The sequence below is a fragment of the Oncorhynchus tshawytscha genome, linkage group LG08 (genome assembly GCF_018296145.1).
Source record: "Oncorhynchus tshawytscha isolate Ot180627B linkage group LG08, Otsh_v2.0, whole genome shotgun sequence".
Taxonomy (NCBI): domain Eukaryota; kingdom Metazoa; phylum Chordata; class Actinopteri; order Salmoniformes; family Salmonidae; genus Oncorhynchus; species Oncorhynchus tshawytscha.
In genome coordinates, this window is record NC_056436.1 from 35,484,930 (window position 1) to 35,626,036 (window position 141,107).

General features: G+C 44.2%; 3 protein-coding genes across 4 annotated transcripts; 2 read left to right on the forward strand and 1 right to left on the reverse strand.

The window, feature by feature from the left end:
- Nucleotides 1-6,935: 6,935 nt before the first annotated feature.
- Nucleotides 6,936-10,847, forward strand: adi1 (acireductone dioxygenase 1). Its single transcript, XM_024429875.2, has 4 exons — nt 6,936-7,188; nt 7,732-7,851; nt 8,017-8,196; nt 10,375-10,847. The coding sequence occupies exons 1-4, from the start codon at nt 7,063-7,065 to the stop codon at nt 10,489-10,491; spliced, it is 543 nt and encodes a 180-aa protein (XP_024285643.1). The 5' UTR covers nt 6,936-7,062; the 3' UTR covers nt 10,492-10,847.
- Nucleotides 10,848-10,922: 75 nt separating this feature from the next.
- Nucleotides 10,923-28,831, reverse strand: trappc12 (trafficking protein particle complex subunit 12). Its single transcript, XM_042325469.1, has 13 exons — nt 28,737-28,831; nt 28,158-28,233; nt 26,452-27,803; nt 26,218-26,334; nt 18,944-19,057; nt 18,485-18,623; nt 17,252-17,364; nt 17,041-17,113; nt 16,139-16,212; nt 14,662-14,760; nt 14,473-14,573; nt 14,099-14,186; nt 10,923-11,834 (listed from the first exon to the last, which is right to left on the reverse strand). The coding sequence occupies exons 3-13, from the start codon at nt 27,790-27,792 to the stop codon at nt 11,592-11,594; spliced, it is 2,502 nt and encodes an 833-aa protein (XP_042181403.1). The 5' UTR covers nt 27,793-27,803; nt 28,158-28,233; nt 28,737-28,831; the 3' UTR covers nt 10,923-11,591.
- eipr1 (EARP complex and GARP complex interacting protein 1) lies at nt 28,229-109,552 on the forward strand. Of its 2 annotated transcripts, XM_024429874.2 has the most exons (10): nt 28,229-28,347; nt 28,477-28,537; nt 28,723-28,806; nt 46,320-46,452; nt 65,255-65,417; nt 69,772-69,871; nt 73,261-73,397; nt 98,135-98,302; nt 104,066-104,233; nt 109,009-109,552. In XM_024429874.2, exons 2-10 carry the CDS (start codon nt 28,496-28,498, stop codon nt 109,181-109,183), a joined length of 1,170 nt encoding a protein of 389 aa, XP_024285642.2. In that variant the 5' UTR covers nt 28,229-28,347; nt 28,477-28,495; the 3' UTR covers nt 109,184-109,552. The 2 variants fall into 2 exon arrangements, with proteins under 2 accessions (XP_024285642.2, XP_042181404.1); XM_042325470.1 differs by lacking the exon at nt 28,229-28,347 and having other exon boundaries at nt 28,367-28,537.
- Nucleotides 109,553-141,107: the final 31,555 nt, after the last annotated feature.

Consider the following 141,107-nt stretch of genomic DNA (forward strand, 5'->3'; position numbering starts at 1 on the left):
TAGCCCTTCTTACATCAGCTGATATCTCAAAGTGCTGTACAGAAACCCAGCCTAAAACCCCAAACAGCAAGCAATGCAGGTGTAGAAGCATGGTGGCTAGGAAAAACTCCCTGGAAAGGCCAAAACCTAGGAAGAAACCTAGAGAGGAACCAGGCTATGAGGGGTGGCCAGTCCTGTTCTGGCTGTGCCGGGTGGAGATTATAACAGAACATGGCCAAGATGTTCAAATGTTCATAAATGACCAGCATGGTCAAATAATAATAATCACAGTAGTTGTCGAGGGTGCAGCAAGTCAGCACCTCAGGAGTAAATGTCAGTTGACTTTTCATAGCCGATCATTAGGAGTATCTCTACCGCTCCTGCTGTCTCTAGAGAGTTGAAAACAGCAGGTCTGGGACAGGTAGCACGTCCGGTGAACAGGTCAGGGTTCCATAGCCGCAGGCAGAACAGTTGAAACTGGAGCAGCAGCACAGTGTACCTGGACACAGCCCTTAGCCGTGGTATATTGGCCATATATCACAAACCCTAGAGGTGCCTATTGCTATTATAAACTGGTTACCAACATAATTAGGGCAGTAAAAATATATTTTTTGTCATACCTGTGGTATATGGTCTGATATACCACAGTTGTGGTTTGTCTGATTTGTCTTAATGCAACTCTGTGCAGCCAATGGCAATGTCCACTTTAAGTATGAGGTGGCAGGGTAGCCTAGTGGTTAGAACGTTGGGTTAGTAACCAGAAGATTGCAAGTTCAAACCCCCGAGCTGACAAGGTACAAATCTGTTCCTAGGCCGTCATTGAAAATAAGATTTTTTTTTAACTGACTTGCCTAGTTAAATAAAGCTAAAAAAATGTGTTACAAAAAGTATAATGCAGAGAGCCGCTTGTGGATTTGACAGCTCTAACGCAAGTCCATCTCAGACTCCCGCAAAACAAGCGTGAATCGGCAAGCGTGAATCTGATGGAATCTAGTCCAAGGTTAAAATGGGAATAAAATGTGAGATATTTAGTATTTATACAACAACTTCATGTGTTGTCACAGTGCTTCATCTAATATCACAACCAAAATGACCTGGATTGCAGTTGAGATTACATTAGAAGTACATACTGTAGTGCAAGTGATCAATGCTGTTCGAGATTTGGGACATATTATTATAACAATGGTGAAGATCTCCACAGACCTGCAACCTTTGCATGCTATCTTGAACAGGCACGCTTTCTATCATTACATAAGAAGACATTTATAGTTACAGTCACCTCACAATGTGGCCATGGATGTGTTACTCATGTTAAGGTTGAGTACAGTGCCTTCAGAATGTATTCACACCCCTTGACTTTTTCATAATTTTGTTGTGTTACAGCCTGAATTTAAAAAGGATTCAATTGTGATTTGTTTTGTCACTGGCCTAAACACAATACCCCACAATGTCAAAGTGGAATTATGTTTTTCAGAATTTGTTTACAAATTGATATACAAATGGAAAGCTGAAATGTCAATAAGTATTCAACCCCTTTGTTATGACAAGCATACATTTCAGGCGGAATAACCTGTTTAGGGGATCTGCGTAGTTCTGGTACTGGTTCCGACTGACATTTTCACTTATAAATCTGTGGACACCGTAGATCAAAATGAATGATAGACCTGGTTCCCATGGACACAATATTCAAATTACTTTGAAACAACATTGATTCAACCAGTTTGTGCCCAGTGACATGCCACTTTTCTCTCTCCCATGCTGGGATAATCCAGCACGGCCAGCCACTCCAACCCACCCCAGAGGCAGTCCAAGACACTGCCAGTTGCTGAGCTAGCGAGGGCTGGGGCTGCCAGGTTCTTCAGGACTTTGGCAGTTAGCTTACAGCCCGGACCGCTTCCATAAAAATAAACTAAATTAGCTTGCTGAGCTAAATGTGTTGTACAGTATATTGTTTACAGTGTCAATGGGCATGGTTGGCATGGTTGTGAGGTCAACGTGGGTGTTCTACAGCTGTTGGACATGTGAAACGGACTTGTGGGATCTGGAGCACAGCCTACAATGGGTGAGAGGTAAAGAGTCCAATGAGGACATAACAACAGTGTGATGCACATTTCTCAATGTTGTCTAATCACTAAGCAGAAACAAAAACAAAAAGTGAACAGTTACTTCACAATAGCCATCCAATCCTCTACTTTTTCATGTGCCTTAGGCCACTGATTCTCCTCAAAAACACTTCTGTTCACACATACCCGTCACTTGTGTGGGTGTAGTGTGCAGATGTAGTGCTTTGCACAATCAAAGAACAAGCACACACACACACACAAAGAAAGAGAGCGCGAGAGAGAGAGAGAGAGAAACCCACTGCATGGTGCTTATACAGTGCATTCGGAAAGTATTCAGACCCCTTCCCTATTTCCACATTTTGTTACATTACAGCCTTATTCTAAAATTAATTCAATACATTTTTCCCTCATCAATCCACACATTGACCATGCTGGTCATTTATGAACATTTGAACATCTTGGCCATGTTCTGTTATAATCTCTGCCCGGCACAGCCAGAAGAGGACTGGCCACCCCTCATAGCCTGGTTCCTCTCTAGGTTTCTTCTTAGGTTTTGTCCTTTCTAGGGAGTTTTTCCTAGCCACCGTGCTTCTACACCTGCATTGCTTGCTGTTTGGGGTTTCAGGCTGGGTTTCTGTACAGCACTTTGAGATATCACCTGATGTAAGAAGGGCTATATAAATACATTTGATTTGATGATCACCCAAACAGAAATACCTTATTTACATAAGAATTCAGACCCTTTACTATGAGACTACTATGCGTCCTGTTTCCAATGATCATCCTTGAGATGTTTCTACAACTAGATTGGAGTCCACCTGTGTTAAATTCAATTGATTGTACATGATTTGGAAAGGCACACACCTGTCTATATAAGGTCCCGCAGTTCAGAGTGCATGTCAGAACAAAAACCAAGCCATGGGGTTGAAGGAATTGTCCATAGAGCTCCAAGAAAGGATTGTGTTGAGGCACAGATCTGGGGAAGGGTACCACAACATTTCTGCAGAATTGAAGGTCCCCAAGAACACAGTGGCCTCCATCATTCTTAAATGGAAGAAGTTTGGAACCACCAAGACTCTTCTTAGAGCTGGCTGCCCAGCCAAACTGAGCATTCAGGGGAGAAAGGCCTGACAGAGTTCCTCTGTAGAGATGGGAAAACCTTCCAGAAGGACAACCATCTCTGCAGCACTCCACCAATCAGGTCTTTATGGTAGAAGCCACTCCTCAGTAAAAGGCACATGACAACCAACGGTTGGAGTTTGCCAAAAGGCACCTAAAGACTCTCAGACCATTAGAAACAAGATTCTCTGATGAAACCAAGATTGAATTATTTGGCCTGAATGCCAAGCATCACGTTGAGTGAAAACCTGGCACCATCCCTACGGTGAAGCATTTTGGTGTTAGCATCATGATGTCTGGATTTTTCAGCGGAAGGGACTGGGAGACTAGTCAGGATCGAGGGAAAGAGCAAAGTTTTATTTATTTATTTTTATTTCACCTTTATTTAACCAGGTTGGCCAGTTGAGAACAAGTTCTCATTGACAACTGCAACCTGGCCAAGATAAAGCAAAGCAGTGCGACACAAACATCACAGAGTTACACATGGGATAAACAAACGTACAGTCAATAACACAATAGATAAATCTATATGCAGTGTGTGCAATTGTAGTAAGATTATGGAGGTAAGGCAATAAATAGGCCATAGTGGCGAAATAATTACAATTTAGCGATTAACACTGGAGTGATAGATGGAGTGATAAAGTACAGAGAGATCCTTGATGAAGACCTGCTCCAGAGTGCTCAGGAAGTCAGACTGGTGCAACAGTTCACCTTCCAACAGGACAACGACTCTAAGCACACAGCAAAGACAACGCAGGAGTGGCTTCGGGACAAGTCGCTGGGCCACTCTGGGCCACTCTGTCCTTGAGTGGCCCAGCCAAAGCCGGGACTTGAACCCGATTGAACATCTCCGGAGAGACCTGGAAATAGCTGTGCAGCGACGCTCCCCATCCAACCAGACAGAGCTTGAGAGGATCTGCAGAGAAGAATGGGAGAAACTCCCCAAATGCAGGTGTGAGAAGCTTGTAGCATCAAATCCAAGAAGACTCTAGGCTGTAATCGCTGCCAAAGGTGCTTCAACAAAGTACTGAGTAAAGGGTATGAATACTTAAATGTGATATTTATTTAAATTTTAATACATTTGCTACAATTTCTAAAAACCTGATTTTGCTTTCTCATTAAGGGGTAATGTGTGTAGATTAATGGGGGATGAACAATGTAATAATTTTCTAGAATAAGGCTGTAACATAACAAAATGTAAAAAAGAAAGGGGTCTGACTATTTTCCGAATGCACTATATTGTCGAGATGCTCTCAGGTGGCAACATAGTGCTCTTACTTGGTCTTGACCCGTTTTGTTTTTTTGACATCAAGTTCATTGCAGCTCTTGATACCTAAAAATACAGATAATCCAAGGGTTAATACACTCTGCGGTCTTGCCTCTGTTGTCCTGTGCCACTCCAAGTGAATCATTGTGAAACGCAAAACACAGTTGTTTGACAGCCTCTTTCCTTTCTTCGCATTATGTCATCCCATATGAACATGTGGTATCATGGAGTAGATCTATCCAAGCTGAGGGCATCATAAGTATATTTTGATTGAATGTCATATTTCCCACACCCAGATGAGGTCATGTGGTCAGTTCCAGTAGAAGGAAGGAGGTTTGTTATTTTTTCAGTCTGTATTTACCCTTGAGATGGTGGTCTTATTTCAGAGAATCGGCACGTTGGTTAATATGATTCACATTGATGTGGCTTACTAACGTAAAGTAGCCCTCATTACCTCACACTAACTTGTCTCAGATAATCAGTGTGAATAGAAATCACACCGAACAAATACAAGATGACCGACCAAATATCCCACCAACAGAGTTTACATAATGATGCAATTATTTTTTGTCTTATTGATATCAGATTAAAAAAGGATCAAAAAGCTGTCATTCTTATAGGCCGAGTTATTGTCCTTATGCACACAGTATATACTGCATTGCATTTGAACTCTTTGTGAGAAGTCAACAAAGTCACCTTCAAGCTACTGACATAAAAAGAGACTATAATGTATACTATGGAAGGAATACTATAGTATACATAAAGTAGTAAAAAAAGAGTAGTGTATATATACTATAGTAATTATTGTAGTGTTTTTAGGGACGGTATTATTACTGCAGTATTTACTATAGTGTTTTTGTGGACTGTAGCAAGGTCTACTATAGCATTTACTAGTGATGTTACGTGTGATACCAAAACTCTGAGGCATTGCTGACTTCGAAGCTGTGTGCCAATGCGTGTCACAGTATCAGAAGAACGTCATCAATGACGTCAGAAGCTTCGTTTGATCCAACATCGTGGTGTAATGCAATGAACCTGGAACACAGAGTGTATGTGACTGCTCCAGAACAACATTTTGGTGACACGGGTAGAAAACAATTCTGTTGCGTTGGGTTTGTCATATATATACAGTAGTCAATATTTCCTGTGTTGCATCTTCAAGCAGCATGCATACAAAGAGCGTGTCATTTTCAATTCATGTGATTCATGCTACAGCTAAATTCCTATTTAAATATCACTGATATGAGAAAACTCAGGATCACACAATCCCGACTGTTTTATCACCTCAACTACAGATATGAATGATTAAGACAGGAATGTGGTGTGTGTCAACTACATGGCCGCCACCTTGTGGGGAGCTGTGGATAGTACAGTGAAGCTACAACAGTGAGGCAACATTCCACAGGCCACAATCAACTGTATGCCAAGGAGATGTGTCGCGCTGCATGAGGCAAATGGTGATCACACCAGATACTGACTGTTTAAAAAAAAATATGTATGTATCTGTGACCAACATAAGCATATGTGTGTTCCCAGTCATGTGAAATCCATAGATTAGGGCCTAATTAATTTATATCAATCGACTGATTTCCTTATATAAACTGTAACTTAGTAAGATCTTTGAAATTGTTGCGTTTATGTTTTTGTTTAGTGGATCTCCACCCTATGAGGTTAGAATAACATTTACATTTGGGTCATATTTAGCAGGCACTCTTTTCCAGAACAATTAGGGTTAAGTGCCTTTTTTAAACGCACATCCACAGATTTTTCACCTAGTCGGCTCAGGAATTCAAACCAGCAACATTTTGGTTACTGGCAAAACACTATTAACAGCTTGCTTTCAGTTTTCCTCTTTCCACTCTGACCACTCCGAGACAGTCCTGACAAAGTTCTTGCTTGAGAAATTGCTCTTTGCTCTTTTTGTTTCTTTTTTACCATTTTAATTGAAAACAATCACAATAAGGCACTTAATTGTTACCCAGAAATGATTTGATGATTGAGATTTTAAGAAACGGCTGCATTGGACCTTTAAGTGAATTCCTCCTCTTATGGTAGAACACTAATGATTTATTTGTAATGGGATATTCAGCGGGATAGACAATACAAGTGCTCCCACCTTTGTTCCAATGTTCTGATGAGGTAGTTGAAAGTAGGGATCTTTGACAAAAACAATTAAAGGGTTGCTGGTTCAAGTCCCCCTCAGATTGTCCCTCCTCAATCACTGCTCTAACAGACTGCTGAAATCATATGTTGAATTAGTTGTTGACATTGCAATGAGTTGATATGCGAACTTTTATTTTGAACGTTTCCTCATTACCATTCCAAAGCGACGTTATCGTTTGTTTTTATCACGTGCATGTTCTTACTTAGCTATCTACACATTTCTCTTTAGGGATGAGGTGGGATCTATTAGAAGCTAGTAGGGGTATTTATTTATATTTTCTCAGAAGTACTGAGTTAGGTAGCAGGATTTAGAAATGTGGAGCTAATGTTGTAAACCGTCATTGACCACACACTCCAGCACAGTAGGTGGCAGAATGCAACTTTAACGTTTGCGGACCGCCATTACATCATAGAAGAACAAGAATAATAAGAAGATTTATCTTTGTTTTAACATTTATTCAGTGCCATACCATGGCGTCGATTGAGGCTTGGTTTATGGATGATTCTGACGAAGATCATAGGATGCCACATAAACTAAACCCAAACGAACCCGTGTCTTTGAAGGAGTTAGAAAATATTGGGGTTTTCTACTGGAAGGTAGTTAGCTAACTAGCGAGCAAGGCGGGATAACAACTTGGTAACTTCAGCTATCAAGAAAAAGTTGTCAACGTTTAGCTGGTTACGTTATCTACTTCGTTATTTACTGTCATACACTTCTGTGAATGCAATTGTACACAAATAAATGTGACTGGCTAAATTGGATTGCATAACAGTAGCGTCTGAGTCGCCAGCCTTGTCTCATAGACTAGACGTAACATAGTAAACGTTATTCCCGGGACGTCAAATTAGTATATTTTACGTTTGGTATAGTTACATAAAACGGGTTACTTAGGCCAAAATGAAAATAAGGTGTATGGGTATTCTTATAACGCGAACATCTAGCAATCCAAAGGTTGCGTGTTCGAATCTCATCACCGGCAGCTTTAGCATTTTAGCTAATTTGCAACTACTTAGCATGTAAGCTAACTTTAACCATTTAACCTAACTCGTAAACCTAGCTAATGTTAGCCACAAAAAATTTGCATTTTTTTATGAGACTAGAGACAGACTGGTTGATTCTGTACTGTCCATGTCTTCCAGTTAGATGCTGATATTTATGAAACAGACCCTGTGCTGGAAAAGATCCGTAAAGACAGAGGCTACTCCTACTCCGACATCATCACTATCGACAAGGACAAACTACCTAACTACGAGGACAAGGTAATGCCTGCGTACAGTGACAAGAACACATTTGAGGGTGCTCGGAGTCAAATTCCAATTGTTTCACTTGTTATTTTGTATGCCAATATTAGACTTGTTATAATGATACTTTATAAAAGCACATTAATTAAAAGTGTCCTGCCATTTGTGCACTCTTGTCCCAAGCTGAAGATGTTTTTTGAGGAGCACCTTCACCTGGATGATGAGATCCGCTACATCCTGGATGGCAGGGCCTACTTTGATGTGAGGGACAGAGAGGACCGCTGGATCCGCATCGCCATGACCAAGGGAGACCTGATCACTCTGCCTGCAGGCATCTACCACAGATTCACTCTGACTGAGACCGTATGGCTCCATTTGTCATTTGGCTGTTTACAACACCTACAGTAAAACTGTCCAACATGGAGGGCATTCGATTATCTGGCCCGGGTTGCCCTGGTAGAAGGCGAAAAGCAATTGCATTAGTTTTGGAACCAGGCTACCTCCCAGGCGTGAGCCAGGTGCCCCGCTCGTGGCCGATGGTTAAGTGACGTAGGTTAAGTACGTGGAGTAATGAGTAGGTATGTGTTTTCACATGCAGAAGTGATTACTTTTGATAAAAATGCTATATCTACCTTCCTAATGAAAACTTGAACCTATATTTCATCGGAAAAAAATATGTATGTTTCTGAATGAAGCACCATGCTGCCTTGTTGACAAGACTAAGCGGTGCAGATTACTGTTCCAATTGAGAAGGGCCCTGATCCCTCATCACTTATGCTTTTTCACGTCACGGGCCACAGACCGGTACTCAGCATAATCGAATCCACCCAGTGTTCCAAACAGGACATTATTTGTCTTTTTACCTAAACATGTAAACACTATCTGATTAGAATTTATAGCGTGCAGTGCACTGGAATGACATTCACTCTCATGGGATGGGTGGCTCCCTCACTGCTTTTTCCTGTTGATATCACTGGCCACAGTGCCTTCTGAAAGCATTCATACCCCTTTGACTGACTTATGTTTTTATTACTGCTTGAATTCCAAATTGATTAAATCTTTTTCCTCACCCATCTACACATAATACCCCATAATGACAAATTGAAAACATGTTTTAAGAAATATTTGCACATTTCTTAAATAAAGTACAAAAATATCTTATTTACATAAGTATTCAATAAATGTTAGAATCACCTTTGGCAACAATTACAGCTGTGAGTCTTTCTGGGTAAGTCTAAGAGCTTTACACACCTGGATTGGACAATATTTGTACATTATTCTTAAAAAATGATTCAAGCTCTGCCAAGTTAGCAGGAACATTCAATGTCGTCTTGGTAAGCAACTCCAGTGTTGATTTGGCCTTAGGTTATTGTCCTGCTGAAAGGTGAGTTTTGTCTCCCAGTGTCTTTTGGAAAGCAGACTCAACCAGGTTTGCCACTAGGATTTTGCCTGTACTTAGCTCTATTCCATTTCTTTGTATCCTAAAAAACTCCCTAGTCCTTGTCCATGACAAGCATACCCATAACATGATTGAAAATATGAAGTGGTACTTAGTAATGTTGGATTTGCCCTAAACATAACTTTGTCCTGAATACAAAGCATTCATTTCTTTGCCACATTTTTAGCTGTTTTTCTTTAGTGCCTTATTGCAAACAAATATTTTTATTCCTTACAGGCTTCCTTCCTCCTTTTCACTCTGTCATTTAGGTTAGTATTGTGGAGTAACTACAATGTTGTTGATACATCCTCAGTTCTCTTACCACAGCCATTAAGCTCTGTAACTGTTTAAGTCACCATTGGCTTTAAGTCATGATGAAATCATTGAGCGGTTTCCTTCCTCTCCGGCAACTGAGTTAGGAACAACGCCTGTATCTTTGTGGTGACTTGGTGTATTGATACACCATCCAAAGTATAATAACTTCACCATGCTCAAAGGGATATTTAATGTCTGCTTTTTTTACATGTATTTTTTTACCTATCTACCAACAGGTGCCCTTTGCGAGGCATTGGAACACCTCCCTGGTCTTGTGGTTGAATCTGTTTGAAATTCCCTGCTTGACTGAGGGACCTTACAATTATCTGTATGTGTGGGGTACAGAGATGAGGTAGTCATTGGAAAATCATGTAAAACACTATTGCACATTGAGTCCATGCAACTTCTGACTTATGCACATTTTTACTGCTGAACTTTATTTAGGCTTGCCATAAAAGGGGTTGAATACTTAGACTCAAGCTTTTTGTTTAATTAATTTGTAAATTATAGAAACAATGGAATTTACATTATGGGGTATTGTGTGTAGGCCTGTGACAATCTCTGTGGAAAAAGTTGAGGTGTGTATAATTTCTGAAGGCATTGTAGACCGGTGCACCGCGGCTCAGCTTAATCGAACTCCCTCAATGTTTTCAGTGTGGTTAGGATAGGATATGCACACACTGCCAGCAGTTGACCTATATGAATATGAGAATGTCTAGGTCTAGAGCCATACTGCATGTCCAAGTCAAAAGTAAAATGTTGATTGTTTTTCCTCATGCATTTGACAGAACTACACTCAAGCCATGAGACTGTTCGTGGGGGAGCCTGTATGGAAGGCCTACAATCGTCCAGCAGATGAGTTTGATATTCGCCAGAAGTATGTGAGCGCTCTCCAATGTGCTTAAGACGAGCAACAGGTGGTACTGAATGGATGCAGTGTCCATAGAATTACACGATTTCTATGACCAACCAATCTTCTAGGAACCAATTTAGTGGAGTTGGATAATCAAAGACTCATCTCATGACAAAGGCTTTTGTATTATCAGGTATTTCAAATCGTGCAGTGCCTACATTGTAAGCAATTATACTAATTAAAACACCACTTTCTATGATTTTGTCTGTTGTATTGCACCACTCAAGGTCACATTCTATTTTTGTAACACTAAGTCTGTGAGAATTAAGTCTAGTAAGCTGTTTGTTACCTACGGTGAGCTAAAATGCCAGTAAGCTATCACATTAAAAAAAAATCACTCTTCAATCATTTAGTTGTCTTAACTTTTCATTCTTCTAAAGTAATTGATTGTCACAAGTCTGGTCTCAATCAATAACCATTGTAAAAGGTCTACACCATGTTCAGTTTATTTGGATAAACAAGTTTCCTTTTCTCACATCCAGAGCAATACAGTACACTTCAACAAAATCAGGTAAACAAACAGTTATACTTAAAAGATCATTAGGATAATTCAATAAGTGTTAAGTAATTTAACACTTTCCATTAATATATTTTCCCTACGAATAATATGTACAGTTGAATTATTCCATATCTATTTTACATTCCTTTTGTGGAGAGGGGTGGATCCTGAGCCAAGTCAATCATTGACCCTCAAATTCAAAAAGTTACAGAAGACCCTTTAAGTGTGGTTGATTTTACAGGACAAAATAACATGATTTACTCAGGTCTTAATCACACAGGAATACAATTGTCTGCCTTGTCTAAAAACATTACTGTATGTATTCACATAGATATCCTATCAGCATTCACTTGTGAGTTCCACAATCATCATCATTTCCATCACTACTAGTATAATATGGGGAGTGGATTTGCCTGTGCTGTGAGGACAGTTGTGTGTGCCTGCTCTGGAGTTCAGGCAGGGTAATGCCCATGTTGTTTAGTGGAGTGTAATGACACTCAAGCCTAGGTCACACTCCTGATGGCCCCCTGTTCTTGCAAATGTTTTGCTCTAATCTTGTGACCTACAAGGGTCCCATACCTCCCTGGTTCCCTCTACACCAGTTTGAGGCACTGTGTGTTGAAGCTGTCTCCCTCTCGGCAGGCCACTGACTCCAGCAGGGCCTGTTTCTTCTGGGTGGAGCGGGACGACTCCAGCTCGTACATGGTGGTCAGGTTGAAAAGGACGCTCTCATGGAGGTACAGGGCCGGGTCCTGTTGCACCAGGCCCTCCAGCTGTCTCAGCGACTCCTTCAGACGGCCCAGGTACAACAGGCACACTGCTGCATTGTTATTCGCCTGTAGGGGAGAGGAGAGAGGTTATTGGCCCGCAGGAAGAAGAGAGGTCAGAAAGGTCTCAGAAGTGAAGGGAAAGCAGTGGTATTACTCTACTACTGTAGTATCCCTTGATCATGTGTAATATTGTAGAATACAGTATACTGCATACTGTAGTATCCCTCGATCATGTGTAGTACTTACTATATAATTTTGTAGAATACTATACACGGTGGTAACCCTCGACCGTGAAGTGCTTACTGTAGAATACTATACTTCACACTAGTATAGTTTGATAATGTAGTGCTTACTTTAGAATGTTGTAGTATACTGGATAATACTATGTAATACTACAGTATTATCTGCAAAAAAAACTGTAGTAAATAGATGGGTTAGTTGACGTTATGTTACCGATGCACACTCTTCAAATGGATCAGAAGTCCGTGAGTAGTTGTGATTCTGGATTGCCAGACAGCTACCAACAATGACAAGAAACTGCCATGTAGGGAGTCTTAAGTGACTCGTTTCATCTTGTTCTTGATACCATGTCTTGTTTTGACTGATTTCCAGTCAATGCTAATATGGAAAATTCGCTAGCCAACCAACAACTGTAACAATGTATTTGAGAGACAAGTGCTCATTGTGCAAATGTATTTGTTTTCAATAAACATTGGAGATGAAATATAGTTTCCATGTTGTCAACAATCTAAGCCAACCCCGTCTTTTTTGGCCCATAGTTGCACACGCATAATTTTTGTTGCTAAACAACCAACCCGTCTATACTACATTAATGTCTGCAAAAAAAACGTAACTATAGTAATACTACATAAAATAAAATAAAATGTTTTAGCGTATGCTTCACCCATTCCCCATATCCCAATTTGTGCCACCCATGAGTGAGAATCCTAATCCAAGTATAGATCGTATATTGTGTTCGCTACAGGTTTTTAGAAAAGAGCAGAAGCTCTGAACTATCAGTTCAGACTCGAGTCCTACCTACATTACCAGTCAAAAGTCGAGTCCTACCTACAGTACCATCTCAACAATCAACTGTTCAGAGGAGACTGCGTGAATCAGGCCTTTATGGTCGAATTGCTGCAAAGAAACCACTACTAAAAGGACACCAATAAGAAGAGACTTGCTTGGGCCAAGAAACACAAGCAATGGACATTAGACCGGTGGAAATCTGTCCTTTGGTCTGAGTCCAAATTTGAGATTTTTGACTGCCGTGTCTGCGAGACGTAGAGTAGGTGGACGGATGATCTCCGCATGTGGTTCCCACCGTGAAGCATGGAGGAGGTGGTGTGATGGTGCTTTGCTGGTGACACTGTCAGTGATTTATTTAGAATTCAAGGCACACTTAACCAGCGTGGCTACCACAGCATTCTGCAGCGATACACCATCCCATCACGTTTTTGGTTACAACATGATTCCATATGTGTTATTTCATAATTTTGTCTTCACTATTCTACAATGTAGAAAATAAAGAAAAACCCTTGCATGAGTTGTCCAAACTTTTGATCGGTACTATACATGTTATGCAACATTTGCTCTTAGTATTTGCCCAGTAGGTTTCCTCAAGGAGAAAGCCCCCACTTTTATGACAAAGATAAAACAAATAGTAAATACAGTATATGCTATATATTTTACTACAGTAAACTTTACTACAGACATGTACATAAACACTGCAATGAATACTAGCGTACTTCCGCAAAAACACTACAGTTAATAAATATAGTAATACTACAGTATATTTTCATATGGGTATGTCGACAGGGGAGAGAACGCAGAAAGGAGTTTTTTGCCTGCAGGGAGAGGAAAGAGGGCAATCTACGACAACTATACGTGATTAAGACAACACATTTTATAAGATACAGCGGAAGTTTTACTTTCCTAGAAGACTGTAAATAAATAAACGTGCACGTGTGTAAAGAGAGGAGAGGGGACAAAGGCTTGAGGAGAGTAGGAAAATAATAATTATTCATCTACAGAGAAGGAGAGGAGAAAGTCATTTGCCTGAGGAAGAAAGGAGAAGAGCTCTGCACAGAGGAGAGGGAAGAAAGGCGTTATTTGTCTAGGGAGAAGATAATGTTGCCTTAGGGGGAGAGAGGGAGGCTGTTTTCTTGCTTGAGGGGAAATATCATGAAGTCGAGGGGTGAGATCTGCCTCAAATTACAGTGCACTCATTTATTTACAGTCTTCTAGGAAAGTAAAACTTCCGATTGTATCCTATAAAATGTGTTAGGTCTTAATCACGTATAGTTGTCGTAGATTGCGTGATCACCTACCACAGGGTTTTTGGGGTCGATCTTTAGGACCTCTGCGAACGAGGAGTGTGCCTCTGAGTAGTTGTTCTGACTGAGGTAGATGAAGGCCCTGAACCACACAACACACATAGGTCAGCTGGGTTACTACAGAGACCTATCACATGACAATGTCACTTCAGTGATTCTGTGTGAAGATGTGTCAGTCGGCCAACTGACAGGAATTAACAGCTAATGTGAATCAACACAGTGTGAATGGCACCATTTTGTCTCCTAGCAAAGCATCACAAAGTGACCCCTGTGCCTGCTCACACCCTACAACTGTAAGGGAAGTCTGACAGAAGTACAGATAAATGAATCAGGAAATAGTTTCATTTATGACACACACCGATTCGTACCTGTTCATCAAAACGCATGTGTCTATAGTTCCACTTCCCTTCTCCAGAGAGGCTTTCTCCACATCTAGGAAATACTTCTCGGCTGTTTTAATGTCTCCAATCTGGTCAAAAATAACAATTCAAACCAAAACGCATTATGTTGTGGAAAAAGTAGTTGAAATTGAAAGAGAAAAAGGTGTGTGTGTTCACCTGCAGGAATATGCGTCCTATCCCACTCAGCAGCTGTACTTTCTGCTGAGGCTCATACTGGACGATGGAGTGATATGTCTCTACAGCCAGAACATAGTCCTAGATAAAGAGAGAGGGAGACAGACAGAGTGAGAATTAATCAAGTGTATTGACCATTAGTAGGGCGAGGTATCCCTGGTCACACCTTGCCCCAGCCATGGCTGTTCTCTACCTCACATCACATCGCTCACATGCTGACTGAACTGCTGAGCATGGCTGCTATGTATCTGGGGATGGGAGAGAGGTCAATGAGTTGGTGCAGTGTGTGTGTGTGTTTACATTCATGCTACCACCAGCAGATGGCGCTGTGTCTCTTTCTATGGTCCTATGTACAGAACGACTCCCCACTTTCTCTCTGTCCCTCTTTCTCCATCTCCCACTAACAAAGAATCCAATCGGGGTGATCCTATGGGATATTACTGGGAAGCCTGTGGTCTGCCATCATACATCTACAGACCAACACAAACAACATTTTACACACCACTGTCACTAGGAAAGAACAAGCAACATTGTTAGAAAGCATTCTCTAGTAAAGTATAGAGCCCTCAAACTCAACTTTGAACCTCAACGCCAGTTCTACTGCATTTTTTCATTGTTCCCCTCTAATCAGGGACTGATTTAGACCTGGGACACCAGGTGGGTGCAGTTAATTATCAGGTAGAACAGACAAACAGGAGGCTCCGGACCTCGTAGAGTAAGATTTGAATAACCCTGGTATAGAGGGCCATTAAACATAATGAATGCCGTCTTCATCGAAGGAACTTGTCAAATGTATTGTGGGTGTCAGGTGAACACTGTTACTCTGCATCTGCCAATTACATTACGACTCCAAGCCATGATAGTCAGATCATCCAGAATGGTGGTTCTGTTACATGATAGCTTTGTGTTTCACTGTTCCCTCATTTGGTCTAGACTCTGGGTGATGATATTGAAGTAGATGTTTTGAACGGGCAGGACAGACAGTGTCTTGGTGCAGGATATGCTCAGGCTAGCGTCCGCCTAGCTGTTCTACTGTCAGCATGGGTCTCTAGACAGAGTTCTGGACTGAGGGGAAGACAGAATGAAGAGGAACGAACCAGACAAACGGCATCTCTCCTTATATAATGAAACACACACACCCGACAAGACCTCTAACACGTTTATTCACTATGCACCAAAACAATGCTGTTAAACCCAATAAGCCTTTATTAGCCATTGTGTGTGTGTGTGTGTGTGTGTGTGTGTGTGTGTGTGCGTGGCTTGCTAGTTGTTTTCCATTCCACCGCTAGCTTCCTGACAGCCATGGACGGACATGTGTGTGAATATGTGACTGGGCAAGTACGTCAATGAATGTGTGTGTTACAGTTGGTGTGTGTGTGTGCGCATACACCCACAGGGGACTCTGGTAGCTCGGTGCTGCCGTTATAGTCCCTCCCCCACCCACACACGGAACACATACCTTCATCATGAGCAGACAGTTCGCCATGGCGTACATGACCCGACTCAGACGAGACTTCCACAGCTGAAGAGATGCTGCAACAAAGGAGGACACGTTGGTTTAATTTCAGACCTGTTGATTTATTTACCTGGACAATTTTAGCATTGTGGGACCAATTGAATCGACATTTCACTGTACAAAAACAGAGTTGAATATAACACACAACAGGAGCACGAGAGAGCAAATTCAGCACCTCCTTCCCTTTCTCTCCCATCTCTATCCAACTACCCCCTCCCCTCATCACACTAGTATTCCCATCACCATCATCGTTTGTCTGAGAAGGGAGGGAAGACGCTGCAACTCCCTCTCCCACACACTAACTCTTTCTATCCTCAGGCTGATTGTATAGGCTGTCAGTGGGCTTGTTTGCGCTCAGCTGCAGCAAGATGTGTTCTCATATGCGTGAATGTGTATGGACTGGATTGTGTGTACAGTCATATTGTGTGTGTGTAGTGAACCTGTGTGTGTGTTCTGCTGACTGAGGCCATCACTCAGTGGGGGTCTATTGAGATGTGCTAGTCTTTGTTATTGAGTGCGTAGGAAGAGAAGCAGAGAGAGAGACTGACAAAGGAGTGAGGTGCAACTACGAGATCCCTCTGCATCTGAACAGTACAATGAACCAATTATTGAAAAATTGGCCATGTCTTATGTATTGATTGCTTTCTCACGACTCAAAACCAACTGTCTCAATGGTCTATGCCCATTTAATAAGTTCCTTTAATATAAGACAAACAGCAAAATAGTGGCTTCACTGGGAAGAGGATGGCGGAGGTTGAATAACACCGGGTATAGAGTGTGGGGTTTACGCCACTCTCTCAGATAGTGTGGGACAGGTGGGGACAAGACACTGTTCTGTACCGCACCTTGTCTGTTCTCCTGGGTGAGGTTGATCATGCTGCCGTCCTCAGCCAAGCCCTGCTCAAGGTTATCCAGGATCTATCAGGAGAGACAGCGTTTCATAAAAGGGGACACGTTGTAAACAAGGTAGTCATTATTTTTCAACCCATTACTGACTTTATTGGAAGAAAACAAAAGCGAGGGAGGACACGAGAGAAAGTTGGTGTGTGAACTCACGGTCTGACAGACGGTCCTCATGCTGTGTAGTCTGTCCAGAGACTCCTGTGGTTTCCCCAGGTACTGAGGCAGCTCTGCATGCAGCACCCGCATCGAGAACGGAACCATGGAGCCTGAAAGAACGAGAGAGAGAATCTTCACACATATGTCATTCACAAACTCCCACAGACGAAACGTACAGATGGCGTTGAGAAACGTGTGTTGCAAAGCAGGAAGCCTCCTCTCTCTCTTTATCCAACACTCTCTTCCTCCAGCTCTCTTCCTCTCACCCCTCTCTCCTGAGGAACGAAGGCCCTACCTAGAGGTGAGCAGTGAGTCATGTGCCTGAGCTTTGAGCCTTTGATCTCTGGCTCTTTGATAGCTACAGAGGAAGCACCGTCTCGGTCTGTCTGTCGCTGTCTGTGTAGAGATTCTCTGGTAATCAGCAGCACCCATGAAAACACCCACGACTCCTATCTACAGCTTTACAGTGACGTCACAGAGAGAACAGCCATGTTCTGGAGTACTAAGGGTCAGAGGTTAAACTCGTTTCACCCTGTTGACCTAAAGAAACATCGGACTTGTCGGCTTCGTGTAGAAAGCGTGAACTAAATGAAAGTACATCCCATCATTTAGTGAAACTATGACTTGTTGATGCAGATAGAAAATAAAACTATTCAAGTTTCCTTTAAAAAAACAAACTTTTCCCTCTCACTTTGTAAACAAATGAATAACCGATTCTGTTTTTTTAAACAGTATATCCTGCTGGTTGTTTGAGAGGATATGCTTGGCGCTCGCTAATGTTCCTTCTAAGAGTTAGATCATGGATAATAGATATTGGATGGGGGCAGCAGACCTTCAGATGTCAATCTTTGATGCCAGGCAGGAAACTGTTGCCAGTATCTGTAGCCACCTAGGGCAGCACAAAGCATTTAATATTGAGGAATGGAAATTCAATCTGCTCTCCCCTTGGACTGCTGTGTGGTGTCGCTTCAAGCGTTCACCTCGGTTCTCTCGCTGTCTGTGTGTCCGCGGCCATGACTCTACTATAGTAAACCCTAGGGCTGTAAAGACTAAAGCAATGGCACTACATCAGAGAGCTGCTCATGCAGAGTTAAAAGGGAAAAACAACAGTGGCTGTGAAATAAAGTGTTGTCTTTGGTTGTTAGCAGGGCTGGGGATTTCTATGGTTTGATCAGGGGGGGGGGGGTGTCAGAGCGTTTGGTTAGTATTTTAAGTATAGATGGTGTGTACCTCTCCTCCCAGGGTATACGGTAGGATAGTATTCATAGTAGAGGTCAGGTTGGTCCAGGTTTCCAAACGGCTCCAGTTCCATCTCAGCGTTCTGGAACAGGCTCAGCTTGGTGAGCAGGGCCAGGCGAACAAACCACAGCTGCAACAACACACACTCCTGTCATCCTAGCCTGTCCCCACCCCCACCCACCCACTCTGTGGGTGTGTGTGTCAGCCCACTCTTGTCATCCTGAGTCTAATTCATGCAGGCAGCTCCTGGTTTTCACCCCCATCCTCTCCTCTACCACACACACACACACACACGTTAGTCTTACCTCTATTCCCCAGACACACTGTACCGACCCTTACCTACATACGTGATCAGATACGTGACTTACACACATAAACCACTCACACATACAGGCATGTGCACCAGTATTGCCAAAGACAAATAACATTTACAGACAGACACACAGGTACCTGTAGTGAGTCAGTGTTGTGGCTGGAAGGCTGGCCAGCCTTACCGTAGCCCTGACCATGAGCTGTCAGCAGTCTGCCTGTCAGGTCCACCGCAGCACGCCAGTTCTTCGTGCTCTACAGGGACAGAAGAGCCGTTACAACAAAACCAACAGACAAGGTGAGAGGATAGGGCACACACACACACACACACACACACACACACACACACACACACACACACACACACACACACAGGACACGGTGACCGCTAAATTGAACCAACCAGAGATGCCAACCATAGCATTGTCAAGTGAGTTTATGACTGGTGGTATTAGTGGTAAGGAGCCAGGGCAGCCAAAGACAGGGGACAGAGGGGCATAAGAGGGTGTGTGGAGTCGAGCCTCCCAATCAGTAAGGATGACAAGGTCAGCCCAGAGATTGGGTTTTCACTGCATGGCCATTCATCACAGCCAGCCAGCTAATTAGGCAGCAGAGGATTACACATGAAACAGAAGGGGAGGGGGGGTGAAAGGAGAATAGAAGAACAGAGAGGAGAGGAATGCAAGCTAGATCTGTTGAGTGAATAGAGGAGGGACAGCCCAGTCACAACCGACAGCTTTCTTTCTATACTGGAGCACAGGTGGGGTTCCATCATGGGAGATTTCACTGGGTTATCATTAGTTAAACACGAAGTCCTAATTATGACTAAACCCCACCCATTTCTACAACTTCGACTTAAAATTGTATTTTAAACCTAACTGCAGGAACACTGAACCTTATGCCTACATTTTTGTAGCAAATTTGGACTTTTTGGCTGTGTTAATTTGTGATGACAATTTCACTGGGACAATGAAAGACATCCTTTCTCCCCCCTCTCACTCTTCCACACACACACACTCCCTCCCTCTCCCCCATGCCAGTGTCCCTGGTGCCTCTAAATCTTCATTAGGGGGTGAAATGAAGCTGAAAACGAGAGACATGGAGATGGCCAAAAGCAGCTGCAGCCACTGAGACAGAACCCACGGCAGTCCCCGGGGAGTTTGGGGAAAGTTACCTGAGTTTACAACCCTATACTGTACACGCATACACTCGCACGACCCTATACTGTACACACATACACTCACACGACCCTATACTGTACACACATACACTCGCACGACCCTATACTGTACACACATACACTCGCACGACCCTATACTGTACACACATACACTCGCACGACCCTATACTGTACACACATACACATGACCCTATACTGTACACACATACACTCGCACGACCCTATACTGTACACACATACACTCGCACGACCCTATACTGTACACACATACACTCGCACGGCCCTTATGAAATCAACCATATCCCATAATGTAGTGGCACCAAGTCGCAAGTAGGCTTGAAAAAGAGCGCCACCTGTTGGCTCGGTGGGTGGTCTCCAAAAGGGGTGCCGGTTTAGTATAGGCACAACTTTTCCATAGTCCTGGTAAGAGACTGATAACAACCAGCAGAATACAGGGACAGCCTGCAATTCAAACGTTATTTCACACCCAATACAGGCACACACACACAACTTCACAGAGGAGGGAACTGTTTGTGATGCAACTGGAAAGCTCCAGAAGTGCTAACAGAGGAGCCTGTAAACAATGGGGTCCACACCTCTGTTCCCTGCACGTGGGGTAGGCAGAGTTGAGGGCAGGTAGGCTACTTGTTTCCGGAATTAGATGGCTGTGAGTTAGTGTTCAGGAGAGGGACAGTAAGGGTTTTCAACAAGGGGTCGTTCCATCTCAAAAAGCACAAAAAGGAGGATCGACACCCACCATCTAGATTGTTCCTAAATGTATTCTGTTGTTAGAAACAAAAGATTAGCATTCCTACAACTGATACTCGTTGTTGGGGTGGGTTTGGTGTGGGATCTATGGGTGGCTTTTTACAATCTCATTGCTAGAACAAAATGTTAGGTACAAATCATATGTGAGGTACTATATTCATGGGATATTATATGAATCCTATAAATTAAAATGGCTAATTTGGGTGCAATCAATTAGCTTAACTTCTAATGATCAAAATCAAATGATTTCCCAACAAAAATAATGTTGCAGGAATGCTAATCTTCTGTTTCTAACGACAGCAATGATTTCAGAGCCAGAGATGGTGGGTGTCATGGCTTGCTGAAATGCCATGGAATGACCCATCAAGACCGATGTTAGTTAGTGCCATCATGCATACCCAAACACCCAACAGCATCAATAATCCCAGGTGTGAGAAAGGTCTATTAGAAGAGGTGAGAGAAAGAACAGTAGATGAACATGACTAATACACTGAACAAAAAATATAAAAACGCAACACGCAACAATTTCAAAGATTTTTACCAAGTTACAGTTCATATAAGAACATCAGTTCATTGAAATAAATGCATTAGGCTCTAATCTATGGATTTCACATGACTGGGAATGCAGATATGCTCCCTAACAGGGATCTAAACAAGTTTCTTTTGTGCGTATGGAACATTTCTGGGATCTTTTATTTCAGCACATGACACATGGGACCAACACTTTACATTGCTGTGTTAATATATGTTCTCAGTATAAATTTACCTCCGCTCATATTACTCTGCAATAAGAGCCAATCGGATCCTCCTAAATCAAGTGAGGATGCATTAAGACAGAGAAGTTGCTGATTATATTGAGTGATATTTAATGAGGAAATGCGGATGAACGCAGAATGTGTACTGAGCAGGGCCACAGTGCAGGCCTAAATGAAAACTCCTGTCTCTCACACTGGGGAAGGAAGTGGATTAGCCACAGTTTGCATGCATAGTGTTCACGCACAGCCACCGGGGAGGCAGGGGTATGAGCCTCCTTTCAGCTCATCCCTTTTTATTCACCTGATTAAAAAATAATAAAATAAATAAGGTTCAACAGAAGCCCTTGTGAGTACTACAGACGTGTGGCGTGCACTCACGCACGCACACAGCTGGGGGAGAGAGAACCAATAGGATTACAAGCCATCTAGTGTCTGCTTGACTAGCCACAGTTCTGACGGGGCAACAGCGAGAGACTCCAGAGCCAGTAAAACCAATCAGGCCTTGGGCCCCCGCCAGGGAGCTCCATCCCCACCCCATAGGAGAAGAACAGAGAGACTTCACTACAGCCTACTACTTCAATAGAATACCACTGGATTCCCTAATCATACAAAACACACAGAAACAAACACAAGGCTGTGTTTGCAATTAGCAGCGTCACGGGTTTAAAAGGGGCGAGGATTCTTAAATTGTGTTGAAGATCACAAGTTTTAGAGATTTTCCTTTTGTGAAGTAGAAACTCCCTGAAGCGAAGCTCACTGCACACCCACTGCCAGGGTTCTCGTGAGACGCCAGCCTCCAGCCAAACACAGTAGAAAGGCTACTCGCCCTGCTCTGCCTAACAAACTTAAAGCTCCTGTGCCACTTCAATTTAGCCCCAGAATTTTGAATGAATAGAGGGGAGAGACAAAAGAAAGGTGGTATGCAAAACACACTAGCATCTCTAAGGCCTTGCTAGTGGCTAACTTGTCTTGGATGCTTTGGTGAAGGGCTGTAGGCTCTGTATCAGTGGCCCTGAGTGCCAGTCCAGGGCTTTGCCTCCAGGCCAAGAGGATGGACTGACTGGCAGACTGTTCTAAAGACCACCGTTGTTTCTGTTTGAAGGGATCCAGACATCTATAGCCCTGGGACAATGGTATAGATCACATGACTGATATGAAGGCATTTTGAAGTAACTAGTTTAGTAGGGATTGCTATAGAAACTCTGTATGACCCTGTAATGGCTGTCTCTGGGAGAGTTCTGAACAGCTTTCCTTTGGGTGACCGTGTTTGATGACGTTGTCCACAGATGGATTTAAAGGCCTCATTCTCCCTTTACAAAACTCAGTACCTAGCTGTAGCTACATTGCCACGCTCTGTGCTTATGCCCAGGACCAGTGCTGAAGAGCACTGACTGCCATAGCATAGGACAAACAGCTGACACAGCTAGTCCAGATCTCAATGTTGTAATGGGTTGAGGTAATGACAACTCTGCTGCACACCTCCAGGTAGCTACTGTATAATGCAGGTCATTGTGGTTACAGATGGGAGGGAGCGTCAAGGCCAAGGCTGACCCAGCCAAGGTGGGAGGAAGGTGGGGATGATGCTAATCATACCTCCCCTCCCCTTCCTCCACTGGACATATGGCCCCGGCACAGACGGGCCTGGCCCCAGGCCCAGACACCAGCACACTAGGGAGAGAGGGAGGTCATCAGCCCCAGAGGAAGAGAGGGATGGAGAGAAGGAAGGAGAGAGGTGGTTAATCAGAGTGACAGATTAACCAGCCCAGGGCCCTGCTGAGAGAGCGGGGACGCTGACCAGCCACAGGGAGAGCGAGGAGACAGGTCACCGGAGGGAGAGATATGAGAGAAATATAAGCCCTAGGCCAATATGACTATGGGGAGAGGGGGGGGGACAGGTCACCAGAGGGGGGGGAGGGGCCATGGGTAATGCTGAGCAAGAGGAGGCATTGGCCAGCTGACATTGGCCACAAGAGACAAGAGACGGGTCACAACACAAGCCTCAGAGGAAATGAGGAAGGGATGAGAGGGAGGGAAGAGAGAGAGAGAAAAAAATAAAGTCCCTGAGCAGGGCTGAGCAAGAGGGGAAATGCTGACAGGCCGACTCAGGGGAGAGGACAGACGGGTCACTAGCTCTCAAAGGAAGGATAGAGAGAGGGATGGGAGGGAGAGTGAGACATCCTGAGGGATAGAGGACAGTTAACCAAGCAGAGAGAAAGAGGATCTGGCTCTCCCTCTACAACACCAACATTCAACAGGGTTTGGGTCAGTCCTATTTCAAGTCAAAGTGTGGAGCTATGATATTTGGACTCAGTTACTGTATGTTCAGGTGGTGTTAATAATATTATCTGAGCTCGCCTATGAATAATGTTCTCTCAGTGGTGTATATCACCACTGTCTGTCTGTATCAGCGGGGGATGGGGAGAGAGAGAGAGAAAGAGAACGCAGCATCTGTTCTCAAAGCCTCGCTCTTCTCCACAGAGGCCATTTCCTCCTTTTCATCCCTCGCTTCCCCTCCCCGCATCTCTCTTCTTTCCCAGCCTAATAGCTCTCTTCCTCCCTTCCCCTCTCGTCCTTCCTCTCCCTCTCCTCTGTTCTTCCCTTCCATAATCTCTGTGCTCCTCCCTCAATCTGTGATAGCCAGCGTTTGTGTGTTCTCTCAGAGGGAGTGTGGTGGCAGTGGGTGCAGTCATACTCTGGCACTGCAGCATGAGTCACTGCCAGCTCCCAGCAGCCCCCAGAATCAGGAGGGAGTACACACACACACACACACACACACACACACACACAAGCCAGAGGGAAGACTCACACACATCTCTATACAGCCATAGGGCACATCTAATTAGTCACTACAACCCCAAGGTAAACATAGCTCTGTGTGAGCGCACACACACACACCAGGGTTTCTAATAGCCAATAAATAGAATTGGTGCAGGCCAATTGTCTGGGAGAAGAAGAAAAAAAATCCCATTGCAAGATGCTTTTTAGCCTTTTCATTGATGGAAATACCAGTCGAATACCAGTCGACGTAAATACATTTGACCGGTCATGCTTGTCATCTATAGATTCATTTGCATAATTTTGTGGAGTGACATTGGTGAGTGTGTATTTTTGTTTGTTGTTTATGATTCTTATTTATCACACGTTCAGAGCATATAGAGACGGAGTGGGAAATCTGTCAAGACAGCACAAGAGCTGCTGCTGGATTGAACATGTGCTTTAAAGCCAAATCATTGCACAATTCTAAATGCAATTGCATTGCGTGGCCATGATTAAAAAGAGCTGCTATTTTTATTTCTCAACTGGAATTCGAATCTCACTTCCCATTCACCATTCAAGTGCATAGGCAACAGTAGGCAAGCTAGTTATTGCATCTTTAGATCTCCAATTGTTCAACATTTCTAACGGATATTCTCATATCTGTCATTTTCCCGCTTATTGCATTATGGAACGATCAACGAGCTCCGAATGCATGAAAGTGAATATATGAAAATTGGCCCATAACAACATAGCCCTCGGACAATATATATTTGATTAAGCATGGCTCATAGACAAATTCAAGGACTTTTTCAAGCACTTAATTGTTATTTTCAAGAATCTCAATGTTATACAATTGTAAAATGTGTATAATTATACATAGGGCATAATATAGAACCCTTCCCTCCCAAGAAACATGCAAAAGTAGGCCATTAACACTAACACACACCATGCCAACATACACCAAGTGAATGAAGAAACAGACCACCCAACTGTCTCAAATTCGGTGCAATCAATCATAACTATTGATCAGTGTCAGGTTGATAGGCTGGGCCGGCTGGAGCTGTGAGGGCCACAGTGGAGGAGGAAAACCCATTGACGTTTCAACAGACCTGCCTCACTCACAATCTGTGTGTGTATTCCTGGAGGACCGCAGCCCAGTGCCAGGTGGGTGTGTGAGCAGAAGGCTTTGAAATATGCAAACAGCTCCCATGCATTAGACATCAGCACAGCAGGAGAGAGAACTCGAAGCCTGGAGGATATCTATCTCTCTCTCTCTCTCTCTCTCTCTCTCTCTCTCTCTCTCTCTCTCTCTCTCTCTCCCTCTCTCTCTCCCTCTCCCTCTCTCCCCTCCCTCTCTCCCTCTCCCTCTCCCCTCTCCCCTCTCCCTCTCCCTCTCCCTCTCTCCCTCTCTCCTCTCCCTCTCCCCTCTCCCTCTCCCTCCCTCCCTCCCTCCGCTACAGTGCATACGCTTTAAATACCAAGTGCAGGTCAGGGGCATTTCCTAAAACAGGGGAAGGGGAGGAAAGAGGAGAATGAGGTCATGGAGGAGGAGAGGTCACTATGCAGACTAATTGACATGCTTTATGGAGGGATAGGGGAGTCAGGTGAACCAGAGAAATTGTAGGCAATTTTATGGGGCTGTGCTATTAACAACCATTCAATGAGGGAGGTGAGGCATACTCTAGGTAGTCATCATAGAATGTCACAAGCGTATCTGCTACATACAAAGAGCAATTTACGCTGTCTTCACTCACTGAATAAGTAGAAGTGCAAGCGCTTTCTGTGCATCCTAGTTCTTTCAAATGGAGGGGAATGCAAAGGCGAATTATTATATATATTTTTAAGTATGGGCAAACCAAGATGCCATGAAAGTCGTTTCCAACAAGGCTGTTACATATAGATGTATAAAATACCTGTTCACACAAACACATTAACATGCACACACAGTGACTCACAATGAGTTGTTTGAGGCCCAGGAAGGACTGTTCTACAGAGTTCGCTGTAAGGACCTGTCTCTTCATAGCCGCCTGCTCCCCCATTAAACGCACCATCAGATCCTTCACAGCATCACCCTGAAACGCACACACAGAACTGGTCAGTGGTCACAATCAGTTAGGGCCAGGAGAAAATGACTAGATCTCAACATGTATGGAACCCCAGCTCTATGGGCAAATGGCAAGCTAACCCACCTGCAGGTTGTCAAACTTGAGTCCGGGCATGGCCAGTCTCTCCCTCTCCACAAACACCTGGCTGTAGTGCTGCGTTGCCATGGAGATCAGCACCTTCCTGGTCTCCTCAGAAGGCAGCCAGGCATCGTACCTCTTATCAGCCTCACTCATGTTCAGTGCCGTGGCAAACGGGTCATCTCCCCCCGAGAACACAGCCTGCAGCTGCGTGAATGGCTGAGGAGGGGCTGTGGCCGGGGCTGGCTCTACTGGAGCCTGTTGAAGAGGCCTGGGGGTGGCTTCAGTCTGGGTAGGCCCAATGAAGGAGCTAGGGGTGAGGATGCCGGACTCCGTAAGCCCAGAGGTGGACAGAGAGGACCCAGAGGAAGCAGAGAGCTGGCGTTCGGGTGGGGCGGCTGACTTTGGGGACTCTGCGTTGGGGTTGCTGATAGAGATGAAGGAGGAAGTAGTGAAGGAGTCAAAGAAGTCAGTAGCCGGGTTGACATGGCCACTGTCAGAGAAAAACTTGCTGAGGCTGGGGCTGGGCTGGCAGACCAGGGGAGCCAGTTGACTGGGGGTAATCTCTGTGCTCCCCCCGGTGCTACTACTGAAGCTGGGAGATTTAATGAGGGTAGGCTGGAAGCCATCCGGCACCAGGGCCTGGGCTTTTGGCTGGCTGCCCTGGCTGAATATGGTGCACACAGGGATGGATTCATCCTTGGATGTGGTCTCTTTGCTGCTGGCTTCCAGGGCTGCTGCCTCAGGCTTGGGGCTGCCTGAGCTGGGGGTGCTGTCCTCTGGGGTTACAGCAGAGACAGAGACAGTGATAACGTCCTGGTCATCAGTGGTTAGCTTCTGTTTCACATTCTCTGGTTCCTCAGGACTAGAGGCTACTGGACTTGTCTGCATCATCGCTGCCTCTATCTTGATCTCAGTAGTGTCTTGTCCAATCAGATCATCCATTTTCTCCTCCACCTCCTCCTCTTCCTCCACTAAGGTTTCTTTAAACACTGCTGCTGCTGGCTCCTCCTCCCTCTCCTCAAACTGCTCCAGCAGGTTGTCCATGGGAACCACATCATCCTCCTCACTGTTGTTGGGGGAGTCAGAGATCATGACACTCTCCATCATCTGGTCATTGAGCTTGTCCATCAGGCTCTCTGAGGGCGTGCTGTGGCTGTCCTCCTCGGGAGTGATGAAAGACTCGCCCCCCAGGTCGATGCTCTCCTCCTGGAAATGGACATCAGAGGAGGGAAGGAGGGATGGCAGAGGGGAGATAGGGGCTTCACTCAGGCTTGGTTTAACCTCCACTGCCCCTGTGATGTCAAGAGTGACTGGCCTCTGGGCAGGAGTCTCATTGTTGTCCATGATTCTTTGCCCTGAGGAATAGCATAGCACGGGGAAATAAAGTAGATCCACATAAAAAAAATGACATGGATTTGTAAGTATGTGCGTTAAAGTATAGGTAATGCATTTGGTATTTCTTAAACTGGGCTATAGTAGAATATTGTTGTGGTTGTTGCGTGATGACGATAGGCTAGCTAGCCAGCTATTTAAATAGCTTGTTAAGCTAAGTTAACAGTGCTTCAAATGGCGAAACGGGACATTAGCTAGTTTCATAACAGTATTAATACCAAACACTTGTTTACAGAAATCACATGTAGCGATGCATCAGAATCTCCTGTCAAGCTGTAAACGAAGACATGTTAACAAAAAAGGGAGCTTTACGTTACCTTTGCTTAGGAACGATGACAGTTACGGCAATAGTGCGCCTGCGTTAGTTTTCCAGGAAGGGAAATGTACGGTGTCCTAGAGGGTTGAAATTTCATACGCAACTGTCAAATGGGTATTCTTGAAGATTTTACGCATTTTAAACATAAATATCAGCTTTTTCCAAACATATTTACGGGCATTTACTATACGGTACGTAAGTATTCATTTTTACGTTTGCGGAACTATAATAACGTCCAGTGAGGTGATGGATAACCAGTACAAGCAGCTTATTTGTGAAACCTCAAATTAAACGTTACGCTTTCTATCAATAATTATAAGCTTGCATCAGACGTGGGAAATGGAGGACGATGCACCTGTCATATACGGCCTCGAATTTCAGGTACAGTCAGTTCCATGCATTTGCTTGATAACGTTAATGCTATGTCAGACAACCCCCTAGCTAAGAATTTAACCTCAGTGACAGCTGAGCTGTATTCAATGTATGTCAACATTGTTGCTTTGCAATTATATCATTCATTTTTACAATGTGTCAATTGTATCTATCTTGTTGTTTTGCTTCTCCAGGCTCGTGCACTTACTTCCCAGACAGCGGAATCAGATGCCATTCGATTCCTTGTGGGCACCCAGTCCCTCAAATTTGACAATCAGGTGGGTCAACTTACTACACAGCTGTATATGGGCAATTCCATGGTAATGTTTTTTCACCTTAAAATGTTTGCCAAACAAAAAACAAAGTTCAGCAAACCATACAACTCCATGCACCAGGACTACCTGTAAGAATGTATACAGAAAATTTTACAAAAACACATTTCCTGGAAGATCTGTGCAAACGCAAAATTTGGTCATGGATTTTCGGTCAAATTTACCTCCGATTGTTGTGACCAGTTTTTCCAAAAACTGTTAAACATCTGCTCCGAATTTATTAAGTTTCAAATATGTCTGCCGAAAAGAATTGGGTGTCAACTATGACATAACACCTTGAGTTTGAAATAATAGATTTTAGTTATTGAACTACAGAAAGTGACGTGTATTCACATCCGGTAACAGAACTGTGTACTACACAGAAATGCATAATTGTGGATATGAATGTCATTCTCTTCATGGTGATTTATCCTAAATAGGTACACAAAGGCTTAAATATGCAATATCCTCCTTTGCATATTTGGGTATTAATCTACACACTGGCAAACAAGACAAAATTTGGTTGGTCCAGACCTGACCAAATCTGAACCAGTCATAGATGTCTATGTTTCACAAGTTTGGACATCAAAGTACAGCTCAGTAGAGTACAGAAAAACACAGTACAGTAGAGTTCAGTACAGTACAACACATTAGTGTGCTCAACTGTGTACTGGCCGTTCTGGAATGTACCAAAAATGAAAAACAATGTCTGTGGACATTAAAATGAAAGACGAGGCAGACTGACCAAATTTCTACTACTTTTCAACTTCGGTTGGTACTCAGTGGGTAAGGATACTGGTTAAGGAAAGGAGTCTCTCAGAAATCAAAGCCTTTGCTTTCTCATACCTTTTAAGACCTTTTCTGGTAGATGTTTTCTAAGACCTATTTTTCCATCTGTTTGATCAGAAATCAAAGCCTTTACATAGTCCTAATATTCAGGATAGAAAATGTAGGAGCTAGGAGAGGTATAGTAACTGGAGAGAGCGAGAGCGAGAGGGAAGGGTTGTCCAGACTGTTTTCATTTTACATTTACGTAATTTAGCAGGCAATCTTATCCAGAGTCACTTACAGTAGTGAGTGCATACATTTATCCTTTTTTTGTACTGTTCCCCCGCGGGAATCGAAGCCACAACCCTGACATTGCAAACGCTATGCTTTACTAACTAAGATTTCTTTTTATCTCACTAAAGAGAAAGAAAACAGTATATTAATATTACAGTATGCCAGTGGAAGGGAGAAATGTAGCAGGGGACCCAACTGTAGTTTGTGACTACTATGCTTTACCATTGCAGCCAATTCAATTGCAGTAATTCTGTTACAGATTTTTCTGAAATTCTGCTACCAATTTGGTAACAGAATTTCAAGGTGCAATAACTTAATAAATCATAAACCAAATGGATATCAGTAAAAAATATATATATAATTTGTAGGGCTACCTTTTACTTCTTACTCCTGTGAACTTTCATTATCCTCCCTCATGGGGGAGAGAAATGAGAAAATATCTTATAGGTATGTGTGTTTTCCCTATCTATTTTTTATGGAAAAACCTAGAGCGTACTTGTTCCGTTCTCTGATCTAGTCCTGTGGCTGCCTGTCCCAGCACCTTAAGGCCTCTAGTATTCCCAATGGGGTATTCCACTTCCACTCTAATTATATACTGTACCTCAGTGATTCCACCCAGGATTGGCACACATGTTGTTGCAGGGTTTGGGACTCAGTGATATCTCACAACTAGTTCCTCCTGGGTTTCAGCAAGACTGGGTTGTAAATGCAATATCTCATTGCCTGTGCTATGACTGTCCATGCCATGTTCAGCTTATTTGAATTTATTCAGGATTGGGGAGTAACTGATTACATGTCATCTGATTATAAATACGTTACCTGCAACAAATATTGTAATTGGATACTTTTGAAAAACAAAATGATTACTTTTAAATTCAGAAAGGATGTTTGCGGGGGGAAATAACACCTTTTGGTTTTCTCAATTGTCACTCAATTCTGCATTGAAAAAGGTGCAAGTTTAAGTTGCCTGACCGAATCTGATCACAAGTCGGTGATGACTACGATGGAACACCAAATGGCTTTTTGTCCACTTCTAATGCCTCTTAAGGGGAAGGTAAACTGAAAATAATCAGATTACGTTACTGAGTTTTGGTAATCCACAAATCTTGTTACTGATTACCATTTTGGACAGGTAACTAGAAATTGTAACATATTACATTTATAAAGTAACCTACCCAACTGGGTTTAGTGGTACAGTACTTTCAGTAAAGTTGGTTACCTCAAGCCTTGTCCAGCAGCTGTGTGGCTTTGAGAGTTGTAGCCCTAGCAAACAAGCCTGGGATCATGCTAGCCGTATAGGCCTGTGTGGACCAGGTATTGCTGTGAGGACAGGCTTAGCCTTGGCGCCTGTCACTGGGTATTGGGCTGACTCCAATTTAGTGTGTGTGTATGTGGTCTTTTCTAGGTCATCATGCAGATAGACAACCGACAGAAACAGTTGCCCATAAACGAGGGCGAGATAATTAGTGATTTTAGAGAGGGAGAGAGGAGAGACTGATGTCTGTGTTGAAATGTTTTTGGCATCCTTTGGTGAGAAATTGCCAATGCTTTTTTTTGATTCTGGGATTGGCTGTTGTTTACAAGTCTATGGGTGTTAAGATGTAGCTGGAGCCCACTTTGAACATATCCCTGTGGTTGGACAGACAGACGGTACTTATGTTTGACTCACCCACACCATGTTTTTGAGAGGCAAATACTCATAATGATCGTACTGCTGTGATGCCTGCACCAAACACTGACAGGTGATGTTGAGGGGAAAAAAAGGGAGTGTTTTGTACCAGCATTTCAGAATGCACTACAGTTATAACAAAGACAGCAATAATTTCAGCCAATCATTATTGAAATGCTATTTCACGTACAATTATTGGATGTTCCAGAAAGGGTTCTTCCTTGAAGATGACTTCAGTCCCATCCTCAAGAATTGATCACATAAAGACCCCACCTGATTGGCTCTGGCTTCAGAGGCACTTATCCTGTACCTTTGGACATGTCAATAAGCCTCCTGGCTTTTTATCCTTTCATTGTCTCTATAATGTGTGGCCCAGATATCTAATTTACCCTCTCCTCTCACCTCAAGTGCCACTTCAGCCCTGAGAGGGCACGGCAATATGAATGGCACATTGTTGGGGATCCTCCAGTGTGTGTGGCATTAAAGGGTACTAAAAGATAAAGGATATTTGCCGTACCACCTCTGCCATCTCTTTACTCCCCTGCCCCACTTACTGTCATCTGCACCACTAAAGAGCTTTAACTAAGAGGCCCAAAAGTGGAGGCCACCGGCCAGCTCGTTTTTATCCCTCTGAGAGAGGGATGGAGGGATGAAGTTACTCAACAGGCTCCAGTTGGAGAATAACACAGAATAAATTACCCATGGGAATTCTCCTCCAGACCTGGGTTCATTCAGGGGCCCTGTTACCGGCCCTCCTTCCAATTACCCTGTCCCACCAGCACCAGAATTTATTTGTATGGTTCCCTTCCATAAAATTAGAACTTTGCGTAATAATTTTGGCTCAATGGGTTCCAGCCCAAGGTTAATGGCAGCCAATGTGGCTTTGAGGCGGCTAAAGGATGCTCTATGCTGCTGTTCCAATGCTCTGCTCTTCTCCTCCCTGCCTGTAAAAAATGAACAGGGGAGAGGAGTGCCAGGAGTTATTGTCCGGTGCCACCAGATGAATGGTTCCCACGGTGCAGTGAGACTCAGCCTTATTAGAATGATGTGTGTTATCAACCACATCAAACCAGATGATTGTCACTGCTTTACAACCTACAGATGTCAGATCTTAATTTGACCACTTTCGTCGCAGGAGGAAAATAATCCTGCAGCAGGAGAATTTGAATATCGAAAATAGAATTGCCACCAGGGGGCAGCTTGAAGCGGTGTTTGTAGACAATGCACGTAGTACCTACATTGTACCTTATGTAGGCTACGTGCAGGTTACAGTTCGTCTCGTGTGGATTATAATAAATGGACATAGAGTACCTTTAGAAAGGATTCACACCCGTTTACCTTTTCCACATTTTGTTGTGTGACAGGCTGAATTAAAAATATATTCAATTGAGATTTTGTGTCACTGATCTACACACAATACCCCATAATGTCAAAGTGGAATTTTGTTTATAGAACATTTTAGAAATTAATACAAAATGTAAAGCTGAAATGTCTTGAGGCAATAAGTATTCAACCCCTTTGTTATGGCAAGCCTAAGTAAGTGCTTAACAAATCGCATAATAAGTTGCGTGGACTCATTCTGTTTTCAATAATAGTGGTTAACATTATTTTTTGAATGACTACCTCATCTCTGTAACCCACACATACAGTTATCTGTAAGGTCCCTCAATTGAGCAGTGAATTTCAAGCACAGATTCAACCACAGAGAAGACCAGGGAGGTTTTTCAATGCCTTGAAAATAAGGGCACCGATTGGCAGATGTGTAAAAATAAAATAAAAAGCAGACACTGAATATCCCTTTGAGCATGGTGAAGTTATTAATTACACTTTGGAAGACGTATTAATACACCCAGTCATTACAAAATGTCAGGCGTCCTTCCTACCTCAGTTGTTCGAGAGGAAGGAAACTGCTCAGGGATTTTACCACGAGGCCAATGGTGACTTTAAAATAGGCCCGCTAACCAAAACCTGCGGACTCTCCTTCACTGCAGCCAATGTGAGTAAATCACTTAACAAACGTGTTAACCCTCGCAAGGCTGCAGGCCCAGATGGCATCCCCGGCCGCATCCTCAGAGCATGTGCAAACCAGTTGGCGGACATATTCAATCAATCCAGTCTGCTGTTCCCACATGCTTCAAGAGGGCCTCCATTGTCCCTGTTCCCAAGAAAGCGAAGGTAACTGAGCTATATGACTACCGCCCCGTAGCACTCACTTCCGTCATCATGAAGTGCTTGAGAGACTAGTCAAGGACCACATCACCTCCACCCTACCCGACATGACACCCTAGACCCACTCCAATTTGCTTACCGCCCCAATAGGTCCACAGACGACGCAATCGACACCACACTGCCCTAACACATCTGGACATGAGAAATACCTATGTGAGAATGCTGTTCATTGACCACAGCTCAGCATTTAACACCATAGTACCCTCCAAACTCGTCATCATGCTCGAATCCCTGGGTCTTGACCCCGCCCTGTGCAACTGGGTACTAGACTTCCTGACGGGCCGCCCCCAGGTGGTGAGGGTAGGTAACGACATCTCTATCCCGCTGATCCTCAACACTGGGGCCCCACAAGGGTGCACTCTGAGCCCTCTCCTGTACTCCCTGTTCACCCATGACTGCGTGGCCATGCACGCCTCCAACTCAATCATCAAGTTTGCAGACGACACTACAGTGTTAGGCTTGATTACCAACAACGACGAGATGGCCTACAGGGAGGAGGTGAGGGCCCTCGGAGTGTGGTGTCAGGAAAATAACCTCACACTCAACGTCAAGAAAACAAAGGAGATGATCGTGGACTTCAGGAAACAGCAGAGGGAGCACCCCCCTATCCACATCGACGGGACAGTAGTGGAGAGGGTAGTAAGTATTAAGTTCCTCGGTGTACACATCACGGACAAACTGAATTGGTCCACCCACACAGATAGCGTGGTGAAGAAGGCGCAGCAGCGCCTCTTCAACCTCAGGAGGCTGAAGAAATTCGGCTTGTCACCAAAAACACTCACAAACCTTTACAGATGCACAATCGAGAGCAACCTGTCGGGCTGTACCACCGCCTGGTACGGCAACTGCACCGCCCAGAACCGTAAGGCTCACCAGAGGGTAGTGAGGTCTGCACAACGCATCACCGGGCGCAAACTACCTGCCCTCCAGGACACCTACACCACCCGATGTCACAGGAAGGCCAAAAAGATCATCAAGGACAACAACCACCCGAGCCACTGCCTGTTCACCCCGCTATCATCCAGAAGGCGAGGTCAGTACAGGTGCATCAAAACAGGGACCGAGAGATTGAAAAACAGCTTCTATCTCAAGGCCATCAGACTGTTTAACAGTCACCACTAACATTGAGTGGCTGCTGCCAACATACGGACTCAACTCCAGCCACTTTAATAATGGAAAAATTGAAGCCACTTTAAACAATGCCACTTTATATAATGTTTACATACCCTACATTACTCATCTCATATGTACAGTGGGGCAAAAAAAGTATTTAGTCAGCCACCAATTGTGCAAGTTCTCCCACTTAAAAAGATGAGAGAGGCCTGTAATTTTCATCATAGGTACACTTCAACTATGACAGACAAAATGAGAAAAAAAAATCTCGAAAATCACATTGTAGGATTTTTAATGAATTTATTTGCAAATTATGGTGGAAAATAAGTATTTGGTCAATAACAAAAGTTTATCTCAATACTTTGTTCTATACCCTTTGTTGGCAATGACAGAGGTCAAACGTTTTCTGTAAGTCTTCACAAGGTTTTCACACACTGTTGCTGGTATTTTGGCCCATTCCTCCTTGCAGATCTCCTCTAGAGCAGTGATGTTTTGGGGCTGTTGCTGGGCAACACGGACTTTCAACTCCCTCCAAAGATTTTCTATGGGGTTGAGATCTGGAGACTGGCTAGGCCACTCCAGGACCTTGAAATGCTTCTTACGAAGCCACTCCTTCATTGCCCGGGCGGTGTGTTTGGGATCATTGTCATGCTGAAAGTCCCAGCCACGTTTTATCTTCAATGCCCTTGCTGATGGAAGGAGGTTTTCACTCAAAATCTCATGATACATGGCCCCATTCATTCTTTCCTTTACACGGATCAGTCGTCCTGGTCCCTTTGCAGGAAAACAGCCTCAAAGCATGATGTTTCCACCCCCATGCTTCACAGTAGGTATGGTGTTCTTTGGATGCAACTCAGCATTCTTTGTCCTCCAAACACGACGAGTTGAGTTTTTACCAAAAAGTTATATTTTGGTTTCATCTGACCATATGACATTCTCCCAATCTTGTTCTGGATCATCCAAATGCTCTCTAGCAAACTTCAGACGGGCCTGGACATGTACTGGCTTAAGCAGGGGGACACGTCTGGCACTGCAGGATTTGAGTCCCTGGCGGTGTAGTGTGTTACTGATGGTAGGCTTTGTTACTTTGGTCCCAGCTCTCTGCAGGTCATTCACTAGGTCCCCCCGTGTGGTTCTGGGATTTTTGCTCACCGTTCTTGTGATCATTTTGACCCCACGGGGTGAGATCTTGCGTGGAGCCCCAGATCGAGGGAGATTATCAGTGGTCTTGTATGTCTTCCATTTCCTAATAATTGCTCCCACAGTTGATTTCTTCAAACCAAGCTGCTTACCTATTGCAGATTCAGTCTTCCCAGCCTAGTGCAGGTCTACAATTTTGTTTCTGGTGTCCTTTGACAGCTCTTTGGTCTTGGCCATAGTGGAGTTTGGAGTGTGACTGTTTGAGGTTGTGGACAGGTGTCTTTTATACTGATAACAAGTTCAAACAGGTGCCATTAATACAGGTAACGAGTGGAGGACAGAGGAGTCTCTTAAAGAAGAAGTTACAGGTCTGTGAGAGCCAGAAATCTTGCTTGTTTGTAGGTGACCAAATACTTATTTTCCACCATAATTTGCTAATAAATTCATAAAAAATCCTACAATGTGATTTTCTGGATTTTTTTTTCTAATTTTGTCTGTCATAGTTGAAGTGTACCTATGATGAAAATTACAGGCCTCTCTCATCTTTTTAAGTGGGAGAACATGCACAATTGGTGGCTGACTAAATACTTGTTTGCCACACTGTATATACTGTACCCGATACCATCTACTGCATCTTGCCTAAGCCGTTCTGAACTATCACTCATTCATATATTTTATGTACATATTCTTCATTCCTTTACACTTGTGTGTGTATAAGGTAGTTGTTGTGAAATTGTTAGGTTAGATTACTCGTTGGTTATTACTGCATTGTCGGAACTAGAAGCACAAGCATTTCGCTACACTCGCATTAACATCTGCTAACCATGTGTATGTGACAAATACATTTGATTTGACTCAAAGGTTAACCGTTTAGGCAATACTTCAGAGTGGTTAAGGTTGGGACTATGGTTTGGGGAAGGCTTAAAACAAAATAATTTTAAAAACGACGTGCCTATGTATCATTAGTTTTGTTAGTGCTTTCTAGAGTGATGTGAACTGCCGTAGCGCAGTGGTCTAAGCAGCACGCTCCGGCTACAAGCCTCACGAGTTAGTGCCCAGTGCTGGGCTATATTATAACCAGCCTGAGCCTACTTAGGTCCAGAAGTTTAATTGCATTTATAGTCTGATAATTTACGCATCAAAGAAAAGTGTCTCAGCTCAATCTAAATAGTCTTTGGATCCACATCGAAGACCAGAACTATGCTGAACAAAAATATAAACTCAACATGCAACAATTTCAAAGATTTTACAGAGTTGCAGTTCATATAAGGATATCAGTCAATTGAAATAAATAAATTAGGTCCTAATCTGTGGATTTCATATGACTGGGAATACTGATATGCATCTGTTGGTTACAGATACCTTTTATTTAAAAAATGTGGGGCTTTGATCAGAAAACCAGTCCACATCTGGTGTGACCACCATTTGCCTCAAGCACCGTGACACATCTCCTTCACATAGAGTTGATCAGGCTGTTGATTGTGGAATGTTGTCGTGGATGTTGATCAAGAGCATCACAAACATGCTCAATGGGTGACAATGTCTGGTTAGTATGCAGGCCATGGAAGACCTGAAACATTTTCAGTTTACAGGAATTGTGTACAAATCCTTGTGACATGGGGCCGTGCATTATCATGATGAAACATGAGGTGATGGTAGCGGATGAATGGCAAGACAATGGGCCTCAGGATCTCATCACGGTATCTCTGTGCATCCAAATTGCCATTGATAAAATGCCATTGTCTTTGTTGTGCATGGCTTATGTCTGCCCATACCATAACCCCACTGCCACCATGGGACACTCTGTTCTGTTCACAACGTTGACAGCAAACCGCTCGCCCGCACAACGCCATACATGTACACATGGTCTGCAGTTATGAGGCCAGTTGGACGTACTGCCAAATTCTCTTAAATGAGGTTGGAAGCAGCTTGTGGTAGAGAAATTAACTTTAAATGATCTGATGAAATGATGATGATTTAAACAGCTCTGGTGAACATTCCTGGAGTCAGCATGCCAATTTCACTCTCCCTTAACTTGAGATGTGTGGCATTGTGTTATGTGACAAAATTGCACATTTTAGAGTGGACTTTTGTCACCAGCACAAGGTGCACCTATGCAATGATCATGCTGTTTAATCAGCTACTTGATATGCCACACCTGTCAGGTGGATGGATTATCTTGGCAAAGGAGAAATTATCACTAACGGGTATAAACAAATCAAATCAAATTTATTTATATAGCCCTTCGTACATCAGCTGATATCTCAAAGTGCTGTACAGAAACCCAGCCTAAAACCCTAAACAGCAAGCAATGCAGGTGTAGAAGCACGGTGGCTAGGAAAAACTCCCTAGAAAGGCCAAAACCTAGGAAGAAACCTAGAGAGGAACCAGGCTATGTGGGGTGGCCAGTCCTCTTCTGGCTGTGCCGGGTGGAGATTATAACAGAACATGGCCAAGATGTTCAAATGTTCATAAATGATCAGCATGTTCGAATAATAAGAAGGCAGAACAGTTGAAACTGGAGCAGCAGCACGGCCAGGTGGACTGGGGACAGCAAGGAGTCATCATGTCAGGTAGTCCTGGGGCATGGTCCTAGGGCTCAGGTCCTCCAAGAGAGAGAGAAAAAAAGAGAGAATTAGAGAGAGCATATGTGGGGTGGCCAGTCCTCTTCTGGCTGTGCCGGGTGGAGATTATAACAGAACATGGCCAAGATGTTCAAATGTTCATAAATGATCAGCATGTTCGAATAATAAGAAGGCAGAACAGTTGAAACTGGAGCAGCAGCACGGCCAGGTGGACTGGGGACAGCAAGGAGTCATCATGTCAGGTAATCCTGGGGCATGGTCCTAGGGCTCAGGTCCTCAGAGAGAGAGGAGAGAATTAGAGAACGCACACTTAGATTCACACAGGACACCGAATAGGACAGGAGAAGTACTCCAGATATAACAAACTGACCCTAGCCCCCCGACACATAAACTACTGCAGCATAAATACTGGAGGCTGAGACAGGAGGGGTCAGGAGACACTGTGGACCCATCTGAGGACACCCCCGGACAGGGCCAAACAGGAAGGATATAACCCCACCCACTTTGCCAAAGCACAGCCCCCACACCACTAGAGGGATATCTTCAACCACCAACTTACCATCCTGAGACAGGGCCGAGTATAGCCCACAAAGATCTCCGCCATGGCACAACCCAAGGTGGGGGCGCCAACCTAGACAGGATGACCACATCAGTGAATCAACCCACTCAGGTGACGCACCCCTTCCAGGGACGGCATGAGAGAGCCCCAGTAAGCTAGTGACTCAGCCCCTGTAATAGGGTTAGAGGCAGAGAATATCAGTGGAAAGAGGGGAACCGGCCAGGCAGAGACAACAAGGGCGGTTCGTTGCTCCAGAGCCTTTCCGTTCACCTACCCACTCCTGGGCCAGACTACACTCAATTAAATGACCCACTGAAGAGCTGAGTCTTCAGTAAAGACTTAAAGGTTGAGACCGAGTTTGTGTCTCTGACATGGGTAGGCAGACCGTTCCATAAAAATGGAGCTCTATAGGAGAAAGCCCTGCCTCCAGCTGTTTGCTTAGAAATTCTAGGGACAATTAGGAGGCCTGCGTCTTGTGACCGTAGCGTACGTGTAGGTATGTACGGCAGAACCAAATCAGAGAGATCGGTAGGAGCAAGCCCATGTAATGCTTTGTAGGTTAGCAGTAAAACCTTGAAATCAGCCCTTGCTTTGACAGGAAGCCAGTGTAGAGAGGCTAGCACTGGAGTAATATGATCAAATTTTTTGGTTCTAGTCAGGATTCTAGCAGCCGTAATTACCACCAACTGAAGTTTATTTAGTGGTTTATCCGGGTAGCCGGAAAGTAGAGCATTGCAGTAGTCTAACCTAGAAGTGACAAAAGCATGGATTCATTTTTCTACATCATTTTTGGACAGAAAGTTTCTGATTTTTGCAATGTTACGTAGATGGAAAAAAGCTGTCCTTGAAATCATCTTGATATGTTCTTCAAAAGAGAGATCAGGGTCCAGAGTAATGCCGAGGTCCTTCACAGTTTTATTTGAGACGACTGTACAACCATTAAGATTAATTGTCAGATTCAACAGAAGATCTTTGTTTCTTGGGACCTAGAACAAGCATCTCTGTTTTGTCTGAGTTTAAAAGTAGAAAGTTTGCAGCCATCCACTTCCTTATGTCTGAAACACATGCTTCTAGCAAGGGCAATTTTGGGGCTTCACCATGTTTCATTGAAATGTACAGCTGTGTGTCATCCGCATAGCAGTGAAAGTTAACATTAATGTTTTCGAATAACATCCCCAAGAGGTAAAATATATAGTGAAAACAATAGTGGTCCTAAAACGGAACCTTGAGGAACACTGAAATTTACAGTTGATTTGTCAGAGGACAAACCATTCACAGAGACAAACTGATATCTTTCCGACAGATAAGATCTAAACCAGGCCAGAACTTGTCCGTGTAGACCAATTTGGGTTTCCAATCTCTCCAAAAGAATGTGGTGATCGATGGTATCAAAAGCAGCACTAAGGTCTAGGAGCACGAGGACAGATGCAGAGCCTCGGTCCGATGCCATTAAAATGTCATTTACCACCTTCACAAGTGCCGTCTCAGTGCTATGATGGGGTCTAAAACCAGACTGAAGCATTTCGTATACATTGTTTGTCTTCAGGAAGGCAGTAAGTTGCTGCGCAACAGCCTTTTCTACAATTTTTGAGAGGAATGGAAGATTCGATATAGGCCGATAGTTTTTTATATTTTCTGGATCAAGGTTTGGCTTTTTCAAGAGAGGCTTTATTACTGCCACTTTTAGTGAGTTTGGCACACATCCGGTGGATAGAGAGCCATTTCTTATGTTCAACATAGGAGGGCCAAGCACAGGAAGCAGCTCTTTCAGTAGTTTAGTTGGAATAGGGTCCAGTATGCAGCTTGAAGGTTTAGAGGCCATGATTATTTTCATCATTGTGTCAAGAGATATATTACTAAAACACTTGAGCGTCTCTCTTGATCCTAGGTCCTGGGAGAGTTGTGCAGACTCAGGACAACTGAGCTTCGAAGGAATACGCAGATTTAAAGAGGAGTCCGTAATTTGCTTTCTAATAATCATAATCTTTTCCTCAAAGAAGTTCATGAATTTATCACTGCTAAAGTGAAAGTCATCCTCTCTTGGGGAATGCTGCTTTTTAGTTAGCTTTGCGACAGTATCAAAAAGGAATTTCGGATTGTTCTTATTTTCCTCAATTAAGTTAGAAAAATAGGATGATCGAGCAGCAGTAAGGGCTCTTCGGTACTGCACGGTACTGTCTTTCCAAGCTAGTCGGAAGACTTCCAGTTTGGTGTGGCGCCATTTCCGTTCCAATTTTCTGGAAGCTTGCTTCAGAGCTCGGGTATTTTCTGTGTACCAGGGAGCTAGTTTCTTATGAGAAATGTTTTTAGTTTTTAGGGGTGCAACTGCATCTAGGGTATTGCGCAAGGTTAAATTGAGTTCCTCAGTTAGGTGGTTAACTGATTTTTGTCCTCTGGCGTCCTTGGGTAGACAGAGGGTATCTGGAAGGACATCAAGGAATCTTTGTGTAGTCTGTGAATTTATAGCACGACTTTTGATGTTCCTTGGTTGGGGTCTGAGCAGATTATTTGTTGCAATTGCAAACGTAATAAAATGGTGGTCCGATAGTCCAGGATTATGAGGAAAAACATTAAGATCCACAACATGTATTCCATGGGACAAAACTAGGTCCAGCGTATGACTGTGACAGTGAGTGGGTCCAGAGACATGTTGGACAAAACCCACTGAGTCGATGATGGCTCCGAAAGCCTTTTGGAGTGGGTCTGTGGACTTTTCCATGTGAATATTAAAGTCACCAAGATTAGAATATTATCTGCTATGACTACAAGGTCCGATAGGAATTCAGGGAACTCAGTGAGGAACGCTGTATATGGCCCAGGAGGCCTGTAAACAGTAGCTATAAAAAGTGATTGAGTAGGCTGCATAGATTTCATGACTAGAAGCTCAAAAGACGAAAACGTCATTTTTTTTTTGTAAATTGAAATTTGCTATCGTAAATGTTAGCAACACCTCCGCCTTTGCGGGATGCACGGGGATATGGTCACTAGTGTAGCCAGGAGGTGAGGCCTCATTTAACACAGTAAATTCATCAGGCTTAAGCCATGTTTCAGTCAGGCCAATCACATCAAGATTATGATCAGTGATTAGTTCATTGACTATAATTGCCTTTGAAGTAAGGGATCTAACACTATTTTGAGATGTGAGGTATCATGATCTCTTTCAATACTGACAGGAATGGAGGTGGTCTTTATCCTAGTGAGATTGCTAAGGCGAACACCGCCATGTTTAGTTTTGCCCAACCCAGGTCGAGGCACAGACACGGTCTCAATGGTGATAGCTGAGCTGACTACACTGACTATGCTAGTGGCAGACTCCGCTATGCTGGCAGGCTGGCTAACAGCCTGCTGCCTAGCCTGCACCCAATTTCATTGTGGAGCTAGAGGAGTTAGAGCCCTGTCTATGTTGGTAGATAAGATGAGAGCACCCCTCCAGCTAGGATGGAGTCCGTCACTCCTCAGCAGGTCAGGCTTGGTCCTGTTTGTGGGTGAGTCCCAGAAAGAGGGCCAATTATCTACAAATTCTATCTTTTGGGAGGGGCAGAAAACAGTTTTCAACCAGCGATTGAGTTGAGAGACTCTGCTGTAGAGTTCATCACTCCCCCTAACTGGGAGGGGGCCAGAGACAATTACTCGATGCCGACACATCTTTCTAGCTGATTTACACGCAGAAGCTATGTTGCGCTTGGTGATCTCTGACTGTTTCATCTCTGACTGTTTCATCGTTGGTGCCGACGTGGATAACAATATCTCTATACTCTCTACACTCAGTTTTAGCCAGTTTTAGCTTTAGCCAGCACCATCTTCAGATTAGCCTTAACGTCGGTAGCCCTGCCCCCCGGTAAACAGTGTATGATCGCTGGATGATTCGTTTTAAGTCTAATACTGCGGGTAATGGAGTTGCCAATGACTAGAGTTTTCAATTTGTCAGAGCTAATGGTGGGAAGCTTCGGCGTCTCAGACCCCGTAACGAGAGGAGTAGAGACCAGAGAAGACTCGGCCTCTGACTCCGACTCGCTGCTTAATGGGGAAAACCGGTTGAAAGTTTCTGTCGGCTGAATGAGCGACACCGGTTGAGCGTTCCTACAGCATTTCCTTCCAGAAACCGTGAGAAAGTTGTCCGGCTGCGGGGACTGTGCCAGGGGATTTATACTACTATCTGTACTTACTGGTGGCACAGACGCTGTTTCATCCTTTCCTACACTGAAATTACCCTTGCCTAACGATTGCGTCTGAAGCTGGGCTCAACAAATGTGTGGAAAAAAATGTGCATATGGAAAATTTCGTTGATCTTTTATTTCAGCTCATGAAATAAAACACTTTACATATTGCATTTATATTTGTGAGTATATACTGACAAATTATGCATAGCCTATCTATAAAACGTGAACGACATCCACACTGAAGGAAATGTTATCGTTCTACAGTAGGCCTACATCTGCCAATCAACTGATGGCCCAAATCAGCTGATAAACTCAGCCAGGGATACCCAGTAGCCTATTATGGCTTTTCACACCTTTCATTAATTGACAATCGATAGGCTAACAGGTAGCCTACAGAATGTAGCGTATTGGAATATTATCAAATAACAAGGGGCCTATTGAAACCATCGATGGCACTATATTATCGCCAGATGTCTCGTTAAACCATCAACACGTGCTAAATTCACACGCACAGCTGATCTCAATTGCAACCATTGCTGGCACGGTAGGCTTGTACTGTATGTGCTCAGCTACAGTGAAGGCCGCAGCCCAAACCACTATACTACTGCATGCCATGCCATGATTTGAAGGTAATTTTGACCTTACCCATACACTTGACACGTCTATGTCATGGCCCAGTGGAGACCAATATCTGTCTTGTGTTATTAAGCTGAATAAAATGATGGATGTTGATGCGTATGGCTGCATTTCAGATCCATGTTTAATGTTTTAAGGTCTATAGTGTTTGAGCGAGCAAGAGAGAAAATGATTTTGATAGCAAACCCTGATCCCAATGACTCGACTGCCCCCGCATGGAGAGAAAGACAACTGCTCTTTTTTAGGGACTCTCAAGGCTCATTTGAAATTCTTGATGCAGCAGGATCATTCTCTGCGACAAAAGAGTGATCAAGTTAAGATCCGACATCCGTAAATCAAAGATTTCCAGAATGGTAAATTCAAATAAGCCTAAGTCAAATCAAGCCTAGGTCAAATCAAGGGGTCCCAACTTCCTGCACACTGCTTGCTTGCATAAATTGAGCCAACGTTTTCAATTGGGATGCTAACGTTGTGTTCTGCTGACCTTTAAGAGGTTGCCAAGATGCACTACATGACCAAAACTATGTGGACACCTGTTCATCGAACATCTCATTCCATAATCATGGGCATTAATATGGAGTTGGTCCCCCCTTTGCTGCTATAAGAGCCTCCACTCTTCTGGGAAGGCTTTCCACTAGATGTTGGAACATTGCTGCAGGGACTTGCATTAGTGAGGTCGGGCACTGATGTTGGACGATTAGGACTGGCACGCAGTCAGCGTTTCAATTCAGCCTAAAGGTGCTCGATGGGGTTGAGGTCAGGGCTCTGCAGGCCAGTCAGGTTCTTCCACACCGATCTCATCAAACCATTTCTGTATGGACCTCGCTTTGTTCACTGGGGCATTGTCATGTTGATACAGGAAAAGGCCTTCCCCAAATTGTTGCCACAAAGTTAGAAGTCATTGTCTAGAATGTCATTGTATGCTGTAGCGTTAAGATTTCCCTTCACTGGAAGGACCGAACCATGAAGAACAGCCCCAGACCATTATTCCTCCTCCACCAAACTTTATAGTTGGTACTATGCGTTGTGGCAGGTAGCGTTCTCCTGGCATCCGCCAATCCCAGATTAGTCCGTTGGACTGCCAGATGGTGAAGCGTGATTCATCAGTCCAGAGAACGCGTTTCCACTGCTCCAGGGTCCAATGGCAGCGAGCTTTACACCACTCCAGCCGACGCTTGGCATTGCTCATGGTGATCTTATACTTGTGTGCGGATGCTCGGCCATGGAGACCCATTTCATGAAGCTCCAGATGATTTGCTTCCAGAGGCAGTTTGGAACCTCGGTAGTGAGTGTTGCAACCGAGGACAGCCAATTTTTACGCACTTCAGCCATCGGTGGTCCCATTCTATAAGCTTGTGTGGCCTACCACTTTGCGGCTGAGCCGTTGTGAAGTGGAAACATCTAGAAGCAACAATAACAGCACTTACAGTTAATCAAGTCAGCTCTAGCAGGTCAGACATTTGATGAACTGACTTGTTGGAAAGGTGTCATCCTATGATGGTGCCACATTGGCCTTACTGAAGAGCTCAGTGACTTTCAATCTACTGCTAATGTTTGTTTATGGAGATTGCATGGCGGTGTTCTCAAATTTATATACCTGTCAGCAATAGGTATGACTGAAATAGCCAAATCCACTAATTTGAAGAGGTGTCCACATACTTTTGTATATATGGTGTAACTTCATGGCTGTTAGAAAATCTGTAATCAATTAAACAGGAAGCTTTGGCTTCACAACACCTGTCAACCATTGTCCAATATCCACCATATCTGAGTCAATGCTTTTAACTCTCCTTGTAGCCTGTCTCACTAAAAGGCCTACCTTGGAGCAAAAGGATGTCATATGACCATCACTACTGCAGTCATGTTTTACTGATTTCACAGAGAGTGACCCCTCCCTGCTTTCATGTTTCACATATTAGTTATCATATGCTGTGAAGTGTGGTGAGCTAGATTTGATCGATCTTCGTCTATCGGACCTTTATTAGACATGTGAATCTCTCTGTAACTCCTATGAATCTAACCCAAGTTCTGAAGGGGAGTTTAATCACTGCTTTGAAGGGGAAATCAATACAAAAAAAACACAGTGGGTGTGTGAAGTTAAGAATGCATTTACTGTCATATTAAACTTTTTTTGTGAGAAGTGAGGGGTGCTTTGAATTGTTGAGGGTTAGGGTGACTGGTGAGAGATGACGGAAGAGGAGCTCATTCCAACCTCTTCCTCACTGCTCTCGTTCTCTCTGTTTCCGTGCTGTCGACCTCTCTCTGTTTCTCGCTCTCCCTCCCGCTCCCCACCTCTCTTTCTCTCTCCTCCTCTCTCCTTCCCACAGATCCACATCATTGACTTTGATGATGAGAATAACATCATTAGTAAGAGCGTCCTGCTGCACCAGGCAGGGGAGATATGGCACATCAGCGCCAGTCCTGCAGATAAAGCCGTGCTGTCGACCTGCTACAACAAAAGTGAGGCTTCCACACTCCCGTTGCATCTCGTCCCTTTCTTCTCTCACTAACACACTCGCACACTCCCGTTGTATCTAGTTCCTTTCTTCTCTCACTAACACACTCACACTCTCCCGTTGCATCTTGTCCCTTTCTTCTCTTCTCCTTTTCTTTCTCTCTGCCTCTCTCTCTCTCCTTTTCTTTCTCTCCATCTGTCTGCCTCTCTCTCTATAGCTCTCCTTCTCCTTTTCTGTCTGTCTGCCTCTCTCTTATCTCTCCTTCTCCTAGTCTTTTTCTCCGTCTGTCTGCCTCTCTCTCCTTCTCCCTTTCTTTCTCTCTGTCTGCCTCTCTCTCCTTCTCCTTTTCTTTCTCTCTGTCTGCCTCTCTCTCCTCCTTTTCTTTCTCTCTGTCTGCCTCTCTCTCCTTCTCCTTGTCTTTCTCTCCGTCTGTCTGCCTCTCTTATCTCTCCTTCTCCTTTTCTTTCTCTCCGTCTGTCTGCCTGGCTCTCTCTTATCTCTCCTTTTCTTTCTCTCCATCTGTCTGCCTGGCTCTCCTCTCTTCTTCTCCTTTTCTTTCTCTCCGTCTGTCTGCCTGCCTCTCTCTTATCTCTCCTTCTCCTTTTCTTTCTCTCCATCTGTCTGCCTTTCTATCTCGCTCTCTCCCTTCTTTTTTCAGTCTTTTTTCCTATCTTTATGTCACTAGTCTATCTCACAAATAGGGGCCAGAGTTTTTGCTGGTGAAGTCATGTGTAAAGGAAAAACTAAGGGTCCCATAAGGTATAGCTACTGAATTCTGTCTTGACCTGAAAGGATGTTATTTAAGGTAGCCATCTAGGCAAGACAGTAAGAACCCTGTTAGCCAGCCATGTCCACCCCTGTCCATGGCCTAGATAGGACACACACACACACACACACGACATACAAGGCCAGACTCACACCATGCTCCCAACAATTTCACGCTAGCAATTATGCTAAAGTAACATGTCACATTTCCCTCACACTCCTTCTGCCAACAGTTGCCACGAGGCAATTAAAAATCTAAAGGAACACGACTATTTGGACGAGAGAGAGAGAAGAAAAAAAATGTAATTACATTTCTAAGTTCATTAGATGAATGCCTTTGGCCTTGGTGATAATCTGAATCACCTCTGGATGTACTGCCATTTTGAAGAGAGAGACAGGGAGAGAGGCATTGAAAACAAGGCTGTGATACACGATATGTCAGTGTGCAGTTCAAAAGAGAAATGTAATTGCCATTACATCCAATCTAATGGAGCAGCCCCAGTCAAAGAGAAGCGCAGTGGAGGAGTGAAGATCATATGCCCCAATTTTACCTACTAAGTCACTACTGCTGCTGAGGCAAATTCATTTCTATCCACTATCTGATCTGAGAAGATCGGCTGTTTCTTGTGGAGGTGGTGTGGTTGGGGTGTGAACGTGGCATAGGGTGCAGTGGTAGACAGCGACGAAAGAGTGAGAGACTGCGAGAACAGGGAGGTGTGTAGGCCAGGGTAGGCCTCTAGGGGCAGCAGACACCAGAGGGAGAGAGGGCCACAGTCTCTCATTCTGCCTTTCTTATTCTCTCTTTCTTTCTCCCTCCCTCTCACTCTCTCTCTTTCCATCTCTCTCTCTCTCTCTGTCTCTCTTGTCAGCTGGGCTCTACATGCTTCAGCTCAGACGATGACAGCTCCCGTTAGAGCACAGAGACCAGACCACCCCACTGTAGACCGACACATGCATGTCACACACAAAATGTATATTTATGAATATTATTTCTGTCACTTGACTAGCTCCTGCTCTAACTACTCAATATAATACAAGAGATAATCAACAAGGGGCTATGCGTTCTCTGGAAAATAATGTATGATGTAGAAGGTTCCACGACGCACTAGCCCCGAGTTAATTATCCCACTTATACCAGGGCTATAATTAAGCAATAAAGCATGAGGGAGTGTGGTATATGGCCAATGTACCACAGCTAAGGGCTGTTATTTTGCACGACGCAACACGGAGTGCCTGGATACAGCCATTAGCCGTGGTATATTGGCCATATAACACAAACCCCTGAGGTTCCCTATTGCTATTGCCAACGTAATTAGAACCCTGAAAATACATTTTTGCTCATACCTGTGGTACACGGTCTTATATACCACTGCTTTCAGCCAATCAGCATTCATATAATTTAACATATTTCATTGTCGAAATGTGTTCAACATCCATTTTAAAACAATTATACCTTCCGGTAACCTGCCTCACCCAATGTGATACAGGACCGCTATTATTTTTAGACCTTATAGCCAGAACCACCTAGCCATCAGAAGCTAGCCATCAGTAGCTAACCAGCTAATATAGCTACAAGCTATTTAGTCATTGTTAGCCACTGCTAGCGGCCTTTACCTTCTGCACAGATACCAGCCCTTTTTTTGCCTGGATAATACTTGCAAGCCTACCAGTATCGGACTGTTTCTCCACTACAACACCGGATTCCAGCCGTAAACCCTGGACCATTACTCCTGATCTTCACAGCTAGCTAGCTGCCACCGAGTGACCCAGTACCGAAGCTAGCCCTGAGCCAGACCAGGCCCACCTCCTGGCCTAATCAGTTGTTCACCCGGACTCCACCCAAACACGGCTAGAATCCACTACTCCACCGGATCCTTGCCATAAGCTCTGGACCTTGGCACTGGATCACCGGTGCTACCAAGTGGCTATAGAGGCTAACGCCCCTGCCCCGAAGCTAGCACCAGTTAGCCGTGAGCCAGGCGCATCTCCCGGCTAGCAAACTAAATTACTACAATACCTCTTTCGCCATCTGGCTTGAATCCTTTGTCGACACGGCGCCCCGCCGCACCACCACGACTGGTCTGTCGACGAATACGCCATCTGCTGTGCCTTCAACCGGCCTCTGTCGGACGTCGGAGCAGACGCTTCTACTAGCCCCGGCCTGCTAACGCCATGTCGTCCGCGTGCTAGCGTAGTAGCGACTACTCCGCGGCTTCCCTGTTCCATCTATTGCTGCCCCCTGGACCCTATGATCACTTGGCTACATAGCTGATGCCTGCTGGACTGTCCATTAATCACGGTACTCCATTCTGTTTATTTTTGTTTATCTGTCGGCCCCAGCCGCGAACTCAGGCTATGTGTGTAGTTAACTTACCCTCTCTGCCCATTCATTGCCATTTTACCTGTTGTTGTTGTCTTAGCTGATTAGCTGTTGTTGTTTTACCTGTTGTTGTCTTAGCTAGCTCTCCCAATCAACTCCTGTGATTGCTTTATGCCTCACGTTATGCCTCTCTCAAATGTCAATATGCCTTGTATACTGTTGTTCAGGTTAGTTATCATTGTTTTAGTTTACAATGGAGCCCCTAGTTCCACTCATCATACCTCTGATACCTCCTTTGTCCTACCTCCCAAACATGCGGTGACCTCACCCATTATAACAATTATATCCAGAGATGCAACCTCTCTTATCATCACTCAGTGCCTGGGCTTACCTCCGCTGTACCCGCACCCCACCATATTCCTGTCTGCACATTATGCCCTGAATCTATTCTACCATGCCCAGAAATCTGCTTGTTTTATTCTTTGTCCCCAATGCTCTAGACGACCAGTTTTGACAGCCTTTAGCCGTACCCTCATCCTACTCCTCGTCTTGCCGTGTCTGAATCCTGGCTTAGGAAGGCTACCAAAAATTCTGAGATTTCCATACCCAACTACAACATTTTCCATCAAGATGGAACTGCCAAAGGGGGAGGAGTTAGTCTGCAAAGTTCTGTCATACTTTCCAGGTCAATGCCCAAACAGTTCGAACTTCTAATTTAAAAAATGTATTTCTCCAGAAATAAGTCTCTCACTGTTGCCGCCTGTTATCGACCTCCCCTCCGCTCCCAGCTGTGCCCTGGACACCATATGTGAATTGATCGTCCCCCATGTAGCTTCAGAGTTCGTTCTGTTAGGTGACCTAAACTGGGATATGCTTAACACCCCGGCAGTCCTACAATCTAAGCTAGATGCCCTCAATCTCACACAAATCATCAAGGAACCCACCAGGTACAACCCTAAATCCATAAACATGGGCACCTTCATAGACATTATCCTGACCAACTTGCCCTCCAAATACACCTCTGCTGCTTTCAATCAGGATCTCAACGATCACTTCCTCATTGCCTGTATCCTCTATGGGTCTGTGGTCAAACGACCACCCCTCATCACTGTCAAACACTCCCTAAAACACTTCTGGCCACGACTCCAACACCATCATTAAGTTTGCTGACGACACAACAGTGGTAGGCCTGATCATCGACAATGACGAGACAGCCTATAGGGAGGAGGTCAGAGACCTGGCGGGGTGGTGCCAGAATAACAACCTATCCCTCAATGTAACCAAGACTAAGGAGATGATTGTGGACTACAGGAAAAGGAGCACCGAGCACATCCCCATTGTCATCGACAGGGCTATAGTGGAGCAGGTTGATAGCTTCAAATTCCTTGGTGTCCACATCAACAACAAACTAGATTGGTCCAAACACACCAAGACAGTGGTAAAGAGGGCACGACAAAGCCTATTCCCCCTCAAGAAACTAAAAAGATTTGGCATGGGTCCTGAGATCCTCAAAAGGTTCTACAGCTGCAACATCGAGAGCATCCTAATCGGTCGCATCACTGCCTGGTACGGCAATTGCTCGGCCTCCGACCGCAAGGCACTTCAGAAGGTAGTGCGTACGGCCCAGTACATCACTGGGGAAAAGCTTCCTGCCATCCAGGACCTCTACACGAGGCGGTGTCAGAGGAAGGCCCCAAAGACCCCCAGCCACCCCAGTCATAGACTGTTCTATCTACCGCGTGGCAAGCGGTACCGGAGTGCCAATTCTAGGACAAAAAGGCTTCTTCAAAAAAACAGTTTTTACTCCCAAGCCATAAGACTCCTGAACAGGTAACGAATGATTACCCGGACTATTTGCATTGTGCGCCCCCACCCCTCTTTTACGCTGCTGCTACTCTCTGTTCATCTTATATGCTTAGTCACTTTAACTATACATTCATGTACATACTACCGCAATTGGCCCGACCAACCAGTGCTCCCGCACATTGGCTAACCGGGCTATCTGCATTGTGTCCCACCACCTGCCAACCCCTCTTTTTATGCTTCTGCTACTCTCTGTTCATCATATATGCACAGTCACTTTAACGATACCTACATGTACATACTACCTCAATAAGCCTGACTACAGGTGTCTGTATATAGCATTGCTACTCTTTTTTTCAAATGTCTTTCTACTGTTGTTTTATTTCTTTACTTACCTACACACACACACACCTTTTTTTGGAACCATTGGTTAGAGCCTGTAAGTAAGTATTTCACTGTAATGTTTACAACTGTTGTATTCGGCGCACGTGACAAATAAACTTTGATTTGATTTCTGCAAGCAGGCCTTTCTAATCAACCTGGCCCGGTTATCCTGGAAGGATATTGGCCTCATCCCGTCAGTCGAGGATGCCTGGTCGTTCTTTAAAAGTAATTTCCTCACCATCTTAGATAAGCATGCCCCTTTCAAAAAATGCAGAACTAAGAACAGATATAGCCCTTGGTTCACTCCAGACCTGACTGCCCTTGACCAGCACAAAAACATCCTGTGGCGGACTGCAATAGAATCGAATAGTCCCCGCGATATGCAACTGTTCAGGGAAGTCAGGAACCAATACACACACGCAGTCAGTCAGGAAGCAAATACTAGCTTTCTTAAGCAGAAATTTGCATCCTGTAGCTCTAACTAAAGTTTTGGGACATTGTAAAGTCCATGGAGAACAAGAGCATCTCCTCCCAGCTGCCCACTGCACTGAGGCTAGGTAACATGGTCACCACCGATAAATCCATGATAATCAAATTTCAATAAGCATTTCTCTACGGCTGGCCATGCCTTCCTCCTGGCTACCCCGGCCAACAGCTCCACCCCCCGCAGCTACTCGCCCGAGCCTCCCCAGCTTCTCTTTCACTGAAATCCAGATAGCAGATATTCTGAAAGAGCTGCAAAACCTGGACCCATACAAATCAGCTGGGCTCGACAACCTGGACCCTCTCTTTCTAAAATTATTCCGCCGCCATTGTTGCAACCCCTATTACCAGCCTGTTCAACCTCTCTTTCGTATCGTCCGAGATCCCTAAAGATTGGAAAGCTGCTGCGGTCATCTCCCTCTTCAAAGGGGGTGACACTCTAGACCCAAACTGCCATAGTCCTATATCTATCCTGCCCTGCCTCTCTAAGGTCTTCGAAAGCCAAGTTAATAAACAGATCACTGACCATTTCGAATCCCACCGTACCTTCTCCGCTGTGCAATCCGGTTTCCAAGCCGGTCATGGGTGCACCTCAGCCACCCTCAAGGTACTAAACAATATCATAACCACCATCGATAAAAGACAGTACTGTGCAGCCGTCTTCATAGACCTGGCCAAGGCTTTCGACTCTGTCAATCACCGTATTCTTATCGGCAGGCTCAATAGCCTTGGTTTCTCTAATGACTGCCTCGCCTGGTTCACCAACTACTTTGCAGACAGAGTTCAGTGTGTCAAATCAGAGGGCGTGTTGTCCGGTCCTCTGGCAGTCTCTATGGGGGCGCCACAGGGTTCAATTCTCGGGCCGACTCTTTTCTCTGTATATATCAATGATGTCGCTCTTGCTGCAGGTGATTCCCTGATCCACCTCTACGCAGACGACACCATTCTGTATACTTCTGGCCCTTACTTGGACACTGTGCTAACTAACCTCCAAACAAGTTCAATGACATACAATACTCCTTCTGTGGGTTACAACTGCTCTTAAACGCTAGTAAAACCAAATCCATGCTTTTCAACCGTTCGCTGCCCGCCCCCGCCCGACTAGCATCACCACCCTGAACGGTTCTGACCTAGAATATGTGGACAACTATAAATAGCTAGGTGTCTGGCAAGACTGTAAACTCTCCTTCCAGACTCATATTAAATATCTCCAATCCAAAATCAAATCTAGAATCGGCTTTCTATTTCCAAACAAAGCCTCCTTCACTCACGCCACCAAAGCTCCGCCTTATTTCACCTCACTGGTCACGATAACAACACCCACCCGTAGCACACGTTCCAGCAGGTATATCTCACTGATCATCCCCAAAGCCAACATCTCATTTGGCCGCCTTTCCTTCCAGTTCTCTCCTGCCAGTGACTGGAACGAATTGCAAAAATCGCTGAAGCTGGAGACTTATATTTCGTCCACCAACTTTAAACATCAGCTATCTGAGCAGCTAACTGATTGCTGCAGCTGTACATAGTCCATCTGTAAATAGCCCAGCCAATCTACCTACCTCATCCCCGTACTGTTTTTATTTACTTTTCTGCTCTTTTGCACACCAGTATCTCTACTTGCACATCACCTGCTCATTTATCACTCCAGTGTTAATCTGCTAAAATTGCAATTCTACGCTACTATGGCCTATTTATTGCCTACCTCCTCATGCCTTTTGCAAACACTGTATATAGACTTTCTTTTCTCTACTGTGTCATTGACTTGTTTATTGTGTTATTGGCTTGTTTATTGTTTATTCTATGTTATTCCATGTGTAACTCTGTGTTGTTGTCTGTGTCACACTGCTTTGCTTTATCATGGCCAGGTCACAGTTGTAAATGAGAACGTGTTCTCAACTAGCCTACCTGGTTAAATAAAGGTAAAATTAAAACATGTAAAAGTAGCTAGCAATTTTATTATTCTATATTTTTGTTGCCCTTTTTCTCCCCAATTTCGTGGTATCCAATTGTCCCATCGCTGCAACTCCCGTACGGACTCGGGAGAGGCGAAGGTCGAGAGCCGTGCGTGTCCCCCGAAACACAACCCAGACTTGAACCAGGATCTCTGCTTAGACCACTGCGCCACTCGGGAGGCAGCTAGCAAGTTTACTTGATAACCAAACAAACAGTCTTGCTAGTTTAGCTCACAGCTTAGCTAACCAAACCATCAGCTTGCTAAATCAAATCAAATCAAATTTTATTTGTCACATACACATGGTTAGCAGATGTTAATGCGAGTGTAGCGAAATGCTTGTGCTTCTAGTTCCGACAATGCAGTAATAACGAACAAGTAATCTAACTAACAATTCCAAAAAAAAACTACTGTCTTATACACAGTGTAAGGGGATAAAGAATATGTACATAAGGATATATGAATGAGTGATGGTACAGAGCAGCATAGGCAAGATACAGTAGATGATATCGAGTACAGTATATACATATGAGATGAGTATGTAAACCAAGTGGCATAGTTAAAGTGGCTAGTGATACATGTATTACATAAGGATGCAGTCGATGATATAGAGTACAGTATCTACGTATGCATATGAGATGAATAATGTAGGGTAAGTAACATTATATAAGGTAGCATTGTTTAAAGTGGCTAGTGATATATTTACATCATTTCCCATCAATTCCCATTATTAAAGTGGCTGGAGTAGAGTCAGTGTCATTGACAGTGTGTTGGCAGTAGCCACTCAATGTTAGTGGTGGCTGTTTAACAGTCTGATGGCCTTGAGATAGAAGCTGTTTTTCAGTCTCTCGGTCCCAGCTTTGATGCACCTGTACTGACCTCGCCTTCTGGATGACAGCGGGGTGAACAGGCAGTGGCTCGGGTGGTTGATGTCCTTGATGATCTTTATGGCCTTCCTGTAGCATCGGGTGGTGTAGGTGTCCTGGAGGGCAGGTAGTTTGCCCCCGGTGATGCGTTGTGCAGACCTCACTACCCTCTGGAGAGCCTTACGGTTGAGGGCGGTGCAGTTGCCATACCAGGCGGTGATACAGCCCGCCAGGATGCTCTCAATTGTGCATCTGTAGAAGTTTGTGAGTGCTTTTGGTGACAAGCCGAATTTCTTCAGCCTCCTGAGGTTGAAGAGGCGCTGCTGCGCCTTCCTCACGATGCTGTCTGTGTGAGTGGACCAATTCAGTTTGTCTGTGATGTGTATGCCGAGGAACTTAAAACTTGCTACCCTCTCCACTACTGTTCCATCGATGTGGATGGGGGGTGTTCCCTCTGCTGTTTCCTGAAGTCCACAATCATCTCCTTAGTTTTGTTGACGTTGAGTGTGAGGTTATTTTCCTGACACCACACTCCGAGGGCCCTCACCTCCTCCCTGTAGGCTGTCTCGTCGTTGTTGGTAATCAAGCCTACCACTGTTGTGTCGTCCGCAAACTTGATGATTGAGTTGGAGGCGTGCGTGGCCACGCAGTCGTGGGTGAACAGGGAGTACAGGAGAGGGCTCAGAACGCACCCTTGTGGGGCCCCAGTGTTGAGGATCAGCGGGGAGGAGATGTTGTTGCCTACCCTCACCACCTGGGGGCGGCCCGTCAGGAAGTCCAGAACCCAGTTGCACAGGGCGGGGTCGAGACCCAGGGTCTCGAGCTTGATGACGAGCTTGGAGGGTACTATGGTGTTGAATGCCGAGCTGTAGTCGATGAACAGCATTCTCACATAGGTATTCCTCTTGTCCAGATGGGTTAGGGCAGTGTGCAGTGTGGTTGAGATTGCATCGTCTGTGGACCTATTTGGGCGGTAAGCAAATTGGAGTGGGTCTAGGGTGTCAGGTAGGGTGGAGGTGATATGGTCCTTGACTAGTCTCTCAAAGCACTTCATGATGACGGATGTGAGTGCTACGGGGCGGTAGTCGTTTAGCTCAGTTACCTTAGCTTTCTTGGGAACAGGAACAATGGTGGCCCTCTTGAAGCATGTGGGAACAGCAGACTGGTATAGGGATTGATTGAATATGTCTGTAAACACACCGGCCAGCTGGTCTGCGCATGCTCTGAGGGCGCGGCTGGGGATGCCGTCTGGGCCTGCAGCCTTGCGAGGGTTAACACGTTTAAATGTCTTACTCACTTCGGCTGCAGTGAAGGAGAGACCGCATGTTTCCGTTGCAGGCCGTGTCAGTGGCACTGTATTGTCCTCAAAGCGGGCAAAAAAGTTATTTAGTCTGCCTGGGAGCAAGACATCCTGGTCCGTGACTGGGCTGGGTTTCTTCCTGTAGTCCGTGATTGACTGTAGACCCTGCCACATGCCTCTTGTGTCTTCTACTTTGTCTCTGTACTGGCGCTTAGCTTGTTTGATAGCCTTGCGGAGGGAATAGCTGCACTGTTTGTATTCAGCCATGTTACCAGACACCTTGCCCTGATTAAAAGCAGTGGTTCGTGCCTTCAGTTTCACACGAATGCTGCCATCAATCCAAGGTTTCTGGTTAGGGAATGTTTTAATCGTTGCTATGGGAACGACATCTTCAACGCACGTTCTAATGAACTCGCACACCGAATCAGCGTATTCGTCAATGTTGTTGTCTGACGCAATACGAAACATCTCCCAGTCCACGTGATGGAAGCAGTCTTGGAGTGTGGAGTCAGCTTGGTCAGACCAGCGTTGGACAGACCTCAGCGTGGGAGCTTCTTGTTTTAGTTTCTGTCTGTAGGCAGGGATCAACAAAATGGAGTCGTGGTCAGCTTTTCCGAAAGGGGGGCGGGGCAGGGCCTTATATGCGTCGCGGAAGTTAGAGTAACAATGATCCAGGGTCTTTCCACCCCTGGTTGCGCAATCGATATGCTGATAAAATTTAGGGAGTCTTGTTTTCAGATTAGCCTTGTTAAAATCCCCAGCTACAATGAATGCAGCCTCCAGATAAATCGTTTCCAGTTTGCAGAGAGTTAAATAAAGTTCGTTCAGAGCCATCGATGTGTCTGCTTGGGGGGGGATATATACGGCTGTGATTATAATCGAAGAGAATTCTCTTGGTAGATAATGCGGTCTACATTTGATTGTGAGGAATTCTAAATCAGGTGAACAGAAGGATTTGAGTTCCTGTATGTTTCTGTCATCACACCATGTCACGTTAGTCATAAGGCATACGCCCCCACCCCTCTTCTTACCAGAAAGATGTTCGTTTCTGTCCGCGCGATGCGTGGAGAAACCCGCTGGCTGCACCGCTTCGGATTGCGTCTCTCCAGTTAGCCATGTTTCCGTGAAGCAGAGAACGTTGCAGTCTCTGATGTCCCTCTGGAATGCTACCCTTGCTCGGATTTCATCAACCTTGTTGTCAAGAGACTGGACATTGGCGAGAAGAATGCTAGGGAGTGGTGCACGATGTGCCCGTCTCCGGAGTCTGACCAGAAGACCGCTTCGTTTCCCTCTTTTTCTGAGTCGTTTTTCGGGTCGCTGCATGTAATCCACTCCGTTACACTGGTTGTAAGGCAGAACACAGGATCCGCATCGCGAAAAACATATTCTTGGTCGTACTGATGGTGAGTTGACGCTGATCTTATATTCAGTAGTTCTTCTCGGCTGTATGTAATGAAACCTAAGATGACCTGGGGTACTAGTGTAAGAAATAACACGTAAAAAAACAAAAAACTGCATAGTTTCCTAGGAACGCGAAGCGAGGCGGCCATCTCTGTCGGCGCCGGAAGTCGATAATTTTGCCGATAATGCTTTCAATTCAACTTTCGCTTTCAAAAGCAGCTCAAGCATAGAACATGTAAGTTTCGTTTTAGAGAATTTAGCAGTACATCCAACCGGAACTCACAACCGCAGACCACATGTAACCACGCCAGCCCAGGACCTCCACATCCGGCTTCTTCACCTGCGGGATTGTCTGAGATCAGCCACCCGGACAGCTGATAAAACTGAGGAGTATTTCTGTCTGTAATAAAGCCCTTTTGTGGGCAAAAACTCATTCTGATTGGCTGGCCCTGGCTCCCCAGTGGGTGGACCTATGCCCACCCAGGGCCGCACTCCTGCCCAGTCATGTGAAATCCATAGATTAGGGCCTAATGAATTTATTTCAATTAACTGATTTCCTTATTTGAACTGTAACTCAGTGAAATTGTTGCATGTTGCCTTTTATATTTTTGTTCAGTATAGAAATTAAGGTCCTATTTACCACTTTTTCTCCCCAATTTCGTGATATCCAATTCATAGTTAGTCTTATACCATCACTGCAACTCCCATGCGGTCTCAGGAGAGGCGAAGAGCATTGTAGTGGCTGCATCATGTTATGGGTATGCTTGTGAGTAGAGCTAAGCACAGGGGAATTCCTAAAGGAAAACCTGGTTATCTGCTTTCCAGCAGACACTGGGAGAGAAACTCAAATCCAATTTAATTTCACTTTACCGTGAAATGCTTACTTACGAGCCCATGGTTAGCAGATGTTAATGCGAGTGTAGCGAAATGCTTGTGCTTCTAGTTCCGACAGTACCGTAATATCTAACAAGTAATCTAACAAATTCACAACAACTACCTTATACACACATGTAAAGGGATGAATAAGAATATGTACATATAAATATATGGATGAGCGATGGCCGTGCGGCATAGGCAAGATGCAGTAGTAGATGGTATAGAATACAGTATATACATATGAGATGAGTAATGTAGGATATGTAGACATTATTAAAGTGGCGTTATTTCAAGTGACTAGTGATACTTTAATTAAATCCTCATATTAAATGTAATAAAGTGGTAAGAGATTTGAGTCTGCATGTTGGCAGCAGCCACTCTAAGTTAGTGATGGCTGTTTAACAGTCTGATGGCCTTGAGATAGAAGCTGTTTTTCAGTCTCTCGGTCCCAGTTTTGATGCACCTGTACTGACCTCACCTTCTGGATGATAGCGGGGTGAACAGGCAGTGGCTCGGGTAGTTTTTGTCCTTGATCTTTTTGGCCTTCCTGTGACATCGGGTGTTGAAAAATACCAGTCTCATCGTCAACAGTGAAGAGGCGACTCTGGGATGCTGGCATTCTAGGCAGAGTTGCAAAGAAAAAGCCATATCTCAGACTGGCCAATAAAAAGAAAAAATTAAGATGGGCAAAATAACACTGACACTGGACAGAGGAACTCTGCCTAGAAGGCCAGCATCCCGGAGTCGCCGCTTCGCTGTTGACGTTGAGACTGGTGCACCCAAAATTAGTACCGGATCCTATTTCAGTCCATGTCGAGCACTGATAAGAAGCCTACTTTATGAAGTTTCCACTGGATCAGAGCATAACATTTTTCCCTTACACGCTGTGGTTATCGAAAGGGAGAGTTGGAAAGTTTTTTCAAATACATTAAGGAACTAGTAGAAAGAGGAGGAAGGGAAGCGCTACTACGGTACACAATAGTACAATTTGGTAGACAGAAGGTGCTCTTTGGTAAAAGGGGTGAATTGGACATCAAAAAGAAAGGAGGACCAAGGCACTCTTCATATAATTAAGTAAAATGCCTTTATTTGTATGGAATGTTCAATAGAAACAACATTTTAAAAAATCCGAAGCGTTTCTGCACTATTGTAAACTATTGTAATTCTCAATGGACGTAAAAACAGACTGTTTGCTTGCTGTTTTGAGGTGAAGAAAACATTAATTTGAGAAGCTCCACACGTCATTCGTGGGGGTCCGTTAAGGCAATCACAAACACTATCAGATCCCCAAATAGGCACATTATACGCCTACATTTGCGCGCAGGCCTACTTCTATGCGTGCGCGTCCTTACTCAACATTGACAGGAGCGCTCCAAACAAAATACAATAACTAAATTGGCAGAACTCGTAAATGGAATTAAATAAACCACAAGTTTTTTTTCTCACAAGTGTAGAATAGGTTGTGCGCTCTGCAAACAATGTGTCCACTCCGACAATGAGAACAGGAAGACTGTAATAATAATATTGAATGCATTAAAATAAATTACCGTAACCAAAGTAAAAAACATTGTAGATAAAACAATTTATAGGAGTTAACGGTCATGTACTATTGGTGATATATGTATTAGGGAATTGATATACACTCACAATCAAACGCAAAAAAATTACACAATGAAGTTATGAAGCAATGAATGTGCACAAAATGGCGGGAGATAGCGCATTCTGGAGTGAGAAGTGCATCTGGGCACATGGTCAATCTGACCTGTGCATTGGCCGTGCAGCATTTACGGTGATATGGCCTCAGCAGAAGTCAGGGCATTCCTACTTATTGTGTTTCGCGGAGCAGTGCAGAGCTGTTGTCAAGAAAGTGATTTTGAGTTTGTGTTTATGTACCGCCCCCACCTACCGTCAACCAATTCGGGAGGGGCATGGATATGCTCGATTTGGCCTCTGCATGCCTCTGGAGGCTCCGCAATTGCTTCACACCCTCCATATGAGGCCTCCTACCACATTTTTGAATCAAGCATACATTGTATTTTAGTCTAGGCCTCCACAATGGATTAGTTCACTGAGATGGGCGCAAATATATACAGTACCAGTCAAAAGTTTGAACACACCTACTCATTCCAAGGTTTTTCTTTATTTTTACTATTTTTTTTGTAGTATAATAGTGAAGACATCGAACTATGAAATAACACGTGGAATCATGTAGCAACAAATCGAGAAATATTTGAGATTCTTTAAAGTAGCCACCCTTTATCTTGATGAAAGTTTTGCACACTTGGCATTCTCTCAACCAGCTTCATGAGGTAGTCACCTGGAATGCATTTTGACTAAAAGGTGTGCCTTGTTTGAAGTCAATTTGTGGAATTTCTTTCCTTCTTAATGCGTTTGAGCCAATCACTTGTGCAAGGTAGGTGTGGTATACAGAAGATAGCCCTATTTGGTAAAAGACCAAGTCCGTATTATGGCAAAAACAGCTCAAATAAACAAAGAGAAATGACAGTCCATCATTACTTTAAGATATGAAGGTCAGTCAATCCGGAAAATGTAAATAATCTTTCAAGTTTCTTCAAGTGCTGTTGCAAAAACCATGAAGTGCTATTATGAAACTGGCTCTCATGAGGACCGCCACAGGAAAGGAAGACCCACCTCTGCTGCAGAGGATAAGTTCATTAGAGTTACCAGCCTCAGAAATTGCAGCCCAAATACAGGTAAGACACATCTCAACATCAACTGTTCAGAGGAGATTGCGTGAATCAGGCCTTCATGGTGGATTTCCTGCCAAGAAACCACTACTAAAGGACACACATAATAAGAAGAGACTTTCTTGCGCCAAGAAACACGATCAATGGACATTAGACTAGTGGAAATCTGTCTTTGGTCTGATGAGTCCCAATGTTTTGCAAATAAATTCATTGAAAATCCTACAATGTGATTTTCTGGATTTTTTTTCTCATTTTGTCTGTCATAGTTGTAGTGTACCTATGATCAAAATTACAGGCCTTTCTCATCTTTTTAAGTGGGAGAACTTGCACAATTGGTGGCTGACTAAATTGCCTCACTGTATATACACTACCGTTCAAAAGTTTGGGGTCACTTAGAATGTTATTGTTTTTGAAAGAAAAGCTAACATTTTTGTCAATTAAAATAACATCAGAAATACAGTGTAGACATTTTTAGTGTTGGAAATTACTTTTGTAGCTGGAAACGGCTGATGTTTTTTTAATGGAATATCTACATAGGCTTACAGAGGCCCATTATCAGCAACTGTCACTCCTGTGTTCCAATGGCACATTGTTTTAGCTAATCCAAGTTTATAATTTTAGAAGGCTAATTGATCATTAGAAAACCCTTTTGCAATTATGTTAGCACAGCTGAAAACTGATTTATGAAGCCATAAAACTGGCCTTCTTTAGATTAGTTGAGTATCTGGGAAATCAGCATTTGTGGGTTCGATTACAGGCTCAAAATGGCCAGAAACAAAGGACTTTGTTATGAAACTAGACAGTCTATTCTTGTTCTGAGAAATGAAGGCTGTTCCATGTGAGAAGTTGCCAAGAAACTGAAGATCTCGTACAATGCTGTGTACTACTCCCTTCACAGAACATCACAAACTGGCTCTAACCAGAATTGAAAAAGGAGTGGGAGGCCCCAGTGCACAACTGAGCAAGAGGACAAGTACATTAGAGTGCCTAGTTTGAGAAACAGACGCCTCACAAGTCCTCAACTGGCAGCTTCATTAAATAGTACCCGCAAAACACCAGTCTCAACGTCAACAGTGAAGAGGCGGCTCCGGGATGCTGGCCTTCTAGGCCCCAAGAACTACCTAGAGCTGGCCGTCCTGCCAACCTGAGCAATCGGGGGAGAGGGCCTTGATCAGGGAGGTGACCCAGAACCTGACTGTCACTGACAGAGCTCCAGAGTTCCTTTGTGGAGATGGGAGAACCTTCCAGAAGGACAACCATCTCTGCAGCGCTCCACCAATTAGGGCCTTTATGGTAGAGTGGCCAGACGGAAGCCACTCCTCCGTAAAAGGCACATGACAGCCCGCAGAGTATTTTGTGTAGCTTACTTAGTTCTCGTGTTATTATTTCTTATTTTTATTTATTGTGTTTTTGTTCTACCTTATGTTATTTGTAGTACTACATTGATATTGATTACTGCATTGTTTGGTTTTGAGCTTGCTAGAAATGTATTTCACTCTACTTGTGCACGTGACATAAAAACTTGAAGCTTGAAAATAATAGTGAGTAGTTAGAGCAGGAGTGAGTCAAGTGAGATAGGCATTTATACCGTGGCATTGTTGAATACTCATTTCTAATTTGCCTGAAGGGCACACTAGAGCGTGCAATATTTAAGTGATATTGCCCGAGAAGCCAGTGTCTCGGTCCGGCAAACCGTGCTAATATATCCTCCGAACACCGGCTTCGAAGGCGTTATCACTTTTATACAACGGGTTACCAATATATTCTGGCCGTCATGCGTTCTCCCGGTTCGGTTGCCAAAGATGCGACGCAGTTGTTAAGTATTTTTGTTGCAAGTCTATGGACGCGTTCATTCTAAATGTTCCGTTTCCATGATGGCTTAGCCTCAGTTGGCTAGCTACCAAGCAAACACAGTCACGGCTAGCTACCAAGCAAACACAGTCACGGCTAGCTACCAAGCAAACACAGTCACGGCTAGCTACCAAGCAAACACAGTCACGGCAAACAGTGCAGCCAGAATAACAGCAAAGTAGCTTCATTTGCATTTTCTAGTGATTTTGGGTGGGATACATCCATAACGAGCTAATGATGTGCAATTTCGCCTGGCATAGAACATTTGCTCTCTTGCCAGGCCACTGTTCAGAAGAGATGGCCAACTACACAGCTAACATAATGACTTCAAGCTGGAATGACCGCAAATTATCTGTATTTCTGTGTTTTTATATTCACATTTCTTTGTATAGATCCATTAAAATGATGCTAATTCATGATTTCGACTGGCTGAGAAGAGCTGCCAGCCTGTCTGTCGTCCTGACTCCCGACACATTCATTACTATGGGACAGCTGGATATCGAATTTCAATATTGAAACAATGTTGAAAATGTCTGCGAGACAGACCGCAAGGTTATTACAAATCTCCGCTGTTGAAAACTCAATGTTAGTCTAAAACAAATGGGTGATCATGTCTAGATGCTTTTTACAGTGTAGATCTAGTATATACATTGCCTGGCTGAGCTGATGAGACAATGGATTTAGCCAGTGGTAACTTGTGAAATAGACACTGGCTGGAATGCGGTTTTAACCAATCAGCATTCAGGATATGACCCACTCGTTGTGTAATGCACGGTATTATTCAATGGCTAGGAAATTAATTCTTATATGTTCTTTGTTTGAGCAGCTTTTGGAAGCAAAAGTTGAATTGAAAACTTTACTGGTGTTGTTGAATTCGATTTTCATAATAGCATGCAAGGACTGATGGTTTGGGGGCTAAGATAGCAAGTCTGTTTGGTTGGTTACCAAGGTAACTATTGTAGCTATCTATGCTGAACAAAAATATAAATGCAACATGCAACAATTTCAATGGTTTTACTGAGCTACAGTTCATATAAGGAAAGCAGTCAATTGAAACATTTTATTAGGCCCTAATCTATGGATTTCACATGACTGGGCAAGCGGCGCAGCCATGGGTGGGCATGGGAGGGCATAGGCCCACCCACTTGGGAGTCAGGCCCAGGCATTCAGAATTTGTTTTTCACCACAAAAGGGCTTTATTACAGACCGAAATACTCCTCAGTTTCATCAGCTGTCCGGGTAGCTGATCTCAGACAATCTGCAGATGAAGAAGCCAGATGTGGAGGTCCTGGACTGGTGTGGTTACACGTGGTGTGAGGCCGGTTGGACGTACTACCAAATTCTCTAAAACGAAGTTGGAGGAGGCTTATGGTAGAAAAATTAACATTCCATTATCTTGCAACAGCTCTGGTGGACATTCCTGCAGTCCAGCATGCTAATTGCATATTCCCTCAAATCTTGAGACATCTGTGGCATTGTGTTGTGTGACAAAACTGCACATTTTAGAGTGGCCTTTCGTTGTCCCCAGCACAAGGTGCACCTGTGTAATGATCATGCTGTTTAAGCAGCTGTCAGGTGGATGGATTATCTTGGCAAAGGAGAATTGCAGACTAACAGGGATGGAAACAAATTAAGCGTTATGTGCCAATGGAACATTTCTGGGATCTTTTATTTCAGCTCATGAAACATGGGACCAACACTTTACATGTTGCGTTTTATATTTTTGTTCAATATAGTAAACTTACTAGCTACTTCAGTGGATATTGAACACATTTCTAGCGGCATATTTATAGTGGTATATCCGTTAAATTATACCCCATGGCTTGTGTGATAATTAACTCTGAGCTCTATGTGTTCTCTGGTAAATAAGGAAACTCCGTAGAAGGTTAGTGCCACTCCGCTGGCGCGTCGTGCAACACACCTTCCACGTCATGGATTATTTTCCATAGAACGCACAGGTTGATGATTCCTTACGTATATCACAGGACACTAAGGAAATGTATTTGAATGAAAGTACCTACAGGGATCTAGCTGCAGCAGTTTTTTTTTTAACCCACTTCAGGTGTCTAACACTGACTTTGTCTCCTGTCCACTGCAGCCAGTGAGAGTCGCGTAGTGACGTGTGGGGCTGTATGGAGGATGCCCCCAGAGTGGGAGTCAGGGAGCCACGAGTCCCCAGACGATCCCCACAACTCCCACAACCCCCAGAATCTGGAACTCCTTTGTCACCTTGACAACAGCGCCCATGGCAACACCTCCAGGTAGGCTGCTCTCAGACTGTAGCCTACAGCTACAATACTGTATACAACACAACACAGTCATATCAATTCAAACCTGAAACTATTGGGCTTCCACGACCTGCTGTTTCGATACTTTTCTCTGCTATTTTCTCCTGTGTTCTCTTTCCCCTTGTTCTCTGTTCCTCTATCTCATCTTCTCTCCTCCCCCTCTGTCTCTCTCCCCTCCTCCATTTGACTCCATCTCTGTGTATTTTGTCTTTCTAAATCTATGGTCCTGCCTCTCACCATTTATACCCCTATACCCGCTTATCTTCCTCTATCTTTAAATCGTTCTATCTCTCATTCGCCCTCTTCATCTCGTTGTTATCTCCCTCTGTCACTTGCCCCGTCTCTCTCTTTCTCATGTACTACTGAAGTGTATCCTGGTCTATACTTTACAATACTGTGTTGAGTGACCTACATATCCCAGGGTTCAGCCACTGCTCAGGCCTTTGTCTTATACTTAGCTGTATACACTACATTCATCATCCATTTATGGTGCAGGAAGATAACATCAATACTCGTCCCTTTTTAGACTTCAGTAGCTGCCTCATCCCTTTGGAAGGAAGATTGCATTTTGGCTTTCTAAATTAAATTCCCCATTTCCATTTTAAAAAACTTCCCTGAGCAGTATTTAAAAATATATATATATATTTTAGAGGCTGCAATTGACTTTGTGCATGTGTGTGTGTGTGCAATAGCCTTCAGTTGAGTGAGTGAGGTGGGGCTCTGTGGTGGAGATTGATGGTTCTGCTGTCTGCCATTCTGACACCTCCAGAGCTGCAACACTCTCAAGGGCATGATAGTGTGTCTGTGTGTGTGTTCTGTGAGTCTTGCAGCCTTCGCTTTGTTGTATTGGCTCTGAGAGATGGATGGCTTTGGTTTGGTGCCCACCTCGTCCATCTCTTTCAGGCTGCAACCCCCGCCGTCTCTGACTACGCTGGCAGGAGCACAGCAACCAGCAGAGGGTGTGTTTGTGTGTGTGACTATGTGCTTGTTTAAGTGTGTGAGAGAAGGAGTACATGAGTGTCTGTATGTACATACGGTATATTATCAACAGGGCTCTCAGCGGTGAGGATATACTGCCAAATGTAGTGTATTTCAAGGAGAAATAGACTCAGAAGGAGCACAGGAAGCTGTTTTTAATGTACTGTATGAGAGTCTGAGTGGGTTCAGATCACTTATTAACTTCCTTCCTGTATGTATGTATGTACGTCCTTTATGCCTTTTATGGCTGTACCTCAGTCCCTCCTCAGCCTTGCCGGACTAACATTTGGGATAGTGTCATGTTGTGAAGCGTGGCTGGAATGAAGAAGCAGACCCACAAACAGTAGTACTCTGGCATGGCTACATTTCTCTCCCCATGCTTTGGGGAGCCAAGCGCCTCTTTTCGATTTGGAGCAGCACCAGGCTCAGGAATCAATTCCCATTGAGCGATTAGGACTAATCATGGCTTGGCTGGGCACCATGAGGAATCATGAAGCTCAACAGGCACACTGTTTTATTTCTTCACGGGAGGGTGTGACGGGAGGGGGGTAAGCGTGTGTGTCTGTGAGCGTGTGTGTAGCCTTTGTGTACAGGGGTGTGTGTATGCCTGTATGTGTGTTGGGGGGGGTCCTGGTGATCACAGTGCACAGTGTATGATTTGCACTCAAAGGGACTGTTAGTCAATCAATGTTAGCCCAATGGGATCTCAGGCAGCCACACAGTCATATGCAAGCCAGTCAATACTGTCAGTAATGTTAGGGGCCGTGGAGATCAGTATTCTAACACACCTTCAATTGGACACAAACTCTGCTTGGCTGAATAATCCTTTCTCTACACACACACGTGCCCACACACACACACTTTTTAAATTGCCCATATTTTGTCCTTCTTAGTTCCTTTCTCTCTTCAATCTCTCTCCCTCTTCTACTATCTCTGTTCCCATCTCCGTCTCCCTCCCTTTTCTATCTCTCTCTCACACTAATCTTTTTTTTAGCTCTCTCTCATCCACTGTGTCTTTCCCAGGCCTTGCCTTGGACCTACAGTATTCAGACCCCTTGACTTTTTCCACTTTTTTAACATTACATCCGTATTCTATAATTGATTAAATAAAACATTTTCCTCAGCAATCTACACACAATACGCCATAATGACAAAAGGAAAACAGATTTTTTGAAATTTTAGCAAATGTATTGAAAACAAAAATCAGATACCTTATTTATACAAGTTTTCAGACCCTTTGCTATGAGACTCGAAATTGAGCTCAGGTGCATCCTGCTTCCATTGATCATCCTTGAGAGGTTTCTACAACTTGATTGGAGTCCACCTGTGGTAAATTCAATTGATTGGAAATTATTTGGAAAGGTGCACACCTGTCTATATAAGGTCCAACAGTTGACAGTGCATGTCAGAGCAAAAACCAAGCCATGAGGTCAAAGGAATTGTCTGTAGAGCTCTGAGACAAGATTGTGTCCAGGCATAGATCTGGGGAAGGGTACCCAAACATTTATGCAGCATTGAAGGTCCCCAAGAACTTAGTGGCCTCCATTCTTAAATGGCAGAAGTTTGTAACCACCAAGACTCTTCCTAGAGCTGGCCTGAATGCCAAGCGTCACGTCTGGAGGAATCCTGACACCATCCCTACGGTGAAGTATTGTGGTGGCAGCATCATGCCGTGGAGATATTTTTCAGGGGCAGGGACTGGGAGTATAGTCAGGACCGAGGCAAAGATGAATGGAACAAATTACAGAGAGATCTTTGATGAAAACCTGCTCTAGAGTGCTCAGGACATCAGACTGGGGCGAAGGTTCACCTTCCTACAGGACAACGACCCTAAGCACACAGCCAAGACAATGCAGGAGTGGCTTCGGGACAAGCCACTGAATGTCCTTGTTGCCCAGCCAGAGCCCGGACTTGAACCCGATCGAACATCTCTGGAGTGACCTGAAAATAGTTGTGCAGCTACACTCCCCATCTAACCTGACAGAGCTTGAGAGCATCTGCAGAGAAGAATGGGAGAACCCCCCCCAACTGTTTTTGCTTTGTCATTATGGGGTATTGTGTGTAGATTGATGAAGGGGAAAAACTATTTAATCAATTTTAGAATAAGGCTGTAACCTAACAAAATGTGGAAAAAGTCAAGGGGTCAAGGGGTCTGTATAGCTCTATTGAGCTGATCCCTCACTGTAACTCTGTAGCCAAGCCAACCGGATTTATCTGTTTTGTCTCTATTCCCCAAAGCAGCCCAATCGGATTTCCCCCCCAATACCATGAGCATGTGCATATGTTGCTATTGAATTAAACTCATGTGAATACAAAGCAGACGGAGAAACAGTTTGATGAGAAGGACAGAGGCGGGTCTGAGATATATGGGCCTGTAAAGCTCTCCTCCCTGACAGTCCTCCATGTATTTACATATTCAGTCCCTACCAGGATGCCAAGCCGCCGCAGAGCTCAAGGTCAAATGCACATAACTTATTTTCTTTAATAAGAGCGGCTGGCTGTTGCCATAAAGTGGAAGAGGATCTCTCTCTTTCTCTCTCTTTTATGAATTAATTAATACTATTGGGAGGGCTACTTTTATAAATCTGGGGGTGGTGAATATATTGACTTCAGATTGGAGCTGTTATGGAATAAATGAATGACAGACAACGAGAGAGAAAGAGAAAGAAAGAGCGAGAGAGACAGGTAAGAGAAGGACAGACAGTGCTGCCTCCTACACTGTGTGTGTGTGTGTGTGTGTGTGTGTGTGTGTGTGACTCCCAGCACCTTGGGAGGGCAGTAAAAACTGTCCCCCATCGTCCCTGGATTTACAACTTCCATAAACTCCTCTTCTCTGTTCCCTTTCTTCCTCTCTCTCCCCCTGTCCCGCTCTCCCCTCACAAGATATGCAAATTACTGAGTTGGATGAAATCCTGAGGAAGACTGTAACTTTGTCCGTCCCTCCTCCTCCTTCCATCCCTTTATCTCTCCCCCACACACAGCACAGTGGAGGCTTCATGTTGTGTTGCGCTCCACACTGATGAATGACTCAGAGGAGATGGGCCAGTCTCATTTATCACCACTAGAACTAATGACATCAGTCTATAGCAGACACAGGCAGCTCTTATCATGCACTGTGTATGTGTCACACGCAGTAAATACAACACAGTGCTCATTTGACTATATACCATGGTAATAAACTTTGGTCATAAACTGCCGCCATTGGATGTGTGTGCGCATTGCACTGTGGTTGTGTAGAAGAGAGTTTACCTTTTTTTTCTCTCTCACTGATGTGTGTGTCCTGTGAACTGAGTCTCTCTCCCCTCACTCTCTTTCTCTCCATCTCGCTGTCTCACTCTCTCTGCTGCAGTGTCCTGTGGGAGCCCATGGGAGATGGGACGCGTGTGATCTCTCTGGCTGATAACCACGCTCTGCTCTGGGACTTGACGGAGAGCTCTACCCAGGCCACGGTGAGACACACACACACACCACCATACGTCTCCCCATACCCCATGCTCATTATTTGATAACCACGGTATCAGACCGGTCTTATCTTGCGCTCCCTTTCCAACAACGGTGTTATAAGAACTGTCTAGGGGTGTACTCTGCTTGGCTCACCAAGATCACATGATTCCTTACTGAAACACACTGTATCTGGGCTAGCTTTAGTGTCCAGAGCAGTGGCTCCTGTGGGTGTTTTTGTGGACTTTCAGAGCTGGTTCACTGGTGCCCCAATTCTCTTCTGCTGTCATCCACCTAAAATAGTTAACTTGTGTCAAGTAAACCGTTCGCTGTTTTAACGAACCCCATTCAAGCAAGACATACATTGAGTACACCACACATTAGGAACACCTTCCTAATATTGAGCTACACAACCCCCCCCCCCCACCCCCACCTACTACCATACCCTTGCCCGTTCAGCGTCTGAATGGCACACATACACAATCCATGTCTCTGCGGTTCAAACTTATAAAACACACACCCTCGTCCACTCACCCTCGCCTTTTGCCCTTGGGGGAATCCCCGTCACCATCTCGGAGGGCGGTCCAAATGACTAGCCAAGCAAGGGAAGTTTGTAACGTAAGCCCCTCAGCCAACGTTTTTAGTCGAGTTTGCGAGTGTACAATTATGTTCACTTTGGGGCCTGAAACACCCCATTATTCAATTCGCGACGATAGTACATCCGCTAAGAAAGGTCTGTGAAAACTTAAGCAACATCAATGGAGAAGTCAACATACAAGTGTAGGTAAAAACGAATGCAAATAAGTTTGAAATTGTGCTACTAATGCACATGACGGCACAAACACGTCTCGTAAAAAGTAAATATGTTTTTGTTTGGTTATCTTCTGGAAATTGTAGAAATAAAACCAGCTAGGCAGGCTAATGTTATTTAGCTAATTAATTTGCTAGCTATCATACAGTAGGTGTATATTAGTAATTATCTATTTAATATAAGTAGACATGCAATCAAAATTGACTGTAGCGCATATAAAGCGCCCACAAGCTACCAGTAGCTGAAAACACAATCATCGCGGGATAAACGAGTGACAAATTTCCAGCCAAGGGCGGTCCATTTAAAAAATCATTCCTTCCTCCCTCGCCCTGCAAGTGTATACTCGTCAGACGTCATGATGCGTCATCAGAAGTGTCCACTTAATCTGAGACCTGAGGGGATAGGGTGTGTCTGTTTAAGTGTTTGGACCGCATGCCTCATTTGTCTCAATCCTTCTCTGACCCGTCTCCTACCCTTCATCTACACGGATTGAAGTGGATTTAACAAGTGAGGGATCATAGCTTTCACCTGGCTTCACCTGGTCAGTCTATGTCATGGAAAGAGCATGTTTTGTGTACTCCGTGTATGTTGAACTTTACCCATTTCACAGTTGAATGGCCGGAATACTAATTGTTGTCACACAGTTGGTGTAGTCAGGACTAGTTTGTGGCCATACTGTTTAGTGGAAACGCTCTCCTCTGACAGTGCTGTTCCATCCCCACTAATGCAGTGAGGTGAGGAGGAGGCGTCCCGGTCTCCTCCTTTGTTATTTACTGTTTTGTTCCTCTGATTCTCCACTCCACTGCCTCTGCAATTAAAACGTCCATAGTTCTATAGTGGAGATGAAGTGTGTGTGTGTGTGTACTCTGTAGTGATGAAGTGTGTGTGTGTGTGTGTGTACTCTGTAGTGTGTAGGCTGGTCAGTTAATGTTCCATTAGCTACTAGCTGCCTGGGCATACTTTAGCAGGGAGGTGCTTCATGAATAATGGGGCTAAGTCATTAGTAATTAATGTGCTCATACAGAGATCTTCACAGGTCCAGCCAGGCCACAGGCCCAACAGGACACAACCAAGGACTTGATATTGGTGTGTGTGCGCGTGTGGATGTGTGTGTCATAATGTAAACCTGTGAAGAATCGCCTTGTCCAGAGATTGCAATCAGACATGCACACTCACAGAGGGACACAGACGAACACACACACATTTTCTCCTGTTCTATGTGTGTGGCGGCGTCCCCAGAGGAAGGCACTCTGTGTGTCGTCGTCCCCTCGTGTAGTGACATTGATGTCAGGCTTGGCTGCAGAGCAGCAGAGCAGGGAGCTATTGAGTGACACAGCCTGCCCTGGGCATGGCAGCCATTAAAAATGGAGCGAGGGCACAGGGGTGAGAGAGGGAGAGAAGAGGAGAGCAGGGTCAGAGGAAAAAGAGAGGGTGAGAGAATGAGAGAGAAGTAGATGGCGAGAGATGAAGTGAGAGAACTAGGATAGAGAGAGGGAGCCTGCCAGCCTAGACAGATTCTTCCAGCGCTGTTGAGAATGCTAATCTTCTCCACTCTATCCCTTTACAGCCCCCCCCCTCCCTCCTTCCTTACCCACATCCCCTCCCTCTATCAGAGGCTCTCAGGCTGATGTGTTCATCACAGGCCTGTCTGTCTGTCCAGCTGCACCATGGATTTGTCTGAGTGTACGGTAGATTAAAGCTGTGTGTGTGCGTGTGTGTGTGTGCGTGTGTGTGATCAATTAGAAACACTGCTGAAACTGAGTCAGAACATCTTCTCCGGCTCACGGTACGTTCACACACCTTGTCCACCGTGGCCGTTCACTCACACACAATTCACGCTCTCCCTAAATGCGTGAAAGTTTGGCAGATAGCGTTGTTTTATTGGACAGCGATTGCTAAAGGTAGCTGTCCTTCTGTGTTTTATATGCTTTGTCATTAGGTCTGCTAATGTGTTTAGCGCTAACAAAGCTGGGAGCTAGGCAGGGCATGAGGCTGTGCCAATGTGCCACGCGCTAGACAGGAGAGATTATACCTGAAGACAGCCGCCCTCTCTTTCTCTCCTATCCCCTACACTACCTCGTCCCCCTCCTTCACTTCCCTTCTCCCACGCTCCCTTATCTTCTCCTCCCTCTCTCCTCGAAATAATGAAACTATACTGTGTGTGTGTGTGTGTGTGTGTGTGTGTGTGTGTGTGTGTGTGTGTGTGTGTGTGTGTGTGTGTGGAGAAAGACGAGATAGAGAGTAATGTTATCAGGTTGGATTTTAGAGATGCAGAAGTATGAAATGATTGTATCTCTGTTGATTATGTCAGTACAGACTCAGAGGGTCCTTACTGGTCAAACTGGTGATCCATGAGTAACAGTATATAGATATTCACAATGGCAACAAGGTCCTTCAGGAGTCATTGAACCTGTCATTGACTTTGCTGTCTGAGGGAGGGTGAGGTCAGCTTCACACTAGGGGAGGCCTGCCCATACAGGTCTGTCAATGCATTAACTCTTACCCTTATCTTAGCCTCCCTCGCCATACCCCATGATTGACAGGTGCATGATCAGGTGTATTGATCATTAACCTCTGCCCCTCCAGATCTCCAGCAGTGCCACCCTAGAGGGTAAAGGTCAACTGAAATTCACCTCTGGGAAGTGGAGTCCTCATCACAACTGTACCCAGCTGGCCACAGCCAACGACACAGCCATCAGAGGCTGGGACCTCCGCACCATGAGGTAAGACTGACATACTAACCATATAGTATTAACCATATACTAACCATATGTTAACCATATACTAACCATATGTTAACTATATAGTACTAACCATATATTAACCATATACTAACCATATATTAACCATATACTAACCATATGTGAACCATATACTAACCATATAGTATTAACCATATACTAACCATATGTTATGTTAACCCTATGCTAACATATTAACCATATACTAACCATATGTTAACCATATACTGGTTCCAAGATGGCGTAGCAGTCAGACATCTTTGTTCTTCGTCTTGTATATGTCCCATGTATATGTCTTTTTATATATTTTTTCTTTGCATATCTCTAATATTTTTCTAAACCTCAACTTCAAAATACTCTTCTGCAACCCGCCTCACCCAATGTGGTGTGGATCTGTCTCTTCTAAAGTATTCTTATCCACCTCCGAACCGGTATTCCCCAATAGAAGCTAGCCAGCTAACTAGCTATTAGTCAGCTAACCACTGCTAGCGGTCATCAGCTAACCTTTAGCCCGGAAAGCTCTCGCCAGTTTGCAGAACGCGATTCAAAACAGAGCATACCGGACCTATTTTCTCTCCATATCCCCAGATTCCTACCGCAAGCTCTGAACCTTTGCACCTGGATCACCACAGCTAGCTAGAAACAAGTCCAGAAACAAGTCTCTCACCGTTGCCGCTTGCTATAGACCACCTTCTGCCCCCAGCTGTGCCCTGGACACCATGAACTGATTACCCCCCATCTATCTTCAGAGCTCGTGCTGCTAGGTGACCTAAACTGGAACATGCTTAACACCCCGGCCATCCTACAATCTAAGCTTGATGCCCTCAATCTCACACAAATTATCAATGAACCCAACAGGTACAACCCCAAATCTGTACACACCGGCACCCTCATAGATATCATCCTAACCAACTTGCTCTCCAAATATACCTCTACTCTTCAACCAGCGATAACTGCCTCATTGCCTGCATCCGTAATGGGTCTGCGGTCAAACGACCACCCCTCATCACTGTCAAACGCTCACTAAAACACTTCAGCGAGCAGGCCTTCAGCGAGCAGGCCTTCAGTCAATGGAGAATAGCTGCCTACTGCACTGAGGCTAGGAAACACTGTCACCACCGATAAATCCACTATAATTGAGAATTTCAATAAGCATTTTTCTACGGCTTGCCATGCTTTCCACCTGGCTACCCCTACCCCGGTCAACAGCTCTGCACTCCCCACAGAAGCTCGCCTAAGCCTCCTCGATTTCTCCAAACTGTTACAGACCTATGTCTATCCTACCCTGCCTTTCTAAGGTCTTCGAAAGCCAAGCTAACAAACAGATTACCGACCGTTTCGAATCTCACCGTACCTTCTCCGCTATGCAATCTGGTTTCAGAGCTGGTCATGGGTGCACCTCAGCCACGCTCAAGGTCCTAAATGATATCATAACCGCCATCGATAAGAGACATTACTGTGCAGCCGTATTCATCGACCTGGCCAAGGCTTTCGACTCTGTCAATCACCACATTCTTATTGGCAGACTCAACAGCCTTGGTTTCTCAAATGATTGCCTCGCCTTGTTTACCAACTACTTCTCTGATAGAGTTCAGTGTGTCAAATCAGAGGGCCTGTTGTCCGGACCTCTGATAGTCTCTATGGGTGTGCCACAGGGTTCAATTCTCGGGCCGACTCTCTTCTCTGTATACATCAATGATGTCGCTCTTGCTGCTGGTGATTCTCTGATCCACCTCTACGCAGATGACACCATTCTGTATACTTCTGGCCCTTCGTTGGACACTGTGTTAACTAACCTCCAGAAGAGCTTCAATGCCATACAACTCTCCTTCCGTGGCCTCCAACTGCTCTTAAATGCAAGTAAAACTAAATGCATGTTCTTCAACCGATCACTGCCCACACCTGCCCGCCCGTCCAGCATCACTACTCTGGACTAGAGGTTGACCGATTAATCGGAATGGCCGATTAATTAGGGCCAATTTCAAGCTTTCATAACAATCTGAAATCGGTATTTTTTGGCGCCGATTTAAAAAAAAATATATAATAATAAAAAATGTATTTTTTATACTTTTATTTAATTAGGCAAGTCAGTTAAGAACACATTCTAATTTTCAATGACGGCCTAGGAACGGTGGGTTAACTGCCTTGTTCAGGGGCAGAACGACAGATTTTTACCTTGTTAGCTCTGGAATTCAATCTTGGAATTCAATCTTGCAACCTTACGTAACCGTAACTAGTCCAACGCTCTAGCCACCTGCCTCTCATTGCACTCCCACGAGGAGCCCGCCTGTTACGCGAATGCAGTAGAAGCCAAGGTAAGTTGCTTACTAGCATTAAACTTATCTTATAAAAAACAATCAATCAATCATAATCACTAGTTATAACTACACATGGTTGATGATATTACTAGTTTATCTAGCGTGTCCTGCATTGCATATAATCGATGCAACGCTGGGGGATGATTTAACAAAAGCGCATTTGCGAAAAAAGCACAATCGTTGCACGACTGTACCTAACCATAAACACCAATGCCTTTCTTAAAATCAATACACAGAAGTATATATTTTTAAACCTGCATATAGCTAAAAGAAATCCAGGTTAGCAGGCAATATTAACCAGGTGAAATTGTGTCACTTCTTGCGTTCATTGCACGCAGAGTCAGGGTGTATGCAACAGTTTGGGCAGTCTGGCTCATTGCGAACTAATTTGCCAGAATTTTACGTAATTGTGACATAACATTGAAGGTTGTACAATGTAACAAGAATATTTAGACTTATTTCACTGAAATAATAAACGTTTTGTTTTCGAAATGATAGTTTACGGATTCTGGCTCGTAAGCATTCATTCAAACAGCACTTTTGTGCGTTTTGCCAGCAGCTCTTCGCAAGCACAGGGTCCTTTTTTGGGTCCTCCAATAATCGGTATTGGCGTTGAAAAATCATAATCGGTCGACCTCTACTCTGAACGGTTCTGACTTAGAATATGTGTATAGCTACAAATATCTAGGTGTCTGGTTAGACCGTAAACTCTCCTTCCAGACTCACATTAAGCATCTCCAATCCAAAATTAAATCTAGAATCGGCTTCCTATTTCGCAACAAAGCATCCTTCACTCATGCTGCCAAACATACCCTCGTAAAACTGACTATCCTACCGATCCTCGACTTCGGTGAGTCATTTATAAAATAGCCTCCAACACTCTACACAACAAATTGGATGCAGTCTATCACAGTGCCATCCGTTTTGTCACCAAAGCCCCATAATACTACCCACCACTGCGACCTGTACGCTCTCGTTGGCTGGCCCTTGCTTCACTCTCGTCCCCAAACCCACTGGCTCCAGGTCATCTACAAGTCTCTGCTAGGTAAAGCCCCACCTTATCTCAGCTCACTGGTCACCATAGCAGCACCCACTCGTAGCACGCGCTCCAGCAGGTATATCTCACTGGTCATCCCCAAAGACAGTTCATCTTTTAGCCTCCTTTTCCTTCCAGTTCTCTGCTGATAATGACTGGAACGAACTGCAAAAATCACTGAAGCTGGAGACTCATATCTCCCTCACTAGCTTTAAGCACCAGCTGTTAGAGCAGATCACAGATTACTGCACCTGTACATAGCCAATCTGTAAACAGCCCATCCAACTACATCATCCCCATACTGTGTTTATTTATTTATCTTGCTCCTTTGCACCCCAGTATCTCTACTTGCACATTCATCTTCTGCACATCCTACCATTCCAATGTTTAATTGCTATATTGTAATTATGTCACCGCTTTCTTCTGTTGAAGGAGAGGCGGACCAAAACGCAGCGTGGTTATTTTGATACAGCTTTAATAAAGATGACAATAGAACAATATACAAAAACAAGAAACGTGAAAAAACGAAAACAGCCCTATCTGGTGTAACAAAGACAGGAACAATCACCCACAAAACCCAACACCAAACAGGCTACCTAAATATGGTTCCCAATCAGAGACAATCACTAACACCTGCTTCTGATTGAGAACCATATCAGGCCCAAACACAGAAACAGACAAACAAGACATCCAACATAGAATGCCCACTCAGATCACACCCTGACCAAACCAAACATAGAAACATACAAAGCAAACTATGGTCAGGGTGTGACAAATTACTTCACTACTATGGCCTATTTAGTGTCTTAACTCCCTTATCCTACCTCATTTGCACACACTGTATATAGACTTTTTGTTTTATTTTTTTCTACTGTATTATTGACTGTATGTTTGCTTATTCCATGTGTAACTCTGTGTTGTTGTATGTGTCGAACTGCTATGCTTTATCTTGGCCAGGTCGCAGTTGCAAATGAGAACTTGTTCTCAACTAGCCTACCTGGTTAAATAAAGGTTAAATAAAAAAATACACTAACCATATATTATTCAGCTATGTTCTACAAAAGTACTTCTTTATAGTCTAGTAGTACTGAACTATTTCATATAGTAACTCTAATTTGTCATCATTAATATTAGAAACTAAAGGGTTCTAGTATTAAATGTGGTCCTTACCAGGTAACTTCCCCAATAAAAGAAACACTTGAGTAAATGAGGGGTACAAAGTATATAGAAAGCAGGTGCTTCCACACAGGTGTGGTTCCTTAGTTAATTAAGCAATTCAGTTTACACCACCATCAAAACACCAAATTGTGGAATTTCTCGTGGAAGATTGGTGTTGCATCCTTCCAATAGAGTTCCAGACACTTGCAGAATTCATGCCAAGGTGCATCGAAGTTGTTCTGGCTCGTGGTGGCCCAAACGCCCTACTAAGACACTATGTTGGTGTTTACTTTATTTGAGCAATTACCTGTATAACAACTGATGAACAGCGTGTCTTTACAGTAGACAACCTGTACTGCCTGCCGGCTCAGCCCTGAGGTGTGAGGCTGTGGCAAGTGCGGTGGGGAAAGAGAAAGATAGAGAGAGAGATATAGAGGGAGGGAGAGAGAGATATTGAGTTGAGGTCAGGCTGTGTGTGGGCACTGCTAAAGGAATAATAATCACCTCTCTCTTGGCCGTTCCTATAAAGACAGAGTGCTGGAGAGCGAGAGAGAGGTGGAACAAGAATGAGGGAGAGAAGGAATAGAGGGATGCAGAGAAAATATTAGAAAAATACAGGAGCGACATGATAATAGCCAAGAAAAGAAACAATGTATTTCATGCAAATATAAAAACCGTTGCAGTACTGTAGGATTATCCTCATTATCCTGCATTTGATTCCATCTTTTTAGTCACATTCCAGCTAGTTCTTATTCCTAACCAGTAAAAGTAGTGTGATTCACCCTTCAGGGACTTTGAGGGTACACAGGGGCCTTTAGGAAGCCAAGGACACAGGCTGAGTCTGTGTCTGTGTGAGTAGCGCTTAGTGTGTGCTCGTGAGCGGAGTCTGTGAGCAGGCAGAGTGTGTTGGATTTGAGCTAGGTGCGTGGGTGTGTGTATTACAGGGTTTGTGAGACTGTGTGTGTTAGTGTCCAGTTGGTGCGGCAGCTGTGTGATGGCAGTCTGTGAACACGGTCCAGTGGCTCCTCAGTTGGTGTCTTCTCTGGCTTGTCACACTGTGTGCCAGCCCAAACCGGCCTGCCCCGCTAAGGGACTCTAGAGGAGAACACTCTCCCCAGAAAACCAAAATTGGTTCTGTGAAAGTTCCCAGATCATTCCTTAGGTTGCAGAAATTGTTCTCATGACACAAAAACTGTCAAGTCGTGGTGATGATTATAGAATGTTTGTATAAAACATTCAACTGATGTTACAAGAAGGTTCTCAGAACACATTTCATATATTCTTTAAAGGTTCCCAGAATGTTTCATTGGGATGTGGGAACAGTCTGGTGCAAACATTGTGGGGACATCACAAAATATACACTATATATACAAAAGTATGTGGAAACCCCTTCCATTTAGTGGATTTGGCGAGTTCAGCCACAGCCGTTGCTGACAGGTGTATAAAATCGAGCACACCGCCATGCAATCTCCATAGACAAACATTGGCAGTAGAATGGCCTTACTGAAGAGCTCAGGGACTTTCAACGTGGCACCGTCACAGGATGCCACCTTACCAACAAGTCAGTTTGTCAAACTTCTGTCCTGCTAGAGCTGCCCCGGTGAACTGTTAGTGCTGTTTTTGTGAAGTGGAAACATCTAGGAGCAACAACAGCTCCGCCGCGAAGTGGTAGGCCACACAAGCTCACAGAACGAGACCGCCGAGAGGAGAAGCGCGTAGCATGTAAAAATTGTCTGTCCTTGGTTGCAACACACCGAGTTCCAAACACAAAAAGTTCTCTGGATGATTCTACTATTGTACTTTTAGGGTGCAAAAAAACATTCACCTGAAGTTACAAGAATGTTCCCAGAACATATTTAATCAATTCTTTAAGTGTTCCCGGAATGTTTCATTAGGTTATGGAAACATTCTGGTGGGAACATTGTTAGGTTAAAGTTAGGTTAAACAGGACATTCTCTTAATGTTGTAAGAATGACGTCATTTTACCTTGTCTTTGAGGTCCTCAGAACATTTCAAGAACATGTTAAATTGAAGTTTTACCTAATGTTGCCACAACATTCTCAGTGTGCAAATTTGTAGTTCCTTAAAGCAGATTGGAATACATTTCTCTCCAGGTGTACAGTAATGGCAATTCGCATTTGAGGACTTTATTTTAGGTGATTATAGAGAGACATGGCATTTCACTTTCATTCACAGGACATTTGAACATACGAACACAACCATATTTTTTTATACTTTGTATGTTGACAGGCTGCACATGTGGGGTTTGAACTTGCAGTGTTTGGTTCCCTAGCCAGATCATTAACCCTCTGTGCCATTAGGGGATAGCTGTGGCCGTGTGTTATTTTTGTTGTTGTTGTCGTCAAATATGGTTAAACAGGTCACAGAACAGTTATTCAAATGTTCCCATCCTCTTCATATGCTGTGTACTTGTAACACTGTATTTTATGATTCTCTTTCTTCATCACGTGTTGAAAGTCTTATGAAATGTGATCTTGAAATTGAGAAATGGTAAAAATAAAAATAAACGTTTTTGAATACACTAGAACACAAGTTATTTAAAGGAAGCTATATCCAACTAAAATGACATGATGAAGAAAGAAAATCATAAAAGTGCACAGCGTTTGAAGAGAATGGGAACATTTTAATGACTCAGAAATTGAGTTCTGTGTCCTGATTGACCATATTTAACTGAGGAAAAAAATATACAAGGCCACGCAGAGGGTTAATTATCTGGCTGCAGTTCCAGACATTGCAGGTCCAATCCCACATATTCTGAAGCCATATTTCAAAACTGAAGTTGAAGCTCAGATATACTCTACTAAAAGCGAGGTTGTCTTTATTTCGTCCATTTCGTTCAGAATTGCGGAATTTAGAGCAACTGTAAAAAAATAAATAAAAGGCGCTTGATATGGTCTTATTTTTCATGATCTGAAAAGAAAAAGTGATCCTAGACCAGCACTCATAGTCCTCGGTACCTTATAAATATGGGCCCCAGAAGTATGCAGCATATACATGTATATTGCGTGAACATCAATGGAGTATTATGTTCAACCTAAAACAAATACGCTATGAACGTCATAGAAACTGACTTATTTCTATCTAACAGCATGAAGGGCATGTCCTTTGTAACCTAACTTAAACATTGTATGAATGTCATCACAGCTGAGCATATTTAGTGTGTTATGGGAACTTATCTCTTGCGATGTTCCCACAACCTAATCAAATGTTCTGGGAACCTTTTTTAAAGGGCTCACAGGCTATGTTGTCAACATTCTTGCAATATCAAATAAATGTTTTGTGCAACCTGATACAGACATCTGAATGTCAGCACAACTGGACAGTTTTTTTTGCATTTTGAGAACATATCTCTTGTCATGTCCCCACAATGTTACCACAACACAATGAAACGTCACGGGAACCTTTTCAAAGATCAGACAAAATGTGTTCTTGGAACGTCAGGTGAATGTTTTTGGCACCCTAAAATAAACATTGTAGAATCAAATCGTATTGGTCACATACACATATTTAGCAATGTTATTGCTGTTGTAGCAAAATGCTTGTGTTCCTAGGTCCAACAGTGCAGTAGTATCTAAAACGTTTCACAACAATGCACACAACTCTAAAAGTAAAGGAATGGAATTAAGAAATATATAAATATTAGATTGAGCAATGTCTGAGTGGCATTGACTAAAATACAGTAGAATAGAATACAGTATATACATATGAGATGAGTAAAGCAGTATGTAAACATTATTTAAACATTAGTGACTAGTGTTCATTATTAAAGTGGCCAGTGATTCCAAGTACAGTATATAGGAATATATATATAGGGTTGCGTAACCGGGTGGAAGCCGGCTAGTGATGGCTATTTATCAGTCTGATGGCCTTGAGATAGAAGCTGTTTTTCAGTCTCTTGGTACCAGCTTTGATGCACCTGTACTGACTTCGCCTTCTGGATGATAGCGGGGTGAACAGGCCGTGGCTCGGGTGGTTGGTGTCCTTGATAATCTTTTTGGCCTTCCTGTGACATCGGGTGCTGTAGGTGTCCTGGAGGGCAGGTAGTTTGCCCCCGGTGATGCGTTGGGCAGACCGCACCACCCTCTGGAGAGCCCTGCGGTTGTGAATGGTGCAGTTGCCGTACCAGACGGTAATACAGCCCGACAGGATGCTCTCAATTGTGCATCTGTAGAAGTTTGTAAGGGTTTTACATTTCTTCAGCCTCCTGATGTTGAAGAGGCACAGTTGAATCATCTGCACAACTGGACAGTTTTGGTGTTTTGGGAGCATATCTTTTGTGATGTTTTCACCAGACTGTTCCCATAATATAATGAAACCCTCTGGGAACCTTTTAAAGAACAGATGTGTTATAGGAACGTTCTTGCAACATCAGGCAAATGTTTTATACAACCATACACACTTTTGGGGAATGTTCTGTGGTGGTTGATGCACAACATTTTTGAATGTTAGGAGAACATTACAAGATATTTAATCTAAAACACTGTTGATAAATAGATTTAATTGGAAACGTAGCTTAATTGGAAACGTAGCTAATGTTTGTGGAATGTTCCCGGTTTGCTGGGTCTACTGCTCCCTCCAGCAGCCTTAAAGACACAGTATACACAGGAGACACAGGAGATGTAGTTACACAGGCGTGTGTGTGTGTGTGTGTGTGTGTGTGTGACGTGTATGTGTGTTTGTGTGTGTGTGTGTGTGTGTTGTGTGTGTGTGTGTGTGTGTGTGTGTGTGTGTGTGTGTGTGTGTGTGTGACGTGTATGTGTGTTTGTGTCACGTGTGTGTGTGTGTGATATGTGCGGGTGTTGTGCTCCTCTGTGTATTTTGTGTGTTCTACTCTGTGCGCTGCTCTTGCGAACGGGTACACTGGAGTGCGTGTGTGTGTGTTCTGCTCTGTTGCTGGCTGGGGCTGTCACTTGGGATGTTCTCTCAGTTCATCACTCCTAAACCCTATTCGGACGGTTTGCTATTCAAACGGTTATTACAGTGACCGCGGTCAATAACCGTCATCCATAACTCCATGACCGTCACATCCCTAATTTGGACCCACAATCCACGGTGAGAGGGCAGCGCACACACACCGTCAGATGTGCGATAGCTGCCAGGCCTGCCTACTCAGCATGCACCGCAGGATGCATACAGAAACGCAGTGCAGTGCTGCAGTCAAACTGGCCCCTCTAGCTCCCTGTACAGTACAGTAGCACACAGCACTGTGTGTCTCTGCATGCCTTAGTGAGTGTGTATAGTATGTTTTACATTCAGTTTAATATTGTTGTGTATAACTTGTTTACCAACCACAGTATCCTCTACTTGGTCTTTTAAAGCAGAAATGATTTGAATGAAGCGTTTTATCTCCAGTATCCAGGCGTGTGTTGGAGTGGAGGTAGAGTAGAGACTAGCAGTGGTGTGATTGCTATTTGCTCCATCACACTGTGGGTTGAGAGGAGACTCACAGCATGGACTGAAACGGTCACACTGGCGTCAGATAACAGTGGGAAACAGGACAGGACAGCCTTCTCACCCAGACAGATATATAGACACTACAGCGCACTGGTACTGCTCACATCTAAAACAAACTGATTTGCCCTTTTTCCTATGATTTAGCCTACTGTATTTCTTTCAGCCCTCGGCAGTTGGATATTAACAATTTATCAAAGGTGTTGTCGACTCTGAGTGACGCATTTGTTTAGCCTATTTGACATTAACCTCCTGAACTTTCTGTCAAATCAATCATCCATGACCTTTTCATCTGATGCTGCCCCCAGGAAGGCTTGGATGGTGCAACGTTCACAATATTACTGGAACTCCTCAGCCATGCTTGGATGCTATGGGAAGTAATATACCTCTCTACTAAATAGACTATGGGCTTATTTAGAATTGGCAAAGCTTCTCTTTCTCACTATTTGTCCTATATTAACACAGTAACATGAGTAAAAACTTTGTTGCTCTGAGACTTTTAAGCCTCAAGCATTACTTTATATTAATGTCCATAAAGATATATCTCAATCAACCCACACTATTGATGTGATGATCCCTTACTTTTATGCATGGACTGTCACTCCTTCCTGCCCAACCACTCACAAAGCTGGGCTTTAATTTTGATAAGCAATTCAATTATTTCTCTCTCTTCTTTTTTTTTTCTCCCCCACTGCAGTTGTCATAGAAACAGAGACCTGTAGTGATAGTGTGAGATATCCAGTCTATCCCCTTAGCATAGCGATTTATCACCCAGACTGAGGTTAGAGGGGGCGGTGTGTGTGTGTGTGTGTGTGTGTGTGTGTGTGTGTGTACTGTAATGGAAATCTGTAATTTTAGGTATTAGCATCAATAAAAAAAACTTTGATATGTTTTACTGCAGCGTACTATGTTATGGTGCGTTGTGAGAAAATTGCTGTATTTCGAACTGTAATTCTACCCAACAGAATACAGTATCGTATCTTTGGAGGGCCAAAAACCTTTTGACCCCTAGTGGGGGCATGGTATTGCTGTGTCTGGCTAATTAACATATTTTGAGGCGTGCCTTGTAAGAGGCTATATTCGTTGAACCCGTGAGTGAGATAGCTGTACTATTTTAACTCCTATGTGTTAATAGTGCCACATCAATTTAACATGTATAGGAGACAGATTGAATTAGCAGCTAGTCTTAAATGGTTGAGCATTTTTCCAAGTCCTTTTGATCTGTTTTGCCCTGTAGGCACTGCCGGTTTGAAGTCTTTGCAGATATGAAACATTCATAATATCAGTCTAAAATATACAACTCCCAGTTTATTTTTACTTATTTAATATATTTAACCTTTGTTTAACTAGGCAAGTCAGTTAAGAACAAATTCTTATTTTCAATGATGGCCTAACAATGGGTTAACTGCCTTGTTCAGGGGCAGAACGACAGATGTTTACCTTTTCAGCTCGGGGATTCGATCCAGCAACCTTTCGGTTATAGGCCAAACGCTCTAACCACTCGGCTACAAAACCAACTTTATGAGAGGTTTGAAAAATAGCTTCTATTTACCTCAACATTCCATGACATACACTAAGGCATTGTTGGCAGAATAGATGGATGCAGTTCAATGCATGATTACTACACTGCTCAAAAAAATAAAGGGAACACTAAAATAACACATCCTAGATCTGAATGAATGAAATATTCTTATTAAATACTTTTTTCTTTACATAGTTGAATGTGCTGACAACAACTAAATCACACAAAATGTATCAATGGAAATCAAATTTATCAACCCATGGAGGTCTGGATTTGGAGTCGCACTCAAAATTAAAGTGGAAAACCACACTACAGGCTGATCCAACTTTGATGTAATGTCCTTAAAACAAGTCAAAATGAGGCTCAGTAGTGTGTGTGGCCTCCACGTGCCTGTATGACCTCCCTACAACGCCTGGGCATGCTCCTGATGAGGTGGCGGATGATCTCCTGAGGGATCTCCTCCCAGACCTGGACTAAAGCATCATCCAACTCCTGGACAGTCTGTGGTGCAACGTGGCGTTGGTGGATGGAGCGAGACATGATGTCCCAGATGTGCTCAATTGGATTCAGGTCTGGGGAACGGGCGGGCCAGTCCATAGCATCAATGCCGTCCTCTTGCAGGAACTGCTGACACACTCCTGCCACAGGAGGTCTAGCATTGTCTTGTATTAGGAAGAACCCAGGGCCAACTGCACCAGCATATGGTCTCACAAGGGGTCTGAGGATCTCATCTCGGTACCTAATGGCAGTCAGGCTACCTCTGGCGAGCACATGGCCCCCCAAAGAAATGCCACCCCACCCCATGACTGACCCACCGCCAAACCGGTCATGCTGGAGGATGTTGCATGCAGCAGAAGGTTCTCCACGGCGTCTCCAGACTCTGTCACATGTGCTCAGTGTGAACCTGCTTTCATCTGTGAAGAGCACAGGGCGCCAGTGGCGAATTTGCCAATCTTGGTGTTCTCTGGCAAATGCCAAACGTCCTGCACGGTGTTGGGCTGTAAGCACAACCCCCACCTGTGGACGTCGGGCCCTCATACCACCCTCATGGAGTCTGTTTCTGACCGTTTGAGCAGGCACATGCACATTTGTGGCCTGCTGGAGGTCATTTTGCAGGGCTCTGGCAGTGCTCCTCCTTGCACAAAGGTGGAGGTAGCGGTCCTGCTGCTGGGTTGTTGCCCTCCTACGGCCTCCTCCACGTCTCCTGATGTACTGGCCTGTCTCCTGGTAGCGCCTCCATGCTCTGGACACTACGCTGACAGACACAGCAAACCTTCTTGCCACAGCTGGCATTGATGTGCCATCCTGGATGAGCTGCACTACCTGAGCCACTTGTGTGGGTTGTAGACTCGGTCTCATGCTACCACTAGAGTGAAAGCACCGCCTGCATTCAAAAGTGACCAAAACATCAGCCAGGAAGCATAGGAACTGAGAAGTGGTCTGTGGTCACCACCTGCAGAACCAGTCCTTTATTGGGGGTGTCTTGCTAATTGCCTATAATTTCCACCTGTTGTCTATTCCATTTGCACAACAGCATGTGAAATGTATTGTCAGTGTTGCTTCCTAAGGGGACAGTTTGATTTCACAGAAGTGTGATTGACTTGGAGTTACATTGTGTTGTTTAAGTGTTCCCTTTATTTTTTTGAGCAGTGTATAATTCACCAATTTATTAGTTGAGAGTCCAAAAAATATTGCAATCAGTTTGTAAATCACAGCTGTCCTGGTACATTGTTTGCTGCCTCCATTCGGGATGCACTGTTTCAGTTTCAATGGCTCAATATTTTGGACAGCAACTGACAAATGTAACTAAGGCTGGGAATGTCAATACAAACCAACTGGGCAATGATCACAAGTCAATCATAACATGGCTAATAGGCTAGCATATCTATTTACAGTACCAGTCAAACGTTTTTACTATTTTCTACATTGTAGAATAATAGTGAAGACATGAAAACTATGAAACAACACGTGGAATTATGTAGTAACCAAAAAAGTGTTCAAATCAAAATATATTTTATATTTGATATTCTTCAAAGTAGCCACTCATTGTCTTGATGACAGCTTTGCACACTCTTGGCATTCTCTCAACCAGCTACATGAGGTAGTCACCTGGTATGCATTTCATTTAAAAGGTGTGCCTTGTTAAGTTAATTTGTGGGATTTCATTCCTTCTTAATGAATTTGTGCCAATCAGTTGTGTTGTGAGAAGGTAGTGGTGGTATACAGAAGATAGCCCTAATTTGGTAAAAGACCAAGTCCATATTATGGCAAGAACAGCTCAAATAAGCAAATAGAAACAACAGTCCGTCATTACTTTAAGACATGGAGGTCAGTCAATGCGGAAAATGTCAAGAACTTTTATTTAAGTGCCTATGCAAAAACCCTCAAGTGCTATGATGAAACTGGCTCTCGTGAGGACCGCCACAGGAAAGGAAGACCCAGAGTTAAGTTCATTAGAGTTACCAGCCTCAGAAATTGCAGGCCAAATAAAAGCTTCACGGAGTTCAAGTACCATACACATCTCAACATCAACTGTTCAGAGGAGACTACGTGAATCAGGCCTTCATGGTGGAATTGCTGCAATGAAACCAATACTAAAGGACACCAGTTATAAGAAGAAATTTGCTTGGGCCAAGAAACACAATCAATGGACATTAGACCGATGGAAATCTGTTCTTTGGTCTGATGAGTCAAAATTTGAGATTTTTGGTTCCAACCGCTGTGTTTTTGTGAGACGCAGAGTAGGTGAACAGATGATCTCCGCATGTGTGGTTCCCACCATTAAGCATGGAGGAGGAGGTGTGATGGTGTGGGGGTGCTTTGCTGGTGACACTGATTTATTTAGAATTCAAGTCACACTTAACCAGCATAGCTACCACAGTGATACGCAATCCCATCTGGTTTGGGCTTAGTGGGACTATCATTTGTTTTTCAACAGGACAATGATCCAAAACACACCTCCAGGCCTCCATTTGACCAAGAAGGAGAGTGATGGAGTGCTGTATCAGATGACCTGGCCTCCACAGTCACCCGACCTCAACCCAATTGAGATGGTTTGGGATGAGTTGGACCGAAGAGTGAAGGAAAAGCAGAGCCTAACATTAGCAAGCTAGCTCTCTCTGGAGATGTTCGATCGGGTTCTGGATGGGCCACTCAAGGACATTGAGACTTGTCCCGAAGCTACTCCTGCATTGTCTTGGCTGTGTCCGCCCCCAGTCTGATGTCCTGAGCACTCTGGAGCAGGTTTTCATCAAGGATATCTCCGTACCTTGCTTCATTCATCTTTCCCTCTCCTGACTAGTCTCCCAATCAATTTTAGAATAAGGCTGTAATGTAACAAAATATGAAAAAAGTGAAGGGGTCTGAATACTTTCCGAATGCACTGTAGCATTTCTCTTGCGTTCGCCAATTCACTCTGGCTATTTATTCCAATTTCAGAGTACTCTCATCTGAGTGTGCCAGAGCGCAGAATAACTTATTAATTTACGAACGTGCAACACCTACTGAATATTACCCGTGTCAGTAGAGGTAGGCAAAGAAAGTAATAGTTAGTCTCGAACACTCTAGGTAACATACATCTCATTGTTTATCGGTGCAATTTTGACGGCCAACTAGCTGGAAAAGTTTGAGAGGGTTTATCTAATGTTCTTTCGTTAGTTTTGACCTCATCTTTCTCTGGCTAGCATTAGTTGTTTATCTTTTTGTTGTTGAGAGAGAGCCTACCTTTTCATGGTTGTTTGATAAATAGGACTGTAATGTTCCCAAATGTAAGAGGACTCCCAAGTGGTATTGACATATTTGCAGAAATCCATTCAGGTGTATTTTGTGGCTTTTGGAGAATGCTTTCTAATGATCTAAAGTTGCACTGTTGCAACTGCCTGTAAACACACAGGCTTGTTCAAAGTGAATGATGGCAGGCCTGTGATGCAAATAAAGGCCTAATGTAGTTCTGATTGGCAATGACGCACCCGGTCTGCATAGACTCTGGTCCTGGACGAGACAGATGTTTTTATTCGATTTTATTTCCTGCAGTGTCTATTAATTATCCAAACGCACGACCACTTTCCAACAATATATTGCTATAGAATCTTCCCAAATTCCTTAGTGTACGGAATATTCTTCCTGGGGATGTATATGAACAGATTTGAATAAGATTTCATGTTGCTAAAATGCTGTCAGCTCCACTGTAAGGCCTCTAAGTGCAAGTGAAATAAATGTTTAAACACTTTACCTAGCAATCAACCTGCTTGCACCGATCCCTTGTAATTGTGAAACACAAACCCCTGCCCTTAATTTATTTAATTTATTCATCCAGTCATTCATTCCGATTATGGTAGTGTTTACTTTTTTTACCGTATAATATAGTCAATCGTACAGTATTGTAATGTGTGTCATTACAAAGTACTTGCTTTGATACTGTATATATATTACAGTAGGTGTACTACCAGAAGTGATGGAACAAGACAGAATTGCTCTTCCTCCCAGGGAAGGCTTGCCAGCCCCAGTTTCGCCCTCCCAGAGTGCAAAGAACCATGGCGTGATCCTGGACAACGCCCTGTCATTCTCAGCAAACATCAAAGCAGTGAGCCTCTCCTGCAGGTTCATGCTCTACAACATCCGTAGAGTACGACCCTAGTACTTCACACAGGAAATGGCTCAGGTCCTAATCCAGGCACTTGTCCTCTCCCGTCTGGACTGCAATTAGCTGTTGGCTGGGCTCCCCACTTGTGCCTTCAAACCCCTGCAACTATCCAGAACGCATTAGCCCACCTGGTTTTCAACCTTCCCAAGTTCTCTCATGTCACCCTGCTCCTCCACACACTCCACTGGCTTCCAGTTGAAGCTTGCATCCACTACAACACCATGGTGCTTACCTATGGAATAGCAAGAGGAACTGCCCCTCCCCACCTTCAGGCTATGCTCAAACCCTACACCCCAACCCGAGCACTCTGTTCTGCCACCTCAGGTCTCTTGGCCCTCACACCCCTATGGGAGGACAGCTGCCGCTCAGCCCTTCTCTGACCTGGCACCCCAATGGTGGAATCAGCTTCCTCCTGAAGCTAGGACAGCAGAGTCCTTGCCCATCTTCCCAAAACATCTGAAACCTTACCTCTTCAAACAGTATCTTAAATTATCCTTCTCCTCACCTTGAACCCCCCAATAAAAAAAACTCTAAAATAACACTTAACCAGCACTTAAGTACAAAGACAAAAAATACAAAGACAACTTTTGATTGTCTTTTATTAAGATCCTATATATAACATTTCTAAATCAGCACACATAGCCATAGCCAACACACCATATCTATTTTCCTTCCTCCATTAACCCTGTTTCCTTTCTTTATCCTATTTCTTTATAAATACTTCCTTCGTCCATGTTTCTTTATGCATCCATCCTTTCTTCCTTCATCCTCTGTCATTTCTTCTGTACTTCTTTATGTTCTAATTCAGCTAGAGTTACCATTAACGTTGTGTTGCAACCAGAACTAATAGCCTAATAAATGAACAACTAAAAAAAGTACAAAGACTTAACTTGATTGTCTTTATCAAGACATTGTCTAGATCAACTTTCAAAATCATCACAAATAGCCATAGCCAACACACCATCTATCTATTTTCCTTCCTCCATTAACCCTGTTTCATTCATTTAACATATTTCTTCATTAATCCTCCATTCATCCTATCTGTTCTTACTTCTGTCTTTTCAACCTAATAAAAAGCTCCAAACATGTTTCCTGTGGTCATTTGCCAAGTCAAACAGCTGGCAGACTTTTTCCATGTCTATTTCATCCACTCTGTCCTGATGAATGTGACAGACTGCCTTCTTAGACCACTGAAACTCCTCTCGACTTCAGCAGAGGATGCAGGGACAAACATTAGTATGCAAACGAGGGCTTCTACCTGGTCAAAGGAGACCGGTGGACCTCAGGCAGCTGATTCCCGAGAACAGATGCAGCTTCTGTACTTGTTTTGTACTGGTATTGCATCTTGAACATGGCCAGCTGCACCTCAAGTGATCTCCTGTTCCTTTGGATACTGGTCCACCACTGCAGCATCCATCTCCCCAGAGAGAAGAACTTCCTCCAGCTTAGTCTGAGTTTCCAGGCCACCCTGTTTGAACCTCTCTGTTAGCTGCACATCAACTGTGTCAAGCACATTGAAGAGCTCAGCCCTGTAGACATCCTCTGGGGATGTGGGTGAGTATGAAGCAGCATTTCCAGTGAAGCGCTTTGGTGGTTTACAGATGTGGGGCATCTGAATGGGCTGGATTTTGATCTTGGCAATCAACTCTGTTCCTCGCCTATAGATCTGTTGAAATTGGACCTCTGATCTCTTTGCCTTCAGGGTGGTCTTAACACAGTCCACTGCAGCGAGCATCCCAGCAAATGTCTCTTCACATTTGTAAGGTGCGAATGAGGCACTCCAACTCTTCCATTACCTCAGCTGCTGCAAGGAGTCCTAGGACTGTGGTCCCCTTCTCAAATCTCTCAGCAATCCCCTTGCTGTTGTTGCTGTGTCTGATGAATCAGATGTGCTCATTTCTTCCAAGCTGAACAGCACAGACTCGTACTGACCTAGCAAAGAGCTCAGTGCTGGAGTCCTAACAGTCCACCTTGTTGGACACAAGGGCTTTAGGCTTGTGAATGACCCACACTCAGATGTCGCTATTTCCTTAAATGTTGTTTTGTATTTGCCTGACTGGTTGTGCAGGCAGCCCAGCTTGTGGAGCCACTTCAGGCCATCACATATCACAGTGGAAGATAAGCAGGCAGCCTGGGTGACTAGATTGACACTGTGAGGGCCACAATGCACATACAGAGCCAGTGGCTGCACTGCTCTCAGCCTAGCCTGTGTTCCTTTGATTTTCCCTGACATGTTCGCTGCACCATCATACGTTTGCACACTCAGACCTGAAAGAGGCAAATTCAGGTGGAGTAGCACATCTGTGGCAACTTCTGCCAGGTTCTCTTTAGTTGTAAGGGAGACTTCATAAAAACCTACAAAGTCCTCAACAGGCACTAGATCGTGAACCATGTAACGGAAACAGAATGACTCTAGTTCTACTCCCCCGACATCTTGTGTACCATCAATAAATATGGAGTAGATGGTGGATTCTCTTTGTGATGTCTCTCACAATGCTGTTGGCCAATATGCTCAGGATTTTGTTTTGGATTTGTGAGCTTGTATGATCCTGACTGAGTTTCAGCCATGTAGTGAGTACTGGACCATCTTCAGCTCTAACTTTCAGTAACTGGTACAGATTATATTCGGTAGCATCATGGCCCCTGAGAACTGACACCTGACGTGCTAGAGGATGGACCGAACCTGCTACTTTCCTAAGGCAAGACCTTGCTTTGTTTAGCTATACGGCTCTTACTGTGGAAAGTTGGGTATCCACTGGCTTTGGTTGGTGACAGCAAGTGGTAACGGCAACCTTGTGTGCATGGCTGCATGCACGTGAAGAAAACTGGATTAAGGCACCGGATACATTTAGGAATCCAGAGTGCACAAATGCAGGATCTGCATTTTTTTGCAAGAGGGGATTTCTGGCTTTTAATCACTTTTGTGCAATAAAAGCACAACACTCCTTCCACAGTGGGAACATAGAGGAGCCACTGGAATTATTTGTACCACCTATCCAGAAACCGAAGTGTCTTGTTTGACAGCTTCTGGTCTACCACTAGTTTTGGGTTTGGCTGATATGTTGAGATGTGGACATTGGGGTCTACTTCCTCAGCCTCTCCTGGGGAGTTTTTTTCTTCAAATTCCCATGGGGAGCCTACTGCCTCAACCTCTCCCGGAGAGCCTACTGCCTCAACCTCTCCTGGAGAGCCTACTGCCTCAACCTCTCCTGGAGAGCCTACTGCCTCAGCTCCTCCTGTGCTGACCTGCTGTTCAAATTCATGCTAATTTTGGCTACATTGTGCAACCATTTCGTATCTGATTGTATTGAGTCTATGGGTATCCCAGCACTGACTACTGCCTGCTGCTGGTCTCCCTAGAATCAACACAAATGCAATAAGCTGTCATTTCTTTAAGAATAATTTGCAAATATTGAACAACCAGGTGTGCAAAGCTCTTAGTGACTGAACCAGAAAGACTCACATCTCTAATCACAGCCAAAAGTGATTCTAACATGTATTGACTCAGGGGTGTGAATACTTATGTAAATTAGATCTTTTTGTAGTTCATTTTCAATACATTTGCTAACTTTTCTAAAAACATGTTTTCACTTTGTCATTATGGGGTATTGTGTGTAGATCAAAAAATGATTGAATACTTTCTGAAGAACTGTACATGGCATTTTTTTTACAGGTGTTACATAGAAAGAATGTAGTTATTTCATATAAATTACATCTGGATAGATAGTACAGATATGGTATACATTATATATCGGGTTTTTGTTGTCGTAATTATTATAGAACATGAACATAAACCCATCCGTCAGCTACTCTCATCCCAACAATTTCCGTAAACCCACCCATCAGCTACTCTCATCCCAACAATCTCCGTAAACCCACCCGTCAGCTACTCTCATCCCAACAATCTCAGTAAACCCACCGTCAGCTACTCTCATCCCAACAATCTCCGTAAACCCACCCGTCAGCTACTCTCATCCCAACAATCTCAGTAAACCCACCGTCAGCTACTCTCATCCCAACAATCTCCGTAAACCCACCCGTCAGCTATCGTCCCAACAATCTCAGTAAACCCACCGTCAGCTACTCTCATCCCAACAATCTCCGTAAACCCACCCGTCAGCTACTGTCATTCCAACAATCTCGTAAACCCACCCGTCAGCTACTCTCATCCCAACAATCTCCGTAAACCCACCCGTCAGCTACTCATCGCAACAATCCCGTAAACCCACCCGCCAGCTACTCTCATCGCAACAATCTCCGTAAACCCACCCGTCAGCTACTCTCATCCCAACAATCTCCGTAAACCCACCCGTCAGCTACTCTCATCCCAACAATCTCCGTAAACCCACCCGTCAGCTACTCTCATCCCAACAATCTCCGTAAACCCACCCGTCAGCTACTCTCATCCCAACAATCTCCGTCCCAGCTACTCTCATCGCAACAATCTCCGTAAACCCACCCCAGCTACTCTCGTCCCAACAATCTCCGTAAACCCACCCGTCAGCTACTCTCTCGCAACAATCTCCGTAAACCCACCCGCCAGCTAATCTCATCGCAACAATCTCCGTAAACCCACCCGTCAGCTACTCTCATCCCAACAATCTCCGTAAACCCACCCGTCAGCTACTCTCATCCCAACAATCTCCGTAAACCCACCCGTCAGCTACTCTCATCCCAACAATCTCCGTAAACCCACCCGTCAGCTACTCTCATCCCAACAATCTCCGTAAACCCACCCGTCAGCTACTCTCATCGCAACAATCTCCGTAAACCCACCGTCAGCTACTCTCGTCCCAACAATCTCCGTAAACCCACCCGTCAGCTACTCTCGTCCCAACAATCTCCGTAAACCCACCCGTCAGCTACTCTCGTCCCAACAATCTCCGTAAACCCACCCCAGCTACTCTCGTCCCAACAATCTCCGTAAACCCACCCGTCAGCTACTCTCGTCCCAACAATCTCCGTAAACCCACCCGTCAGCTACTCTCGTCCCAACAATCTCCGTAAACCCACCCGTCAGCTACTCTCGTCCCAACAATCTCCGTAAACCCACCCGTCAGCTACTCTCGTCCCAACAATCTCCGTAAACCCACCCGTCAGCTACTCTCGTCCCAACAATCTCCGTAAACCCACCCGTCAGCTACTCTCGTCCCAACAATCTCCGTAAACCCACCCGTCAGCTACTCTCGTCCCAACAATCTCCGTAAACCGCTCTTTTATGATTTCCATGTGACATATATTTGTTAACTGTGTTGTGATGTTTCACACACATTCTGAACCTTTCTAATAACTTTGTACATGCATCTAATAATTCAAATGGGTGGGTAAGGTTTCCACTACACCTTCACAAGTCTTCACAAGTTATATACCTTACAATCAAGTGGTACTGTATGTTTGATTATCAGAAACTACTGAAAACACTAAGGAGAGTAGTTTAATTCACGGATACTAATCATATTATTATATTCACCTCTGCTCCGTAAGAGACTTATCTTCCCTGATTACCTGACCCTGCTGGGAGCCCTGTCATCATCTGGTCACCATCCTCAGATGAGGCATGACAAATGATTACTGTCTGGTGTAGTGTCTGTGTGCCATAACAGTGAAGCCCACAACCCCCCAATATAAAGTACTTCAAATATAACCCATCTCAAAAGCATAGACTGCATTCTAGATGCAAGACTCACAGTCCATTTCACGCACATGATAGTTTTAAATATGGCCTAAACTGCATAATATTTGGGGTTATGATAGTGTAAGACAGTTGTGCTATGCTTGTGGGGCATTTATACATTGATTCTATTCTTTGATAATATAATGGTTCAGTAATTGTATTTAGGTGACATTTTGCAAGTACAAGTTATAGTGAATGGGTAGGGTAGCTACAATGGAAAAGGTAGTGCAATTCCATAATTGTTAATTGTATGTATTTTACTACTAGCCATTGAGGACCAACATGTCTACCATAACCACTCTCATTGCCACTTATGTACAGACCCCTGTCACCATCAGATCCTGCTAAGATGAGGCAGGCATGACAAAGAATTACCTTGGTGTACACATGAATATTATTCAAGCATAGAATCAATGGTTCAGTAGTTGAAATTGCAATTATTCCCAGATCCCAGACTGTGGCTTTAAACTTAAGCTTCTGTCGTGTAGCTACTGTAGACCTACCGATCAACTCAAGATGGAACTTTTTGTCCATTCACTGATATTGTTATAATATACTGTGAAATTCACCTGAGCTCCGTAGACTGGTCTTCCCTGGCTGTCTGACCCTGCAGGGACACCTGTCACCATCTGATCCTGCTAAGACATGATGAGCATAGTGTTGTGAACTGACTGAGCAGCTTGACAGTGAAGCCCGTAGAGCTGTTTATTACTATATCAGTGTGAAAAGTAGAGAATTAGCTAGGGAAACTGACAGATCAATAACGTTACATTGCTATACTGAATAATAAAATCTCACATTGCACTGAAAAAACATCAGAATATCGGTCTTCAATCGTTTGGCCGCTGGTTTCGTCTTGTTTGATGCAGGTCCAGTGTGATTGAGGCAAAAATAATAATTTTGGCAAACTCTCGCATGCCGGTACATCAACTGGCGAAAGCTAGCCAAATTAATTTACTGTTGAAACGGGACAAAACAAAGGTTACAAAACAACATTTCCATACACACAACAGCTGTTAGATAGTGCTATAATAATAGCCATCTGACAGATGGCTAGAGCTGAACTGGCTAAATTCATTTGACTCATTTGAGAGGGGATGAAACATTAGCTAATATCAGTTAACTAAAGGGTAGCCAGTATCTGCACTGCTTGCTTTTACAACTCTGAGAAAGAGTGCAACACACACACACCGTCAGCAGCTACATCTGTTCAACTGTCCCTTGCCAGTTCTAAGCCAGCCTTTCAGAAGCGTTGCCTTCCCACAGCTTGTCCAAACACTCTGTGGTGGTGTCCGGGCGGTCCTAAATCTAGCCGGCTGACACAGCCAGACAGCCTACCTGACCGCTCTGCTCTGAGGTGTCCGCATGGTCCTTACACACACCGATGACACTTCTTTTTGTATCTCAGGGCAATGATAAAACCGGGGGTGACAAAAATGCAATTTCAGAATGTGGGGGTCACATGACCCCTGCCCCGTCCCCAGTGAAAGTTTTGCCCTTGTGCACAAATATTAAATACAGAATTTTACTTGCCACAGAGCTGCCTGTAAATTACTGTCAAATTCATGGTAACCCCTTTAGTGTGTGTGTGTGTGTGTGTGTGTGTGTTGTAGATTGTTCTGGCCCTCACTGACGTAAAGGAGGATGAGTTTCGATTTGGTTTCACTGTGTCCGCAGGCTTAGGCTAGGAAGGCATATAATCCTTAATACTTTGTGAGGAGGGTTCCAGCCAGGCTTTGCTCAGGATCCCCATTTCATATTTGCCGACTGGAGTGGGGTGCTCAGAAGCATTCTGGAAGCACCGAAACTAACCCAATTTCCTGCTCCATTTCCCCCGTGCGTCCTATTCCATGGAGGACAGAGTTTACGACACAGCACAAACACACACACACACACACACTGTCAAACCCCTGGCCAGAGGTCATGCCGAGGCAGTCAATGGTGAGCAGATTGTGCACTTGACAGCAAAGTGACTCCACACACTCAAGTCATTTTAAAGTCACAAGATTAAAGAGTGTTGTAATTTTGTTTGGTTAGAGGAAGGAGCTGCTGCCAGTGTCTGGGCCCTCAGTGAAGTCCAAGTGTGGTGTCATCCAGTTTGCTGAGGTCCAGTGGCAGAATCTTACAAACCATATAGTCATAGAGCCATACAGACCGTCATCCTGATCTCATTGAATCCCTCAGGTTATTTTCTTTTCCCTCCCTTTTTAATGAGATTTTTAATTAGCATGTTATTTGTATAATGAGATCAGCAGGGTAGATGGTGTCTGGTGGAGGAGAGAGGGGAGCAGAGAACATTGGGTCTAACGCTGTTTCAATAGACCGCCCTGGTTCCTCTTCAGTCATCACAGCAGGAGAGGGAGGGAAGATGATCGGAGGGGTGGAGTGGGGGAAAAGAGCGGATGAGAGGTAGGAATGACTGGGGAAGGGGAGGAGAGGACAGAAGAGGAGATGAGAGGAAGGGTACAGAGTTCTGTGGAGGAGTAGAGAAGAGAGTAGGTTTACAACATGAACATAATCTGAAGCGGAAAAGTCTCTCCTCTCTTCTTTGCTCTCTCATTTCTTTCCTCGTGCCTTAACACTGACCTCTCCCCACCTGGGACGAGCAGGATCAGGAAGCCAAGGCCGTGTGTGGTTGTGACTCCTGGCTTTATTACACGTCAGGCTTTTATAGGACAGGAAATATGGTCTGGCCTTCACCTAGTGTAGAGAACCACTACAGGCTTCTCTCCATGATTTATGTCATCAGGGTTGCTGTGGTGTTCACTCTCTCTTTCTCTCTCTCACATCATTCCCCTTTTTTCTCACCCTTCTCCTCACCCTCTTCTGTCATCTATCTCTCTCTCTCTCTCTCATTCCCCTTCCTCCCCCCTCATCCCTTTCACTCTCTTTTCCAGTCAGATCTACTGTATAGAGAATGCTCATGGGCAACTGGTTCGAGACCTTGACTTCAATCCCAACAAACAGTACTACCTGGCCAGCTGTGGGGACGACTGCAAGGTCAAATTTTGGGACGTGAGAAACATCAACGAGCCAGTCAAGAACCTGGAGGAGCACTCTCACTGGTGGGCACCTGTCACACTTTAGACACACACACACACACACACACATAGCAGATATACAGTTGAAGTCGGAAGTTTACATACACCTTAGCCAAATACATTTAAACTCAATTTTTCACAATTCCTGACATTTAATCCTAGTAAAAATGTCCTGTCTTAGATCAATTAGGATCACCACTTTATTTTAAGAATGTGATATGTCAGAATAATAGTGGAGAGATTTCATTATTTCATCACATTCCCAGTGGGTCAGAAGTTTACATGCTACCAAATACTAATTGAGTGTATTGCCTTTAAATTGTTTAATTTGGGTCAAACGTTTCGGGTAGCGTTCCACAAGCTTCCCACAATAAGTTTTGTCCCATTCCTCCTGACAGAGCTGGTGTAACCGAGTCAGGTTTGTTGGCCTCCTTGCTCGCACATGCTTTTTTAGTTCTTGAGGTCAGGGCTTTGTGATGGCCACTCCAATACCTTGACTTTGTTGTCCTTAAGACATTTTGCCACATTTTGAAATTATGCTTGGGGTCGTTGTCCATTTGGAAGACCCATTTGCGACCAAGCTTTAGCTTCCTGACTGATGTTTTGAAATGTTGCTTCAATATATCCACATAATTTTCCTTCCTCATGTTGCCATCTATTTTGTGAAGTTCACCAGTCTCTCCTACAGCAAAGCACCCCACAACATTATGCTTCCACCCCGTGCTTCACGGTTGGGATGGTGTTCTTCGGCTTGCAAGCATTCCCCTTTTTCCTCCAAACATAACGATAGTCATTATGGCCAAACAGTTCTATTTTTGTTTCATCAGACCAGAGGACATTTCTCCACCAAGTATGATCTTTGTCCCCATGTGCAGTTGCAAACCGTAGTCAGACTTTTTTCTGGCAGTTTTGGAGCAGTGGCTTCTTCCTTGCTGAGCGTCCTTTCAGGTTGTCGATATAGGACTTGTTTTACTGCGGCTATAGATACTTTTGTACCTGTTTCCCCCAGCATCTTCACAAGGTCCTTTGCTGTTGTTCTGGGATTGATTTGCACTTTTCGCACCAGAATACGTTCATCTCTAGGAGACAAAACGCATCTCCTTCCTGAGCGGCATGACGGCTGCGTGGTCCCATGGTGTGTATACTTGCGTACTATTTTTTGTACAGATGAACATGGTACCTTCAGGCATTTGGATATTGCTCCCAAAGATGAACCAGACTTGTGGAGGGCTACATTTTTGTTTTTCTGAGGTCTTGACTGATTTCTTTTGATTTTCCCATGATGTCAAGCAAAGAGGCACTGAGTTTGAAGGTAGGCCTTGAAATACATCCACAGATACACCTCCAATTGACTCACATGATGTCAATTAGCCTATCAGAAGCTTCTAAAGCCATTACATAATTTTCTGGAATTTTCCAAGTTGTTTAAAGGCACAGTCAACTTAGTGTATGTAAACTTCTGACCCACTGGAATTGTGATACAGTGAATTACAAGTGAAATAATCTGTCTGTAAACAATTGTTGTAAAAATTACTTGTGTCATGCACAAAGTAGATGTCCCAACCGACTTGCCAAAACTAGTTTGTTGACAAGACATTTGTGGAGTAGTTGAAAAATTAGTTTTAATGACTCCAACCTAAGTGTACGTAAACTTCCGAGTTCAACTGTACCATTGTACTTATAGCCTCAAACCCCATCTTTGCACAACCAACAGAACAGCTATACTTCCGGCGCCGACAGAGATGGCCGCCTCACTTTGCGTTCCTAGGAAACTATGCAGTCTTTAGTTTTTTATGTGTTATTTCTTACATTGTTACCCCCAGGAAATCTGGGGGATGTGCCGTAGACGGGCACATCACGCACCGCTCCCGAGCATACTACTCGCCAATGTTCAGTCTCTTGACAACAAGGTAGACAAAATCCGAGCAAGGGATGCCTTCCAGAGAGACATCAGAGACTGTAACGTTCTTTGTTTCACGGAAACATGGCTCACTCGAGACGCGCTATCTGAGTCGGTACAGCCACCTGGTTTCTTCACGCATCGCGCCGACAGAAATAAGAAGAAGGGCAGGGGCGTATGCCTTATGATTAACGAAACGTGGTGTGATCATAACAACATACAGGAACTCAAGTCCTTTTGTTCACCTGACTTAGAATTCCTCACAATCAAATGCCGACCGCATTTTCTACCAAGAGAATTCTCTTTGATCATAATCACAGTCGTGTATATTCCCCCCCCAAGCAGACACATCGACGGCCCTGAACGAACTTCATTTGACTCTATGTAAACTGGAAACCACATATCCCGAGGCTGCATTTATTGAAGCTGGGGATTTCAACAAGGCTAATCTGAAAACAAGGCTTCCTAAATTCTATCAGCATATCGATTGCGCAACCCGGGCTGGCAAAACCCTGGATCATTGTTATTCTAACTTCCGCGACGCATATCAGGCCCTCCCCCGCCCTCCTTTCAGAAAAGCTGACCACGACTCCATTTTGTTGCTCCCAGCCCATAGACAGAAACTAAAACAGGAAGCACCCACGCTCAGGTCTGTTCAACGCTGGTCCGACCAATCGGATTCCACGCTTCAAGATTGCTTCAATCACGTGGACTGGGATGTTTCCCACATAGCGTCGAACAACAACACTGATGAATACACTGATTCGGTGAGTGAGTTTATTAGCAAGTGCATCGGTAATGTTGTACCCACAGCGTCTATTAAAACATTCCCCAACCAGAAACCATGGATTGATGGCAGCATTTGCACAGAACTGAAAGTGCGAACCACTGCTTTTAATCAGGGCAAGGTGACCGGAAACATGACCGAATACAAACAGTGTAGCTATTCCCTCCGCAAGGCAATCAAACAAGCTAAACGTCATTATAGAGACAAAGTAGAGTCGCAATTCAACGGCTCAGACACGAGGTATGTGGCAGGGTCTACAGTCAATCATGGATTTCAAAAAGAAAAACCAGCCCCGTCGCGGGCCAGGATGTCTTGCTCCCACAGAGCGTGTGCAGACCAGCTGGCTGGTGTGTTTACGGACATAGTCAATCAATCCTTATCCCAGTCTGCTGTTCCCACATGCTTCAAGAGGGCCACCATTGTTCCCGTTCCCAAGAAAGCTAAGGTAACTGAGCTAAATGACTACCGCCCCATAGCACTCACTTCCGACATCATGAAGTGCTTTGAGAGACTAGTGAAGGACCATATCACCTCCACCCTAACTGACACCATAGACCCACTCCAATTTGCTTTTCGCCCCAATAGGTCCACAGACGACGCAATCACACTGCACACTGCCCTAGCCCATCTGGACAAGAGGAATACCTTTGTAAGAATGCTGTTCATCGACTACAGCTCAGCATTTAACGCCATGTGCAACCAGGTGGTGAGGGTAGGTAACAACATCTCCACCCCGCTGACCCTCAACACTGGTGCCCCACAAGGGTGCATTCTCAGCCCTCTCCTGTACTCCCTGTTCACCCATGACTGCGTGGCCATGCATTCCTCCAACTCAATCATCAAGTTTGCAGACGACACTACAGTGTTAGGCTTGATTACCAACAACGACGAGACGGCCTACAGGGAGGAGGTGAGGGTCCTCGGAGTGTGGTGTCAGGAAAATCACCTCACACTCAATGTCAACAAAACAAAGGAGATGATTGTGGACTTCAGGAAACAGCAGAGGGAGCAGCCCCCTATCCACATCAACGGGACAGTGGAGAGGTTTGAAAGTTTTAAATTCCTCGGCGTACACATCACGGACATACTGAAATGGTTCACCCACACAGACAGCGTGGTGAAGAAGGCGCAGCAGCGCCTCTTCAACCTCAGGAGGCTGAAGAAATTCGGCTTGTCACCAAAAACACTCACAAGCTTTTACAGATGCACAATCGAGAGCATCCTGTCGGGCTGTATCACTGCCTGGTACGGCAACCGCCCATAACCATAAGGCTCACCAGAGGGTAGTGAGGTCTGCACAACGCATCACCGGGAGCAAACTACCTGCCCTCCAGGACACCTACACCACCTGATGTCACAGGAAGGCCAAAAAGATCATCAAGGACATCAACCACCCGAACCACTGCCCGTTCACCCTGCAATCATCCAGAAGGTGAGGTCAGTACAGGTGCATCAAAGCGGGGACCGAGAGACAGAAGCTGTTTTTCAATCTCAAGGCCATCAGACTGTTAAACAGCCACCACTAACATTGAGTGGCTGCTGCCAACATACTGACTCAACTCTAGCCACTTTAATAATGGAAAAAATTGAAGTAATAAATGTATCACTAGCCCCTTTAAACAATGCCACTTTATATAATGTTTACACACCCTACATTACTCATCTCATATGTATGTACTGTACTCTATACCATCTACTGCATCTTGCCTATGCTGTCGGCCATCACTCATTCATATACTTTTATGTACATATTCTTATTCATTCCTTTACACTTGTGTGTATAAGCTAGTTGTTGTGAAATTGTTAGGTTAGATTACTTGTTAGATTTTTACTGCATGGTCGGAACTAGAACCACAAGCATTTCACTACACTCACATTAACATCTGCTAACCATGTATATGTGACCAGTAAAATTTGATTTGAGAACATGAACAACATTCCTACCAATTAGCATCAGTTTGCAAAACAGTCATATTCCGCTGATATACGTGTGCTTTTAGCTTATTTTATACTGACCCTGTCACAATGTGTGTGTTGTTACTGTATGACGAGAAGCTTGTTGCTGCTACAAACATACATTCTGTGATGGTTAATTACATTGCACTGCCGTGTTCAGGTGTGGGTTACTGTAGCTATTCTGTGATGAGCTGCAGTGCTCAGGGCTATGTAAGTAGCTGAGTGCACTGCAGTATTCAGGCGTGTGTGTGTGTGTGTGTGTGTGTGTGTGTGTGTGTGTGTGTGTGTGTGTGTGTGTGTGTGTGTGTGTGTGTGTGTGTGTGTGTGTGTGTGTGTGTGTGTGTGTGTCTGTGTGTGTGGAGACACGCTCTGGCTCTCTTTCTCTCTGGTGTGAGCTGAATAGATAATGACTGTGGAGAAGTTTGTTGCTGCTACCAACATACGTTCTGAGATCAAGTACATAGCATTACTGTACATACACCCTACAACCCCTCTCACTCCCCCAAACCACACACACACACACACACACCACACACCACACACTAGACTGGCCAAATGTATCCAGAGCAGTGTAGATGTGATCCCATTCTGATAGTAGTCTACAGTGTGTGATTTCTGAGCAGTGCTCCGAGGGCCTCGGGGCTCTGGGTATTAGGAACTATTTTTCAGGAGGGAAGAAGATTAGCCGAACGCAGGGAAAGGGTGCGCTGAGCCAGATTTTATGTCAACAGCCCAGTTATCCTTCAATCCCTCTCTATGAGGAGCTCCACCACTGAGCTCTGCCCTAGGCTTTGAGAGAGAGACCGCGATATAGAGAGAGGATATAGTGATTGGGAGGGAAGGACAGCAAGTGAAAGAAGGAAAAGAGAGTGCAGGAGAGAGACGGTTTAGGAGTTTACAGAATGATTACCTTTATTAGCTAACCATAATTACACAACACCTCACGGCAGTACAAACTAAGCAGCAGGGAAACAAAGCCCAGATCCATCTCAATTACCACACACGTACATGGATTGAGGAGCCAAAAGGATAAGAGACAAAAGGAAAGAGGATATACAGATGGATTAAAAACACCCATTCACTGATTCTCTTTGTGTGTGTGTGTGTGTGTGTGTGTGTGCATGTGTGTGTGCCCACCACCCAGGGTGTGGAGCGTTCGCTACAACCACTCTCATGATCAGCTGGTGCTGACCGGCAGCAGTGACAGCAGGGTGATTCTGTCCAACATGGTGTCCATCTCCTCCGAGCCCTTCGGTCACCTGGTGGACGACGATGACCTCAGCGACGGAGAGGACAACCACCAGTACGACAAGTATGGACACTAAGTCAAAAACTCCATGACATATCTGTCCACTTAGTCATGACTGTCAACACGGTCCACTTTCTGACATATTTGTCCAGACCCGGACCAATCTCAACCATAACTGTCCACTGTCATAATCTTTCATCAGATTTTCAATGCAACAGTTACTAATCATTATGATTATTTTATAAATTCAATCTTGAGTTCGTGCTCTGATTCTAGTTCTCTGGCCTTGAACTTCACCAACTCTTTGCCATGCCCTATTTTGTGATGGTTCAATTTCTGTGCCAAATAACTGTCACTACACATTATGAACAGCATGCACTCTCTCAGAAAAAAAGTAACCAAATTGTACTGAAAGGGGTACAAACGCTTGTCACTGTAGTAGTTACGTCCATTGTACCATTAGTTAGAAGTGCATCATTGTCCTTTTGCAGTTTGTACCTTAAAAGAGCCAAACGTGTTTACCTTTTTAGGGTACCACCGTTTGTTCCTTTTAAGTGGCAAAATGTTTTCCTTTTCTCTATATAAAGTCCCTCACTTGTACACACCTCTTCGCCATCTCACTTCTGACACCAGTGTAGCAATTTCAGTAGCCCCGACCGGGACTGGAACCAGGGTCCAGCGACAGTCAAACACCTTAACCATTACGCCAACCTCTTGACTAGGTCCCCCAGTGTTGCATTAAGCTCACTGCAATATTAATTACAGCTCTTTATTGTCATATACTCTTATGCAAGCCTTTATAAAGACTCCAGAACTGGCAGCAGACATGCTCAAACTTTAATTAACACTGCCATAGACTACTTAAACTGGTCCAACACTTCCCCTCCCAGGTGGCCAAAAATAACTAACTGAAAGCCACACCCCCACTAAGCCACACCTCCAATGATTGTACCTTCATATATGAAATATTGAGTACAAAAATAATTTCTACCATTATACTATTCACACATGTACCCTGAAACGTACCGAACAGTATCATGTGAGATCCTTATGTCCACCTATGAAGGTACATTGTGTATTTAGATATTTTTCTACCCCAGGGAACAATACTGTAGCCAAACCCTTTTTTTTGGAGCTTGCAATAAATAGCCTATTGTATGTAAAGGAAGCCACGGTAGAAGAGTACTGTACCTGGTGTTATCACAACCAGGCCAGAGACTATGAGTGGAGGTTATGAGTAATGTAACTAGACCTTTTGTGTGTGTTTGTCTGTAGCCTTGTCCAAATAGAAATCAAAATTGGATATTGTCCAGAGATAGAAGGGAGGGGTTTAATGTAGCTGAAGGGTGGACTAAAAACAACAAGATAACTAATGTCAAATATAGTTAGCCCGTAAAATGTGTATACAACAGTTGAAGTCAGACATTTACATACACTTAGGTTGGAGTCATTAAAACACGTTTTTCAACCACTCCACACATTTCTTGTTAACAAACTATAGTCCTGGCAAGTCGGTTAGGACATCTACTTTGTGCATGACCGGAATAATTTTTCCAACAATTGTTTACAGACAGATTATTTCATTTATAATTCACTGTATCATAATTCCAGTGGTTCAGAAGTGTACATACACTAAGCTGACTGTGCCTTTAAACAGCTTAGAAAATTCCAGAAAATGATGCCATGGCTTTAGAAGCTTCTGATAGGCTAATTGACATAAGTTTAGTCAGTTGGATGTGTACCTGTGAATGTATTTCAAGGCCTACCTTCAAACTCAGTGCCTCTTCGCGTGACATCATGGGAAAATCAAATGAAATCAGCCAAGACCTCAGGAAAAAAATTGTAGACCTCCACAAGTCTTGTTCATCCTTGGGAGCAATTTCCAAAATGCCTGAAAGTAACACGTTCATCTGTACAAACAATAGTACGCAAGTATAAACACCATGGGACCACGCAGCCATCATACTGCTCAGGGAGGAGATGCATTCTGTCTCCTAGAGATTAATTTACTTTGGTGAGAAAAGTGAAAATCAATCCCAGAACAACAGCAAAGGACCTTGTGAAGATTCTGGAGGAGAAAGGTACAAAAGTATCTATATCCACAGTAAAACGAGTCCTTTATCGACATAACCTGAAAGGCCGCTCAGCAAGGAAGAAGCCACTGCTCCAAAACCGCCATACAAAAAGCCAGACTACGGTTTGCAACTGCACATGGGGACAAAGATCATACTTTTTGGAGAAATGTCCTCTGGTCTGATGAAACAAAAATAGAACTGTTTGGCCATAATGACCATCGTTAGGTTTGGAGGAAAAAGGGGAGGCTTGCAAGCAGCATCATGTTGTGGGGGTGCTTTGCTGCATGAGGGACTGGTGCACTTCACAAAATAGATGGCATCATGAGGTAGGAAAATTATGTGGAAATATTGAAGCAACATCTCAAGACATCAGTCAGGAAGTTAAGGCTTGGTTGCAAATGCGCCTTCCAAATGGACAAGGATGCCAAGCATACTTCCAAAGTGGTGGCAAAATGGCTTAAGGACAACAAAGTCAAGGTATTGCTTGTGGAGGCTACCTGAAACGTTTGACCCAAGTTAAACAATTTAAAGGCAATGCTACCAAATACTAATTGAGTGTATGTAAACTTCTGACCCACTGGGAATGTGATGAAATAAATAAAAGCTGAAATAAATAATTCTCTACTATTATTTTGACATTTCACATTCTTAAAATAAAATGGTGATCCTAACGGACCGAAGACAGAGAATTGTGAAAAACTGAGTTTAAATGTATTTGGCTAAGGTGAATGTAAACTTCCGACTTCAGCTGTGACTTACGCTGGATGTAGAAGCCTAAGTGTTGTTGTACAGTAGTTTACTCCAATTAGGGGAGGGGTGGTAGGGTTAGGGGAAAATAATTAAAGAAAATGTATAAAAATACACTACCGGTCAAAAGTTTGGGGTCACTTAGGGGTCACTTAGAAATGTCCTTGTTTTTGAAAAAATAGCACATTTTTTGTCCATTAAAATAACATCAAATTCATCAGAAATACAGTGTAGACATTGTTAATGTTGTAAATGACTATTGTAGCTGGAAACTGCTGACTTTTAATGGAATCAGCAACCATCACTCCTATGTTCCAACGGCATGTTGTGTTAGCTAATCCAAGTTTGTCATTTTAAAAGGCTAATTGATCATTTGAAAACCCTTTTGCAATTATGTTAGCATAGCTGAATACTGTTGTTCTGTTTAAAGAAGCAATACAATTGGCCTTCTTTAGACTAGTTGAGTATCTGGAGCATCAGCATTTGTGCGTTCGATTACAGGCTCAAAATGTCCCGAAACAAAGACCTTTCTACTGAAACTCATCAGTCTATTCTTGTTCTGAGAAATTAAGGCTGTTCCCTGTGAGGAATTGAGTATGACACTATTTGGGGAGTTTCTACCATTCTTCTCTGCAGATCCTCTCAAGCTCTGTCAGGTTGAATTGGGAGCATCACTGCACAGCTATTTTCAGGTCTTTCCAGAGATGTTCGATCGGGTTCAAGTCCGAGCTCTGGCTGAGCCGCTCAAGGACATTCAGAGACTTGTCCCGAAGCCACTCCTGCGTTGTCTTTTCTATGTGGTTAGGGTCTTTGCCCTGTTGGAAGGTGAAACTTCACCCGATCTAAGGTCCTGAGCACTCTGCAGCAGGTTTTCATCAAGGATTTCTCTGTACTTTGCTCCATTCATCTTTCCCTCGATCCTGACTAGTTTCCCTGTCCCTGCTGCTGAAAAACATCCCCACAGCATGATGCTGCCACCACCATGCTTTACCGTAGGGATGGTGCCAGGTTTCCTCCAGACGTGACGCTTGGCATTCAGGCTTAAGAGTTCATTCTTGGTTTCATCAGACCAGAGAATCTTGTTTCTCATGGTCTGAGAGTCCTTTAGGTGCCTTTTGGCAAACGCCAAGCTGGCTGACATGTGCCTTTTACTGAGTAGTGGCTTCTGTCTGGCCACTCTACCATAAATGCCTGATTGGTGGAGTGCTGCAGAGATGGTTGTCCTTTTGGAAGGTTCTCCCATCTCCACAGAGGAACTCTGGAGCTCTGTCAAAGTGGCCATTGGGTTCTTTGTCACCTCCCCGATCAAGGTCCTTACCCCCGATTGCTCAGTATGGCTAGGCGGCCAGCTCTAGGAAGAGTCTTGTTGGTTCCAAACTTCTTCCATTTAAGAATGATGGAGGCCACTGTGTTCTTGGAGACCTTCAATGCTGCAGACATTTTTTGCTACACTTCCCCAGATCTGTGCCTCGACACAATCCTGTGTTTGGTTTCTGCTCTGACCTGCACTGTCAAATGTAACCTTATATAGACAGGTGTGTTCCTTTCCAAATCATGTCCAATCAATTGAATTTACCACAGGTGGACTCCAATCGAGTTGTAGAAACATCTCAAGGATGATCAATGGAAACAGGATGCACCTGAGCTCAATTAGCAAAAAATACAACAACAATAAAGTTTTCACTTTGTCATTATGGGGTATTGTGTGTGGGGTGATGAAAACAAATTATATTTCATCTATTTTGAATAAGGCTGTAATTGAACAAAATTTGGTGAATGTGAAGTGAATGGGTCTGAACTTTCCGAATGCACTGTATATGGGGGATTGGAAATGATGCAGACAATTACGTTGATGGAAGTGACTATCTGTCTGCAGTATTAAAGCCGATCTACCGTCTCAAAAATAGAAACCCTCCATATTCAACTCCCTTTTCACACTGTGTGTGCGTTCGCACGCGTGTGCATGAATTTGTGTGTGTGAATCGCTGTGTGTTTGTGTACATGTGTGTGTTCTAGGAGCAAGGAGCCCCTGCAGGACAGTATCATCTCTACCTATGAGGAGCATGAGGACAGTGTGTACGCAGTAGAGTGGTCCTCAGCAGACCCATGGCTCTTTGCCTCTCTCAGCTACGATGGCAGACTGGTCATCAACAGGGTCCCCCGTGCACTCAAATACCATATCCTGCTCTAGACAGACTACACACTGGACCGACGACTGGACTCATCATAGAGGGCGAGGAAGGAGGAGTGATGAGGAGGGGAGCCGACCGTGTCCGACACCCGTCAGGGGAGCCACACTCGGCAGACCCTGCACACAAACTCTCTCTTTCTCTCTTTTTTTCTCACTCTCCATCCATCCCTCTCTCTCTCTCTCTCTCTCTCTCTCTGTCTCTCTCATTTTCTTTTTCTCTCCCTCACCCTTTCTACAAAATAACTGATTACGTTACACATTCCCCTTAATGATGCATCTGACTCTATGTTTGCTAAGACAGAGAAAATACAAAACTGCCGGTAATCTATTCTGTATATTGTCAAGTAAATGCTATTTATGTCAACTGGATTTTGTTTATTATTTTTGGTGAACAGTTACTTTACTGAGCTTTTGGGGATCTTCTGAAGGCTTTTCTCTTGACTGGGAGACCAAAGGTAGTCTAGTCAGAGACTGGGAGCCCATAGGTATTCTAGTCAGAGACTGGGAGCCCATTGGTAGTCTAGTCAGAGACTGGGAGCCCATAGGTATTCTAGTCAGAGACTGGGAGCCCATAGGTAGTCTAGTCAGACTGGGGGTTCCTTGCATGCCTCAATGGCAGCCTCACCCTGGGGAATGACAGGAGGTGTATCCAGGGCACTATGGTTCCTAGATGACAGGTTGAAGCCAAGAGGTAGCTCGGAAAATCACCCCCCCCCCACAAACCCTCTCCTGATCTTTTTTTCTCTTCCTACACCTCCCTCCTCACTAATACCCTTTTTCCTCTTCCTCATATATCATCCCCTCTGTTCTCCTCCTCCCATACCCTCTGTCTCCTCCGTCCCTGTCTTACTGTACAGTGTGTGTTGACGTTGGTCTGTAGTGACAGTGGTAGCCTTCTTTAGATCCACTGACAGCCTTTTTAATTGCAGCTTGACTCTGCTCAGGGCTCCTTCTCCAGGCAGAGCTCCATGGTGCCAGGAGAACCCTGAGAGACTGTGGGTCTTCATTAACCATGCCCAGGTTGGCGCCCAGGGCTTGAATGCAGACTAGCACCCTTCCCCTCCTCTAGAAGGCAGCTCACATCCACATCCCTCATTATAGCTCAGTGAATTATTGAGAAGGGGATTGGGGCGTGGGTCTAATGTGGTTTAGAAGCTGAAAACATAATCTTCCCGAAACCTGTCCCTCTATCCTGTCTTTAATTTGAGATTGTGATGCTTGTCAGTTGTCACCCAATTAGAAACGCACACACGCCATGTCCCAGAGACACACACCACATCCCTCTGTTCCCTCTTTTGACTAAGATGCTGGTGGTGTGACAAGCTTGCAGCCATGTGGCATGTTGCATGTTCGTTGTATTCCTTTAGGACTCACTACGCGTGTGTGTGCGTGCGTGCGTGCGCACGGTCTCTGTGTATGCTGTTGACTGTGTGGAAGGCTGCATGCTAGGGACAGAAAGACACAAATATCGATGGGTAAAACGTGGATGGCCAGATGGTTGGATCGGCATTGATAGTTGGATGCGATCAATATTAGAATAATTCAACTATCTCCATCACAACTGCAGATGTGTTAGTCCTGATTGACGCCTTCGCCTGCTCAGTTGCCTTCCTATGAATACATTCACAGTAATGCTCCTCGCTGTTTCTTATCTATAGTCACTTTACCCCTACCTACATGTAATATTACCTCAATTACCTCGACAACTAACCTGTGCCTCAGCACATTGACTCGTACCGGTGCCCACTGTATATACCCTCGTTGTTTGATTTTATTGTTACTCTTTTCTTTTTCTACTTCAGCTTATTTAGTCAATCTTTTCTTAACTCTTATTTTTCTTAAAACTGCACAGTTGGTTAAAAGCTTGTAAGTAAGCATTTCACTGTAAGGTCTACAACGGTTGTATTCGGCGCATGTGACAAATACAATTTGATCTGATTGAATATTAGCGGATTAAACTAAGCATGATGCATTGATATTCCGTGTACAATGTTCACCTCTGGAGACAGAAGAGGACTGCTGACAATGCAGATGACTGAAATACTCTGCTGCTGTGCTCTGTACCACTGTTTTGATATCCACAGACTACACCACATTACCTTCCTGGCCCCAGCTCTGCTCTACTGTAAAAACATGTGATTCCAGTGTGAATCAGGAGCGGTGGGGATGTTTCTTGGGCTGTTGACTGTGCTTTAAATATCTGGGGAAACAGCCGAGGGAAAGGTCTTATTCTCACGTCGAGCTCCCAGAGTTCAACTGTTTTGCCCGGCACGACTGACAACTATCGTCTGTGTCACACGGTCACATGACCCCTAGTGCAGTGTACCTGTCAGCGGTGGTGACGAGCATCTTCAAGTCAAGAACCCGGATCTCCAATCCCAGATGGCGTCATGGTTGATATCACATGTGACTGGCAGATACTGTATCCACTGGATGGGCAAGGCTGAGATTTACAAACGCTTTTAAAAGGAGTTGTCTTCAGTGTTTTATTGAGAACAGCAAATAGTCAATTACACACTTTACATGTGAACTAGATGCGTTATGTTACTGTACTTACCCCTGAGGTTTGTTGTTGGTTAAAAGGGTCAAGTATCTCTTGAAAATAACCTGGATGAATCAAGATACATTTCTTACGGTGTCCACAGTTTACATGTAATTGAGATGTGTCAGTCTACACTGTATATTTGAAAGTTGGTTCAAGTTCAAATATGTGCTGAACTGAAATCCTAGCAAGAGACGTACACAGTAGAGGAAGAACACTTCAAGTAAAGCCTGAGCCTTTATTGTGTTTCCTATGCAATCTAAATATTCTGCAGAATGGCAGCTGCTTGTCTAAACCCCCCCATGGAGTCATGCCTCACTATGATTCCTGCTTTCATCTCCATTGCCTCGATTTCTCCTTTGTTATCTTGGCATGAATTCAAAATACCCTACATTTCATCACATATGCAGGTAGCCCAGTGGTTAGAGCGTTGGACTAGTAACCAAAGGTTGCAAGATTGAATCCCCGAGCTGACAAGGTAAAAATCTGTCGTTCTGCCCACTGAACAAGGCAGCTAACCCACTGTTCCTAGGCCGTCATTGAAAGTAAGAATTTGTTCTTTAACTGACTTGCCAAGTTAAATAAAGGTAAAATAAATATTAATTTCTGTGTGATGTTTTAAATAGTCCTAAAAAACCTGAGGGTCATACGGATGCCCTCCTCCGAGGACGCAGGCGGAATTGGATTCAGCTGCTCTGTAAATGAAGTAAATGAAATTAGATTTCATTTAATGACTTATTCATGTGTTCGGAGCAAGAGAGCAACCCAGGTGATTATTACCTTCAAGAGGCCCCCTCATTTGCATTCAGAAAATTATCACAATCCCTTGAAAAACAAACAATGCGCAAACACCAGGCAGGCGATCCAAGAAGGGTGGAGAGAGAAACGGACACTTTCTCCGGGAAAAACATCAGAGAGACATTGGAAGGACCCGTGGTAGGTTGTCTGAGCATTTGGAAAAGGTTGGGAATGTTGCGGAAGGAGTGAACAACTGGCAAAGACTGAGACCATTGTGGCACCTGCGAGAGGTTGTCCAGAGGGTTGGGAGGTGGTTGGATATGTGTCGGGAATGTTGTGGAGGGAATTATGCCTGACATTAATGGGAAAACCCCAGGGATGGTCTATCCGCAGGAAGCTCTTACTGAATGCCGGAGCCTGGCTTGCCTGCAGGCAGCATCACATCAAACGTTCACGTGTTTATATGCGTGTTCTTGTTATTGTAAAGTCTCTGATCCATCAATCATGCAGGAAAAATACAGGACAAACCGTATTCATACATGCATACATCTATGCTGTCTCTGTGTCCCGGCATTGCGTACACTAAAGGAATTTCCTAGGCTTTTTAGCTAGATGGTGGTGGAAGTGGTGTTGCCACATTGAAACGTGGTCCGAGCTCTTTGATGCTTAACTCGCATAACTACTTACGCTGACAAACACCCCATAGACCGGTGAAGCTAGCTAGCGCTTGTGTCATAAGCTGCTTATTTAGCATCCTTCTCAGCAGATCAAGTGCTTTAGCTGGGGCGAACGAGACTATCAAGCCCTCACTGAAATCACAGGCACACTCTATATTTAGGAAATTATTATTTATCCCTTTGTCTTCTTGTACCATTTCTGAATCTCTGATTTAAATGTGCCCCCCACCCCTCACCGGTCTCTCATGGATATAGGGACTTCACACAGTCAAGCAACAGTGCTGGCAGATTTACATTTATACGATTTTCTGTATGTCTTACAAAAACCAGACAAAAGGCCCAACATGCTCTTCTTAGCAGACTTGTTAAAAAAAAATTATATCTCCATGCTTCCGTATTGTAGCTCAGTGTCAAATCCATAGAAATAGTCCTCATGTTTGATATCATTAAGCCTTTGTCAAACAGATTGACTCTCTTTCTTATGGAACAACAGAGCACAATGGCCCTGGACATCACAGAAGGCCACGTGGAGCGTGCAACCTTCCACACAGTCAACAGCTTTTCTCAACCATATTATTCCTCTGTCACAGAACAAGCACCAGTGGATGTGCTGTTATTTATGGGGCTTTGCCACATCATGGCAATATATATAATTGCTTCTCAAAAGCTGTAATTGTGTTCGTCTCTCATGTCCAGTGCCAAACCTCCGCACACTTGCCCTCTGTGTCTCCATGGAGATGGAGTGGCCATGCTTGATGAGGGACGTTGAAGTCATGAGGTTGCCCACACTGGAGAGGAGTGTGGGTATGTTGTGGTTGCTTTGTGTGTGTGTGTAGAAACTGTACTATACTATTTGACATTTGCAATGTTGGTTGTACAGTGCTGATTTTAAGGTACATGAATACATATTATTTGTGACTCATTTCTATTCTGAATAAAGCCTACAGTGGCAAGCTTTATTTGTGCTGATAACGTAAATGAAACAGTCTGTCAAACAATAGCTTCTATTGAATGGGTATAGGTCCTATGAGGGTGGAATTTCATAGAGGGCTGATTGATATGATTAGAGTTTATGCTGAGTTCGTCACTAGTCTTATGGCAATGTGATGTGGCAGCTTGAGTATGTTCGATCAATGGAGCACAGCTTATGAACATGACAGAGGCAGAGGTTACAGCCACTCACAACTTGTGTGTCAATCACACAGTCACACAGTCTGGCTAGAAACTGTCACACCATGAAATCCATTAAAACCAATTTAGTTCCTCCCCAAACGCCTCCCAGATATTTGAGCATTTCAATCAATAAGGATTGAGTTAGTAAATAGATTTTCAAAACTTTGGTCATCAAAGTTATTTCTAAACTGTTGTTTTCAACTCTGGTTGCCATTTGTCATTGTGTAAGAAATACAATATTTGATTGTAATTAAAGTGTATTATACTGTGTCCATTACTGTAGGGGGAAAAATTAAAGGATGGATTTGAGTCATCACAGCATTTTGTTATGTTACAGCCTTATTCTAAAATTTCTTCAATCTACACACAGTACTCCACAAGGACACAGCGAAAACTGTTCTTTATACATTTTTGCAACCCCCCCCCCCTCACATTTACACATGGGTGACATGTCATTCAGTTTAGCTAAAAATATGTGTATATATATATATATATATATATAAATGTATAATCATTGAGTTAATAAAGCTGCATACAAACATGGTCTCTTTTTTTGCTTTTTTGAGTAAAGCAGTTCCAAAATGCAGGTGTTTCAGCCCAGCTCAGTACTTTCTGTGGTGGTGGGGCAGACAGCAGAAAATACGGAGCGTAGGGGTTGGTAATGTTCTCTAGTTGTGCTGTGATTGGCTCAGTGTTCTGTCACTCATGGGGACACTACGTCACCGTAAAACCTACGGGTAGAGCTCGAATATTCAAGCCCCTTGGGTACTGCAATAGAGTTACATTAGAAGTGACCATCCAAGAAGGCTCAAGGTCATTGGCCACAGATAAAATGACGTCAAATGCTATATCTATATGCTATATCAAACGTAGCTTTGATTGGACTGATCATGTCAACATCATACAACATCAGCTAGCAAGCTAGACAAGCAGTCATCATCATGCATAAAGTCGGCAATCTACTGGCAAATCCTTTTCAATCCTTGTCACATGCAGACAAGATATAGATCAAATGTATCAGTGCTCATCAGCCATTGGACATAAACATTTCACAACAAGCTGGAAATCACAAATTTAACAATGAGTACTAAGGCGTCACTGCTGCCCCTGGTTCGATCCCAGGCTGTGTCACAGCCAGCTGTGACCGGGAGACCCATGATGCAGCACACAATTGGCCCAGCGTCGTCCAAGTTAGGGGAGGGTTTGGCCGATCGGGATGTCCTTGTCTCGTCCTGTTCTAGTGACTACTTGTGGTGGGCCGGGCTCCTGCAAACTAACTTTGGTTGCCCCACCAAGATTTACATGCTAAAATTACATCATTATTCAGACCCTTTACTCAGTACTTTGATGAAGCACCTTTGTGAGCGATTATAGCCTCAAGTCTTCTTGACACTACATGCTTGGCACACCTGTATTTGGGGAGTTTCTCCCATTCCTCTCTGCAGATCCTCGCAAGCTCTGTCAGTTGAGATGGGGAGCACAGCTATTTTCAGGTCTCTCGAGATGCTCAATCGGGTTCAAGTCTGGGCTCTGGCTGGGCCACTCAAGGACATTCAGAGACCGAAGCTACTCCTGCATTGTCTTGGCAGTGTGCTTTGGGTCATTGTCCTGTTGGAAGGTGAAACTTCGCCCCAGTCTGAGGTCCTGAGCGCTCTGGAGCAGGTTTACATCAAGGATCTCTCTGTACTTTTCTCTGTTCATCTTTCCCTCGATCCTGACTAGTCTCCCTGTCCCTGACCCTGAAAAACATCCCCACAGCATAATGCTGCCACCACCATGCTTCACTGTAGGGATGGTGCCAGGTTTCCTCCAGACGTGATGCTTGGCATTCATGCCAAAGAGTTAAATCGTGGTTTCATTAGACCAGAGAATCTTGTTTCTCTTGGTCTGAGAGTCCTTTAGTTGTCTTTTGGAAAACTCCAAACAGGCTTTCACGTGTCTTTTACTGAGGAGTGGCTTCCGTCTGGCCACTCTACCATGAAGGCCTGATTGGTGGAGTGCTGCAGAGATGTTTGTCCTTCTGGAAAGTTCTCCCATCTCCACAGAGGAACTCTAGAGCTCTGGCAGAGTGACCAGATCTATGCCTCGACACAATCCTGTCTTCCTTCGACCTCATGGCTTGGCTTTTGCTCTGACATGCATTCTCAACTGTGTATGCCTTTCCAGATCATGTCCAATCAAATTAATTTACCACAGGTAGACTCCAATCAAGTTGTAGAAACATCTCAAGAATGATCAATGGAAATGAGGTCATTTTCAAGTCTCATAGCAAAGGGTCTGAATACTTATGTAAATAAGGTATTTCTGTTTTTTTTATTTTAATACATTTGCAAAAGTGTCTTAACCTGTTTTCGCTTTGTCATGTTTTGGTATTTTCTGTAGATTGCTGTGGAACATTTTTAATTTAAGCAATTTTAGATTGAGGCTGTAACGTAACAAAATGTGGAAAAAGTCAAGGGGTCTGAATACTTTCTGAAGGCACAGTATACTGTACATGTGTGTGTTGTTCTAGTGGGTGTGTGTGTGTGTCCACAGTGTTCTCTGCTCTCTCGTCCATGTCAGATGTGTGATTGAATAGAACACTTGTCTCAGACAGGCTCATGGGAACTCCCTGACCCAGATCTGTCTCCTCCTCCCACCCAGCCGAGCAGCAGACAAACACACACACGCCTGAGATGTGGGTCATTGACAAGACGTTAGGTGAGGACTGTATGACCCAGGTCATACAGAGGGGCAGTGAACCGTCACTGTGGCATTCGCCTCTAGACAGGAGGCTGTTGGGAAACAAGGTTGGATCACACACACACACACACTCTTCTTTCCATGCTGTTTTGTGATTTCTGTGGTCTGAATGATAGAGAAGGACATACGATTTCTTCACCGGCTTTCGAAAGCTTTTAAAGTCAATACAACTTGTCTCAATGTAGTTCAATTTGTGTAGTTATTTTCACAAAGTCATTGCTCAAGTTACTCTTGAGAGGAAGCCTAGAACTTAACCCTCCAATAGAAAGACCAGGATTGACAGAGACAGTAGTAAGGAATGACTCTCATTGGTTGAAAGAACAGGATGAGACTTTGAGAGGAAACATTATTAACATTATAACAGTCAGTCCTTAGCAGATGATGCAAGACAATCCAAAACAGTTTGAGAGCTCAGTATCACCTTCATCCTTGTCATGAACATCATCATTATTCTGCAGTAGTATTCTACTTGTTTTTTTGTCTTAGTTCCTTCATATTTATATTTTCACTCCAGGGAATATGTTTACATTACCTTTTCATACATTGTGTACTTACCCCCAGTGCTTGGGTTCGCTCTTGATTACCATTGTTTCCACCATCATGCATATTTAACCCTAATTATATGTTATGAATATTTGATTGAAGGCATTATCAAAATTGTGTAAATGCATATCAATGTCCCTGCATATTCAATAAGTATCTATTGAATAAGGGTTATGTGTATGCATGTAAAAACTCTGTCTCACATGATTTAATGATAACTGGCTCTCCATTTATTTTGTATCTATTAATACAGTACATCCAGCCACAGCCCCATCCCCCCCCCCTCTCTCCAATCATGACTGCAAAAATCTACTCTGTAGCGTATGCTGCTTTATCTGCTGGGGCGTGTGACTGTACAGTGTGTGTGTGTGTGTGTGTTTGTGAATGTGTGTATATCTGCATGTGTGCACCTGATAAAATAAGCCTTCCCCTCCCTCCCTCCCTCCCTCCCTCCCTCCCTCCCTCTCCTTCCCTTCCTCCTTCACTTTCACTTTCCTGCCATGCGGGTGGAGAGAGAGAGTGATCGAGAGGGAGAAGGAGGAAGTGACCTATATAGGAAGCTGTCCCCAGCCCCATCCAGCTCCAGCTGCCTGCTGCATTTCAAGAAGAGGGCTCCTATGAATAACACAGAGGATGCCTCAACACCGCTGCCTTCAATAAACCCATCCTCAATGAGTGTTAATGACAGTGAGGCGCTGAGACAATCGAAGAGGATGTACGTGCGTGTGTGTGTGTGTCTGTGTGTATGAGGTGTGCGGTGGCACAGAGCAATGCCATTGCCCTGGGCAAAGGCAAGGTTGCCCTAGGTGATAAATGAAACTTTGAAAAGTACATGAAAGCTCTAGGAACCGCAGAGAACTGACAGCCATACCTAGTATGTATGGGAGACCTGGGGGTGTTATTGTGTGGAGAATACACTAATACATTTTTCAGGGGGGGTAGGGGGGTGTTTGTGAGTTTGACCGTGCCATGGCAGGAGTTTTTTTGGTTACAGTCAGTAGTAAATGCTGTGTATTTTGTTGGCTTACTTTCTTTTGGAAGCTGAACTTCCAGATAATATTCTCCCAGGCTACAATCATTCCAACCCAATCCCAGCCTACAGAGAGCTCCATATTGTGCGGTTCAGTCCCAGTGTGTTGGACATTGATGGATGCTCAGTCTCACCCTACCCAGAGACACCCACCCCGTAGGGGCCACAACTGGCACACACGAGTCACTGGCCTGACAGGCTGTCTGCCATATCCCTGGCTATGATGAACGGCCACAGCATGTCCACCATCATACCAGCCAGCCACAGCAAGCTCACACAACTTTTGGACCAACACTGAAGTATCAGTTCTGGTGATAGGCTAGGTATGAGGAGTAGGGACAACAACTGGGTTATCTGGAAAGTATGTAGATGTGGAGAATAGGTAGTGCCTGTTAGGTATTGTATACAGTCAGATTTGCAGGGTTAAATGATAGGTATACTGGAGCTATTTCAACAGGAGCCTGTATGTCTGTGTGTCTTTGTACACTGTGTGCATCTGGGCACATTTCTGTTGAGGTTTCTGTGCTGCATGATGTTCACTGTGCCAAAGACTGGGTTTTCATACAAGGTTCAGAGGACAGAATGATCTTACGACTGAGGCTCAGCCCACCGTACAGCACAGGCTTTGATAGATGTAGTAATATGAGATGCAGATTTATTTAGACTACTGAATATGGACTGCACATGTGCGTAGTGTTGCTGGTCTCAAGCATGCAGAGTTTATGGGGGATATTTAAATGGTAAATAATGGAAGTTGGGTCCATCTAGTTTGTGATCTAACAGTATCTCGGCTTTCCCCAAATAAGGAGGGTTTGTGACTGACAGCTTAGTTGAATGATTATTCAAATCAGAAAATGACTGAGAATTGGAATGGCAAAAGGGGCTAGGGGGAGGGGGTCATTTTAAATGCTCTGCTCAGGGGGAAGGCCTTGTTTCAGGCAGTAACATGTGAACAACATGAAAATTTGTCTTGATTTAGTAAACCACTGGTGTTGAGCAGGCATCACTGAGGATATGTCATGACGAGGGTCAGGGAGTTATTGATTAAATGTAATCATTTATAAGTAATCTGATTTTATAAAATGTAGCTGCAATCTACGTTACCAGCTAAAATATTGTAATCAGATTACAAATACATTTGGAAACTATATTACTTCTTGGATTACTTTTTATTTCAGAAAGTATGTCACATTAGAAAGATACATTATGAGACCTTTCTCTTTTCTCAATGATATTCAATTCAGCATTGAAGTTTAAGTTTGTTCCACCAGAGCGAGTCTGACCACAAGTCAGAGACCATTATGATGACACACCAAATGCATTAGATGGATCCTTTTGTCCTCTTCTAATGCCTAATAATGGGAAATAAATCCAACAGTAACTGAAAGTAATCAGACTACGTTACTGAGTTTCGGTAATCCAAAATGACCTTACTGATTATAATTTTGGATTGCACTACTGTAACGGATTACATTTAAAAAATAACCTATATATTCAATCTCTTCTTTTTACTGCTCTAACCGTGGAGCTGAATGTGGATACGATGGTGTTCTAATGTTAGTCGTCTCCTATGCAAATTGCATTGCCTTCCAAACACCATGGTAATTAGAGGATAGATGGAGATTGGAGTGTTTCTCATGGCTTACTGCCCACGCCATTTGCTCTGTCCCTATATCTTCGCTCTGTCTACACTCCTTTGCTCGCTCAGCCTCGTTCCTCAGCCTCGTTCCTCAGCCCCCCTCGCTCACTCAGCCTTTTGGATAAGAAAGGGAGGAAAAAGCCCTCCACCCTGTCAATCTCTGGGTGAATAGTTTGCTCACAGCACTCTGAAAATCTAGTCTGGTTAAAGCTGCTTGGTGCTGAGGAGATAAGACACACAGACTTAGAGTTCTCTCCCCTCCTCCCCTGAAGAACAGCGTATGTGATCAGCAGAAGCACCTACAATAGTCTACCATGTGACATGTCTATCTCCATTCGTCTCCAAGACTGTGGTCAGACTAGGGCTCGTTCACAATACATCCAGCTGCAGACACAGTAATAACTATAACCAGGGTCCACACTGAGCTGGGGAAAGTATGGAGATGAGTCACCAGACTGGTCAGGCAGACACAAGGTGGTAATGACTTTTAAACAAGCGGGACAACAGGATCTCACCAGCTGTGGATAGGCTACCCAATCCTTAACACCTGCGGAAATGGCAGCCAGACGCGAGTCATTAATCGTGTCTGTGACATTTACTCATATCCCCATAACAATGGCCACTATTTCACAACTTGGAGCGATGTTTTTATTCAGGCGTCCATATTGTTTTGTGTAGGTTTGAGAAGAAGTTTTACTTGACTGAGATGTTCGATGATTTAAGGCAGAAGTAAACAACTGGTAAGGAAAAGCTATTGATTGACTCCACTTTCTAAGGGCCTCTTTAAGATTCACAGGGACCTATAAACAGACATAAAGCTCCTATAGACAGTGCCTTGTTAACACTGCATACTAACTTGCTAATGGCTAATGATTTAGGGAACGCCCATAGTTATTTATCCCTCCTAAGTCTTCTTATTAAAAGCTGGACTTGGAACAAGAAGGACTCTCGTAAATTAGCTTTCAAAGAGGTAGGCCCTCCTATTTGGTGAGTGTACGCAGTCATAAAAGATGTGTGAATTTATCTCTATGTCAATGACTGTACGTTTTACCTGGCAATTGAGTGGTCCCCCACCTCTCACAGTAAGTGAATTCAACCTTTCTTTGAAGAACAAGTCAAAGTATTTTCAGAAGTGCATCTTCAATATTGGCAATCTCATCCACCTTTAACTCAGAATATGTTTCCTCATCTCCCACCATATGTAAAAGATTGGAGACATTAATGGTAGGCCCTGGACATAATGGGAAATGGTATCCCCCATACTGTTATGGATATTCCCATCCATTAGGCAATCTAAAATGACCCCTGCTTCTCCAGCGAAGGTGGTGTCCATTTGCAGCTTTTATCATGGACTGGGAACAGCAACAGCTCCCTCTACCACACACACACACACACACACACACACACACACTGTAATGATGTTCTGCTGGGCTGGATGACATGATGTGAGACCCCTTTATAGGGGAATGAGTAGTAATGGTAGAACACCACTCCAATGAGCTACACACATAACATCCAGTGTGGAGATGGCCACTGCTATCATACCATCGTTGACCTGTGCATGGTGGTTCTCTCACTATAATTGGACCAAGTCTGGGCTGCTTGCTGTAGTAATGGGTCACACTCCAACCCTTGACCCTATCCTCACACCCCATAGTAGTCATACTGGCATGCATTTGTGGTGATGCATGTGATGTTTCCTCCCTGGAGACTCACTGTATGTGCTGGAGGAAAGTGGGAGAGGTCAATGCAATGTGTTGACGTTCTCACTGCATCTCCCTGCTACTCCTGCTATTTAACCTCACCCTGCTCGGTGAACCAAGCCCAGGCCCGAATGGATGTTTTACTGGAATGCAGGATAGGAGCCTTTATAACAAGATCATAACGAGACATGGATCATTATGGGATATTCATTCAATTATCTTTTGATCTCAGATGACAACAGAGGACCCTTATAGCCCAGACAATAGCCTACATATACACTGCTCAAAAAAATAAAGGGAACACTTAAACAACACAATGTAACTAAGTCAATCACACTTCTGTGAAATCAAACTGTCCCCTTAGGAAGCAACACTGATTGACAATACATTTCACATGCTGTAGTGCAAATGGAATAGACAACAGGTGGAAATTATAGGCATTTAGCAAAACACCCCCAATAAAGGAGTGGTTCTGCAGGTGGGGACCACAGACCACTTCTCAGTTCCTATGCTTCCTGGCTGATGTTTTGGTCACTTTTGAATGCTGGCGGCGCTTTCACTCTAGTGGTAGCATGAGACGGAGTCTAAAACCCACACAAGTGGCTCAGGTAGTGCAGCTCATCCAGGATGGCACATCAATGCGAGATTTGGCAAGAAGGTTTGCTGTGTCTGTCAGCGTAGTGTCCAGAGCATGGAGGCGCTACCAGGAGACAGGCCAGTACATCAGGAGATGTGGAAGAGGCCGTAGGAGGGCAACAACCCAGCAGCAGGACCGCTACCTACGCCTTTGTGCAAGGAGAAGCAGGAGGAGCACTGCCAGAGCCCTGCAAAATGACCACCAGCAGGCCACAAATGTGCATGTGTCTGCTCAAACGGTCAGAAACAGACTCCGTGAGGGTGGTATGAGGGCCAGCCCAACACCGTACAGGACGTTTGGCATTTGCCAGAGAACACCAAGATTGGCAAATTCGCCACTGGCACCCTTTGCTCTTCACAGATGAAAGCAGGTTCACACTGAGTACATGTGACAGTCTGGAGACGCCGTGGAGAACCTTCTGCTGCATGCAACATCCTCCAGCATGACCGGTTTGGCAGTGGGTCAGTCATGGTGTAGGGTGGCATTTCTTTGGGGGGCCACACAGCCCTCCATGTGCTCGCCAGAGGTAGCCTGACTGCCATTAGGTACCGAGATGAGATCCTTAGACCCCTTGTGAGACCATATGCTGGTGCGGTTGGCCCTGTGTTCTTCCTAATGCAAGACAATGCTAGACCTCATGTGGCTGTAGTGTTGTCAGCGGTTCCTGCAAGAGGAAGGCATTGATGCTATGGACTGGCCCGCCCGTTCCCCAGACCTGAATCCAATTGAGCACATCTGGGACATCATGTCTCGCTCCATCCACCACCACAGACTGTGTTGCACCACAGACTGTCCAGGAGTTGGCGGATGCTTTAATCCAGGTCTGGGAGGAGATCCCTCAGGAGACCATCCGCCACCTCATCAGGAGCATGCCCAGGCGTTGTAGGTCATACAGGCACATGGAGGCCACACACACTACTGAGCCTCATTTTGACTTGTTTTAAGGACATTACATCAAAGTTGGATCAGCCTGTAGTGTGGTTTTCCACTTTAATTTTGAGTGTGACTCCAAATCCAGACCTCCATGGGTTGATAATTTTGATTTCCATTGATAATTTTTGTGTGATTTTGTTGTCAGCACATTCAACTATGTAAAGAAAAAAGCATTTAATAAGAATATTTCATTCATTCAGATCTAGGATGTGTTATTTTAGTGTTCCCTTTATTTTTTTGAGCAGTGTATATTCAATCTATGCATTCATTTATAATGACAGTTGAACATCCTGTGGCCTTGACAACGTTATACAGTATAACAATGCTATAAGCCAATGGGGAAAGACGAGCCCAAAGGCTATGGCATTCCTTAGCACCATACACTGACTCATAGAATGGATCTGAATGTACAATGATAAACGGATTAACCTTTTTAACTGGGAGGCACGGTATCATTCCTGCTCTTTCTGTCTCTCCGCAGTGATTCCTATGGGACTGTTGATCCTTCAGGCTCCGTATGTACACTAGCTACCTGATGGGACTGATATGGATGGCTGTAACATAGAGCATTGTATTGTTGTTTGTTCATCTGCTGTATCAGGTGTCATAGAAGGCCAATGGTTTAATCTGAGCCTCGGTAACACATAGGATTTAGCTGTCATTAGATGTGACTACTAGCTTCTTGTTTGACATAGAGACATAGAGGCTAGATATGTTCACCTGAAAAACACACGTTTTATCTGAATGGAAGCTACTGAGGCAGTTCCACATAATGTGTAGTAGTTATGATTCATGGTTCGTTGAGGCTGATAGTGGAAAATCATAATAATGTCACACACACACACACACACACACACCTCCTCCCACCCCCATGTGCGCCTGACTTTGTCGGAAAATGGTGGTGCAAACGCTGGGGGGTAAGTTTTCCTGCAATGCTGTGCTGTTTCTTAACAGGGGGAATCCATATTTATGAACAGAACACAGCTATTTTTCTTAGGTTTTGACACAATAAATGACACTGAAAAAGTGTTTTAGTGACTAGATTACTAATCTACTCCCTTCCTTCTATTTATTGACAGGTCTGAACCCCTACCAACCCTGTGACTGACAAACATCCTTCTCCTTCCACAATAATGTAGTAGAATTTTCAAATGTGAACTTTTGATTTATCTTTGAACAATTTTCTTTCTCAATACGACAGTGTTATCTGGAAGGGCATTGAACAAGAACTCTCAACTTGAAAAAGCAAAATGGAGTTTTGCTTTTAAATTTGGTCATTGATTATGTTCACATAAAAATAATGTTGCAAACATATGATAAATGCGGCCCCCGAATATGCAATAGAAATAATAACATGTAACTCCAGTAATATGGGTCATATTTCAACATGAACCCTGTCTCCTACCATTTCTTTCATAAAGGCTACTTCATACAACAACAATAATAATTGTGAGCTACTCATATACAGCCTGCATATTTTTTTCTTGTGTAGGCCTAATTTGATAAATAGAAACAAAGAACAGCACTACATACATAATGTAATTGAGTTTTGGTTCTTAAAACCAAACATTTGGAACAAAAAAATCATTTGACTGTACTCTACCTTGAGAATCTTTCCTTTTTACAAATATGTAGCCTGCAGCTAGGCTACCATAAATGATTGTCATTTTGAACAACAACCAAAGTGAGTGGGCTACGTATCTGACAACAAATTGTGAAGAAACAGAATAATCATGAAAAGTATGAGGAATAACAAAAGATGAATTTTAAAAAAGGCTATTCTCAACAAGCTCACCAATGGACCGTTCTGCTTTTCCTCCAACATGGACTTTTATTGGCGCCATTGTTTTGAAGCACTGTCACCATGAATTAGTTTGTTTTTAATTGACTTGTATATTTCATTTCCTCTACATCATATTATAACTCCTGACAAATGTAAATGCTTACTTTGTTAATATTGAAACACAGTAAATGCCAATGTAAAAGACTGTAACGGCATTCGTCTGTTGAAGGAGAGTCGGACCAAAATGCAGCGTGGTGGTTACTCATGTTCTTTAATGAAAAAATAGCGATACATGAAATAACTAAATAAATACAAAAACAACAAACGAAACGAGAAAACCTAATTACAGCCTATCTGGTGAACACTACACAGAGACAGGAACAATCACCCACAAAATACACAGTAAAACCCAGGCTACCTAAATATGGTTCCCAATCAGAGACAACGAGAATCACCTGACTCTGATTGAGAACCGCCTCAGGCAGCCATAGACTATGCTAGACACACCCCTAATCAGCCACAATCCCAATGCCTACAAAAACCCCAATACGACAACACAATAAACCCATGTCACACCCTGGCCTGAACAAATAATTAAAGAAAATACAAAATACTAAGACCAAGGCGTGACAAAGACAGCATACGTATTTGATTCAAAAAGGCTAGAAATGACTTATTTTGTCGATATGACTTACCAAGCCAAGCAGAGCTGTTTGTTTTATTGGGATACAAATGATCCTGTGCTTTTTAATTTGGTGCATAGGCACATACAGTACATGCTGTACACAGCTTGGCTACAGCTTGCATATGGGGCTACCCAGGACTGTTCGTTTTGTAACTAACAGTCATTCAACAGATATAATAATGTCATTTTAGGCCTACTGATCATTTCTCAATTGCGAGCTATCATTGACAGCCTGTGAGCTGCCGGACATGCAGGTTTGTGCAAAGATGCAACCTTTGGTAGTCTGATACTCAAGAGTCAGAGGCTGCCACATTACAGGCAAAGTAAGAACCACAATGAGAGCCCCACCTGTTTTGAGCCTCACCTGTTTAGCAAAAACATTATAAAAATAAAATACACATGGTTTTTGCTGTTTTGTTGCCTGTGTTGCACGTTATTTTGACATTAATACATGTCACATATCAGTTTAAAATCAACCTTTAAAAACAAATGTGTTGAGTTAATAAAGCCGCATACAAACATGATCTCTTTTTTGTTTGCTTGAGTAAAGCAGCTCAGAAATGCAGGTTTCACATGTGGAGGGTCAGCCAGCGGATAATACAGAGCATAGGGGTTGGTAATCGTCTCTATTTGTGCCATGATTGGCTCAGTGTTCTGTCACTCATGGGGACAACACGTCACCGCCAAATTTACAGGAAGAGCTTGAAAATTCAAGCCTCGGGTGCTGCCATAGATTTACATTAGAAGTGCCAATCCAAGAAGGCTCAAGGTCATAGGCCACAGATAAAATGACACAAAATATATCTAACGTAGCTTTGATTGGACTGGTGTCAACATGTCAACGTCATACTTTCAAAATCTTACCTAGCAAGCTGACAAGCAGTCATCATCATGAATCACATCAACAATCTACTGGCAAATCCTTTTCAAAAAGTCATATGAAGATAAATGATCGGCCATTGGACATAAACATCACACAACAAGTTCAACAATCAGTGGTTTGATGGAATCAGTGGCTAATTGCAAGTGTTGCAAAGCAATCACTATTTTGCTTCGCCTGCTATTCAGTGGAGAGGGTGTGTGGTACAAGTCTGGGATTAAGGGTATCTTTTCCAATCTTGAAAGAATAAACACTCAACACACAACACCATGGGCCAGAAAAGGTTGAATAGATTGGCCATGCTGTCAATCCAGCATGACATCTGCCGCGTTCAAAACGACTGTAAACTCGGAACTGGGGAATCTCAGACTTAAGTGAGTTCAAGATAACTGGGAACTCTGGAAAAAAATCTAGCTCTGACTGGGAAAATACATTTTGAACAGTCATCCAATTTGGAATTCCAAATCGGGAACTCTGGCCTCTTCCTAGAGCTGGGTTGCAGCTATGCTGTCACTGTGGGGCACTGCGGGGCACTACGGTAGTGTTTTAATTGTTTTATCAGAGTGACAGACAGGAGAAACAAGTGGACTAAAGTATTCCTTCCAGTGCAGGCTGAGGCTTGGGCCCAGGCTCCATGCTAGACAGTCAATTACAAGGAGTGGAATGGCCCTGGGGTAAACATATGGGAGGGAGATAACACTCTGCGCTTTGCAGAACCTTCCGGACAGACACTCTCTCTCACAGACCCTGCAACCCTTCAGCCTGCTATAACCTCTACTACACACAGGAGAGAGAGAGGAGGAGTGTGATGTGAATATTTGTATGAATAGAAATAGATATTCAGTGAATACTACAGAGACTGTATTGGGGATTTTATAAATCAATATTCAGCATTTGTAGCAGAATGGACAGTACATTATATTGCTTCTGACGGTCTTCTTGACCTTCAGTTTGCAGGGTTTGATAAGCTGGCTGTCTTGGTTCACATTCTGTGTTTTTAACCTTTTACTGCAGTGGTCACATAGAGTGATTCTTGGTAGTCTTAAACAAATTTACTTTGAAACAAAGGGGCTTAAAAAGAAGATACCTGTACCATGTCGGACATAGAGTAGACGTGTTCAATTTTGAGTTTGCATCCAAATATTACACTTTACATCACAGAAGAAATATAACACAACTATTTGACATTGAAACACAGTTGTATTTAAACATCTTTATTAATGATTTAATGCTAAAAATGATTAGTACATTCTACCCATGAGGTGAAAGAGGGCGCTTTAGGTCATTGACTGCTACACCGAGAAGGAAAACACAATCTTAGAGTGTTCTGTGTAAAGTGTGATGTAATAACCCATAATCAACACTCCCTCAACGTTTCCTCAACACTAATCCAGCCCCTCCTCCTGCTTCCCAGTTAGACTAATAAATAACAGGGCCATTACAGCAGGCTGTGTCTCCCACCGCTCCCGTGGGTCAAACATGGGGACTATGTGATGTGCTCACTGGTGGCCACAGTCTCAGCCAGCCCAGCAAATTAATTTACGGAACAATCTCAGGATCAATCACTTCACTTAGCCAATTACGAGATAGCGAGAAAGATGTCCATTACCATAAGGGCCAATCAATAGCCGGAGTCAGAGACACTTAATGTCTGCCCCTGTGCCACTAGGGGTTACATGGGTTCTAATGGAGGGGGGCGGGCTCACCGCTCTTCTTTGACGGACAGATAGACTGACCCGTCAGATAAATATGGTTACAGGATGTCAGTATTAAAAGGTTTCACCTTGAAGATTGTAAATGTGACAACCGTTGTGGTGGTGAGATGATCGCCATGGGAGTTTACTTTACTGCCTCAATCAGAAAATAGCGAAGCTCTTGTTTTAAATGTTTCACTTTCAGTTTTGTTTGATGTTTGTGGGTGTTTTTCAGGAGGCTGTACATCATGAATACTGGTTGTTGATACTTGTGACAGTTGATGTGGACAAGGAAATGGTTTAGGGATCCAGCACCTCTCTGGCCAGACAGACAGACAGTGGAAGGAGGGTTTCTCTTCTCGCCGCAGGTTATTGCCCTCTGTGCCCAGTTTTTCAAAAGTTATCTATCTGGATTTCGCATATCGGATAGGATTAAATAGAATGTATAGATTGGATGAATCAATTGATTGTATGGGGATTCTCGTTAGATTCATTGTATTTCTATTAATTTAATCATGTCCGAATAGATCATTTTTGAAAAACTGGTGCCCCGGGGTCCTTATTGCACGGTATTATCTCTCGGACACCCCCCCATTCATCATTATTCATCACTCAACATCTATGTCTTTCTGAGGTTTTTTTTTTTTCTCTCTCTCTCTCTCTCTCTCTCTCTCTCTCTCTCTCTCTCTCTCTCTCTCTCTCTCTCTCTCTCTCTCTCTCTCTCTCTCTCTCTCTCTCTCTCTCTCTCTCTCTTCCCATGTTTATGCCTGTAGTATGAGAACAATTCTATTGGTTGTATCTTATATATGCTGTGGACGTATCTACTGTAGTTGTAGGCTTACAAAAGACCATGTCCCTACTCAAGGTCACATCAATGCCTCAGTATGTGAAGCAGAGTGTCCTTGTAAGCTGGAACATTTAACTGTGCTGCAGCATTATAGATAATACATTGAGTGTACCCCCTTTAGTCCTCAGAACAGCCTCAATTCATCAGGGGCATGGACTACAAGGTGTCAAAAGTGTTCCACAGGGATGCTGGCCCATGTTGACTCCAATGCTTCCCACAGTTGTGTCAGGTTGGCTGGATATCCTTTGGGTGGTGGACCATTCTTGATACACACGGAAAACTGTTGAGCATGAAAAACCCAGCAGCATTGCAGCTCTTGACACACTCAAACCGATGTGCCTGGCACCTGATACCATATCCAGTTCAAAGGCACTTAAATATGTTTGTCTTGCCCATTCACCCTCTGAATGGCAAACATACACAATCCACGTCGCAATTGTCTCAAAGCTTCAAAATCCTTCTTTAAACTGTCTCCTCCACTTCGTCTACACCGATTGAAGTGGATTTGAGAGGTGACATCAATAAGGGATCATAGCTTTCACCTGGATTCACCTGGTCAGTCTATGTCATGGAAAGGGCAGGTGTTCCTAATGTTTAGAATACTCCGCGTATATTGGATGTACAGTAAACTCTTTTCTTCTTCTTAAGTTGAATACATCACTTGAACCTGCTGCATTTTTAAGATTGTAAAACCGTTACCTAAGAATTCTCTCCTAGTAGACCTGAGGACAACCTCAAAGAGTCAAATAGATTCTTGTGGCATACTTTAGGTCGATAGTGATGGCTCTGCGCCGTACCAAGTCCCTAATGAGGTATTGAACGATGGCTGAATGACTTGAATTTGTATTGTAAAATACCTAGAAATATAACGCATCCATTGCCTTCAACATACTGTTATTGCCAATGTACTGGACAATAGTTGTGAGATGGATGCAGAAAAAAAAATTGAACAGCTGAAAGTGAATGGGACCTGAGAGAGGCTACACTGCGTGGTGTTGTAGTTAAATGCTGCAGTAGATAAGAAACAACGGGTTTTGCAGATGAGGACAAAGTTAGGGTTAAGGTTAAGACTAAAAGCCTTTTATAGATGACGTTGAGTAGAGAGGTATTCAAATGCTGAATTGAAAAACAGTTCTCATCTAATTTATATTGAGATTCCTAAGACTCATATCTTTCAGCAAATCTCATGCTGGTGTCTCCCGTAGTTTTGGAACCTGGTGATTTACCTGTTAACCTAAGGTCGATGTCCACCCCCATCGTGGAAATATAATTAGTGTAATAAAATCATCCCCATAACAATCTGTCAGTTTAAGCTAGAGATATATTTCAAAAAAGCATTGGACTCGTCTCAATCCACCACACCTGCCTATGTCGCAATTCTACATCAGCCGTGAAAGGTGACAGGCTAGAGTGGTGTTTGTCAGACCATGAGGTGGCCCACACAAAATCGTCTGTAGCGTCCGAACGAGGACACTCTCACGAACACGATGGTGTTCTCCATTTCTCTCTACGACCCCCACGAGCATCTTGGGACTCATCTGAAGTCAGTACAGCCGATCTGCCAACTTCTGTCCGTAGAGTCTGAACAGTTTGGGCTACACACCTCAGTGACCCCCGCCCCCTGTTAAAACGGGACTCTCACGAGCACCTACATATTTTTCTCTAGGACGCCCACAGGCCTCACAAGACTTGTCTGTAGGTCCCCCGGTACCAGTTGAAAGAATGTATGGAAGTATATATGGACTTTGTTTAGTGCAAAAAATAAGCAGTTAAATACATGTAAAAAAAAAGTATACAAATGTTTCCTGATCTTTCTTATATCTCTCAGATATAGGACACTTCAGAACAAACTTCCTTTTGATTTTCTGTGGGGACTTGTTGTTCCATGTAGTGAATACTTCAAGGGGTCTTAAAATTGTAAATCAAATAGCTGAATTATCATTGGTATGACCTTCTTAATACAATTCCTTAGTAGAACCCCCCCTCCCCATCCCCTGGTATAGACAGGGCTTAGACTCTGATGGGTTAAAGGTTTTTAATGAAAATCACATTCATTTACAATTTCCCCTCCTTTTCAAGCATCAACATTGAAACCAGGTCGGCTTGATTATCCCAGTTCTAGCCGAGGTCATTGAGATGAATATATCATTCCGATGTGTTTTGGGGTACAGTAGATTGCCTATTCAGTCCCTCCTACAGTAGTCAGTCAGGTGTGTTGGATGGCAGGGTGAGTCTGCAAGAGGAAGCAGTGCATCAGAACGTTGCAGCAGACAGAAACACAGAGACACCGCTCATAAGGACCAGGATGAGCCTACGCACGTTATTACCGCAGTCAGGCCGACGTTCATCTTCATCAATTCTTAAACTCATAAGACTCCTTGCCTCTCTCTCACGCTCCAAATTGTACCATCTATCAGCCAGCTCCCCTTCTCTTCCCTTCCTCTCCCACCTGTCCTCTCTCTCTCTCTCCCTCTTTCTGCAGGAGACGGAGTGGCAGTGGATCGTCAAATTATCCCGAGGCTGTGAGAGGCTGGGCTTTTTTAGCAGGTGGTAATGACTAACAGCCCCCCCCTCTCTTTCTCTCCCCTTCACCCCCATCTCTCTTCCTCTCCCAATCACCCCCTTCTCTCTATCTCCCACACCCTTTTTTTTTGTTGTTGCCCTCCTTCTGCCCTGCTCTCTCAACCTCCCCTCTCACTAATTACGGCCCAGACAAAGGTGGCGGATTCTCCCTCCCACTCAGAGCTGTCAGCCACAGTGTAGGAGAGAGTTAATTTCACACTTACTGCATGGTTTAATTAAACAAGGGGAAAAACAAGGAGATTCACACCCATCTCGTACATGGGGTGGGGGAGTCGTGGTGGTGGTGGTAGTGGTGGTAGTGGTGGTGTGTGTGTGTGTGTGTGTGTGTGTGTGTGTGTACCCGGTGATTAGTATGAGGTGTTCCTTGAGTATGAGGTGTTCCTTTATCTTATCTCTGTTTGTGTGGGTGTGTTTCTACAGTATATGTTAAGTTTTTTTCTGACATCAGAGGTTGACATACAGTATATATCATTTCTTTGCTTTCTGACTGAACCTTAGTGTGTTTTGTTTTTAGATGTATTTTAACGAGGACTAAATTGGATTGTAATGGCTTATTAACGGGTACAGCCGCTCTCTGTTCTATCTGATCTGCCCTCTGCTCTGTGAAGAGCATCACTACAACACAGCTCGTGCTCACTCGCAACACAACATTGTACACATCTCACTCTCACTCGCAACACAACACTACAGGCAGACAGACAGACAGCACCAAGCTACTCAGGTCATTGTGTTTTTGAGATACAGCTGGATGACAGCAGTATGTACTTTAGTCCAGTTTATCAGATGGAGCTCAAAGTAAGGCAAAGATTTGCACCTGTTTCAATGGCTGTTGGCTAACCACTGCTGAATCCTCTACCTAGCATGGTAGTCTATGAAGAGCAGTCTCACACCTGTCTCAGTGTGGCTTTGTTTCACTATGTGCATCTGCATGCATTATTTGTATCTCGTTGCACACATTCTGCTCTGTTCTGCAGATGTGTGTGGTGTGAGTGTGTGTACTGGCATCTCTAGATCTTATGAATGACATGACATTTGTATGTATTTTCACTCATCCATAAAATATGCTAACCAGCATTGATGAAGCCTATTAAGTTAAATAACTACACCAAAGCAGCACTGCATGACCAGACAGACAGTGTTCTCTCTGCAGTATTTATATCATGTGAATATTCAGTTGGATTCTGCTCAGACCTGTGTGTGTGTGTGTGTGTGTGTGTGTGTGTCTACTTGTGCATTGAGAGAAAACATAATTCCATATGTTTCCTCAGCTGGAACTCTATGCTGAGGGAGTCTGCAGTATGAACATGCAAAACAAAGGCTGGTTTGCACTCAACAGTGGATCCATGCAATGCTACAGTAACCCATGTGCTGTTAACCCGTAACCATCTGTGTAGAGTTGGTGCATTGAATTAATGTGAGCATAGGTCAGGGGTGTCCAATTTTTGTGGGTGGCCCGCGGGCTACATTCAGTCTTCAACGAGGTCTGGAGGGCGGCACTGAAAATGGCTGTCAGGCTTTCATTTGGGTGATTATTAGCAGCTGGACTCAGTCAAGAAACTGTCTGAATGTAGGGCCATTATCATGCCTACACAGTGTCAATTTGGTTTTTGTCATTTTAAAGTATATTGAGTCCCCCCCCATTTAAAATAAATAATAATAATAATAATTTCGAAATGATTATGATTATTACTTTTTTTAAATACATTTTTTAGTCAAACCACTCGCGGGCCGGATTGGACCCCCTCGCTTATTGCGGACCTGATGGCATCCTAAATGAGATGCTCAAACTCACTTGTGCAAAATTTCAATTGGCTATATTAAAACTGTTTCATTTGATCCTGAGTGTAGGTTATGTCCCTGACATCTGGAATCAAGGACTCATAACCCCAATTTTGACCCTAACAATTACAGAGGCATTTGTGTGAACAGTAACCTGGGGAAGGTTTTCTGTAGTATTATAAATGTAAGAGTTCTAAACTTTCTTAGCACAATGTCTTGAGTAAAAGCCAAATTGGATTTATACCAAAACATCGCACGACTGATCATAGTTACACCGTACACACCCTGATAGATAAACATGTCCAACAAAATAATACCAAAATATGCTTTCTTGACTTCCAAAAAGCATTTGATTCCATTTGGCATACAAGACTGTTCTACCAAGTTATTGAAAGTAGTGTAGGGGGTAAAACATATGACATAATTAAATCAATGTATGTGGCAATACGTGTAGAATTAAAATTGTCAATAAAAGAACAGAATTCTTTAACCAGGTGCGCGGCCTTCGCCAGGGTTGCAATCTGAGCTCTGTACTCGTAAATATTTGCATCAACGAATTGGCCATTATTCGAGAAAAATCCTCAGCCCCTGGTGTTAGTCTCCACAATTCAGAGGTTAAATGCCTACTCTTCGCAGATGACCGATGCCTGCTGTCACCCACAGCACATGGCCTACAGCAGAACCGGGACCTGCTAGAGCAGTACTGTCAGACCTGGACCCCCTCGTATGTTTGAAACCCCTGACCTAGGCGTTGAAACATTCTTTCTCATCAGAAGCAGACCTCTAACATTTCCTGTTCAGAGTGAAAGAATGAAAAGGAATCAGTTCTGAAGAAACAAAATACGTTGGTTGTGGAAATCTACTTTAGGAGCTGCATGCTGCTTTTAATTAGGACTGTACTGTTTCACACGGTGGGAGACGAGGCTGTTATTGAGGCTGTTATTCCTCACTTTGCCACAGTCTGAAGAGGAAGTCTTTGTTTCTCCTGATGAGCAATCAGTAGCTGGGACTCCAGCCATCCTGGTGATTCTGATTGCCATATTCAACTGAGGCTATTTGTCCCCTACGTAGTACGCACTGTACAGTAGATTGATGAAGAGCCCTCTAATCCCGTATTGTGTAGGTCACTCATTGTCAAATACAGAACTTCTCAGAGTCTATGTCTAGCTAGTGATGCATAAACTAGTTAGAAGTGCTGTAACAAAAACACTCCCACTTGGAAATTGTTCAAATATTTGAATCACGATTTCTCCTAGCAATCATCATTTGTGGTATGGGGCTAATGCCATATCATAGGCAGTAATTACACCCCATGATTACACGGGAGGGGGAGTACAATAGAGAATTCAATTGGAGGCTCAATATACCAACTCTTGTTATTCTTAATTGCTGTACGTCAGGGTATTATTGATGAGAAATCCAGGTGCCTGCGATGAAATACCTTGATTGTGTGTTCATCAAATAATTGTTTTTGTTTGTTTGAATTTCTTGCGGAGTTTTGAGTATTTCCATAAACCCATACAGTTAAATACAAAGAACCAGAAGTCAATTTAGTTTGTTTAGTATGAAAGTACGGGTTGTTTTCCCAGTAAACATATATTATAATAGGCTGTGAATGGGCGTTTTTTGTCTGATTAAACTTGATGAGCATAAATGACAAATATTCACACATTCTTCAACATCCAGTGTATATAGACCATACATTGTATTACGTTAGGGTGATTTAGTCACAATAGTACAACGACTGCTACAGAAAACAAACCTGCTATTAGTGGCGACTAAAAAGAACAATGACATAATCGGAATTCCGACGTTCAGCACCACATGGCAGTGGACAGCGACCGTCTCAGGCGCAGTCACTCGCCACATAATGGAAAGAAGGCCCAAACAGGGAGGAAGACGTTTAGAATCCTGGAAGGGGGCGGCTTTACTACCAATTCTGTTTGCCAGCCTGTTCAGCCATGTTAACTTCTTCAGCCAAACTTTTGAATTGTCAATACTAGTGAATACATTGCAAGTAAAGGAAAATAAACTGCAAGTAAAGCTCACAGACATTGTTCAGTGATAGAGAGAAAGATCACAGACAGTACTACTAGCCACAGTGAGGGACTCTCCCTCTACTGGCTTCTGTGACTCCATCATGAGCGAAAGTTGTCCTCCTCTGGCTTCTGACATCCATCCCTCCGTCCATCAGCCATCACTGACTCACTCCCTGGCACGGTGCCATGGAGGGGAAGAAGGAGAAAAGGAGGAATAGGTAGAGCAATGAGGCGTGGGCGTAAAGGGTGGTAGAGTGGGGTAGTGTCCAGAAGCTAATGCACCCCTCCCGCTATGGGACATTAGTATTCCGAGGCGGTCGGATCACTCCAAATCGCTCCCATAGGGACCATCGAAGCGTCGGCCTCGCGGCTCATTGAAAGGGGTCAGAGCCGAGGCTCCGCGCTCCATTTAGCCGCGTTCCCGTGATGGATGGTCGGGCCGGGTCACGCTGAGAGTGTCATCAGGAGCAACAACACACTGGGACCAGGGACATCTCCCCATGGCTCTCCTCCCCTTACTGTATCCAGCATGGCCAAGGATACCGGGATAGTGGCAGTCAGAGACATAGAGGTACAGTACAGATTCTGGGAAACTGCCCTCCATGTTGGCACCAAATGTTCTGTGATAATAGCACTCGAATTTGCATTCGGTCTAAGTAAATAGAGGGAGTGTGGAAATCAGCATGAAAATGATCTTATCTTTGTATCATGGGCTATAGAATTGTATCATGTATCAAATCCTATCATATGGATCCTCTGTGCTAGTGGAATCCCTCATCACAAACCAGACTATGGACTCAGGTGCATTGGCAGTAGGTGTGTAAACATAGATAGTGTATACACAGTGCCATAACAAATGTCATTTAACCTGACCTCTTGATATCTGCTTGAATGAATGACAGCCATAATGGAGGATTTAATCAGATAAATTAAGTACAAATCAACAAGGACATTTGTTTACTCAGTGAGTCTCCTGTCAAGGAAGTGCCTGGCTGTCTGTCTAGACTTGGCTATGTCTAATTTGGCCTTCTTGGTGTTTCTCCAATTCCTCTAATGCATGTTCTACCTCAGGAAGTTGGATGGGATATTGTGAGTCAACAGCTCATCTCTGAAATAAACAGGCGGACAGACGGGCAGACAGTCTGGGTGGATGGACCATAGCCACGAATCTACATGCAGATACATTAGTGGTGTTACATTATCTCTACTGGACTTCACCCTCACACTGACCCTGATCCTTAACCTCACCCTGAACCTCACCCTGACCCTCAACCTCACCCTCACCCTCACCCAGACCCTCACCCTGACCCTCATCCTCACCCTGAACCTGATCCTTAACCTCACCCTGACCCTCACCCTGATCCATAACCTCGCCCTGACCCTCACCCTGGCCCTGATTCATAACCTCGCCCTGACCCTCACCCTGGCCCTGATCCATAACCTCACCCTTACCCTCACCCTTACCCTGATCCTTAACCTCACCCTTAACCTCACCCTTACCTTCAACCTGACCCTGATCCTTACCTCACCCTGACCTTCACCCATAACCTCACCCTGACCCTGATCCTTAACCTCACCCTGACTCTCACCCTCACCCTGACCCTGATCCTTAACCTCACCCTGACTCTCACCCTCACCCTGGCCCTGATCCTTAACCTCATTCTGACCTTCACCCTTACACTGGTCCGTGTTTCTACACCTGCATTGCTTGCTGTTTGGGGTTTCAGGCTGGGTTTCTGTACAGCACTTTGAGATATCAGCTGATGTAAGAAGGGCTTTATAAATACATTTGATTTGATTTGATGTAACCTCACCCGTAACCTCACCCTTACCCTGATCCTTAACCTCACCTTGACCCTCGCCCTGACCCTGATCCTTAACCTCACCTTGACCCTCACCCTGACCCTGACCCCCACCCTTAACCTCACCCTGACCCTCACCCTTACCCTCACCCTTACCCTCACCTTCACCCTGACCTTCACCCTGACCCTCACCCTTACCCTGATCCTTAACCTCACCCTCACCCTTACCCTTACCCTTACCCTTACCCTCACCTTCACCCTGACCTTCACCCTGACCCTCACCCTTACCCTGATCCTTAACCTCACCCTCACCCTTACCCTTACCCTTACCCTCACCTTCACCCTGACCTTCACCCTTACCCTCACCCTTACCTTCAGATAGCATCACTCATTTATTGAACCGCTTGTGTTTTCAAAGGGCTGTTCTGTTAACAGTCACAACTTTTCTACTTTTCACAAGAACCATGTATTTCTAGACTTCTCAATATATAAACAGAACATTTATAACTCATCACAATTAGAGGTGAATCCCTTTGTAGGAACTAATCCCACTGTGTACTAACATCCAGACATTTTAAAGTGCACACTGTCACCAGTATTCCTCCTCATCTCCTATTATTAACCTGCTATACCGTCCCCATATGGCATACTGGGATTAAGAGAGAAAATGGCAAATGGCTGCAGTATAACCTCACAGAGGAGTGGAGCAGAGTAGCATTAACTGCTGGTAGAGAGTGAGGCTGACTGCTGGCTAAAGCTGAGGATAGAAAGAGAGATGAGGGAGGGAGGGAGGGAGGGAGGGAGGGAGGGAGGGAGGGAGGGAGGGAGGGAGGGAGGGAGGGAGGGAGGGAGGGAGGGAGGGAGGGAGGGAGGGAGGGAGCATTTGTGTGTGGGAGGAGGTATAGGGCAGCTATATCCCTAGAAGAGCCTAGGAGGGCAAAGGGTCTCTATTGACTGAATTAATTTTGGAGATGGTGGTGCAAAATATTCCACAGACTACCGCATTGCCATTCAATACCTCTCCTCTCCTCTACCAGTAGGACATATAAGAAGCCAATAAGAGCTTTATCATAGGTTATCTGATAACAATGTTGTTACTGACCACAGAAGCGTGGCGATGAACTTAAATCACCACCAGACTTCAGCACCGTGACCATGGTGAATGAATTGCCTTTGAGTTTGCTTCAACATTCTCCCTGGTTTCCATGAATGTCAGGAGACACATATTGCTTGCCCTGGCACTCTCCTCTGAATCAATGCTAAGACTGGCTGTGGAGGATTGGAGACGAGGCAGGGGGAAGAGGAGATGCTGGGGAGAGGAGGGGAGAGAGGAGTGGTAGGGGAGAGGAGGGGAGATGACAGGAGGTAGGGGAGGTAGGGGAGATGATGGGAGAGAGGGGAGAGAGGGAGATGAGGGAGAGAGGGGAGAGAGGGGAGGTAGGGGAGATGAGGGGGAGAGAGGGGAGATGAGGGGAGGTAGGGGAGATTAGGGGAGACAGGGGGATGAGTGGAGAGAGGGGAGATTAGGGGAGGGAGGGGGATGAGGGGAGAGAGGGGAGATGAGAGGAGAGAGGGGAGGGGAGGTAAGGGAGATGAGGGGAGAGAGGGGAGATGAGGGGAGAGAGGGGAGGAGAGGGGAGATAAGAGAGATACTGGGAGAGAGGGGTTGTAGGGGAGATGAGGCGAGAGAGGGGAGAGAGAGGAGATGAAGGGAGATGAGGGGAGAGAGAGCATTTAGGAGAGATGCGGGGAGAGAGGGGAGGTAGTGGAGGTTGGGGACTTGAGGGGAGAGAGGGGAGGCAGGGGAGATGAGAGGAGGTAAGGGAGGCAGGGGAGATGAGAAGAGGTAGGGGAGATGAGGGGAGAGAGGGGAGATGAGGGGATGTGGGGGAGGTAGGGAAGATGAGGGGAGAGAGGGGAGATGAGGGGAGATAAGGGGAGAGAGGGGAGGTAGGGGAGAGGAGAGAGGGGAGGTAGGGGAGAGAGGGGAGGTAGAGGAGAGAGGGGGGATGAGGAGAGAGGAGGGGAGGCAGGGGAGTGGAGAGGCAGGGGAGAAGAAGGGAGGCAAGGGCGAGGAGGGGAGGCAGACAAGGAGAGAGCATAGCAGGGGCGTGAGCCAGGAATGGACGGTGAGAATAACAGCAGCCCAGTGTTTCTCTATGGACCCAGAGGGGGAAGCTAGTGACCTCCAGACTTGGGAGTGGGAGAGAGGGAAGCTCAACACATAAGAACCCAGAGGCACTGTTCATTCTGGTGGGTAGAGAAGCGAAGAGAGGGGTGTGTGTGGATATTCTGGAGCTAAATTGTGAGATAGACTGGCAATGCCAATCAAACCCCATACCTCCTTCTGCCTCCCTCTAAACACACAGTCACACACACACACTCTCCCTAGAGCGACTACCCTCATTAACGCCAGTGAGACCCACCATTGGAGACAGCTGAATCACAACCTCAAAGCACCCCTATCTATTTCTCTTACTCCATCCCTCCCTCCCTCCCTCCCTCATTCTGTCTCTCTTTCTGATCGTCTTCCCATACTTTACTCTCTCTGTCTCCCTCTATCTTCGTTCTATTTCTCCCATCTCATGCTTTGTAGCTCCCTTTAATTAGCGTCTCCCTTCTTCCTTCCCTCTTTCCTTCACTCTATTTTTTCCCTCCATCTCTCCATCCTTCTCTCCCTCTCTTGTTCTGAAGCGTAGCTGGCTTATTTGTGAGAGCGTGCTGGGATTTAGATGCTGCCAGGCCTTCTGCTGTGTGGTGCTGTTTAGTAGAGATTCTAAAACTCTAACCACATAAATCCCTTCCTCCATAGCTATGCTGTGCTCTGCCTGCTCAAAATTAACACTCACTCACTCATCTCTCTCTTTCTTATCCCCCTTCTCTCTCTTTCTCTTTCTCTCTCTCTCTCTCTCTCTCTCTTTCTTATCCCCATTCTCTCTCTCCCCCTCTCTCTCCCTCCCTCTCTCTCTCTCTCCTCTCTCTCTCTCTCTCTCTCTCTCTCTCTCTCTCTTACTTATCCCCATTCAATTCAATTCAATTCAAGGGCTTTATTGGCATGGGAAACGTGTCAACATTGCCAAAGCAAGTGAGGTAGATAATATATAAAGTGAATATATAAAGTGAAATAAACATTCTCTCTCTCTCCCTCATCCCCATTATCTCTCCCCCTCTCTCTCTCTCTTTCTTATCCCCATTCTCTCTCTCTCTCTCTCTCTCTTTCTTATCCCCATCCACTCTCTCTCTCTCCCTCTCTCTTTCTTATCCCCATTCTCTCTCTCTCGTTCTCTCTTTCTTATCCCCATTCTCTCTCTCTCTTTCTTATCCCCATTCTCTCTCTCTCTTTCTTATCCCCATTCTCTCTCTCTTTCTCTCTTTCTTATCCCCATTCTCTCTCTCTCTTTTCTTATTTCTTATCCCATTCTCTCTCTCTTTCTTATCCCTATTCTTATCCCCATTCTCTCTCTCTTTCTCTCTT

Excerpts from the sequence above, each read along its gene's own strand:
- adi1 (XM_024429875.2), top strand. The coding sequence starts at position 7,063 with ATGGCGTCGATTGAGGCTTGGTTTATGGATGATTCTGACGAAGATCAT. Across the intron at positions 7,189-7,731 it reads TTGGGGTTTTCTACTGGAAG|TTAGATGCTGATATTTATGA; the intron begins GTAGTTAGCTAA and ends CATGTCTTCCAG. Across the intron at positions 8,197-10,374 it reads GATTCACTCTGACTGAGACC|AACTACACTCAAGCCATGAG; the intron begins GTATGGCTCCAT and ends TGCATTTGACAG.
- eipr1 (XM_024429874.2), top strand. The coding sequence starts at position 28,496 with ATGGAGGACGATGCACCTGTCATATACGGCCTCGAATTTCAG. Across the intron at positions 28,807-46,319 it reads CCCTCAAATTTGACAATCAG|ATCCACATCATTGACTTTGA; the intron begins GTGGGTCAACTT and ends TCCTTCCCACAG. Across the intron at positions 65,418-69,771 it reads GCCCATGGCAACACCTCCAG|TGTCCTGTGGGAGCCCATGG; the intron begins GTAGGCTGCTCT and ends TCTCTGCTGCAG.
- trappc12 (XM_042325469.1), bottom strand. The coding sequence starts at position 27,792 with ATGGACAACAATGAGACTCCTGCCCAGAGGCCAGTCACTCTTGACATC. Across the intron at positions 18,624-18,943 it reads ACAACACTGACTCACTACAG|CTGTGGTTTGTTCGCCTGGC; the intron begins GTACCTGTGTGT and ends GTGTTGTTGCAG. Across the intron at positions 16,213-17,040 it reads CACCCAGGAGAACAGACAAG|CATCTCTTCAGCTGTGGAAG; the intron begins GTGCGGTACAGA and ends CCTTTGTTGCAG.